Genomic DNA, 118,551 nt, shown 5'->3' on the forward strand with positions numbered 1-118,551 from the left:
TGGATGCGGAGGCAGCAGCCACAGGCAGGGCAGACCAGTCAGAATAACCAGTGCGGTTGTGTGCGTGCATGCATGAACACCCAGCACACATGATCCGCAACGAAAGCACTGCATGCAAATTCTCATGTTAGTGTTTAGTGCTTACATTCCAAGGCATGAATGCAGTCGTTGCACATCATGATGATGTCGTCGCCAGCCCCGTTGGTGTGCACCGTACAATTCTCCCCAGAGCGCTCCACACGCATGCAGTACGGCACTAGCCACACACCCGGAGCAGTGGGATCCGGCCGTGGCTCCATGCCAGGTCGTGGCGGCCACGAAGGGAGCATCCATTCCTCATGCTGGCCGTCCACGTCTTGTGGCCGTGTCGCATCCACTCCTGCTTCTTCATCGGAAAGAATAGACTCCTGCTTGTCGTCAACACCATCTGTCTCACGCCGACATCACTGTGGCAGACTAGATGGGCCCGCCTCATGCGGTGGAAAGTCTTCCGGGAAGAGCCATATGCTCCAGTGTTGCCCAAATGGTCCCGCGCCTGTTGCAACGAACTGTGCTGCTGGGTGGGCTGGCGGTGCTCTTGGTCATCCGAACCACCAGAGTCCCCTGTCGTACCAGGACGCTTGGTGAGCCCCGTCTTCTCCGTAGAATGCCCATTGAGCCACATCTTTCGGAAGCCCCACGGCAAAGCTGGCTCGGGTGGTGGTGGGGCTCTGGCGGCTGTCACTGGTAGCCATGCGACGACTTGAGCTGGACGCGCCACTGCCAGCGTTCTCCAAACATCTGCACGCAACTGGTGCACGTTGGGGATGTCACCAAACCGGTAGCCGTGTGCCTGTACCGCGGACTTCATCTCGCTGCAGCAGGTGCAGACACAGGATGGCATGTTGTTTTTGACAGTGGCATCAAGCTGTTCGGCGACTCGGATCTGTACCCTAAACCCTAAACCTTAAACCCTAACAGAAGCTGTTAAGGGAATTACAGTGGGCAGAGGCTGACCCGCAGGAACATCTTGCACATGTTCTGGCCATGAAGCTGTACTGCTGTCTAACCAGGCACCCATACGAGGCTTGGTGGGGTTTGTCGGCCGCCTGAACACCCAGAAGGCAGCATCCAAAACTGCCTCCACAAGGCTACCCCTGCTGCGGTGGGTGTGTTGTGGTGTGTGCTCCTCAAGATGACTGTTGCAAGAATCACACGGGCTTGATGCTTTCGAGCTGCGTCCACTTTTGGTCTGCCGCCACTGGCTCAGGTGTTCGGTTGGCTCGCACTTCTGCTACCCGAGCTGCATGTGCTGCTCGATGCGTGGCCACTTGCTCAGGCGTTCGTTGGCTCGCGCCTCCGACCACCACGCCCACCGAGCAGTAGCTGCTGCTCGGTCCGCCGCCACTTGCTCAGGTGTCCGGTTGGCTCGTGCATCTGCCCATCACGCTGCAGCTGCTGCTCGATCCGCCGCCGCCGGTTGGCTCGCGCCTGCACCTTTCTGGTTGCATCCGCACTGGACAGCTGGGGTGTCGGGGGGGAAGGTGTGGCTTGAGTCCGGCCTGTCAAGCTCAGAAGCCACGAGCCTCCACCTGCAACTGTACCTAACCGCCGACGTCCTGCATGATGTCAGGAAGAGGATTACTAGTCTACAGCCCATGCAGGAGATGGAGCAACATCACGGGCATCAGTCTCAACCAGGACTCCTTACCGGAAGCAGAATTGTCCATAGAAATGGCCGGTCAGACTGATGTCGCGACAGGTTATCCTCCTATCCTCAAGGAATGCAGTTGAGGGCCAATGGAACACAGTACATTGATACAATATGGATGTATGTTGCGCAGCACCGCTGTTTTGTAGAATTTTTTCCTGAATCCGTATGATAAATTTTATCCTGGATCCGTTTGACAAAATTGATAAATGCACTCGAGGGCCAATGGCACACATTACTTCTATACAATAACTGTGCTGCACAGCATCGCTGGTTGATAGAATGTATTCTGAATCCGTATGATTCTATAGAATTTCTGCGACTGTATTTATCCCGGGGAATGTTGCGGTGTGCGCGACTTCACGTCATTTCGTGGCGGAGCCGTTGTAGTCTAGTTTTCCACTGCAAGTCCTGTCCCACAGTGGAACTACATGGATATACCCACAGCCACGCCCAGGCGTACCTGGTTATCCTAATATTTTGTGATAAACGTTTAACCTTGCAAGTTCAAGTCGAACAACACAACTACGCGCGTCTGTTGTTCGTTACCCACCACCGCACCCAGTCGTCCCCATGGCCTGATGGCCCAGTATCCGTGTGTCCCCGCCCACATGTTCAAGGTTCACATGCACGCGTCCACGCTTCATGCACACGCCCATGTTACATCCTCATGTCCCGCGTCCACGCGTCCATGCTACATCCACGTGTGGCTACATCCACGGTGCCACGGTCCCATGTGCCCACGTGCCCACACGCTCACGCGTCCATGTGCCCTTGCATCCTCGCGTCCTCACGTCCTGGTGTCCTCGCGTCCTCGCATCCTCGCGTGCAACTCGCGTGCGACCCGTGATTAGAACCCGCGACCTGTCGTCCTCGCGTCCTCGCGGAGTGCGACTCGAACCCGCGACCTCTGATTGTGAAGAGGGGGCGCGCTAACGGAAAACGCAAAGCTCCGGAACCATCCAATCGAGCGCGACTTTCCAATGAGCTCCGGACGCGAGCCGGTCACGGACGCGATTCAGAGATGCCTTCCCTCCGCTTCGCTCTTCGCTGCGCTACGAGAAGCTACGGTGACACTACGCCATTTCTAGGTCTTCTCATTTACACTGGCGGAGACTTGTCTCAACACATGTTCCCACACGTCCCCACGCGTCCCCACACATCGCATGCCGCACACGCTGCAACCCGTGTTTTGATGACACGACACACCTGTTGCTGCTCCACTTCCCTCACACCCTTTCCCGCCCTCCCCTCTGCTCTTTCCCTCACGCCCTCCCTCTCTCGTCCTCTCTCTCCCTGTCCTCGCAGTTGCCCTCGTCGTTTCCTGTCCCAGTTGATGATGGTGGCGCTACCGGCCATATCTCACACGGGATTCCACGCCATATTCACGGATATGGTCACCAAGCTCATGACACCGAACACCACATTGCCCTTCACGCTGGTGAGAGCTGGCTGTGGGAAAGGGAGGGGAAGGAGCGGGATTTCGGAGATGAGGAGGGAGGATTAGGGGCCGGGGGAGAGGGGGAAGGAGGAGGGGAAGTCGGGAGCGCCTTGCGATTTGTGAAGCTTTATGGTAATGGGCGGCTGATTGAGTCCGTGCTTGGGATGTAGGTAATGGATGTGTGCATGTGTACATGTGCAGGGAAGGGTGCATAGCAGGGTTCGACACTGACCTTCCTGAAACTTGCGGGCTCCCCCGTACCTCCCAAATTTTCCTTACGGAGGGGCCCCCGTACCAGGCTCCTGTACCGGCCGAAAACCTTACGGGGGCCCCCGTAACCCCTGCAAAACCTTTACGGGGGCACTGTCCTTGGCTGAAACGCTGTGGAAAGTGACGCTTTGCATTTTTTTGCCCTGTAAATCGTTATTTTCGTTATTTCTCGTGAACCATTACACTCGGGGACACGGCACACTCAGTGAAAGCCAAGCGCCTTGGCCGCCGCGGCCGCCCATCCCTTCTGCTCCTCTTTCTCGTCCTCCTCATCCTCGTCCTCCTCCTCATCATCAAAATCCTCAGGATGTTACAGACCAGAAGTTATAAAAGTATTATGAAAAGTGTAGTTAAATATTGCAATATGAATTATGTCTGCCAAGTGTGTGGCCTTATCCTTTATATGGTCAAAGGGTACTACAACCTTGCACGGCAGTCGGCAATCGGTCCGCCCTCTCCCTTACGGGGACTTTACGGGCCTCGTACGGCCTCTTATAAATCCTTAAAATCCTTACGGGGGCCCCCGTAACCGGCCTTCGGCCGGTCCGGGGGCGGCCCCGTACGGGGCGCTTCGCACCCCAAAATCCTTACGGGGGCCACTGTAAAGTCCTACGGGCCCTGACGGGGATACCGAAAAAAAGGCCAAAAACTTACGGGCCCCGTACGGGGTGTCGAACCCTGGTGCATAGCGCTCTAATGCATCGAGCCACGATGTACTGAGTGTCGGTCTCATTACCCATGTCTCCGTCCTCACCACGTACACCCATATGGAACCCTAAGCCTCGACTTCTCCCCCCCCTGAAGCCCTCAGCTCCGGGGAGTCGTGCCCGCGTTTGCCATGTCCGGGTCTGTTCGTCTTTTACTTGGAACCCCCTTCCTTCCCTCGCCTCTTCTTCCTCCTCCTCCTCCCCCTTCCGCTGTTCCTCCCCTTCAGGTCGATCTGCTGGTCGAGGCCACCCTGGACCTGTACCGCAAGGTGACTTCGGAGCTATTGCCCTCACCCACCCGCCCCCAGTACGTCTTCTCCATATTACATGTGGCGCAAGTGTTCCAGGTAGGTGCCTGGGCTCTTCCGTAGCGGGTGGGGGAAAGGCGCAAGCGTGCGCATACATGTCACCTGACAGCTGCCTGGTCCCCTCTTTCTGCCATCCATGAAACCTCTCCAGGGCCCCACGCACACCGCTTCGGCATTGGTAAGCCCCCACGACCCTTCCCGTGCTCACAGCAACCCCTCTCTCTACTCCCCCTTTCCTCCCCGGTACCCTCCGCCCGCAGTCCATCTTCCACGCCACTCGTTCCAGCCGTTCCACCCCCGAGCTGCTGGTCCGAGTGTGGCAGCACGAGTGTCTCAGGGTGTTCTACGACCGCCTCACTGAGCCACAGGCGCGGAAGTGGATGGTGGAGACACTCCAGGAGGTGAGGGGGGCCGGGGTCTTGCAGCTAGGAATGGAAGCGGAGGTCAGTAGTGCGCGGGTGGGTTGAGTGAGGTCTTGGTAGGGGTTAGGGCCTAGCGGGTGAGGCCACAGAGGTTAGCGGTCCATTGTGGTGGACGTGGTAGAATTGGGAATGGTCAGGGGCATGCGTTTTTGCAACCTTACCGCGTCTGGAGCCCTGGGGGATCCGCGTGACTTGGCTCCAAAATTACCACGCACCAAACCGCCACAATCGCGACTTCCATGTGAATCTCCCTTTCCCCCGTCCATTGCACTGCGCTGCGCTGTCCGCTCCGGCCCGCAGGTGAGCACGCACTTCCTGTCCGATTACGCACCGTCCACCCAGCCCGACCCGACCGAAATCCTACTCTGCACCTTCGCCACCCCCACCGGAGGGTACGAGCTAGCCGAGCATGTACTGCGAAAACCCGACGGCGACCCTAGCGCGGCCGAGCACGTACTTGACGGCGAAAACTCCATAGATGCCGACGCTGGTGGCGGCGGACCCGGTGGCAGCGGCGCCGCCGCCGGCGGCGGCCTTTACTCCGAACCCAACAGCCCTGACATGATGACGCGGGGCTCCGGCGCCGGGGCCGGCGGCGGCGGCAGCGGAGGTGCCGCCACCGCCGCCGCCGTCGCCGTCATCAACCGACCCGGCGGTAGCAGCGGCCTTATTCCTCAGATGTCTACTGATCGGGCTCTGGAGGCTGTGTACACGCAGCAGCAAGCGCCCTGGGTGGATGATGGACGACCGGTGCGGGCGGTGGTGGAGGAGCGGCTGCTGGCAGTGGCTCAGGAATTTGCGGATCAGCTTTTCGGCGGGAGGGGGCCTTCCCAGGAGCACATCTTTGTGTTCCGGAACGCGGTGATGCACCTGGCAAGAATATCTCGTGTCTTGTCTATGGACATGGTGAGTGCATGGGTGAACGGTGCATGCGTGAGTGGTGCATGGGTGGAAAGCTTTCCATCCTCTCCGTTACATCACCATTCGGTTCGATGTATGAAATATGGCTCACTCCGTCCCCACCTGGATGATGGACCGTGAGTGTCTCTGGTCCCAGGTCGCCCCGGTCTGCTGTGTGCCCCTCCCCGTCCTAATGCATAACCTCATTCCACCTAAACTCATTTCTGACACAATGACCTGTGTCCACTTCGCAACCTTCTCTTCCGTCCCAATTCTATACACACCCTGCAGGGTCACCTCACGCTGCTCGGCCCACCCGGGTGCGGCCGCCGTACACTCGCCAAGCTGGCGTCGTACATGTGTCGCTGTACCCTGCTTGAGGCCAAGTTGAAAGATGACCAGAAGGGTTTCGCCTGGCGGGACATGATCAAGTCAGCACTGCTGTCGGCCGGGGTGCAGGGCAGGTGGGAGTGGATGGATGGGGCAGGTGGGCGGTGGAGGAAAAGAGACGCGGTCTGCTCGCTAGCGGGAAGGGAAAGCAAGGGCCGCTAGTTGGGCGCTGAGCCTTTGTGGGTAACCTCGCGAACTTTCCCAGCCCCACCCAAACCCTACTTCTCCTGTTCCGCGTGGCCGCTGACCTCCCCCCTCTCTCTCCTCCTCTCTCTCTCTCTCTCTCTCTCTCTCTCTCTCTGTTCACTCGAGCATCATATGTTGGTTCGCCTTTTTTTCTTGTCGTGGCTCAGTTAATGGAACCTCAACCTCTATCCGCCGCCGTCCCTCGTCCCCTCCCTTTCCAGGCCCGTAACGCTTCTCCTTGTTGACCTGGGCCGTCCGTGTTCCTGCATGTTGGATGATGTGGACCAGCTAATGTCCACGGGCTCACTACCGGACCTGTTCAAGCCCGAGGAGGTCGCCTCCATCACGCAGCAGCTCAAGCCGGTGGCACGAGCTGCGGGACTCACATGGACGGACTTCGACAGAACGGGGGGTGAGGGGGCTCAGGGCGGCGGGGTGAGGTGGGGGGAAAAAGAGGCAGGGAGTGGTGGCGAGGTGAGGGCGGAGACTGGGCAGGCTCCATTGGAAATGGCCAAACGGCCTCCCCTTCCCTCCTCTCCCCTTCATGTGCTCACTTCACCTTACCTTTGCATCCCACGGGTGGGCTGGGTTGGGCTAGGCTTGGTTGCGGTGTGGTGCGGTGCGGTGCGGTGTGGCTTTCCGGGTTGTCGGTTCGCTGTGCATGGCAGCCACCAGTGAAGCAAACTGGCTTGTCCCGGCGCCTGGCCTCCCCACCCCAGCCCATCCCCATCCCCCTATTCACCGCTGCCTCCTCCCCCCCGCCTGTAGGCACCAGTGACAACGTGTTGCGGCAGTTCTTCATGGAGCGCTGTCGGTCTAACCTGCACTTTGTGTTGGTCCTAGAGGGGGAACCAGCGGGGCTGCAGCGCAAGGTGGTGGCCTTCCCCCAAACTGTTCCAAGCGGTGACCATCAACTCGGTTGATGAGTGGGACCGAGACGCACGAATGCACGTGAGTATGGGAGTGGGCTGGCCTTCCTTCCTACCCACCCACCTACCCACCTCCATCCATTCCCCCATTCGGATCCGTGGAGAGCTTTTCATAAGCCCGATATAGACACCCGACGAAGCTTTGGCCCCTGTCCTGTTCCCCTCTCTCCCCCGCCCCATCAGGTTGCTGAGCGCTTCCTTGTTTCCCCTGAGGCCCTGGCGGTGGACATCGACTCCTGGCACCGAGTCCTGGGTTGTGCGGTGGACATGCACGGGCTGCTGAAGCCCCACGTGATGAGACACAACAACAAGGCGGGATACAACACACCCTTCATGGCCACGGCGTGCCAGTTCCTAAGACTGCTGAGGCTGCTAAGGTGGGAGAGGAGGGCGGGCCGGGGGGGGGAACACAGTGGAGCGTGGCTGCGCACATTCTCTGGGTTGTGCACAGGGATGTGTGCATGTGTCTGAACCGCATCGCTTGGTTGGGATGCCGAGCGGGAGGTTATACGTATACGCGTGTGCCAGTCCGTGTGGTTTTAAGGCGCCATGCCGGCCCCGCCCGCAACTGCAGGACCATGGTCCCCAACTCCCCCCCCCTCCTCCCGCAGGTCGATGGTTCCCCACCGGCGGCAGGTGGTGCTCACTGCGCGGCTCAAGTACCAGCAGGGGGTGGCCAAGATGACAGACATGCAGGACAAGCTCTCAGCACTGAGGGGCCAGATCGCGTCCATGGTGGGTCGGGGGGGAGGGAGGGAAGGGGAGCAGCGGAGAAAGGGCGCGGAAGGGGCTTTCCTCCCCCCTCCCGGGGTTTGGTGGTCTCGTCATGCCTTGTCCCCGGCCCTGGCAGCCCCATCTGGACATCTACAACTAGCTGATCCCAGCGGATCTCCTACACCTACGCCCACACCTACACCTATATACATACACATCCCTCCTTGCACACAACACACACTCACATGCCAGCCCACTTCTTGACTCCGTTTCCCGTCCCTGGACGTCCCCTGGTCCCATCCGGATCTCCCCCAGCCTGTCTTATTTAGCCCCCGCCCCTTTTCCCATTCCTTGGATTCCAGCGATTGGTGCTTGGTATCTCGGCGGCTGTATCTTTGCACTTTGCGTGTATGATTCCCCCCTGCACCCCCCTGTGTCCAGGGTCCCGAACTGGAGCGCAGTCGGGCCGAAGTGGAGGCCCTGATGGCGCTGATTCAGAGCCAGAAGGCGGAGGCCGAGGCCGCCCTTCAGCGCTTCGTGCCGGCTGAGGAGAGCGCCAAGGCGGCTGTGGCGGAGTGTGAGGCGCTGCGGGCGGCATGTGATGCGGCTCTGCGGGACGTGATGCCCCCCCTGCAGGCGGCTCTGAGGGAGCTGAGGAGGATTGATAAGAGCTCCATTGCCGAGCTCAAGGTCATGAGGAACCCGCCCACACGTGAGCGAAAGGAAACGGGAGGAAGGAAGGGCAGGGCCTCTTATTCGAGAACCCATCTGAGGACAGTTTCATTCTTTGTGCACCTCACAACCCTCTTCCCGGGCCCCCACTCCCCCCTGCTTCCCTCCCCGTCCCGCAGCCGTGAAGCTCGTGATGCGCTGCATCTGCATCATGCTGGGCCGCATTCCCCCGCTGGTGGCAGCAGCTGAGGCACGAGCCGCACTGCGGCCCAACTCCCCCAACCGCTCCTCTACTGCCACCGGCCTCATCGCCACCTCTACCTCCATATCCACCTTCTCTTCCCCCACCGAGGACCCCGACATCTCTGAGGCCTGGTGGGCCGAATCCATCAAGCTGCTAGCGGACTTCCACTTCCTGGACATGCTGCTGGGCTACGATAAGGACGCCATGACTCCCGAGATCTGCGCCCAGGTGGAGGGCTTCGTGGGCAACTCCATGTTCGACCCGGTTGTGATGCAGCGCACCTCCCAGGCGGCTGCCACCATCTGCAAGTGGGTCAAGGCGATGGATGCGTTTCAGAAGGGCCGCAAGGTGAGGGGCGGAATGGAGGGGAGGGGAATGGGGTGGAGGGGCTTCAGGAAGGAGAACACAATTTGAACAAAGGATGGCAAATCACCCGCTCCTTGGCGCTGCCTGATCTTTGTTTCTAGCAGGCTTTCCAACTCGGGCTTGGAGGATTTCCTAAGAGGGGTTGTGTGGGTTTCTCGTTGAGTTCTCAGCAGTGTTTTTTATGCATGCATACCCATTTGTTCCCTGCCTACCCTAATGCCCCAGCTTGTGGACCCCGCTCGAGCTGCACTGGAGGAGGCTGAGGCCCGGTTGCAAGTGCAGGAGGAGAGACTGCAGGACAACCACCGCAAGCTCACAGCAATGCAGGAGCGAATACGGGTACGTACGGCAACACAGATCGCCTCGTATGGCCCTACGTACATTTACTAACCACCTTGTACTGCACATTGTATACGACATTTGGGGCCCCCTGCCAACTCGGCGCGCGGTCTTTATCCCCTTTCTTTCAACCTCCCTTCCGTCCGTCAGGAGCTTGAGAGCAAGTTGGAGCAGGCCCAGGCCAGTCGTGACCGTCTGGATGCGGACATGGCTGTGGCGCAGCGTAAGAGTGAACAGGCCCAGCTCACCATTGCTGCGGTGGTGAGGGAGGTGGGCAGGTGGCAGGACAATGCGGAGGTGCAGGAGAAGAGGCATGCGGAGGTGAGCAGCGGGCGCAGGGGTTCACCCTTGAGGGGGCCGCAGGTACTGGGGCCTTGCGACAGTCCAAGTGCTGGAGGGTAGAGGGGTTCGCGTCTGTTAGCTTTCATGACATGTCGTGTCATGGCATGGCATGTCTTTCCTCACGTCGCAAGTATAACTCCCCCCCATCTGGCCTTCCTTTGCTCACTCGCATTCCCTACCCCCGATCCCTAACCCCTAGGTGCTGGGGGAGGTGCTGCTCTCAGCCGCTTACATCGCCTACCTGGGGCCTGTGACGGGCACTGTACGGATGCACGTGGAAGACGACTGGCACGTGAGTGGGGAATGGGGGGACAGGGGGGAGGTGAAGACTGACTGGGAGGATTGCGGGGAGGGGCAACTCGACAGGGTGGCGCACTAGGGGAACGGCATAAAACCCGCGCTGCTTGCCGTACACCCGCAGCTTTATGCGGCGTCAACACCGGCACGATGGTGGACTGGCTCAATGCGTCCTGTTCCCTGCTTGGCCCCCCTCTTCCTTCCTCCCCCTCTGTGCAGGACTTGCTCCGCAAGGCCGGTGTGGTCTCCCCCCGTCCCTTCCGGCTGGCCGACGTGTTGGCCTCCACCGCCCAGCAGGACACCTGGCGGGACTCCCAGCTGCCTCACAGCCGCACTGCACTGGAGAACGCGGGCATCATGGCGGCGTGTGGCAGCTGGGTGCTGCTGCATGACCCGCAGGAGCTGGGGCACCGCTTTATTAAAGGATTCTACGGGGGGGACGTGTGGCTGCAGGTGAAGGGGGGAAGAGCCGTGGGGACGTGTGGTGAGTGTATGTGTGTGTATAAGCTGGAGCAGTGAGGTGATACACCATATTCCCACCTAAAATTCACTTAGGAACCCTAAGTTCCTCTTAACCCCGACTCGCTTTCATTTCCTGTCCCGTGCACTTGCAGGGTATTGGGGGTCGGCCTGTGGTTACGTTCCTAGTTCTGGACCAGTCCGACCCCTCCTACACATCCCAGCTGTTCCGGGCCATAGAGAGCGGCTCCACAGTGCTGCTGGAGAACGTGGACGAGGACATGGACGACATCACGGAGCAGCTGCTGGCGTGCAAGCTGGTGGGCGACACCCGGGGAGCAGTGGCGCTGAGGCTGGGGGATAACCTCATACCCCACCACAAGGAGTAGGTTGGGAAGTGGTGGGCCGGAGAGGGGCGGGGTGGGGGAAAGGTGGGAGGCAGAGGGAGAAGTGGGGGCTGGCGAGAGGGGCCATCTCGCATCTGTTTCCGTCCATCTCTACTTGTGTGCCTACGCGGTCGTCAGGCCCTGTACCTCGTCACCGCGCCCGCACGCCTGCCTCGCTCTCGCCCTGCACGTACCTCCCCTTTCCTTGACCTCGTCCCGCCCCTTGCTCCCTCACCCTTCCTCCTTGCCCTGCCCTTTCCTCCCCCTCACTACGCAGCTTCCAGCTGTTCGTGACCACTCGGCTCCGCTCGCCCCGCTTTCCCTCCGACATCCTCCGCAACGTCACTGTGGTCAACTTCTCCATTACCCGGGCCCAGCTGTGTGAGCTGCTCATCACCGCCACCCTGAGGTACGAGATGCCCGACCTGGAACACGAGCACCTGGTGCTCACCAGGCAGAAGGCCAAGGGGGAGGCAGACCTCATGGAGCTGGAGGACCAGGTGCTGCAGGTACGTTGCTGCGTGTCGTACACGACATGTACGGTATGTGCGCCACACATAGTTTACATGCGAAATGCGCGATGGACTGTGCCTGTCATCGTTCCTGTCGCCTCCACCATCGCTCGGTTCGCTCCCTGTCGCGCTGTTAGGAAGCCATCACCTTCCTTTCAGCTTAGTTTCTCAGCCTCTACTGCCCCATGGCTGATACATTCGTTTGTTGGCTCAAAATTACTCCCCTGCGTCCCGCTGGTCTGCAGGCCATCACCAACACCAGCACTGAGGAGCTATTGGAGGAGAGTGAGGTGTACCAGCTGCTCAAGAGCTTACAGGTGCTGCGCATGCAGGGGGAGGGGGGGCGGGGTAAGGGGCCTGAGGCCATGGTAAGAAGGTAGCGTTGTGTGTGCCAAGGAGGGGGGTAGTTGGATGTGGATTGGGAAGGGACGGGGAGGTGGGTAGAGAGTGTTTGACACGCGCAAGCCCTGTCGGACCCCATTACCCCAGCTTCGCTCTGCAGCTCTTTCTTGCTTTGACGCCTCCTCCCTCCACCCTGACCCCTCCTCCCTCCTCCTCCTTCTCCTCTTGTGCAACCCAGGAATCCACTGACGCCATCAAGGCCAAGGTGTCCCGCATCGAGGCCTCCCAGAAGGCCATCAACATCGTGAGGGCCGACACGGAGAAGTACTTTGTCGCCCGCGTGACCCCCTTCTTCTTCTGCCTGGCCGACCTGGCCAATGTGCGACACACCTACCAGTTCGGACTGCACTGGTTCATGAGGCTGTTCAATGATGCGCTGGTCACCTGCCTCAAGACAAACTCGGGTGGGTTGGTGGGTCGGTGGGTGAGGGTCAAGGGGCCCTGTCACTTGGTTTTAGCCTTGTCGCCTTCCCCCTTTCCTGGCCGTTGCCTACCCTACACCCCCCTGCAGTGCTGCAGCTTGAGGACGGGTCATGGCCACAATTACCCCACTCATCTCCACAGTGACTCACTGCTGACATTAACACCTTACTGCCGTGGGCCATGCCCCCTCACACACACCCTAGGTTCCGCCATTCTCACTTAAACCCCATCCTTGCTGCCGCCAATCGTTCCGACCCCGGCCCTGCTTTCTCTTCTTCCAGCATATTGCTCCCCTGGTACCCGCCCTCCGCCTCCTGCCCCCCTACCTCCCTTTCCCCCCGGGTCAGTCCTGCTTCTTGTACACTCTTTCCATGGCAGCAGCTTCACTCGTTCGTGGTTCGTCTTTCCCCCCTTCCCCCCTCAGGTAAGGCCCGACTGGCCAGCCTCACCATGCACTTCACCACCATGTTCTACGCCAACGTGAGTCGGTCCCTGTTCGATGAGGACAAACTCCCCTTCGCCATCATGATGATGGTGCGGTTCCTGGAGGTAAGGAGGGAGGGGGGCGAGGGAGGGGGAGGGGGGGAGGAGGGAGGGGGAGGAGGGAGGGGGAGGGGGGGAGGGGGAGGAGGTTCGGCCGCTGATGGCAGTGGTTGTGGGGGTCTGGTCGACCGGGCTGGAGAGGTTGTTTAGGATGTGCCTGGTAGGCGGGGGTGCCACCGCGGCGTGTGGAGGAGCTGGCACCCGCACACCCCCGGGCGAGCTATCACGTCCTGCCTACACACCAACCGCTCCCCTTTCCCCCCTAACCGCCGAGGCAACCGGCCCCGTATCACCATTACCCTGCCCATTACCCATTTTCACACTTTGAAACAGGCTAGCGGCTACGCCACCAAGGACGAGGCCAACCTATTGCTGTACGGCAGAGCTACCGACAGCACCTACACTGCCAAACCCACCTTCATGCGATTGGCCTCAGGCCGCTCCGGATTAGGTCGTACACCTCCTCGCAGAGGGGGGGGCCACCCGGGTAATGCCCGAAGTCGTGACACAAGTACCAGCGGGGGAGCCCCGGGGGTGGGCACGGGCACTCCCAGCCCAGCAGTGCGCCGCTCTCTGGCGCGCTCTGGGTCGTTGTGGTCGGAGGGCAGCGGCGGCGGCGGTGGCGGCGGTGGGAGTTCGTTGCCGTCGCCGCTGGGTTTTCGGCGGGAGGGCGCCGGGCTGAGAGGCGGCGAGCAGGTGACGTTGGAGGTATCCCCCGAGGAGATTCTGAACAAGGGCGGCGCGGCGGAGGGGCAAGACGCCGCAGTGCCGCTGCTGGATGGTTCCTCCTCGCCACTCCCCCCGTCACCCGTGCAGCCTGGTGAGGGGCTGCTCGCGACGGAGATTAGCTTCCGCAGCGGCACGGCTGCAGCTGGCGTGGAGGAGGAGGAGGACCCCTTTGGCGGCATGTTTGTCCGTCGACGTAACGGCCCCGCCAAGGCGCCTGCCGCCGCACCCTCTGCGGTCACACCGGAGACCCCTAGCCGCCTGTCACGTGCGACGAGGCCCTCCGCCATTACCACCAATGAAAATGGCAGCGGCGACAGCGCCGCCTTGGCCGCCGCAGCAAGCTCCCCATCCGATATCAGCCGGCGGACTACGAGCCCTTTCGAGGCAGCGCAGGACGCCGCCGACGCTGCATTCTTCGCCGCCGCGGCTGGCGATGACAGCGGCGGTGTTGACGCCGCCGCCGCCGCAGCTTCGGCGGCAGCAGGGGTCTCCACGGGCTCGGTGAGGTTTTCGGCGCCCCGCAGCGCAGTCACCCCTCACTCTCAGCGTCTGTCTGGTTTGCTGCCCAGTCTGTTGTCCAACGACGCCTCGGCCCCCGCTTACCTGCCTGACGACCTGCGCCCCGACTGGCTGCCTGACGAGAGCTGGTCCCGGCTCCGAGACCTGGGCAAGCTGCAGCCGTACAACCGGGTCCTACCTGCGTTGTTCGAGAGCTATCAAAGTATCGAGATGCTGAGGAGGTACTACGAGAACCTGTCCAGGTGGGTGGGGGGTTAGGAGGCCGCCAGCGAACCCGATCGACGTTATCCGGCAAGGGGGAGAGCCCTATTGTGCCTGTGTGGGTATGGGTGTGGGTGTGTGGGGGGTAGTGGCTGGGGAATCGCTCACGGGTTGTTTTCGCTGCACATCCGGCCACAAGACGACACGCAGGTCTTGGAGTCCACGTTTCCTCGCACCCGGCTACACTTCCCGCTCTACCTACGTCCCACGTCCCTCCGTCCATCGCTTCCATTGACCTGCACCTGGACCCCTCGTACTCCCTACCAACTCAACCTCACACGAATCCGAACCCGATCTCAACCCCCTCCCCAACCCCCCTCCTCCCCTCCCGTGGACCCGCCCGCCGCTACACCCTCCCTCCCCCGCCGGGTGCAGTCTGGAGAGCCCCAGCATCTCCTCCGCCTGCGCGTCCTCCTCGCCCCCCTCCCCCTCGCGTTCCCCACCTCGTTCCCCGCCCCTCACCAGTCATCAGCCACTCGACCTGCTTGAGCCGCCCCACCCCCGCATCCGGGAGCTCAACACCTTCCAGCGCCTGCTGCTGGTGCGCTGCCTACAGCCCCGGGGCTTCGTGGCCCAGGCCCAGGCGGCGGTCCGCGAGTACCTGGGCCCCGCCTGCGTCTCCAATGAGCAGCTGGTGGACTTCGAGGCCATTTTCGCGGTGACTGAGGCCACCATGCCCATCGTGCTCATCTCCTCCACTGACCACACACTGCCCTTCCTGCAGCAGTTTGCTGACAGCCGGGGTATCAGTGTGATGCATATGGCAATTGGCAGGGGCCAGGGGGCGGCTACGGACCGGCTCATTCGCTCCGCTGTGGGTGAGTACTGGGGGGAAGAAAGGGGGGGGGGAGGGGGAGGGGTAGTGTTGGGGCGAGAGGTGAGCTGGATGCTGGCGGTTGCATGCGCGTTTGTGGTTGCCTTCATGCATGTGTATCTGTATGTGTGTCTGTATGTGTGTCTGTATGTGTGTCTGTATGTGTGTATGTGTGCATATGTATGTGTGCATATGTATGTGTGCATGTGCGAAGAGGTGTCGGTACTAGATGTTGTCCATATCCGATCTGTCCCTTCTGCCGTCCGCGCCTTTGCATCTTCTCTATCCCCACACGTGCCCCTCATCCCCCCTTTCCCCCCTTCCCCCTCAGCCATGGACCGCTGGGTGATCCTGGAGAACAGTCACCTGGCGGGTGACTGGATGCCCTGTCTGTGTCGCCTAGTTCAGGCCCTGCCGCTGCTCAAGCCGCACATCAACTTCAGGTTGTGGCTGACCATGGTGCCCACCTCCGCGTACCCGGACATCATCTTGCAGTCCTCTCTCAAACTAGTGATGGACCCACCGCATGGCATAAAGGCCAACCTGCTGCAGGTGGGTGTGAGTGCGTGTTGGGTGGGGGAGAGAGGGAGCATGGCGAGGGTATGTCTGAGTGCGTGTCGGCTGCAGGTCTTTGTGTTCCTATGTGTGGAGGTGGAGGTGGAGATGTGAAGGGGAGGGGGAGGGCACACCTCGGCAGCCAGGAAAGGGGAGCGCCCAAGAGGGGCTCCCAACCCCTTTACTCTCCCTTCTTCCCCTCTGCCACCATCACCATCACCATCACCATCACCATCACCATCACCACCACCATCACCACCACCATCACAAAGGACAGAGAGGACAGAGGAGACGACACCGGCTCCCAACTCGCCTTTTCGCTTAAGGAAGTGGCCAAATATGTTTAAGATGTGAAGGACAACCCCAAATCCTCGTGCTTGCCGCCGAGCTCCCATTCACGAACACCCCAAATTTCCCCCTCTTCCCCCCCTCTTCCCCCCCAGGTTATGTCCCAGCTCCCCGTGGAGGTGGCCTCCAACAGCCGGTACGCCACCCAGCTGCTACCCAGCTACGGCGCGGACAGCGAGAGGGACCCCAAAGATGATGTCATCGGCAGGAAGGTACGATTATGCAAAATAGGGGCTATGTATGTGCATCCACACATCTGCACGAATATATTTTAGATATTCAAGGCGGGAATGGCGGCTGTACGGTGGGGGCTCCAGTCCATTGCTCCTCCGCCGTTCCCATCGCTGTCACTCCGTCGCATGGTATATATCTCGCACACGCACATACACATGCACACTTACCCCCCTCTTCCCAACCCACTTACCCCCCTAGGTGACCATCCTGCCTATGGATTGGAAGCAGCTGGTGCTGCGGCTGTGTCTCTTCCACGCCATGCTCACGGAGCGGTTGCAGTACAGGTCTCTGGGTTGGCGGCGGCCGTACGAGTTCACTGCCGCCGACGTATTGTCCGCAATCAACCAGGTCATGTCCATAGTGCACGACTCTCCCGCCGCTGAGCTGGGGGCGGCCCTGCCAGGGTTGCTGCACGTCGTGGGGCAGTGCTTGTACGGCGGCAAGGTGACTCATGACTGGGACCGGCGGCTGCTGGTGTGTCTGCTGAGTCAGCAACTGAAGCCCAGTGATGTGGCTGCAGCTGCCACCCTGGAGTCGTAAGTGCGGGGTCGGGGGGGGATTGGGGCGTGGCGGGTTCGGGGCGCCGGGAGGGGAGAGGGTTAGGGAAACGGGATGGGAGGGGCGGACAGGACAGAGGAATGGGGAGAAGAGCAGGAGAAGAAGGGTGGGGGAAGGGAAAAGTGCTGGCGGGTTGGGGTTACAGGGGGCTCATCTTGTTCACATGCATTCTCTAATACGAGGCACTGCAACCAGACGGTACCCGCTTTCCTCGGCTGCCGCCCTTTCCACTGGGGACCTCTCTCCTTCCTTCTGATCCCGCCTCCCCCCTCCCCCCGGCCCCGGCCTGCAGTCTGCTCCCCGAGCGCCTGTCCTCCTGCACTCAGGACCTCTCGGTGGTGGCTAAGGAGGTTCGGTCCCTGGCGATACCCCGGGGGGACCCCACCCTCGTCGGCCTTTCCCCGGGAGCCGCGTCCGTACGAGCAGCCCAATACACACGACACGTTCTTGACACGCTCAAGCGTGTCCACCTGCTCAGGTCCTCCTCCGACGAAGTCGACCTCACCAAGCCCTTACAGCTAGCGCTCAGCGTATGTCAGGACCTCCTGAAGCAGCTGCCCCTCACTCCTATACCGGGGACAAGGAGCGGTTGGGCGGCGATGGCGGGTCCAGGCTCGGGTCGGGGGTTGGGCCCGGGCAGCGGCGGAGGCGGCAAACCCGGCTCGGGTCGCGGCTCGTTCTCCTCCAGGGTCTCCTCACCGCTGGGCGCAGCCGGGGCGAGAGTGGGGCAGGCAGGGGCTTCCGCGTCGGTGTCTTCTGGCGGTGCAGGTGGGGGTGCGGTCTCGTCAACGTCGGGCTCCCCGGCACCGGCAACCTCGGCCTCAGGGCCTGGTTCTACTCATCCTCCGATGTCGCCTCAGCAAGCTGCGGAGGCGGCTACCCGGGAGCAGCTGTACCGGGCTGCTGCCATGGCCAACTCGAACTACCTGCCGCGTTACAAGGCGGGCAAGATGACGGAGGAGATGAGTGAGGCGGCTCAGGAGCGCTGGGCGGCCACGCACCCCACCATGCAGAAGGCCATGGTGCAGGTGTTCAACGACGAGGTGGCTTCCTTCGCGGCGCTACTCAACACGGTGCACGCGTCCATCCGGGCGGTCAATGCAGCCATCAAGGGCTACGAGGGCGTGTCGGAGGGAGTGGCGGAGCTGGTGCAGCAACTGTCACAGGGACATGTAAGCAACCGCGTAATCAGGCGGAGTAGGAAAGGGGGGAGGGAGGAGGATGTGCGGGTGGGAGCGAGGGCCGCCTAAGTGCCGCGGCGGGCAGGGGATATTGTACGGGACGGACGAACCCCACATCTGTATTATATTCCCCTTGCCACCACTATATGTATGCAGTCCTAGCTGTCGTACACCGTCCGCTCCTGACCCCTCCCTCTCCCCAATGTTCCACGCCATGGCCCCCACAGGTTCCCCGGTCCTGGTTGCACCAGCGGGTGGAGCTCCAGAGTGACAACATCGCCACCTGGCTGACGGACCTGCAGACTCGACTGGAGTTCCTGTACGACTGGGCAGTGGAGGGGCCGCCAGTGGCCGTGCCGCTGGGCATGCTCAGCCGGCCGCGAAGCTTCCTCACCGCCGTACAGCAAAGTTTCGCGGAGCGCATGAGCCGACCCGTGGGTCAGGTCTACCTGGATGCAGTGCTGCTGCAGGAGGACGAAGAGCAGATGCTTCCCCGTTACCGCCTGCCGCAGCTGGGCTCTAGGGCCCTGGCCACCACGCCCCTCACGGCTGCGGATGGCAGTACCTTGACACTGAGCACGGCCCTGTCCGAGGGCTGTCTGGTAGGCGGGCTGGTGTTGCAAGGAGCGAGGTGGGACCGATCCCGCCGCGCATTGGCGGACCCCGAGCCCGGTGTGCTGCACAGCGGCATGCCGCTGCTGTGGCTGCGCGCCACTGCCAGCCCCGCGGTGCCGCAGCTGGCTCGGGCGCTGGCGCTGCCCGGGGCCACGGTGCCCACGCGGATTAACGACTCGTATGTGTGCCCCGTGTTTAAGTTCGTTGCGGGTTTCGGCGGCCGCAACACCAACCTGCTGCAGGGCGATGCGGAGGACTGCTTGACGACGGTGTTGTTGCCGTGTGGATCCCGCAAGGCCGAGTACTGGGCCGCACACCATGTGGTGGTGGCGGCGGTGCCTGACCCGGGGGGGGTGCTGGACTCCGCGGGGGGCAGTGCGTGGGGGAGTGCCCGGGAGAGCAGTGCGGGGACACCGGGAGGAGGGAATAACACGGGGGTTGGGCCACCTTTGGTGTCTTCACCCGCGTGGTGAGTGTGAGGGGGGCCGGGGGTGAGGGGCGGGGCGAGGGGCGGTTGGCCGCAAAAGGCCGTGCGCTTTGATGGGGGTGTGCTTTGGTTAGCCGGTGGGGCAGGTGGTAAGTGGGGAGGGGTAAACTATCTAGGACGTGAAGAGGAATGGCTGGATGGACGTTAGCGGGCGTTTGATTGGTGGGGGGGATTCGCAGATGGCATGTGCAGTTTTGTGTGGCTGTGGTCGTAGTAGATAGGTGAGCTGCAAACGCGCGAACACTATTCAGTCAGTGGAGGAACATGGTCTCACATTCTTTGCAGGTACGTAGCAGAGAACTGATTCAATTTGACCGTACGTACTGTGCAATGCTCCAGCAGTGACATGTATTGCGAACTTGGCATTAGGTTATGTGTGGCGAGCAACAGATTGTGCTGTATCAGCGCTGTGACCCCTTATGCTCTAAAGCTTACCGTGCGTATCAGGGGACAAGCAGATGATATATGCTATGTGCGTGGGATGGGACGGTAGTGGTGATACAGGCCGCTGCACGCCGGCATGATACGACCTGAGCAGGGCCGTACAAGGCGCACCCGCAGATAGAAGTGGGGCCGGGCTTGTGGAAGCCCACCCGCCTACGAACCTGAACGAAAGCTCTCTACCTAGAGAGGGCGCGGGACTGGGATGGCAGCGGAATCCTTGGTGGGTTGTGGCACGCTAGGTACACGTGTGGGAAATGTCTACAGGCCGGCGGCCATTTCCTTCCTTCTCCTTCGCGCACCATTCCCGCAACCTTTTAACGTGCTTCTAACATGCTCACGTCCCTCCGTCGCCTTGCCTCACTATTCTGCACGTCCTAGCCGGGGCATGTACACCCAGTTTAACCAGTTAGCAAAGGCCCCGCCGGACTGTAGCAGCAGTCAGCAGAAAGGAAATAACCTGCCGAGGACGCGCACGACCCACCGCCGGAGCTTTCACCAGCGGTTGCGATACCTTTAGACTGTGCAAGCGCGATGTCCGTAAATGGCTAGTGTCTTTACATCGTTACATTTTCAAGCCATCTATGATCGAAGCCAGAAATGTCTCACTGTCTTCGGAACCAGTAGGTGACAGTTCTGACGACACGAACGACTATCTGTTTCGGATGCAGGGCAGCATCATATGGCTGTGTGCGAAAGATAAAATCTCCGAAAGGGCCGGAACACATTCACCATTGCGACACCCCCGAGTACCGCCTATTCGAGCAAAAACATTCCAATAACTATCCTTCCACTGCTAAGTAGATAGATATGCCTTGAAAGCGGCAGAAACCTGGATATGTCAACACTCCCATATTAAAACCCTGAACAAAACTGATTAGGAACGGAAGTACATGCGTATCTATGAAGGGAAACGAAACATGGCTAGCACACGCACCTTACATGCATGCGTACAGCAATCAAATGATGAATGAAGATAATACAATCCATTCAAGTTTACCGCTAAGATGAGTGCACGTTCGCGAATGGCTAAGGTAGACGTCATATCGCCGCGGGGGGGTGTACGGAAGAGGGCATCCGCCGTACACATATGCGCATGCTGGATGGCTGAGGAACTAGATGGGAACGCCGAGCGATTATCATTTATGCGCGCACACACATACACACACTCATGCATTCAGACATTTGTAACTCTCTTAAGATCGATGCTGACGCACGCCTGGTGGGAGTACCCACAGTCGCAGTGTTCATCTAGCATCACGGCCGTCGTGCAGAGGCACGTGCGACATGGCTCCCGCCTCAACATGCGAATGGGTATGCAACGACCGTCCTAAACCACAACATACAAGCCTGTAGAACAATGAAGGGCAAGAATCGCACGGTGTTCACATACATGCGGGGTGACTCTTCCACGACATAGGCCGTTACCCTCTGAGTTTAGATAAATAAAGAAGTGAACTTCTCTCAATTGCAACTGATACATACATAAAATACATACAATACATATTCACATACAACTATCAAGCTCCTTTCAGGTGCTTGCTGCGTGTCGGTCAGGAATGTCTGTCGCGTGTATGACATCTACACGTGCATGTCCGGCCACCCACACGTCAGTGTGCACCTCTGGTGCCGTGCCCCGGCGCTCACGCAGATCAACCGGGAATTCATTCAGCACTGCCGCTGCATGCGAATACGTACAACCAACTTGGCAGAAAACATTTTCATTGGTAAACAGCAGCACACACACAGTACACACAGTACACATATACTTAAAGAATACTCGCAACCAGTACAGTTATGCGTGTTTGATATCCGGACGCAGTCTTCGTCTTCTTCGTTCTGGTCTTCATTTCTCCATACCCAGCATCGAGAGGTTACTGCACAGCCTCCGCATAACCTCTGCCCAACGACCTGGGAACGGATCGCCCCCTCAACTCCCCCATCATGGACATATTATATCGCTAGCTAATAGCTATGGTTTTAAGAAGCCTGTTTAAGCATGTCATCCACCCACACATCCAAGCATGTGTTCAGTTAGCAGCGGCTACTTGTCGGCAGCGACACCAGCCAGGGGTTGTGCGTTGCGCTGAACAGCAGCAAATTCTCTCCGCTGGACCCGCCGGGATAGAAGATCCTGATGCATGACGACGTGATGCGCGGTGCGGGTGCGGGGTGAGAGCCAGCCAGGCATTCATGCAGGTGGCGGCCGTGTGGAGAGGGAATACGAAGTGGGGCGAACGGGGGTAAAGCGGGTAAGCCGGTCTTATACGGTGCACGTCATGCATCATGACCTATTCGGTCGCCCATTCCCATCACGAGTGTGATATGACGGGGCCTGATCGCATTCCCCTTGCTGAGAACCTCCCCTGAGTACTCCTGCCCGGTGTTACAACCAAGGGGAAGCTAAAAGTCTATGCGATGTCTTCAATACATGTATGTAGTATATATCCGGTTCTCGGGCAACCGCGATCCGCAGTGCTGCTGGCAGTGGTGTGGGTGAGACGATATACGTGCATATGCAGATTTAGTCGCAGTGGCTCGGAGCCGGGGGGTTCATTCTTGCGATACATGCTCGTGTGGGTATGTCCTGTGACCGAGCCCTGCCGAGGCGAGGCTTAGCGCCAGACCACGACATGCCTGAACGGAAGCACACGCGCTTACCTGTAGATTCCGTGGTTAATGGCGTGCGACAGGGCAGCTTGTACGGAAGGGTTGAACGTGAAGTGCAGGGGGGTCAAGCTCGCCGTGGACCTTGGCCCGTAGCTGGGATAGACTGGATCGTTGTACCTGCGTCACATAACGAGCATGGAGATGTACGGGACATGTCGTACGGCGCCAACCGCTATCACGCTGGCGGCAGGATGGGTATCGCTATCACTAGTCAGCAATGAATCGGCGGATGATGATTTTGGCGCCAATGTTAACATGGGCGCTAGCTAGGCTTGGGATAACAAGGGCGCTAGTTCACAACACGGGTTCGTGTGTCAAGGTGAGGTTAATATGTAGAGGTTGAGCATCGGGATAGTATCAGGCATCCACCAGGCTGCCGGGGCGTGAGCGGCGGTTAGGTAGTAGTTGGTGGAGGTTGATGACAGTTGCACATGCTGTCACGCTGTGTCGGTAGTACGACATCTGTGCTCGCCTATTCAGCAGCTCGATGTTTCAGCCATACAGCGCCCAATAACTTACAGGTCGTATATGACATTCAGGCTCGTGACGAGACCTGGCTGCGACTGCATCGACAACGCTGTACCGGCATGTCCGGCAGCAGTGTGTGCGACACGGAAGGAACGCATCATCTCAAAGTCCTGTGAGGAATGGGGCGAGGAACAACCGTGGTGGCTGTCATACACGTATAGCGGCCCCAGCACGGAGCCGGAGAGAAGTGGGGTAGGTGCATGGATACGGTGCGATGGAGCGGTTCCTTGGACCTCACCACCGCGGCAATACACATGCGGCTAGCTCGGTATGCATTCTCTTCCTAGTACGCATGTAACTTTTGCAAGGCAAAGCGGTGCCTAACGTTCACATTGCATGTTCGAAGACTGTGGGTATAGCCCGGGGGGATGTACGGAACTCACGGATGTACGGCGGCATACCTACCTCGTGGATTAAATTGTGGCAGTGGAACATGTACTCGCCGCGGTGGGGACCGAACCTGAGAGGGATAAGTCGGTTTAGAGGTAGGAGTAGGGGGAAGTAGGAGGGAGTAGGGGGGGGTAGGGGGAGTAGGGGGAAGTAGGGGGGAGTAGGGGGGGGTAGGGGGAGTAGGGGGAAGGAGGGGGGAGTAGGGGGGAGTAGGGGGGAGTAGGGGGAGTAGGGGGAAGTACAGGTAGGGGAGCCTGTTTGAGCAACAGAAGTACGAGCAACATGCGACCTAAATAGCGGCTCGGGATGGCGAGGTGAAGCCGGGTGATGCGACCTTGCACATGTTTACAGGAAGTATGCAGATCGTCACGCTGCTTGCTGCAGGCCAAGGTGGGCGGGGAGGGCCCAACAAACAACAACAACCGTTTCCAGCGGGGCCGTACGACACCCACCTGACCAGAAGCGATACATGGGTGCTTGGGTCCAGCTGTACGACGTCCTTGGACGTCCACCGCTCGTATTCGTGTACCTAGACAGCCCGATGAACAGGCAGGCAGGCAGATGCCAGAAGAATGAAAATCAGGTGACCGAGGTGCCAAAAAAGGGCAGAGGAGGCCCTTTGCGCACAGCTGCCACTCAACTGACCCGTCGGCTACACCACCACATCTGTGTATTAAAAGACCTAAGAACCTGGTCTCAAATTCTGCTCCTACTTCAGACGGACCCGTTGTGCGCACTTCCGTATAGCATGTCAGCTAACGCCCCACCGAGCGCCCCACTGCGTAACCCAACCTGAGCAATCCAATTACTGCAAAACCGCTCATCGCCAACAGTTAAGCCTTTCCTCGTCTGTCAGGTGGACGGGTAAACCCTAGGACCCCAACATCATCCACCGACCAAGGCCCCGCCCAACGCAACCCTCAGCAAACCTGTTTTCTCGACTGCTTTAGCACCAACACAAATACCAGTACCAGTACGACCACGCAGCCCCAAACAATGAACCCTAAAACCCGGACAGAATGCGAAGGTCGCTTAGCAGGGACGAACCTGCGACTCGTCGTGGTTGCGTGCCAGCACGTAGAAGTCCACAAGGTGAATGTGGATGGGGTGGAACCAGCCGCCGCCAGTCTCCAGGCACCAAATCTCCCAGGTGTTTTGGCCCACGTTACCAGCCGCCACGCGAGCGGTGTGCCAAGTCTCGCCGTTGATCACCCTGGGCAATAGTGCGGAGCAGGGGTGCAAACGCGTGCATACCCGTGCGGGGGGCTTCGTGTATGCGCCGTGCATATGTGGATATATATACACACACTATAAATACACACTATATACACACACTATATACACACACTATATACACACACTATATACACACTATATACACACTATATACACACTATATACACACTATATATATGGATGTGTGTGTGTGTTGTGTGCAGCGTTGCTAAAATCCCCTCCTTTTTGTTGTACACTCTACGACGCACCTCGCCAGATCAGAAGCTGCAACGCCGGGCCACAGCAGCTAGAGATGCTTCGTCATACGAGCATAAGGCACACACAAACACCACACACACGCACGCATAACCACACGACCTAACCCAACCCTCACCCTGCTGCCGCGTACATACATACGTACCACTGGCCGTGACGGCGGCCAAAGCGGAAACTCCTGGTACACTGCCGGCTGCGAACCATACTGAGCGCGTTAGGAATATCGGTGGCCTCCTTCAGGACAGCATCCAGTGTTGTGCGTGAAGGAACGAACGGCTGGAAAGTCGGGCCGCTGGCGATCCCGAAGACTTGAATCTTCATGAGCAGGTGAGAGTGGCAGAAGAACGGGACGCTCTTCATGCGGCGCTCGTCTTTGACATTCATTAGAAAGAAGGTGCGGCCGCTGTAGCTGCTGAAGTCGCAGACGACTTCGTACCGCTCCGCAACGCCCAAGAAAAGCCCGGCGGCAGGGAAGCGCGCCGGCGTGCGGCGCAGGCCACCCTCGCCGGCTATGACCTGGCAGATGCGGCTGCTGACGTCGGAACCGTCGGAAGCGACGATGCGGAGCTTGTAGGGGCGCGTCACGGCGGAGTTGAGCCACCTGCGTGCATTGGGCGCGTACGGTGGTTGGTCGGTTTAGCAGGTGCTAGAGTGATACGGCGGTTGGCTACTTTCCTAGTTTGGTGGTGGGTGTGGCTGTGAGTGAAGCTTTTGCAGCGGATGTTGAGGGTGGAGTTGCAAGCATTGGCGACCCGCTGTTCTGCCGCAGATCAGTTTTACCTGGCAGCGCTCGAGGCACCCAGGATACCCCCCCCAACGGAGTTACAAAGCACGAGAATGGCGCGCGCAGGTCCGCACTGAAGGAAATGAAGGCACACAGCACCCGTGTACCAGTATACCCGTCCAGACCTGAAGCGATGCCAGCGGGGCCTTATGGTCATGACCGGCCACGGGACGCCGTTGACCAAGTTGACATCGCCGTACAGGTTATCCCGGTGGGGCCCCTGTGGCGACATGAACACGGTGCAGGGCTGGGTCGGCAGGGAGCCCGTGGGAGGTTGGAGGGAGGAGCCCTATCTGCCTGTCCCAGGTCCTCAATAAGAACGAAGCCTCTTAACCGCATTGAGGCTTAGTGCCGACACACTTGGCCATGTCGTGCCCGGGTCCGCTGCACACGATGGCGTCGGGGCCATCCGAGAGCGAGGCAGCGCTCCTTCTCAGCACTCTCAGCTGGCCACCGGGCGGTCTGTTCGACCCGCCGGCCATTCATACGAGCCCATTTCTTCTATGCTATGACGTAGGACATGTTCATCCTTAGCACCTGCCAGTTATGCGAAAGGCGACTTGCAGATGGACAAGTCTGCCTTCAGGAACACCTACACTGCGGTCGTAGAAGAGCTGACAGTTGCCATCCAGTACGGCATCCTTGAACTGCATCTCCGTGTCGGGAATGCCGTTCAGGTTCCAGGGCTCGCCGCAGCCACCCTCCGCGGGACTGTCGTGCACGACGTACATGCCGGACAAGCCGAAATATGCGTTTTCTACGGGTGGGGGACACATCAGGCAGCTCATCACGTCCAGCAATTCATAATGTTCCTTTATCCATCGTCTTTGGTTCCCTCAGGCAGAAGGGCTGCTTGGGTTTCCTAAGCCGCAAAGAACCTCTTTCCATTCTCCCCAACCGCCGCTGCTGCCCAGTGCCCCCACACACCCGAGGTGAGCTCCAATTGGTGGTCATGGTACCAGCCGAAACCCCCACGGCGGCTGGGGTAGTAGTAGTCCTTGCTCTCCCCGCCGCAGGTCGTATCCTCCGCCCAGCCTGGGAGGAGGGCAGTGGGTTGCGTGGGGCCCCAGGAGGCACCGCGTGCACGTATGTGACCGGTGATGCAGGGTCGAGTGGGCTGGGGAGGGGATGCACCCGAATCATGCGGCTAGTTCCGGTGAATGGAACATGGATGGACATAAACAAATCCATATAAATGAAGATCTATTAACGATCATTCGGCGTAGAAGTAGTCTCTATGCTACTAGATGATGCTACTAGATGATGCTACTAGATGATGCTACTAGATGATGCTACTAGATGATGCTACTAGATGATGCTACTAGATGATGCTACTAGATGATGCTACTAGATGATGCTACTAGATGATGCTACTAGATGATGCTACTAGATGATGCTACTAGATGATGCTACTAGATGATGCTACTAGATGATGCTAGCAGGGGACCAGGGAACAAATCCCTGGTCAGGTGAGGAAGGGCAGGTGGAACACGCAGTTTGGAGGGTTAGGGAGGGGGGGAAAACCCTGACAACAGCTCGGTCGTCGACCGCCGCGGCTGGTTGACGTCCCATTTGCAAGTCCCGCTTATAAGGCTTATTCGGACGTCGTACCGTCGTATGGTGCGAGGCTCGCTTCACCGTGGTTGTGGACAGCTATCGGCCGGCCCTGCAACGTTGGTGTGAAGGAACTTTAGGGCTTATGACGGCACGGGAACGGGGAAAAAAGGCTGGATTGGCGTCTGTATGGGCGAAGTGTTGGGATTTCGACTCTATGGCACGGGTAAAGTCCCCGGAATTCGCACACAGGGGTCAGGACATGGCACGGGGTTTGTGCACGTGACAGGTACTCATACTTGACTACATGGCATAGCATATTCCCCAACCTTGCTTAGGACGCAGTGGCCAGGCCCCGCCTCTACGGCTTAAACCACAACTTGGGTGAGCAAAATCGCGCAGGCGCACACAGAGCCCGCTCGCCCGCCTGTACGGCTTCTTCTGTAGCTACCTTTCATCTCTCGTGTGTATGCTCCCTAACGCCCCAACGCCGCGCACTATCACTGTCCTGAACGAACTATACGCGTCATCTGAGTTAAATGCGTGCACTTGTCGCACCGACCTGTCGTCCGGGTGTTGTATCGCACGGGGTGTACGGCGAGAAAGGCGTGCTGGCAAGCGCCGGGGTAGTCATGCGGTTGTTAAAGCGGATAAGGGTCTGTCGACCGACAGGGTTACGGATGGTAGGACCGGGCGAGGATCCATTGTACGACAGGATCCAGGTGAGGCCGCTCGGGCAGCCCATGTTGACGGTTGTCGGGTAGACGTCAATTTCGTACGCATCCATACAAATGGTGGTGCCAGGCCTGAGAATGTAAGGCAACGGCGGAGGGATGGCGTTATCTATGATTTGTGGGAGAAGGCGGCATCATCATCGGCAACAAGCGCTTCCAACTCCGCAAGGGGGCCTCCGGTGCAATGAATCAAGGACGTATAACAAAGCGCCCATTTCCCATCGACCCCATCGCTAGTCGTTCACCCACTTGCAGTAGCTGCTCGCCTTCTGAGCCCGGGGCGGCAGAGCGAAGGGCTGAGTGAAGGGGGTCCACTTAAAAGGGCTGGACGGAAAGCCCTCCACCTTGACCGAGATGCCGTGCGACGCAGGGCACACCTGGCAGAACACCAGTTGCGCAAATATGTATGCCCGCATGCCACCGTTAACATGGCAACAACATAGGGTCAAAGGTGCAAATGGTAGCCGGGATTGGGAAGCCTAAAGCAGCAAGCAGTCTACCCCCGGAAAGCCGTATACATACACCAACTGTACTGCCGCATTGCAAGTGTTCAAGCGCGACCTGCTTATCCCTGAGGTTCCAAGATTGATGTTATGGCCCCGCTGGGAAGATGCTGCGGCATCGTTCTGGTGGTGCGTTCGGCCAGTTCTGAAAGCCGAACGACGGTGGAGGACGCGAAGATGTGGCCTGCGTGCCGACCAGGATGAAGTCCACATTGCCAAACAAGCTGCTCTGATAAACCGGTTGGCTGCCCCCCAAAGATAATAAGATTAATTAATGGCCAGTTTACGCCAGGTGTAAAAGCATCCGCGTCTCTACTACCTTTCTCACACATCGTACACGTGAAAGACGCAGTGCCCCGCTCACTATCCCGTCCTATCCTCTTTTGAGACCTGAATGGCGCGCCGAAACCCCCCGCCATGCGATAAGGAATATCGTGCCTTGATGCAGCTGGAGCGTGCGTATGGCACCGAAACCTCGTTTTCGTATCTCATCAAGACCCTCCGTAATACTTCAACCCTCCACTCCACCGCCCAAACAGCGCACAAAGGGCTTCTAATCTGATATTGCCCAGCCAGCCATACATCGCACATTTACACATGGCAGCAAGTCTTTCCCGCACGGTACGTGCCTTTCCTGGATTGGCATAGTACGGCGTGACTGGGAGACTGCTGAAGGAGCCGTTGACAGTCACGACGGGTGCGATATCTGCATGCACCAGCGGCATCATCATCAGCATCATCAGCATCAGCATCAGCATCAGCATCAGCAGCGGCAGGTACGTCCCTGAAAAAGGGCTTTCCCGTCGTGGGGCCAAGGGAGGATACGATGTTTTGTACCCAGCAATAATGTCGTATAATTGCAAAAACGTCCCTTCATCGGCAACTGATTCCGGACTTATGGGGTTTGGGGATTTCTGCATAAGCATATCAAATGAGCCATGAGAGGTGTTCAGATACATACGGACAGAGCGGCTGTACGCTATGATTAATAATGCGGGCGCCTCAGCGCTGTATGTCTCTCACCATCATCAATAACAATTGGGTCCAGACGCCGATCGGGAATGCGCATGTACTCCAGCAGTGGCAGCCGCTTGAGCGGCTGTTGGGTGTACAGCACGTACTCCTTCGGGGGGGCGTAAGTTGTGTCGACCTGAGTCGCTGTGGGGGCCCGGGGGCGGGAGGCATGTGGGGATACACAGGGGGACTTCAGGGACTTCATGTGCCATCACCACAAGCAGGGGTGAGGTCAAATAAGCCCCTGCCAAATGGCTGACCCGCCGAAGAGCGGGTCTCGGAGCGAGCCCGGGTTCCGGCGCAGCAGGTATCTTCCTCACCGCCGTCGAGGACAGGTTTGGGAAGTTGCTCTACCGTTGAAATGCCATCCACCGTCACGATACGTGTGCCGTCAATGTTGCCGCCTGTTGTGTCGCCGCCGGTGGTGGTGATGGTGGTGGTGGTGGCGGGCAGGACTTCCAGGTAGCGCACCACGGCGGGCAGATCGAGCACCTGCTTGGTGACCATGTGCATGGGGGGAACCCGCGATGAGGGGCTCATAGAGCAGGCGTGAAGGCTCATGCATAGGCAGGGTGGCATAAGGAGTTTAAGCAAGGTAGGGAGAGGGTTTTTCCTGAGGGGGTAGGGTGACCTCAATTGGTAGGCGTTGACGTTCCCGAAGGAGCGCTACATGGCGTAGGAGTCCTGCCGGGCGGAAGCTGTCCAAAATAGATTTATATCGTAATAATGCTTAATAAACCGTCCCTAAAACGTTATGTCGAACTAGCCATGCTATCCGGACTGTTGTGACCTAGCAGAGCGCCTGCTAATTGAAAGGCCCCTTAGCCGGATACTGTGGATAGAATCGCCAACTTCAGTTGTCCATCCGCTAGCATCGCATCCTTCTGATCCACCTGAATCCCATCAAATATCAGGGTGCCATGCAGGGAGGTGGGAGACCTCTAAACGCCTCCGGCTCCTCCCCCTCCCCCTTTACGTAATGGCGGGCAATGAAGAGACGTACCCACCGTGGCTATGTTCCGCGATGGGAAAATGGCAGCCCCCTTAAGGGGGCTATTTCCCGCTTATGGACTTGGTCAAGACATAGCTGATGGCTGGCACGATTTCGTCGGTAAAGCTTAGGGAAAAATGGAAAGTTGGCTGAATAGCCTGGAAACATTCCTAGCTACACGGCATGTTAAGTCTGACTCTGATGTGCTCAGTAGTCGTATTTAACAGACTGCTTGTTATGCCACGTCAGAACTTAAACAGGGCAATGTTGCCATCCTAGATATGAGCATCGGTAAGAATCTCTTGGATATCTGGCCTTAGTAGTAAAGCAGACGACTTACGTTTCCTCATAAAATTAGCGTAACATTAAAAAGATATGTCTGCTATTTAAGATAGCCACGCTGGACGTACCTCCTGAGAACCGGGGTCATAGCGGAACTTGCGCAGAGCGGTGGAGCAGGTGCAGCAGTTGGGACCCGTCACCAGCGCTATGTACAACGGCATACAGGTACGGAGTGACGGAGAATTGAGGCTATGACCCGTGGGTCATTTGCGGGTAATGTGCTGAAGGCAATGGCTTTCTGATACCGGCTAATGATGGGCTAAACGAAACCGCACCATGGCCGGAGATGGGGCCCCTGATGATGGCGGGGCAAGGCAAGGGTGTGCGGACCCGGAAAGGGATCCGAGGACGTACTGGATGTACTGCTAAATTGTCTACGTTGTAAAGATCCAGAAACCGCACAAAACGGTAAATAGCTGTGAGAGATCCCCGCCCTGTATGCTGAGTTGTTGAAGCCTGTCTTGAAATCAAGACAGGCGCCGACAGGACCGACTTGCGTCGAACAACTACCCCGGCCACCTACGCCCAGGGCGAGCCCAACGCCTACCGTTGCGGATCTTGGGCAGCCGAGCGGTAAAGGATGAAACACAGGAATAGCACCGATCGAGGGGGCAGGTACCTTCGAGGCAGACAGGCACCGGGCAGGCAGCAGGTTACACAAGAAGGGCCACGCGCTTAGGGACATTCGCCTCTCACAAAAGGGAATCGGTTCAGTGCGTGCAACAGAGGCCCTTTTAGCACGCGACGTCTACGGCCATGGCCAGTTAGAGCAGCGAATACGCACTTGCCCCCATACATACATAGATACATACATCCTGCGGAGTCCACCACAGCTGCAAGCATGCCCGTGCTCATCCGCCTGCCAGCTCACATTCAGAACCGCCACTCACCCTTGGAACACCATGCACACAAGCCCGCTTTATCGAGAGTGGAGTACAGCCCGCCGTACAAATCCTTCGTGTCCTGCGTGGCAAGCCCGATGTACGACTGCGCGCAGGCTGCCTCCAAATGATAGCCGCTGGTGCACTCGTTCCCGCTGATGTTGAAGGGCCTCGCAATGGCGGCCGGGGAGTAGCGCGCAAATTTGGAGACCATCTTGATGTAGGCGGTGCGGTAGGTCTCGTCCCAGGAGGGCTGGTGGAGGAAGGCCCTGGCGGCGGTTCGCACGCTCGCATGTGCAGCCGAAGTACCCAGTCCCTGTGGCATGTGGGCAGCGGACAGTGTGCGGGTCTCCTTAGCAAATCTAAATCCACATATGCTAATCGATTGCCCACACTGCCACGAACTACTGCCCCTTGCGGATATTTCGGACCACGTTAGGTCCGACCCGGTAGACGGCCGTTGCGTCCCCTCCAAGCTGGTTTCCCTACAGCTTAGGTCTATCGGATGCAGGAAGGGCCTCCAAGAGGAACCTCAACGTCCGCATAAGAAAGGGCTTCGATAGCGACTGCGCACCTGGCAGGCTTGGCCCAGGAAGGCATCGTTGGGTGTGTAGAGCCACTTGGGGGCGTGCGGGCAGGTTGTGGACGATGGGACTCCGAACAACGCGGCGGCCGTGCAGTTGCGATTGCTCCAGTCAATGATCACGTTTTCGGGCACGTCGGGAGGGGGCTCCCGAACCAGACCAGCCTGCATCAGCCTTAGCTGGTTGCGTGCCGAGGTGCGGAACTCCTCGCTGGTGAACTGCAACATCAGAACAGTTGCCGTTACATACGAGCATTTTGGGGTTGCAGGGGATGCACACCGATGCATGTGAATGGCCAGTTGAACAGCGTTTATAAATGATTTCTGAACAGAGCTAAACATTTCATGACGTCCAGCCAGGCAGAACGACTTCCGAGCTGCTCGATTTCGCCCCGACGTGCCTCTCCCTATATCGCACCATACTGATCCCTCAACACAAGCGGCACAAGCGACTCCCACCCACCAAGCACGTTTCCAAGCGGGACTCCGCCTCCATTTCGGGTTCCGTCATACCCAGGATGGGTGTTTCCCGTGGCTCGGGGGGTTCGTCGGTTCTCACAGTAACCTTAAGAGTCGGAGAGCACAGGTCATGGAAGTAGTGGTTTTCCCACCTGCGGGTGTACCGGCGGCGCCGGCAGGTGGCAACACGGAGAGGGGCAGCGGGGTGGGACAGACCGCTATAAGGATCTGAGGTCACCTGGAGGGTGGGTGACCTCGAAAAGCCCCACGTTTTGCGCAGTATTTGCCATCAGATGGGCGCTCAATAGCAGGAATGCTGCTACGGCACAATCCCAGAATTCTTTGTGGTAGTTCTGGTGTTTGTCCCTGCGTTTTTCATAACTTGTTCAATCGGTCGTTTTTTTGGTCGATGATTCCACGGCTCCTTCTGGCTCGTTACACCGATAAAGGACAAGACAAGGTCTATATCGCGCAGACACACACGGACACATGCACATATACACACAAACATGCATGAGACTTCCTCGTTCGGGGCGGAGCTTTCCAAGACACACATGCATGCTGGCCCTGTGGAGGCCCGCCGGCTCCGGCGGAGCATCACCGGACCGCACGAACAATTCGAATGTTCCCCTAAGTGAACCCGATAGGAGAAACAAACGATCGAAGCGCCCATCTGCCCACCTCACCTGAACATGCGCACATTGGTGCAATCCTCCGACGTGGGGTCGCACACTTTACTGCGTGTGGGGCCCTGGAAGCAACCCTGCGCGGACCAAAACAAGTGCACCGCCGCATGTAGTCACGAGCAACTACGAGCCCCCAACAGCCCCTAAGCATAGGGCGGGAGGCAACAAATGGCACGCCTGATTGCAGATGATGCCGTGCGACTGTGATGGAACAGTACGGGCGCAACACTGCACGGCTGCAATCAACAGACACGGATGGGAGCATGTGTAACGTATATCCATGACATGATCCGCCTAGGCCGTCCCATCGGGGAGGCCTTTGCGCTGGGTACGTACTACAGCTGCAACACCCCTCGTGGGGATACACCATCACTCACAGCAATGCGACTCCACTGCCCCTCAGCAGCGAAGTCAGCCTAAATACTAAGCGACCCCGAGCCATACGCAGGGACGGCAGCCGTAGTGCCATAAATGTTACTGAATGCCGTACATGGGCCGTACCTGATTATCAATCAGCGCGTGGCTGCCCATTAGCGCCATGGCCTCTTGAGTGGTGATACCGCGAGCGTTCCAGAAATGTACAAAATCTCCTACGCCGGCGGAAACTTCCGGAAGCTGGCCTGGCGGGGCGGGGGTTATGGAGTCCAAGCGACCTACAGGTAGCACCCGGGTTCCATTGGCGGGTAGAATCCGGATCCGACCTTTGCTGAGAACTTCGGGCGCAACTGCGGCGCAGACCTGGGGCCCAATTAACAGATGGAATAAATCCGCGAAAAAACCAAATATGTAAAGATGAGGCTTTGCAACCACAAAATCTCAGGTTCGTATGTGGTTTGGGGCACAAATGGCGCAGTCTGAATATGAAAGTGCCTGAGTCGGTCCCCGCAGGCTGCTGGGTATATGCGTCACGGTTACAGGTATCTATCTATCTATCTATCTATTTATCTATCTATCTTTCTATCTATCTTTCTATCCATCCATCTATCTACCTATCTGCCTATCTAAGTATATACATATATATACATATATATACATATATACATATATATACACATATATATACATATATGTATATATATACATATATATACATATATACATATATATACACATATATATACATATATGTATATATATACATATATATACATATATATGTATATATATGTATATATATACATATATATACATATATGTATATATATGTGTATATATATATGTATATATATGTATATATATCAGCTGAACGACACGGTAGCACGGTGCTCAGGCGCTATGGCATCATGATGAAAGGCTCCGCTCATGCCACTTCACCTACCGCTAACGTGTCCGCGACGCTGATGTCGAAGAAGGATGCAATCTTCTTGGCGGCCCGGGACGTGAGGAGCGAGAAGTCGTCATAAGCGCTGCAGCGGAAATGTGATTGCACAGGTGTGGCATGAAGTGGAGCACAGGGTTTGAGGGGCGTATTAGGAACCAGTACGATGAAGCTTTGGCTGCGGAGTTATTTGGCGGTTACTTTGCGGCGCCAGGGTGGTTCACAAGGAGTGCCAGGCTCAATGATTGATCCAGCAACTCACTTTTCTGGCCGGGTCATCTCGTCAATCGTGAGCAGCAACGAACAGTCCGCTCCGCCGCAGTTGGGTCCCGGGCATTGGCTCACATCCACCGCCATAGAGTCGTGGAAGGATGCCCGGATAAAGAAGCTAGCCAGCCTCTTCTCGTGTTCGAACATGGCACGGCACGTAGCAATGACCTACAGCACATACAGGCACATCGCACATGCATCTCCTTAGGGAAGACAAAATGATAATTGTTATAAGCTAACAACATAATTCGTTCCTCCTTAGCCACGAGTTGCGAAGTTCGAAGTGCGCACGATCAGTCCAAGCAGTCCGCATAATACCTAGCATTGTAGCGTGCACATGTCGCTGACTGCAAACCTTCACAAGATCTGCAGCAAATTTGCAGCGTGTATGGTTCAAATATTAAGCCCCTTGCTTTAAGGCTTTGCCAATTTGCATATCAACATCGTCACGATGTTGACATTTTGGTCGTCTATACCGTAGTGACAGGAAATGTTCGTGATTTTAATTTCGTGACGGCATCACGAAATTATGTCACATATAAATTACAAGCTGTTCCAGGCGATGGTCGTCACGAATATATGTGTGCTCCGAAGCCAAATCGTATAATGCCTTCAACACAGTAATTACTCGTAGAATTCCACTTTCCTGGCCATATATACATCCATAGTAATTGAACGGACATGGATCCGAGGGCCAAGCGGCCTAAGCAACAAAGCCTCCTTCAATGCGGACTCTTCACACTTGCTCGCGGCGCCCCAGCTACGGATAGAGCTGGTTTTGCCGCTCCTAAATAACCGTGCATGCATTGGCCAGCTTTTGCGTCAATCGGCGTTCTGAGTCGGAACCATTAACGAATATTGCAGGCACCGTTGCTTCGGTTGCGTTGGCTTCTCACGAATTCAACAGTTTCACCAATAATTTCGGGTGTAATTTTGAGGGTGTCTCGAACAATAAAATCACGAACATTTCCTGTCACTACGGTACCCTACAGGCTTTCAGGCCTACCTATCATACTATGACACGGTCTATTCTATACAACGAATATACATACAATCTATTTCTGGTTCCTAGATATATAATACGATGAACGTTTCTATAGACGATAAAAAATCTTTACTGACTGTGCAGAGGTACAGGAAAAATATCCTTCACTAATAAAACGCTTGCAGCTGCCCATCTCAAGCTGCAAGCTTCAATTATAATGTCAACTAAAACAGTTTAAGAAGATTTCAAGGATAACTCGCTACTTCGGGGCCTGTCATCGTGGGCAATGGCCATTATTATTTCTTCGCGGCAACCGGCTCTTCACCAGCATGTCGATGGTATCACATGTATTGCGCTCATTCTGTGGACTTTCAAATTTGCATTGAGAGCATTAGTTGCATGGCTATTTGCTAGCAGGGCAGGTAGGCCGGCTGCCCAAGAACGCCCAAGCGGCCTGCTCGCTCAGGCAACCTGCTCGTGTTTTTTAATCCCAACAACAGCCTCAATATTTTTACTTGAGCTTCTGTGGAAAACGCTGACGCCACCTCTTGTTTTTGCATGCTGATCACCAGCTGCTTTACCTTGCACCGCTGTGGGCGGGCGCGCATGGAAATTCCTTCCACCCCTTGGAGCAGACCTTTTGCTCCTGGACCTGCTAAATCGGTACTGGGCATTCTGTTGTTGTGAGCATCCTGAAAACTAAGCTGAGTATAGTTTTCAGGATGTTCACTAAAACACATTCTCAACACATCCGCACGCACATTTGCCAATGCGCATGGCACACTCACCGAGGCCCAATCCTTGGTGCTTGGATCGTACAGATTCCCGGCAATGGTGCCTACGAGCTTCGGACGCCACAGCAGGACTCTGGCGTTGATGTCTGCCAGTTCGGGGTGATCGGCGGCGTACTGCTGGAGGTCGACGCACAGACGGCCGCTGCATTGCGTTGGGGCAGACAGTTTTGAGGACATATCCACCACATCGCCTGTAACTGTGGTCACTGTGCCATCCACAAGACCAAGTTTTTGGGCCTCTGGGGTGCTAATGCCCGTCAGGAGCCAATCCTTCCCTATGACATCAGCGATGGTAACCTCCTCGAAAGAGCCAACGTTGCCGGCCACGCGTTGCCCCCGTGCAAACATGACAGGGCAAACAGGCGACCAAAGTAGCGCTACCACCAGTGCGGCTGCAGCGAGGGCGACAACGATCCGCCGTGCTGGGGCTTCCCTGAGCCCAAGGCGCGGTCTTGCGTGGTTGTACATACATTGGTCCATGTCCACTTTTCCACTTGTCAACTCTTCTCCAGCCGTTCGGCGGACGGTGTTGTTATTGAGTGGACTTATGTGGACTGGGGCTTGTACGGTCCTTACCCTAAATGCGGTTGGCGGCCTAACGGACAAAAGCTTTACAATAGGCTGACAGAACAGTTTAGTTCGCAGAAACGTTGACTAATAAGTGCTTGCCATTATTGAGGTAAATGATGAAGGAAGTACCTGCATACAGCAGGCCAACATATAGCAAGAGGCTGGAAATGTTGAGTGTCGAAATTGCTGTTTTATCTGCTTCTTCGAGATAGTAGATCTACTACCGATCCATCCGTTGCAACATGCAAAAACCTACTATGCTCTGGGTCAAACGCACGGAACTACTCCTGCACTGTATACACAGCACGCAGCAAAGCAGGTTGCATACTGAAATATTGAAGCAAATGCTGTATTTTGTGAGATCTTGCCTAGAATTTTGTCTTACTTTTTGTCTGGCGTGCGCCGGGGGCATGAGTATGATGCGTCGAACAACGGTGTCCTGAGATGTTATTAACCATGCGTGTGGCGCTCGATATTGCATACGACTAATTACAGCTGTGTCGTTGGAATGCATTTATCTCATCTGAACTAATAAAATTGCGCTATTTTGAGGCTCAGGCCTATGGCTGCGGAGCAAAGTATGGAGCGAGTTGCAGTAGGTGCAGTGGAGGGCCGTCGACAACCACTTCATCGCTCCGCAAGCTCCATAACTTCCAACATGCACACGTCTAGCATATGTTATCATGGTTTTCCTTACCTTCTATTGTCCTGTTATTTTGTGGTTAATGGCGCGATGTCGTCGATAACTCGATGTCGTCGATAGTGGCACTGCCGATGCCATTGTAATGTTAATTCGTGAAGTTGTAAACCTACTGTTTCTGGAGTCGACGCCATCGGCAGCGGAGCCGCGCTAACCAGTGCACGTTCTTCGCGGTGCAGCTCACCATTCTTATAAATATAACCGCTGTTTCGTCGACCAAGGGGCTATACCGACAAACAGTTTATTTGTAGGGACTTCGAGTCTGGGCTAAAATGCACAGTCCCCACACCTTCCCGCACGCCGTCTGCACCTTCCGCTATGCGCGCGGAACAGAGCTCGGCTCAGACCTACTGCAAACGAGCTTCCAGCAAAAGAAAGGCATCCAATATTTTTCAATTTTTGGATATTATTATCCATCAAGATTCTAGTTCATCCAGCGCAACTGAAGGTGCCGACCTAAACTGGCCTAGCTACAGACCGAAACTTTCCATTTCTTGCCCATGCCCGCTGCTTTATGCCTCGTAGGGTACCCGCAGGTCGCATACTGTACTTTAAAACGCCAATGCGTGGCCACAAATAGCTAATGTTTTGCCCAATTGTCCTCATCCCACGCCTCCACCTTTGTATTTCTCAGACGCGCTCAGACTTACGGAGCTTGCGTCCTTTCTGCCGCGCACGTCTTCCCCTGAACAGATGTCACTGTCCGGTGCTCCAGCTTGCGCTCTGCCTGTGTTCTGTACCTCCCCAAATCAAAGCGCTGCTTGTGCTCTTAAGGCCTAGCTTCAGCAAATAGTGCTGTCGCATGAATTGTTGACTGCTGCCGTACATCCACATAGTGCCCTCCTTCAGGGGCCTTCCCCTGCACGAATGCTGCGCTCTTTCATCACAGCTAGACGCGATTTCGCGCAAAATCGCTGCATCAGATCGACGGATATCGTGCTCTGCTTCGTCTTGTGCGTGGCCTGCTGTGGCCTTCGTTGTTAAGGCAAAGTCTTTTAAAGCCGCTTTGCCCATAAAATCGCCCCCTTCGTTGTAACCGAACGCCACATCGCGCCTTCCCCCCAGTTCCCCCCCTGACGCACCATGACCGCCCGCATTTTAGAGAAGAAGTCGCACGTGCTGTTGACCGGCTGCATAACAGTAAGGCACCAGGCTTGGAGGTAGTGCCTTACCGCTATGCGCGTTCGCCTCAAGGAGAGGAAGGCTCCGCGCGAGTAATGATAGGCGACGGCGACGGCGGGAAGTGAATCAGCTTGTTCCGGTGCTGCACGTGTTTTTGGAACACATCTGGGGGACTGGGGACTTCCCACGGCAGTTTACAACTACCGTCCTCAACCCAATATACAAGAAGGGTGACCCCACCATGCCGAGTAACTACCGGGGCATAGCAGTAGGGGGCGCCTTGGCGAAATGTTACGCGCTGGTCCTCCTGGATAGGCACGTTCGCACGGGGGAGACACTCTCACTTAGGCACCGAGGCCAAGCGGGTTTCAGGAGAGGATTCGGTACTACACATCATCTCTTTGCCAAGCAGCACCTTACTGCTAGGCATAGCCAACCTGGACAGCGGCCGTTAATCATTGTTCAAATTGACTTCGAGAAGGCGTTCGACTAGGTGCCGCGGGAGATAATGTGGCTTCGTTTGCAGGAGAGAGGGGTCGAAGGGTCCATGCTGCCGCAGCAGCCGCGGCGGTCGCTGATGCGGGCAATGCGACGAGGTTAAGATGGTCATCAAGACGAATGGCAAGACAGGGGGTGCATTTGAGTCAAAACAGGGTGTAAAACGAGGCTGTCCACTATCAACCGAGCTGCCGGGACTTTATATTAAAACTCTTGCGGACGCCATCGATAAGTTGATGTTGTTACATGGTGGTTAAGCTTCACCAGTGGCTTCCCGAGGCAATTCCCTGCTCTCCCCCGCTCGAGGGGCACCCTAAACCATTCACCCCATCCGACTTCAGAGAGCACTCTGTGAGTTTGGCAACTCGCCACCAGCATCCAACCAAATCCAGCGGATCAACGGCCACCTCCCATTACACCACCTCGCTATCACCCGATAAGTCGGCAGGCGGATTTGAACCCGGGTCGGACGGGAGCAGAAGTTAGGTCTTAATATGTGTGTGTGTGGTACATGATTGGGGGTGCGTAATCCCATACCTGTAAAACTACCCATACGAGCCGAAGGGCCAAGGGCACAAATGTTAAAATTGGAAAAATACAGAGAAGATTAGCATGGCCCCTGCGCCATCGATATGCATGACGGTGTTAACACCAGGGCACGGCCAGAGGATGCACTAAAGGTTGGAAACGAGCGAATGCCCATCCTCCTATATGCTGATTACGTTAGTCTAGAGGGTAGGACAAACTGTCGGGCAGAGCAATTCTTTTGACTGCCCCGGTCGCACAATTCCCGTGCTTCCCTAATTCGGCACCCTGGACACGCTAATTCTGACTGTCCGAATGTCCCTGCCAGGCTAATTCGTATCCCTGTCAGGCTAATTCTGACTGTCGGAATGTCCCTGCCAGGCCAATTCATATCCCTGTCAGGCCAATTCAAGGGCCTGTCCCGGCAATTCAACTTGTCCCAGGTGTCAATTTAAACCCTTCTACCGAGCAATCTAGACCAATTGCAGGGTCTGCCCCCAAACTCTCAGGCACGCATTCAGAATCGCGGAAGTTGAAGGAACTTTACGAAACAAGGGGAGCACTTACAAATATCTCTCGTATGTTTGTTGGTTTCAAATCCGTACATGCTTGTACTTCCTGCCCCATATGGGACAGGAAGTGGCAGGAGCCCCACACGCCTTGTTACCGTACTCCGTACTCATTCACCCATACATTCATTGTGTGTGTATGTGTGAAAAGTTACCATCACCCGAACCGACCAGAACCAAAGGTGTGTCTGCATGGCAAGTCGCTCACAATTTTAACACCCGGTCTATTCATTCATTCATTCCTTCGTTCAGACAAGCAGACATATCCACACGCCTCGTCTTGAACTGTGCTTCAGTCCTGCTAAGGGCCCCCGGCACTCGACCAGACTACATGTGTTCGATACCCTGCCAGGCCAATTTGACACCCCGAACAGGTCAATTCGATGCCCTGTCAGGCTAATTCAATACCCTGTTAGGCCAATTCGGCACCCGGACAGGCCAATTCGACACCCGGACAGGCCAATTCAGGCGCAGCACAGCCCAATTCCGAGGCTCCACAGCGCAATTCGAATACCTCCGGCGGGTCCGCCAGAACAATTCCAGACCTCGGCAGACCAATTCTTTTGTCAGGAATAAAATCCAGGCTAATTCTGCGACAGAGCTCTTCCCTAATTCCAGCCCGAATCCTACCCTCCTGTTAGTCTTCTGGCAACGACACCGGGGCGCATGGGGGAGTCGCTTAAAATGTGGACATGTTCTGTGATGATTTTGGGATGCGGCCAAATGTGTTGAAATGTGAACGCCTCGTTTTTGCGAGCTACAGCGACACAAGGAGTGCTGTTCAAGGATCGTGTGATGAGCTCAGGCTTGCTGGTAAGGCCATACCGGCTAAGGAGAGTGCACGATATCTGGGGTTAGTGTATGGACCAGAACGCCGTTTAAGGCCTGCTGCCAACAGTTGTACGACACAGCTAGAGCAGCTATGTTAGCGTTGAGTACAAAATTGGATAAGCTAAAGTGTTCGCCCCATATGTGAGGATGAGGTGTTTTGATACGCAGGTACGAGTAATACTGTTGTATGGCTGTCACTGGCTGTCAAGCGTGGGGCCCGTTTATGCTAGCTGAAGTCTTGTACAGGCTTAGGAGGCGGAGTGATGCGAGGAACCTTGCGGAGGGGCCCTTCGAGGCACGGAGCGGTGCAGCTTCAGGTATCGTTCATGCGAGGAATTGCGGGAGCTGTCAGACCAACGCATCGCTTCCTGTTCGATGAATTGTCGTGGCTACCCCTACACTACCACGTTTTTCAAGCGGATTGTGAGGTTTTGGAACCGTGTCCGTTTACAGCGTGGGTCTGTGGTATACCAAGTTTTGCGACAGGAGGTCGTAGAGTCCCCCTCCAACCCCGAAGGCCCCGGATAGGGGGCACTACTCCTCAGTTTACTAAGTTTTCAGGGGCACGACGTATGGAAACAGGCCCCGCAAGGGCTACACGAGTTAGACGAACGAGTGGAATGGCTGATGAACAGGCCATTGCCAGAAGGTGTGGTATTGGAGTTCAAGGACCGATTGGTGAGTGGTTGGAAGCATACGCGTCTAGATGTCCAGGCAGACGTGTACCCGTCAGACGGCAAGCAACCAGGAATCCATGGCGAAGTGTAAGCATTGGATGGGTCTAGCGGCCTAACAAGCGGGCAGGAAGGTGCTCCCGCATATAAATGTTTATCCCGCGTTCGGCGAATCGCTAGCTTATGCAGTTTAGGCTTTGCTGTTGGGCATTGGCGGCTAACAGAGCGCGCAAGGGACGGCGTTATATACCTAGGGAGGAGGGAGTATGCCCCTGCTGCGGCATTCATTGCCATATCGAAGATGAGACACATTTGGTGGACAGCCCGGTGTACGACAAAATCAGATATGGTATGGATTTTCCACGCTTCGAGCATATGAAGGACGCTATGAAGTGGGAACCTGAACGCCTGGCAAGCATGCTAGAACGTATATGGTCCCACCGCAACTCTATCGTTCCCTTTGGTCGGTCGTATCCTTTATCACTTGCTTTGTCTGAAGTGCGAGGTAGGATGGTGTTTATGGTGCTTAAGCCCTCGGCTCGTATTGGGCGGTTTGCAGGTACGGGGAACGCACCCCACGACCATGTAACACACACATATTGGTGAGGAGTGCAATAACATCCCTTCCATTTGCAAACTACGAATTCCCTGTCTTACCTTGCCATCGGCTTCACAGATAACCATGCTCCCGTTGGGCATCATTTTCCTGCTGTCAAACCACCTAGTTGCGTACATCAGGTGCTTGCACAACCTCCTTATCATCTCGGGGGGCAAACCTGGTTGCATCTGTATTTTCAGGTGTATCCCAGGCAAACCGGCTCCCCACATCATTCCGTATCACTAAGAAGCAACCGTCAGCCGCAACTGTCAACTGCCAGCAACTCCTCTTAAACTGATCGCATCGCGCTGACCACATCATCCACATTCGATAAGGGAAAAGCCGGCGGAGCAGCTTCTTCAGCCCTGCCGTGAAATGCGGCATCGGTGCTGTGCCATGTTGCGAGCGGCGTCACAATAATGGCTATTGGCCGTCCCAGCTTTTACGGACGTCTTCCGCATCCGTGCGGAACTTGTATGAGATTGGGGGGGGGCATTCTGTTGCTATGTTTTTCACGTGACCGGAGGCTTGGGGCTGTGCCTGCCCGGTATCGAAGGGACGGCCATCTCCTCTCCCGACACAATAGCAGCATTGCTGTGTGCGCGTGGGAAGCGAATGCGGGTACACACCACCATAAATGCATGCATAGCTTCGCGACGGAACTCTACGACATGCAATTTGCACATGCACGTTGGAAGTATGGCACAGCGCACCAATACCGCACCAAGGACGTCTCTCAAGGACAAATGCTGCAGCGACACCAAGGGTTTTATTCCTCCACACTAGCACGTCCAGGTTTCCAGTGCAGGCAGCCCAAAAGTGGCATGGCGCCCAACCCCCATCCAAAACAGCATCGCCTGCTCAGCCCCTGTTTCGCCCCAACCCCAAATGCTCACAGAAATCGTGCCCGTCAGTTTTGCCGGGCCACGCCGTGTGCTCTTACGTTTAGACATTATCGTTACGCCGGCACATTCATGATATCCAAGGCTCCCGCCCTGAACCTTTCGTTGCACGCATGAACACCGCCAAATGTCGTGCACGATGAGCACCTGCGTAACGAAATTCGCAGCACCATTTTGCAAAAACCGGGTCTCTAGATAAGGCCCTGTCGCTTGAGGTCGTCATATGTCTTCTTGCTGTACACATTGCCCTGCGCGTCCTCGAACTCCTCGTCCTCGGGCTTGAAATCACCCTTGGCCTTCTCCTGCGGCGCGGACGAGGAAGGAAAAAGATTGGCCTTGCATGCAGCGTCGCAAGTGCGCCCAACCGTCAATTACTTCATGCAAGGCGATGGGCCAACCGATAAAAGGTGCCTTCCCAATTGTGTGTCCCCGCTCACTTCTCCAGGCTTTAGACAGACCTCGGTGATGAATCCACACCATCTACTCTCCACGTTACTCCGCATTCGAGTAGCTCCCTCTCGTAAAAGCTGAGAATCTACTCGCCGGCTTCCCTGCCCCTCGCACCTGAATGCTCTTCCACAGCTGCAGTGCGTCTTCAATCTTGGTGACCTCGTAAAACATCTTGTTATTGGGGATGCCCAGGGCGCGCATGCCGTTGAGGTGGCGATACTCCTTGAAATGCTTTTCGTAAGCACGTCTGCGCTGAGTCAGGACAGGGGTTACTAATGGGGCAGCAGCATGCAGATGCAGAACTCAATTCGCGCGCCTGAACAACAAGCCCTGAGCGAGCAATGTACATTTAGTACGGTATAAGGTTCTCCTTGCTATACTGTTGCAGATCAGCCGCGACTAAATCAGCCGCGACTTAAGATGGGCGGCAACGCTGCACAAAACTGAACCGCGATCCATCTCAGCATACCAGTACTAAAACCCAATACCCGCAACCGTCCCCAAACACACTGTCATCGCACCTGCCCCAATAGCTGTAGTTGCCACAGATTTCGCATTTGAACTCCTGGTTGAGTCCGTGCAGCTTGTACAGCCAGTACGGGATCGGCTTGCCGTCCCATCCCAGCGGCAGTTTGAGCGGGTTGTAAACAAACTCATCCTCCTCGTCGTCCTCGGGGGCTGCCACCTCGGCCTCAGCCTCGGCAAGTTCAGCCTGAACGGAAGACGGTGCAAACAAGGTTGGAGGTCCACGAAGTGGTCTGTTGGAGAGGCTTCGAAAGAAAACACGGTAAAATGCCGCGGCGATAGTAGCGCCTGTGATGCCCAGGCAAAGACACCTCCTCGGCGCCTACACGGCGTAAACGTGCTCTCGAGCGCTCAACGGTAATTCCATCATTCTAAAATAGCAGATAGCGACCAACAACCCATAACTGCCGTCGGGCCCCTCCTCCCACGTGCGCATCCACCGGCACCCGTACCTGCATCTCCTCATACGTCTGCGCCTGCTTCTTCTCCACTTTGCCCTTGGTATCCGCAATCACGTTAACTAGTAGCTCCGCCATCTTGCGGATTTCCACCTCTAAAAGCGCCACCTGTCAGGGCCAGGCACAACAGCAGTCGATGTCAGGTGTGTCTCTATGAACCTTGCAATGTCAACAAATCCCCAAAACATCACGCAGCAGGCCCGGGGGGCCCCCCCACGACCTACATGTCGTGCATGTGCAGCTTTGCTGTTGGTCGCCACGTCGCTGTCCGAAGGCGGTACCACCCCTTTAGCGAAATGCTTGCGGTCCAGCTGCGACAGCGGTGTGTCCCGAGTGAGCCACAGCCGCGCCGCCCGCTCCTTGGTGGTGCCGCCGCACTTGAGGCCCAGTGAAGTCAGCGCCTCCTTAAGCCGGTCAGCGCCTGCATATGCACACACATTCCGTGTATGCGCGCACATGCGTAAGGATGAGTGAAACGTAGGTTTTGGCCTTCCCATCATCTACAGATATAAGTATGACATCGCACATCATCACGTGCGGAGACGCCATGGCACTGCTCTCTGTTCACCTCAACGAGTCCATTGGCTGAGACCCGCGTGACGGGGCGAGCTAAGCGAGCGACCACATCTCGCGGCGCACTCCGGGCCGCCGTGCACGGACAGGGGTTCTAAGGGTGCGCAACTGCACCATCCCTGGCTGGGCCCGGCAGCGGGATCTACTTCCAGCCCCGCATGCTGCTCTTCTGGCTGCCTGATACTCCTAGCATCCGAACGCATAGCCCTAGAGTAACTGTATTAGTACATCCAGCGTGCAGCAGCTCCTGCTGCGCCTGCTTCAGGATGTAAGCGCCTTAGCAACTCGAGCTAGCCTCGTGGTCCTCACTCCGTGGTTGAGTAGCCTCCTTCGAACCCCCACCCATGCCAATCAGGTACGAATTACCGCGTGTTGCGCCAGATACCCCATTCTCACAGAACATCCGAGCTTAAAATCTTTGTGCTTGGAGGCTGACGGTCCCAGGGGAGCACCTTATCCGTATCGGTGTAATCAAATGACTTATTAAACCCTCCCAGCCCCCACCCCTCACCTAGAATCTCCAGCTCTTCCGCGCTGCTGAACGCCTCCAGCTCTATCCCGCTGGTCGATGGTGCAACGTTGCCGACGCCGCGGTCCTCCCAGCCCGCAATCTGCCCCTGCTCCCAGCGGGCTGAGAAGTCCTTCTCCACCTGCCCATGTGCCACAACCGCGGAAATATGATGGCAGTAAGGTGAGGGCGTTGGACGTGAAGGTCAGGAACGCACGTGCATGACCCACCAAACAAGTCCAAAGCTCTTTGCGCACCAAGCTGGCTGCAAGCCGACACTCCAAGGGCACCGCGCAGGATAACACATACGACAAGCCGCAAAGACACTCACTGCAAACTAGACCACAAGGCGGCTATATCAAAAAGCCATCGTGGCGCCGTGGCAACCTGATCTAATGGTCCTGCTACCTAGTGTTGGGTTTGCCACCAGGAAATTTCAGGACGGATCCATCACACAAGAGGCTTTCATGTTCCCGATTCTCAGCGCCAGATATTATCTATGGGCCCCAAACCCACAGACGGCAGCACAGCGGGCGCCGCCCCCATCGACCCAAGTCCCCGCTCCTTTCCGGAGCGCAAGGCCCCACCGTGTTTAACATCCGCTGCAGCTGCGCCAAGGGCTGCGTCCTCTCATAGAAGCTACACAGGTAGCCGAGTAGAGCCGCCAGGTACTCGCTGCGTTAGAAAGTCAATAGAGTTTAATTCATGTCCATTTTACGCAAAAACAGCAGCACAGCAGCCATGCATGGGACCCCAGAGGAATATCGAGCACGCGCACACCTGGCGGCCTAAAGGTTACACCTGTGGCCCCGCGACGCCAGATGAAAGAGCGCAAGGTTCGCTCCCCGCGCGAGTTGGTATAGATTCCCCAACCCATGCGTCGACGCTAGGCCGGAGTGTTTCTCACGATGGCAAATCTGCCAGCAGGGCCTCCATGCTAACCAGCACCGCATCTATGCCGGTACCTAACCCCATCGTTGTCAACGGCAATTAATGGCACCATTGTTTGATTTGCAAAAAGATGATACAGCTTTTGGCCCACGATCATGGACTTCAAAACCGCTAGCTGGCTCAGATACAACCCCAGTAACACACCTGTACTGCTTTCCCATCTTCTGCTGCCGCGGCATAGCGCTGAAGTCCGAGAAGCTTGTTAGGTACTCATAATACTCTAGCGGCTTCTCCGTTGTTTGTCCGCCGCCCTCCTCAGCCAGCTCGTTGCCGTCCAAGCCCACCCGAGCCACTATGCCGTCCCCAGCGTCAGCTGTGGCAGCGGTCTTGCCCCCCTTACCCCCTTTGCTGCGCTGCTGTAGGCTCTGCAGGTTGAGGAACCGTAGGTAAAGGTCATGCATATCCAGGTATCGGCCTAAGCCCTCCTCGCCCGTGAAGTCCACGTGGGGCTCCTCCTTCAGCAGCAGTGTGTCGTCCTCTGCCTGGAAAAAATGGTTAAGGTGGAAGCCACGTCGCCAGTGCAGGTCACAGAGTGCCAGGACAACGAGCCCAATGGACTTCAGGCTCACCTCGGTAAGGTCGTTGGAGAGAAACTTTCTGTGATACTCCCGAATCTCCTTTAACCGGTCATAGAACTTGCTGAAAATCTTATCCTCACCCCCCAGAGCCTCGATTTCCTCCTTCCGGGCCTTGTCCTCGTCTTCGTATATTTTCAGCTACATAGGGAGGAACGGCGCACAGCTCAAAACCCTCCCCCAGGGTGCGTGCCAGCGGACAGCTCAAACCTACAAGACGACAGCTGCCTTGTAGCTATCGTATAACCTATCACGATAACCCTGCCGGCAGCTCACCAATTTGCGAGCAGCATCCTGGATCTGGTCGAGCCGTTTGCGAACGCGATGGGACTGCATTATCTTGTCTTTATGTGACTTCGTTTCTTGCTTTAGATCCTTCACAATAATCCGCTCAAACCGCTCCACATCCTCGTGTAAAGCTGCAAGGCCATTACCCAATAGCTGACAGACTGTTGAATAATAACTCTATGGCGCCGGCCTGTGTTACTTACAGCGAGTTTGCTCAAGCAGCGTCTCGGCCATGGCCCTCCGTCCTAAACACTAAAGGCGGCGAAAAATTCCCACCTCGGAGCCTAGGGACTTTGCCAGAAGCGAGACCGGATATGGATGTTTGTCAGGGTATAAGGGTTAGAAAGCAGAAGGCCGTCATGTTAACATAAAGGTGATATGCAAGCTTTTTGCATGGGGTTTTGGGATACGCAAGCGTCACAGCTCAGTAGTGAAACTAACAGAAGTGAGGAATGGACGAAATACGAAGTCAAAGCTGCAGCTTCCGAACTCAGGAGCTGCATTACGACAGGTACGAGAATGCAAAGGCTTCAGCCTAGGCAGCTCACGCGATCCCATAGTCCCTCCAACACATTACAAGGTATGATATAGTACTCTCTGCTCCATTCCGGTGTACTGGCTGTAAAGGTGACCTAGATTCTTATACCGCTTCTGAAGCGGTCACGAATGAGTGGCCCAAACGCGTATTAATCATAGTCAAATTTATTAAGTTGTTTTATCATCAAAGCTTCCCTCATGTAAATTTTAAGTGTTCTTAACTGGTAACATGAATCATGTTGCACAAAGCCCGGACCGCTGGAGTGTTGGTGCTAGTGCGCAAACATTTTCATCACGAGTTTAAAGTAATAGAAACATTGACACGATTACTTCCGGTAACATACCCCAAGGCCGTGTAGGGCCGATTTCGTTCACATGGTGTGGTCACCGCATCTATTTAATCAATATGTACCTTAGGACATCTCAGTATAGATCAGAGAAAGGCGTTTGACAAACAATGTGCAGTCTCTTGGCGATGTTGTAAGGGTAGGTCAGGATGATCATTCCTATGAGGCGCGACCCTAATATGAGGCGCGGCAAAATAAGAAGGCCTTCTTATTTTGTGAAATACAGGTGTGTCGGGAGGGTCGCGGTTTGACAGAATTAAACTCCCTCCGAACACCAACCTCATTCCCCTCATCGTTTCCTCTATCGTTCCAGTTTGCACTTCGACTCATCATCGACTGGCTATCGTAACACTATTACCACGACAGAGCGCTTGTTCCAGGCATTCCACGGTTACGCGCGCATTTTCTAGGTTTTCCTGATTCTAGGTTTTTTCTGACTTGGATTGACTGGGGCATCAGCCATTGTCACGATCGCGCCTATTTAAGAACCTCTCCACATGTGTGGTGGGACTGAAAGACCCCGATTGATGGGTGGTGAGCCGTCTTATCGACCGCTCACCGACGGAAGTACGGCAAAACGCATCAGATTAAGCGAAGGCCTCATGGCGAATACCGAATTACAGGACGAACGATAATGGATATGCGAAAGAGAGTAATGTGACCCATGTAATGTGACCCATGCTCGTTACAGCCACTCGAGAGCATGTTCAAGCGCGATGGTCGTGCTGGGTTTGTGGGGGCGATAGTCCAGCCAGTTTCATGCACTCTTTCCTTTACCCGACGTACAATCCCATGTGTCTATTTATGTCCCAGGTGGGTGCCCTGGTTTGGGATAATGGTTCTACCGCCAAATGTACAGCGCATTGTTACAGCGTTGGCATACCTCCCTAGAGTATGGCCTCCACTATCCCCGCAAGAAATTTGCTGTCGTGTCCAGCCCGGCGACCCAATGAGGTTCACAGCTCGCCTGGAGTAAAGCTCCGCGGTAATCAGGGGAGATAAACAAAGTCCGACCCATTTCCCACAACTTAATATCCCAACCACTAATTTCCTTCTCTGTACAACCCTAATGCACCTCCTGGTTCCACGGGATAGGCATTCCGGTTAGCGACCAATCCACGCACTGCCCCAGTGTGCTCCCAGTTGCTGGTTGCAGTTGCAAGGTCGGCGTATGGGAAGAGCGGGGATGCATTCGGCCCCTGGCCTTTCACCTGGGCATGACAACGGTCGTTATACATGACACACAAATACAGTGCAGCAGCAGCACCCCTGGCATCTATGGGCGCGAACATGTTGTCATCAGCGAAGCTTCACGTATCCTTGCCATTATCCTCACACTGAACTGAGTGCCCAAACGTTGCAGGAATGCCAGGCTGGGGAACGAGCTTGTGACCCTCATGCAGCTGCTCCCAGTTGCTGCTGAAGCCACCGCTGCTACCGGCACTGTTGGCCGTCCCACCGCCGTAATAGCTGGCTGCTGAAAAGGCCTCTATATATGCTGGCAGATCTCCTTGGCACGTATTTATCGACAATATGTGAGCCGTATTATGTACAGGTACAACCACCACGCAACTGCTCCTCCGTGTTGGACCGCTAGCCGGAGTGGGAGGGTTAACTCATCTGCCCAAACACTGGCAACATTGCAACCACACATCCACACAACCCACCGTCAAACGACAGGGAACCGCACCGGTCACCAAGTCCGTATCTCGGCCAGCTGGCACTGTGGCCCAAGCTAATCTGCACCTTTGACCTGCGTGCGGCATCGCTTAAGGGCCCACAAATGGCTCCTAATCCAAGACAGCGTCATTCAACGAGCACTACATGACAGGCCCCTTCTAACACACTGCCCCAGATCGCCTATACTCAAATGCCTGGGAGGTGCTTTACGGCATCGCAAATAACAATATGCTTCTTCAGCTCTGGCATGGACTTCATAGGCTTGGCACAGCCATGACACCGCAGCTCGCGGCCCTCCAGCTGAGCCTGCTCCTCTGGATCTATAAGCTTGAGTCGGTCATGGGATTTGAGCTCGCGCTCGACAACATCCAAGGGCAGGAAGAACGCAGTGGTAAAACTGTTCCAGTGCTTCTTGTTCTTCAGTGCCGCTGAGTCAAAGTCCTGTAATCAAACCAAGGAGGAAAGACATAGTGATGCCACCGAAGTGGAAAACCCTAAGATCGGGTGAACGTTCCCAGCAATGGCAGTAGTAAGGCCTTCGTCTAGTAGCCAGTACAACGCACCTGTGACACGACGTGAAGATGCACTTGGCACATCGACGGCACCGCATGAAAGCCCAGCTTGAAGGCCACGACCGCTGGGTCCTGCGGCGCAAATCACAGACTTGACTTTCGTTGCAAGCTGCAACCCCTCAATTCCAGGTAAACTCACCTTGCCGCGCACCTCTTGCACCCAATTGATTGCCACTCGCTGCATGTGTGCCAGCAGCGGAAGATGTTCCTTGCGCAGATCCGCGATTGTTCTCAGCACAGGGTCGCGTGCGATGACGAGCGCATGATGCTTTGCTTTTGGGAAAGGGTCTCGGATCATAACCACCTAGACAGCGTGCCCAGCCACGGTGGAAGTCGGAACAAAGCCAAAGGGATTCTGTGGCGCAAGGGCGCGCAGCAAAGGAAACGGCAGTTCTGCAGGTTGATTATGTACCTCACCTTGTCATCTTGATGCAGCACATCCTGCTGCGCTTCCTCAGGATGAAGCGCTATGATGCGTAGCGCTTGCGCCCAAGGCGCGTTCACCTTGAACCTTGAGTCGAGCTCCACTCCTGTTCTCCAACAAGGAATCAACAATCAAGTAGTCGTACATTGGATAGAGCGGATTCCACAGTTTTAAACCTACCGGTGTCAGCGCCGCTTGAATGCTTGGCGCGCTTTGAGGCCCCGCCACCGCCATCACCGCCCGAGCCCCCATTGCAATCAGCCGCCTGGCGCGACACCGATGCCATAAGGACGGTAAAGGCATTCCGCCCAGCCTGGTTACCGCAGCCCTTGCCTGAGTCCCTACCACGCCCCTGGCTCGAGCTGCCGCCTGCATCTGTCATATTCGACTTACTAGTCCTCGGGGGACTCCCACTTGCTGCTGCTATCAAATCCCCGCTGCCGCCGCCAAGCCTATTGCCCCTGCCCACCCCTTCCGCGGAGGCCTCCACCCGCTTTGTGCGCTTTGCGCTGCGCTCGTCAGCCGGGGGCTCAGTTCGCTGCTGCTGACTGCTCACTCTGATGCTCGTAGGAGGCGTGGCCTTTTTTACTCCAGCACCTGCTGCGGCATTGCCCGCTTTCTGATCTTCGCCACCCTGGCCTGCCCGCCCTGGTATCGCGACGTGCAAGGCTGTTGCACCGCCAGCTACAGCGGCGTTGCTTGCACCTGGGGGGTTGCGGCCGCTGCCGTTGCGTGCAGAAATTCCAGATGTGCCAGGCTTCCCTTGAGTCGCGCCAGTCACGGCACCTGCCCCACTACCGGACGCTTGTCTTCCAGCTGCACCTGCTACGCCTGCGGACTTGAAGAACGATGTGATACCTGCAGCCACCGGCTTGCGCTTCGCCACATGTTCACGCCATACTGCCAGAGTCACTGCGGCTGCGGCCGCGGCGGGGGTTGCTGCCGGTGGACCCTGCGGGGCCGTAGCTGACCCCTGCGCCACTGGCTCGGCCGCTGCTGTAGCAGGCGCTGTTGCGCCGCTGCCGCTGCTGCCGACAGCGTCCGCTGCTGCCGCCGTACTGCCCACAGCCAATTTTAGTCCGGTGGACTGTGCGCCGGAGCCGTCGCTGCCGTACAGCGCCCATGCTCGTACAGCTGCGGCCGCGTCAGCGTCGTTGTGGCAATCCATGACTGAGGCAAAGCCCTCGGACAGCGCCGGCGGCCAGTTACTGTTCTTTTTCATCTGACCGGCCATCATAAACACGACCTTCTTAGAGCCATCACCCTGCAGCACGAACAGTCGCAGCCGGGATGCAGACACTTTAATCTTTAATCTTCAGAGATTTTGGTCGTACGTGAACCAGGTTGCGGTAACCAAAGCTGCACGGCATCATATGAGGGACAGCACGTCTCAGAACGCTGAGAGATGAAGGAGGATTCGTTCAAAGGCCAATACCTTGATGATAACTAAACCTGCGGTGACCTGCTCTCCGCCACTTTTTCCCACCGAAGCGGCACGCCAAATTTGCACACCACGCGCCGCTCCGCTTGCCCAGGCACCGCATCTTCCGTCGCAACGCAATGGGCCCCATGAGCCGACGTCGTACCGGCGGAAACAAGGGCTGAAGTCGAAAGCCCGAACACCACCTACCTGCAACCCTCCCGGGTGGCCCGTCCGATCAGAAACACGCTTGGCGCACAGCCCTTCTGGTAGCTGTAGCGCCACGCAGTGCACCGCCAGGCCGCACTCTGCCGCCACAGCGCGCATGGAGGCCCGCTGCGCCCCATCCTGGTGACACCTGGTGGGCATTGGTGAGACGGAAGAAAGCCGGGAAGAGCTGTGTCCGGGCAGGGTAGAGCAAGTCCGACCAGAAAAATGGGAGCAAGAGCTTGCGATTCGGCGATTCGGTGATTCGGCAGTTCGGCGAGCCAGCAGGTTCCGGAGCAGGCAACAGGGCAACGCGATTGCGTGGAGTAAAGGCACTTAAAGCAATACCAAGCGCCTTGCGCAGGGGACGAGAGTTCGTTGCGCACGGGCAGCTATTGGATTGTCATTTCGAACCCACGCAGCCATGCTCCAGTGCACCGGCGCACGCGGCATGAAGTGATGTGCTCGCTGCGCTACACCGCATGGAGCTACTGAGCCCAGAGATCGCGATACATCGAACCCGCTGAAGCGCAGCCTGGAAGCATACACGTGCTCACCGGCGAGGCAATCGGTTGCCGTCGCTCTAATGATGGTAAAATCTCCTCATCCCAAACACCAATCAGGTTGCCAAACCTTGACTCTCTGCTGCTCTGAATGGCGCCGCTGCGCTCCACTTCGGAGCCCCACATCTTCCGTGCCGTGGTGGATCCACCGGCAGCTTATCCAGTTAACGACCCACGGGTCGACCCACCTGTCCACCACGCAGCAAGCTCCCTCACCCAGTGCAGTACGCACCGCCGCGATGCACTGCTCCCGAGTGCCCGGTTTGCCGTCGCGGATTGCGTCCTGGAGGCAGGGGATGTATGGGGTACAAGAATTGACGCACAAAGGCCCTTGGGGCGATGCCCTTGGGGCCTCCGTGCCTGCACCTTTTGGCGGGCCCCAATCCCCCTACGCAGATGACTTAACACAGCCAGATATCTATCACAAGCAAGAGTATAATTGAAGCGCGCAATAATTTTACAGGGTGCACAAGGCTTAGGCCGCCACTTGACAGACACGGCCGCTACCAACCCGCAGACCTCCGCATGTCCGTGCACATCGTACTGCATGTCGGTGTGCACGCCGCCGTGCCGTTTAAGCAGCTCAGTCCTCAAGCCCCTGACGAAGTCAGCAGCCAGGCTACAGGGCTACAGGGTGTATGAGTGTTGCCGTACCTGGTTCACGTGGACCCACGCCACCGGGGACGCCGCCAGCAGCTCCCGGCTGAAGGTGCTCTTGCCTGCGGGTTATGCGGAAACAGCAACTACCGTACATTCACAGGTGGCCAGGTCGCGAACGGCTGGACCGACATTAGCAGATACACATATCAGAGGGATTGCCAAGCCATGAACGGCTTTTACCCGCCACTCGTGAGCATACGTAAATCCATACAGTGATGTGAAATGAACTGCCTTCGCTAGATTACTTAAGGTGCTTTGCTAGACTGCATGCGTGGGATTGCATCGACATCCGCGCTGCGGGGCAGCCTTCGGGTACCACAACCTATTGCCGCTCCCAGCCAAACGGCCGCTGCGGCGGGCCCTGCAGTCTCACCGCACCCGTCTCTCTTTGCCTTGCCTTGCCGAATTGGTTCAACTTGCCGTATATATCCTTAATAAGGGTTAGCCTAATCGAACGTATTCTTTACACACCCAGAGACAGCAAATCGTGCAACTTGCCTGATCCCGGCAAGCCCGCTAAAAGCAGCAACACAGGGGGGGCTGTTTGCGACGGCGGCCTGCCGTTGCCAATGCCTCGCATCACAGCCCTCCCCAGCTTGCCGCCAGCCTTCCTCCCCGCGTTCTCTTCAGCGGCCTTCCGGCCAGCGGTGCCGTCCGGTGCGGGAGATGCGGGAGACGGAAAGGCGCCTTCCTGTGAGGCAAGCCCGTCACCTTTGTCGTCGCCATCTGAGGTGTGGGCTTTTGACGGCGAGGAGGTCGCGTCCTGGCCAGCGACGTGGCCGCTGAGGCTCGTCGCAGCGGCATCCGCCGGGTTTTCGCCCTGTCCCCGCGCTGCAGCACTCGCCGGCCCCGGGGCTACGGGAGAGGTCTCCGGCTGGGCCTCCCCGGCGAGGACAGGGCGCGCCGCTTCTGCCATGCCTGCTGCTGGCCCGGCAACTGCGGTGCTGGCTGCAGCCCCGGCTAGGGGCTGTGCCGGTTCCATGTGGACTGCAATAGCTAAGTCCGGGCGAGTGATGATGAGGCTGAACGCGGCGCCGTCCTGAAGAACTGCCGACTGGCCTGTAATGCGCGTTTTTAAGCAATACCAGATGCGAAACATTTGTTTGGCCAGCACTGTGACGTGAAGCAGAGTGCTCATGGGAGCTCCAGTGTTCGAGACATACCTATGTGCAAGTCGCAGGCCTGTTTCCCTGGTATGACTAACAAAGTAGGGTTTTGAGATCCTTTGCTGGTGAGTTTCAAAGCTGTCTGACCGTCGTCGCAAATGACGCTTTCAACGGTACAGTGAACCCTGCACGCACGGGCTTTAATATGATACCAGGAACTTATATGCGCATATGCAAGCACATTTCTACCTAGATACTGTAACGGCTTCGGGGTAGCGAGCAACATCAGCGCGGCCAAGGGACTTCACAATACCGTGCGGGACAGAAACTACTTTACCAGACGGGAAACGTAACGTCGCCATACCTATTAGGTATGGACGGACGTTGTAATCTTGTCCAAGGCTGCCAAAACGTGTAACGCCTTTTCATTAACCGCCACCGATGTACGAAATCCTTAGTAATGGCTAGATCATTCGACTTGTGCGTTGTGGTTATCGACATCTGGAGCTTGAACGTTTGAGAGCTTAATTACGCTGAGAACGTACATATGCGCTTTGCGCTCTATGCCGAACCCTTCACTTCTTGTAACCATTTTGGGCTGCGAACCTTCATGCCGGACGACCTAGCGGCTTGCACAAACGCAGCCTGAAAAAAATGATCGTCTGACTAGGGAGACCGCTGGGTGCCAGTCGGCCGCAGCAAAAAGCCTTGTCTTCTCTAATTTGTCATCGGGGCTTCGCTCTCTGCCTCTTTCCCTAGCCCAATCCTTGGCCCAAAGCCTAAAACAACATATAAGCAATGTCATCCATATCGCCTAAATCGGCAGCTGACCCGACCGCGCCGCTGAATGGCCCGTGTACCCCAAACGCTTCAGCCTTCAGCAGCAACTCATTAACAGATCGTACAGCTTCGCTCAACAACCAAGCAGCTGCAGCTCAGCCAGGGGATCATGTAACTCATGCATTCAGGAGCATGCAAATGTGACTCAACGATTTGCAGCATGCGCGTTCATTGAGGCTTAACTGCCTGCCAGCCGCACTCTGGGGCTCGGGCACACAACACGTTGTATTGACGCAAAACCCTAATCCCTAATCCTACATGCATGCGAGTAAAGGCGGGGGGAGAATACGTCTCCCCTTCATGTCACATGCCTGATGCAAGCTATCATCGTGGCGCGCCTCGCCACACTCACATATACGGGTGGCAGCCACCACTTCAAAGACTACCAACACCTGCACGTCCCGCGATCTCCACGCCATGCAATCCCCAAGATGTGTACAAGGGATTGCGCAAATTAAGGCATGCACGCGCGAAAAGCACGACAGCCGATTGGACAGTTCGGCAATCCACACGCTTCGGCCGGGCAGGACACACGGCCACCACGAGATTTTTGCAGGTGAACGCACAAGGGAACGGCCCGTGCCCGGGGCCGCCCTTTTCCTGGCCCCTCCACCCCACGTCCGCATGCCATGTCCACATCCAGGCTAATGAACTCATCCTCCTTTCACGCAGCGGACGGGTGCTGGCGCTGCTGCCACGTTGCTAGCTGGAATACAGAACTGCAGCCGGCACCTCGGGAACCCAGCCAACCTCGCGTTCCATGGTCTCCGTTAATCGTTGCTTCTGAAAGTATACCCCTGCTCTGCACTCTACCGCCGGACCCCAAAGCAATACTACCAAGGCCAGGAAACGAAACGACACGTCATCCAGCGGCGAAGCAGAGTGCAGAGTAGCTAAACCAGTGGACGTACGGTACCCACAATAGAACGGGCCGTGACTGTAAGGGCACCCCAAAGCAAGTGCGGACACGCGCAATATGCGCTGTGCTGCTCACGGTCCGTAGCATTTGGCATCCCTGTCCCAACTTTCGGCGCCCGATATTCTTGCCAAACCCCACACTTGCTCAACTAACGCAAAACCTCATAAACCATATAATTTCTTAACTACATCACACACACCCTAGATGAAGCACTAGACGACATGAAAAGAAATGATGACTTGGTGCAAAGAAAAATGCTTTCGTAGTGCTATATTGTACATTTCATGACAAAATTGTGCATTAGCCAAAGGCACTACCGGCAAGAGCCTCACACCCGGAGGCAAAAATGTAACGCTGCGCAGCCGTGCAATTGCTATGTCCCTGGGGGCCAACAGCAGCCCTTCTCAAGCCAGCGCTGACGTGTGCTCTACTGCCGCTCCGTAATCGTATCGTCGTCCTGGAAGCGCACCCTCCTGCCGCTACCGTTAGCCCCTTTACAGGACTCCACCCCATTATCCCACACCGCCGCCTCGCCCCCAGGTGTCTGCCCCGCCTGCCGCTGCAATGCAGCCAAACCCCCGACAGCGCTGCCGCTGCCAATGATGCCGGCGACATTCCCAAGGTCCACCGATGGAAGCTGTGATGAGGAGAGCGGCTTGCCTTTGCCACCAGGCCCCGCGCTCCCAACACCCAGCGACACTGCCACCATTACGCCTTCCGTGGAGGTACGCGGCGGGAAGGAGCCGGCGGCCCCGGGATCGACGGTGCCGAACGCGGCGGGTGGTTGGATCGGGGGGAACGTGAAGCTCCCGGACGACTCCCTCGGTAAACACGTGGGCGTGTCGGGGTCCGACAGCAGCATTCGCTGATCGCCGTATAAGCTGTATGCACTGCTGTATGGGTCGCTCAGCAGGTTCCCTCCCACGCCGGTGGCCGCAGCGTTGGCAGCGGTAGAATGCTCGCGGTGCGTCCTTACCAGCGCTGAAATTACGCAGAGGGCGAGTACGACAAGGCAGACGATGCCGACAATTTTGACGGCTTGCGGGACGTTGCCACTGCCGTTGGACGCAACCGCTGATAGGGCCCAAATGAGCGTGAAGCCATACGCTGCGTCACGGTGGCGCACTACACGCCACACGCCGCCTGGCACGACAGAGCACCAGAAGAGAGGGGAGGGAGGGAAGCACGTGAATGAAAAGCGGGACGAGGAGGGATATAGGATTACGGCGAGAAACAAACAAGAGGATAAGGCAGACACAGGGGGCGTGAGTGAGTAATACGTTATGCCGTTTGTATCAGCCCATAATCAGTACCGAGCGGAAAAACCTCTTAGGCGCATCCAAAGCCCTCTCCCAGCCCCCGACGCTCTCCTAAGCGGGCGGCCATACTATCTCGCTTCCACTCAACACATCCGCATCACCAACCCTGCATGTCCGCTAAGGGCACTTCCGTTTCCCACACTACACCGGCGGACGACGCCGCTACACCCCCCAGGCCTCCGACCCCGCTTGACAACTCCGTCCATCACCTGCCGTGACCGCCACCGTTAGCACCGCGGCCGGCGCCACAAGCCGCGATTGACTGACGCCGTACGAAACCGGCACAATGAGAATCCCTAGTGCGGCCGCCACCGACAGCCAAGCCGCGTTGACTGCAGTGGGCAGCTTGTAGAAGGCGTAGGCCAGCGGCGGCATAGCGGGATAACCTCGTGCGCGCAACTCGTGTGTGGTGCCGTTCAGGCGGTACAAAGTGAACTGGAAGGCGGCCAGAGCTGCCAGTAGGGCAATGGCAGCCAGCCACATTCCCGGCACGTTCTCACGCACAAAGGCAAACTGCCAAAGGTCCTGCATGAGCCAGCCGACCTGCCAGCCGTAACCTGCAGCAGGCGAGCATGTTTGAGGCGAGAACGCTAGATGATAGGCCGGCGTGTCGCGGAGGGTGCGGCACGTGGAAGGGCGGGGAGCTCGGTTCGCGGGTTGCTGGGTTCCGGGACCCGCGAGGTGCCTAGTGCGATGTAGCTACGCAATGCAGCGACCTCCCACATTATCGTTAAGGAAATGGCCTCTAATACGCTGCCTGGCTTGGTGGCCTGGTGGTTCGCAGCGCCAGTCTGCCCCAGCAGCTCTAACCCATAACAGGGATTGCATCCGGCAGAGTACGATTAAGGTGGTTGACATCGATATTCCACACGATCTTGGGTTCGCCTATTCCTTTATAGTAAACAAATCTATGGGATGCGCCTGGGGCTTGAGTGGGGCATAAAACTTTCCAGGCTAGGCTACTGTCCTCGGCCATGCTCATGCCACTGTACGGGAACATGGAGGCCCCTTGCAGGATATGCCGGTTGAGTTCGTGAGTACTAGAAAATGATAAAGCTCACCGATTTTGTCGACTACACTAGCCTTCCAACCACCCTCTCGGTACCCGCTGTTCATGAGCTGGTAGATCACCCCTAGCCCCTCCAAGGCAAAGATGAGACCCCAAATGGCGAATGCCCATCTAAAAGGGAGGACAACAGGGAGTAGCGGGAACGACAAAGGGAAGTGAGGGCAAGTGCGCAGGTATTTCATTCAATCGATGGAGAGCGTTAAAGATTGACGCGCCAGGTTAAGCAAGGTGTTCCGATGCCCTGAAGTGCTTATTACGAGACTGAAGCATAGTACCCTGCAACCGTTGAATTGGCCTGGCAGGCCCGGCAATGCAGCTCCCGGGCTCAAGCCATTGCGGAAGGAGCACAACACAAGCCTTCCGGCACATCCATTCTGATTCATCATAAATCTTCCCCTTTAGTTCATCCGCAAAGATCACATACCCTGCTGGTGTCAAAGGAGTAGGAAACTTCGCCGATACTTCAGCGTTCGTGCCACCTAGAGCTCCTGCGGAGCTCAGCACGTTCACTAATATCAGGAACAGATAGCCAAAAAGATTCGTAAGTCGTAAAAACAGCGATGGACTCCCGCGCAGTCCCCTCATGTGTCTCAGGTGTATAGCTCAGGCGGAAGTCAAGTTGGCAAGTACAACTGGAAACATAAACTAATCTGAAAATTGTGTTTTAAGATGAAAAGCAGAAATTAATAAAAGCAGGGTCACTACGAGGCCATTCTTCTTGTCCATTTTGGCAGCTATTAGTTTGCACATGTACGTCAGAAGGTAAAAAGACGCAGCAGGGCGCCGAACGCCACCAACGTAGGACATTGCACGTCGTATATGATTCTCCTCGTCCGCGTGTTTGGTCTTACTAAACTCCTGGGATGGTTTTAGCGCTTGCTTGCTGGCTAGCTCTTCACGCATGCGCGCTCCCTTCCGCAGTGCTTTTCCTATTTGTTCCTCCCCTATCTTATGCTTATTATTAGAGGTTAGTAATTGTCCTATGGCCATACCAACGCACCCCCACACACACGTTATACGGAACAAACCGCGGTCTGCTGTACCCGCTAACACGGCACGCATAAAAGCGTTCCCATGGCGAGAAGAAGGATAAAACTACAGGTCCACTCGCAGCCATTACAAGCCAATTTCCCCATCAACCATGTCGGCACACCTCCCTCCGGTTGACCCTCGCGTGTAAGTCCGTTGGATACCCGCGTGCCGTCACCTTGCCTCTGGCCTTCGCTGGCCTATACAATGTTTGGGTGCAAGCATCACTGCCGGTCCGGTCAGATCCCCCCTACTGTCACGTCGCTCATCCGGTAAATTGCAGCCTAGATGAACGCATTAAGTATGGGGTCGCGGTTTTGGTCCTTCGCCGGCTTCAGCCTGCTCATCCTGCTGACCTAATATGCGCAGAGCTGGCGACGGGAAATTGGTAGGCACTTGACGTTTGATTCCTGGATTTACATGTCCCGTGCTAACCTGCAAGTTCCAAGCCTTGCGTGTCACGGCATATATGTCACAAGCCCACGTCGCAAACCCGTCTTTCTAGAAGCATATGAGCCGGCTGGGGCCAAGCTGAAGTCACACACGTAGAATGACCGACACTACAATCAAACGAGCCCTTCACATGCCGATTTTCCTGCGCTCGGGCCTCAGTTCCCGTACATCCTCGACGTGCCTCACACGGGCCTCCACCCGCGCGTAAGGGATTAGACGTGACACCGTTTGGGTGTCACGGAGTGCAATTCTGCAATCGTCCACCACCACCGAACTTGCCGCGGACCTTGCCGAAGCGTTTTGCAATATTTCCTAATCGATGGACTACCGCTACCAGACGAAATAGCCCCAAGTTGCAGGCTCTCGGCCCAAATCCCAGCACAGATAAACATATCGGGACTCATACGCGCCTCAACCGAAAGACCGTACGGAGCATATTTCCCATTACTCCACCAGAGATGGCCACACAGTTACCACAACCGACGCTAAAAACTCCTTAGCTCCACCACTGCGCCGCCACGTCCTCTGACACGCGCTCCAAGCTCTGCGTAGGCTGGGGCCGACTCCCGACCGCCCCCGAGGGGCTCGTCTGATCCCACAGCATTACGGGTATAGGCCGGCCATCCTGGTGCGGTGGTGACGTCACCGCCATGCCGTTGGCCGCCGCGGCCTTAGCTTGGCTTACTGCAGGCGCGAAGGCCGACAACATGGTCTGGCGGGTACCGTCCAGGGGCTCTTCGGTCCGGGCGACAGCTGTGACGGTGGCTGGCGGCCGCGGGGAAGGTTCTTGGGGCCCGGCTTGGATCGACGTGGGCATGCCGCTAACAACTTCTTGACGCAGTTCAGGGTCGGCCAGGGTTGCGGCTATCCTGGGGTCACGGGTGGCCATGTCGACTGGGTATGAGGTGCGGCAGGGTGGCTGTTCTTCCCGACGGAAAGGCAGACGGCTGCAGATGCGTTCACCCGGTTGTTCGGTTGGTCACCTTGCAGGAAAGGGCAAAGCGTCTTGCTGCGGTAAACCTCAAGTTTTCCCGCGCGGCGTTAACTTGTATAGCTGCTATGTTCAGCAATGGAACTTAGGGTTAAGGATGAGCTTCAAATTAGTTTTGCAAAGCGAATGACGAACGAGGCCAGTGGCAAGATCGTTCCAAGGGTCAAATATAAATCCTTCGTTGGACGAAAACCGGCGTGGCGCCTCGTCATGAGAAGCTGGCCTCAGGAACAAGGTACAACTGGAAAAAAGGCATCTGTCGGATATCCAGATACTTCTGCTACGGTTCCCTTGAGGTCCGATGAAGGCTGCGACGTCATGAGGCTGCTTGGGCAAGGTAGCGCAGCTAAGCCATGTGAAGCCACAGGTTGTTGGACCGAACACAAGGGTAGCCAGGGGGGGTTGTTCTAGGTAGTGTTTCATTTACACTCATATCGTACTACGGCAGGCATTAAAGGCTCTCATTATGGGAGTGGTTTGCATTCTCCGCGACGACTTTTTCCTGTGTGAGTTCGTTTGTTTCGCGGATTGTGAAATTGTGGGTTGGTATTTCGTGCGCTATGTCGACTGAGGCCTGCCCCAGAGCAAGGGGAGGTCGTCCTCTGCTTCCCATTTTCCTACCATTTTCGCACCAGGGAAATGGAGGGCGTGCACGTGTGGGTTGACGAGCATAACGCCGTGTTCAAACGCGATTGGCTCGCGTGCTAGTGTCTTCCGGAAGGCCGCGTGTTGAGCTCGTAATTTCCCATACCCGCCCGGGGTGGTTGGGCTGAATCGTTAGGCACCGCGGTTTTGACCGCGGGCTATACGTTGCGTAAGTGTTGCATTTGGAGAGGGATTCACCCTCGCGTGCCGCACTCCATCAGCTCGAATCGGCAGCATGCCGGCGTTTTACGCCTCAACGGATTCAATTGGCCCAACCCTTTCATTCCTTAAGACTCCATTTCCTCCTGCCTGCACGGCCGTCGTGGCGAAAACTGTTGGCCCTCATGGTTGCAACAATCCAAGCTCCTGCTTCGCAGATCCTTAAGAACAGCTGGAAGCTCGCAACTTGACGTCTTATGGCACCCTTCCAGGAGTTTGGGAAATCCACACGCCCAGCCCCTCAAAGCCCTACCCATCCCGGTGCCCCCACGGCTACAGGCTGCCCAACAGCAAGCACCCGATTCCCACCGAACCGCTCAATTTTTCACCACCACCCTCGAAAGTCTCCAGAAGCGCGTTGCCGCCGTGCTGTGGCAACGCTTTGATGCAGGGCTCAATCGTCGAAGATATTGTCAGCACCGCCGTGGCCCTTCACCTCCGCTGCCTGTGCCAGGATGTGCTCCGCCTTCTTACGCTCGTCCCCAATGTCGTACCTGTGTTGTTCGGGTTTTCATCACTCACCGCATTCACTCAGCGAGGCACTACCGTAGTTAAAGGCAACAGTACCAAGAGGGAAGCCAGGGCAGTGGCCGGGATGGTAAACATCGCACTCAATGCTTCAAGACTGTTGTCCCCCGAACACCACCGCCGGCGGCCCCCACTCATACATGAGTCATGTTACTACCCTCCCCCTACCCCGCCTCTGAAACCCCCTCCCCTCCCGACCCTACTGGGCACATGCTCACCTGCTGCTCCTGGATCGGGCGTTGGAGCGGCTACCCGCCATCTCCTCACCGCCTCGGCTGCCGAACGCGTCCTCCACCACCCGCCGTGGCGCGAACGCCAGGCCTTGCCGCTGAACCCGCGCCGCAAAGTCTAGAGTGTAGCCAGCTGGCAGCCCCATTGCCGCCGCGCCTGCCAGACGAGGAGTTCGGACAGTGGGATGGACGTCAGGTGCTAGGCGGCTGGGAAAGTGCGTATTGGGGGCCACACAAGCGGACTCACACACGTGGGACACGCACACACACGCACACACACACATCACATCAATGGATGGGTTGAGGTCATTGCATTCAGTGCAATTGCAATAGACCGACCGTGGACAGGCCGAAGCAACACCTCGTGACCATGAAAGGTTAACTGTAAATTGCACGCCGTCCTGCATCTAAACCTTCGTCGCACGAATGTTTTTCGTCGCTGCCCCGTGGCCAGCTCCGGAGCAACCTCCTCTCGATCCCGCCCTGCTCTCCTTGCTCGTCCTGTCCTGCCGCCCCTACTTCTTGCGCTTTCGACAAACTCGTCTTTTGTAAGGCCACCTGCCCCACAAGCTGCTCCACAATCACCCTTGTTCGCCAAGCTGATTGCGCCCCTGTACCCCGGCCACTGTACCTGACTGCGCATCCTGGACCTGCTGCCACTTGACTGTCGCGTCCATATCCCGCCGACGATCCTCGCCTCCGCCACCTCCCGCCGCACTGAGCCCCTGAGGGCCGCCCTCCTCTACCACCGGCCCAACCACCGGCTCGAAAGCCGCCGACACGGGATGCAGTACGTCCTTACCCAAGCCCCCGCCGCCTGCCGCAGCTGCCGACGGCCCCGTCTCCGGGCTTCCCGGTGCGGGGCCGGCTGCTGATGGACCCACCAGCTCCAGGGTGGGTATGCTGAGGAACGGATTGCTACCCACCACCACGTCACTGGGGTGCGGGGGGACTGCCAGGAGCTGCTGCTTGAAATTGAGGGTGGTCTTGGCGGCCTGTCGCCGGGTCTGACGAATGATCTGGGGCAGGATGATGGAGCAAGCGCAAACCCGGCAGGGGTAGGGTGGAGTTGCCGGGCCCAATAAGGCCATAAAGTGCGAGGCGGGTAACATTTTGCCAGGGAAGGCTACTGGTAACGGGCCAAGAAGGAGCTGCGCATGTCATTCCCGATACCGCCAAGGAAAGCTAAAGAAGGTTGCATCTGAACCGGACGTCCACGGCCGAATTACCTTCGTAAGGGTATCATTACGGTTTCCACACCAGCACCACAGCCGCCTCTCTTTCGCCCTCCGGGGTCCTAGACCAATACACTGGTGCATGAAACACCCTTAACCCACAATCCAAGCCCGCTGACCACCCCTCGCTTCCCCTCCAATTCTCACTTAGTTCTCCTCCATGTCCCTTATTCACCCCTGAAACCAACCTCGCTCTGCTTGACGGGGTCTTCTTCATGGCCGGGAAATGCGGGCGCCCGCACGTAGGTGTGCCGGTCTGGGAAGGCAGGCAGCCAGGATGGGATGTGCGCCGGGGGCTCCTCGCGTCGCTCCTCCCAGCTGGGTAGCGATCGGCCCGGGGCACGGACCGGGTACTCAGACGGCAGAGGGTGCACGAAGCCCTGGTCAAAGGACCCGGGACCCTGGGCGGGGTACCAGTCCAACAAAAACAGGAAGGGCCCAAGAGCGGAATAGGGAAGCAGAATAGCGATGGAGGACAGCTGCAAGCCCGACGCGAGACGTTGTGTAGGGCAGGGTGGTTTCAGTGCTTTGCGGTGGTTGCAGGGAATCGGGAGTAGGAATCAACACGCAGGGTCGTGTAGCCCTACGCTCCAGACCGGCAGGGTTGGTGGTGCAGTAATTTGTACATATTCCCGATAAGTGCAACCATGGAGGAGTGAGGTGCATGGATATATATGGTGACATGGTTTCCGTTGCCTCGTGCCCCATGGTACTTACCCCATGGCGGAAACAGTCTTTGGGCTTACCTGCTCAGCAAGCCAGGTTTCAAGGTATTTTCTCAAGTCGTCCATGGATGTACCCATGTCTGATAATGCTAAATTCAAATCGCATATGTTGAAGTCAGTGCGATGTGCCGTTTCCGCATAGGAATGGGCTGCTGTGCAAACTTCTTGTATGTACTTAATCATGAGCTCAGCAAGTACTTCTATAGCAGACTCCTGTGCTGCCTCAAACCCGGTCAGCTCAGCCATTTGTGCCGCCACGACCCTAGCTATACACCGAGAATACTCCTCAGCCATGTTGCAAGGTTAGGCTTAATGATGTATGCTGCGATCGTTGTACTGTACACCAATCCTTGTTATCCGTGTGGGTTAGGTGGCTTGCAGTTATCCATATGTAGGCTTATTCTTTGAGCACAGTTCTCGCAACGTACGAGGGCCCTTTACGCGAAAACTTTAAAGAACTTTTGCTTTCATTTACTCTATTAAACAAAAATCTTATCGCATGGGCGATTCGTTGCGCCAGGTGTGAGAATCTTCAACTTAATATTAGTATTCCGCCAAGTGGAAACACCCTGTAAAGAAGACCAAGCTGATGATGGGTCCATGTAATAATGTATTACATGCGCAGCAGGTACCGTACATCGCACCCTTGCAACGCGCAAACACCGCAGCCCTGACGCGTCACTGGAATCCAGCAGTACGGAGGGCCGAGGTATAGAGTACATCCTGAGCATCCTCGGAGAAGTTCTCATAGCTCTCCACCCGGCAAATCACCACGTCGTGATCGCCTTATGTGTTGCAGAAGTTTCAAAGGGGGCCATACGTGTGAAGTCCGACGATTCTTGTCAGGGGCTTACCTCCACGGCACTTCTGCCAACATCTACCAATAACTTGGCATATGCCTACCTATATCGTCCCACTGTTCATACTTACCGCATGGCAAGAAGTCTGACACTACCTCGAGCTCCATGACGCTAACAGCATCTGCAGGCGGACAGTTTTATTGGGTAGTTCACCTAACTTCTATCCCATGAAGTTGTGCGTACAGTACCCCGGAGCCTCACCTTCCAAAGTCATAATGCCATAGCGTTCCTGGAGGCGAAACCCTGCCGTCTGTATGGCAGCGTGCTTATCGATGTCCCGTGCGCTGGTCTTGCCAAGTAGGTGAAACAAAGATATATGGCGTGATCCCAGGACCTACGCAAGCGGCGCAGCTGATGGTAACACGAGATTGTAACCTCCGGTTGGGCAACCCCCGTGCGCGTCGGCGAACAATAAACTTCTGCACCTGCAGCACGCCCCGCCGATGAGCCTTCATATTTGCATAGCTGGCAGTTCCGAGATATAATCCAATTGCGAAACATCGGTCGGGCTTTATTGCTATTGGCGAGGCGTACGTGAGCAGGTTCAGCGTTCCACGGCCACCTGAAGAGGCCGTGCCTTGAGTCGCCAAACTGTAAACTGGCTGGCTAAATTTGGTATAAAGTGGGGCGCTTTGATCTACAGCCGCTCGGGCTATTCTTGTCGGCTTACGTTCATGGCTTGGGAAGCTTTTGGTGAACCGAAGGCCATGCATCTTATTACCACTAAACAGAAGTGCAAATTTAATTGCCTTTTTAAACTCCTGGTTATGTGAACGCGAATTCGGCTGTGACAAAGCATGGCACAGCACGCCGAACTGGAAGTACGGAAATAGCTGCGTATGGAGGGTGTAGACTCTGTTCAGCAGCCCCAATCACTTTTATAGACCAATCCAAAGGGGCGCGACCTCTCAAAACAGTGCTGTGAAGTCACTCTGGTAAACGCCACAATGAGGAGCTGCGAGGAGTCATGTCCCCACAGGCTGAATATGCAGATCTACATGACGCATTAGACTTCACGACTGCATCCTCTCTCCAAATAGTGATGCGCTACAAGACACTGGCACAGGTAGCTACTAAGGCTGTAGTTTGCAGCATGTATGGGAGGAGGGTTTGCCAGCGATTCCCGCACACGGCGCGGTACCTAACCCTAAACGGTGGCGTTCAGGGCCCCGACGGTGGCGTGTGTGCTCCAGCAGAGGTCAGGGTGAATAACCTGGGAAGCAAAGGTTGTGTTTGCTGTGGCATCACGCAGATTGTAGGGCTTTGCCGGCGGAATCTCTCGCCTCGTTCAACGTGGCACATGCTGCGTTCTCGTAAAATAAGTGCCAGCTATTACGCACCTTTGGCTGGCTCACGCATCGCGGTATTTCCGGAAGCTTGTGTCTGCGTGTGTGTGTGGTCTGCGTGTATGACTTTGGACCGCACCTAAGGATTTCTCCTGTGTCACGTCACGACTTGCCGTCGCTCCGTGCACATCGCAATAACTGTCTTACGGGGACAAGGGTTTCAGCATTTTTCAACTAAAAAACGATGGGAGGAAACGGAAGATGCAATGCTGGCACAAACAGCTACTTGGAGAGATGGCATGAGAGCTCACTGCCGCAATCATTTCTTAGGTAACACTATTGCATCCATTGTGGTGCATCGAACCGTGGATCAGCCGTACGAGTTCGTTGCCTTTGGGAGCCGTTAACCACAATAGGCAAAGTGCATCGATGCAGAGACTCAAGCCGCAGCTCTTACATATTCAATAATTGAAAATTATGAGTGCGCGCGCTCCAAAGCTTCTGGGTGAAAGGGCTGCATGTCGATTCCGATTGTGTACAACATCCATGCGGCAACTTTGCGACCGGTTGGGAGGATGCAAACACACAAATTAGATAGGAAAGTATAACTACTTATTCGATTGGTTGATTTTGTTTAGGAAAACCTCTCAACGGCGCCTCGAAGTACTGCCGACGCTGAGGCAGAAACTCTGCCTGCCTTTGCGCTCACGTTGCCGCAAATATGTACCACTCAAACACTGTGGATGTGATTACCCTACAGTCTTTGCTGATTGTATCCTGAACACAGCAGCTTGCGCGTGGACCAGCATTAAAGGTTTTTATAGCTTTTTGAAGCATGCCTCCAAAGAAAAAGGAAGATGCCAAGAAGAAGGATGCGAAGGAGGAAACGAAAAACGAGGTTGAGGAGGAGCGGGAGCTAGTGGAAAAGGAGCTGGTTATTGGCTACCTGCGGTCTAAGCTGAACAGGTAAATAATTGTAGCTATCTGCGCATGCCGCTTGCGTTGGGGCGGGACGCATGCCATGGTCTATATGTGCATTTAGCGACTTGACCTGAAACGTCCCATATTTCATCATTTATAGAATATTCGCACTAGAATTTTACAGAGATTGTGCGGCTGGTTCGGCCGCATTCTTGAAGGGCTCATGGGTGGTGCAGAGCCCGACGACAGCCCTTGTACATGTGCGTTGGGGGCGCAACAGCAAGAGCTGCATCCAGAGGCAGTTTTTGCTAGTGATGCCACTGCCAGCCTTGAAATCGAGGGCCCTCGGGGCTTATCGCGCTGTCCAGCACCCCTTGGTAGCCGCCGAAACCTGGGAGCGGAACCACACCGGCCACCTTCTCCAGCACACATACACACATACACATGGCTCGGGGGAATCCATGGTTACCTGAGACGGGATTTAATACGGCACCCTGAGTGACCGGACACGGTTGTACGGGACTCCTTCCTACTCCCACCCGGCGGGGCAGTTACCCGGACCCAGAGCGGGGAAGGGTTGCAGAGAGGGGATGCAAGGGAAGCCGTCGCAAAGGCTGTGGCTCGCATCGGCTCACGGCTCCCCCACCTGGTCACTTCCTGCCGCATCCGCCGGCAGTCGCATGTCGCATGGCACAATCTATCTGCTAGCCAGGCACCCGGCTGTCTTAACCACGACCACCAGAATTTCACATCTTCCGGGCTCCCCTCCTCCACCGTCGTCGGAAAATACAGTCCGGAGAGTCGGCTGGTTGTCAAACGTATTCCGTAGTCCTCACCACTCACCTCCGCCATTGGCCTCCGCCGTTTTGAGGTTGAGACTGGTGCCACCTGGTCACTCCGCACCGGGTCTGGCGAGGTGAAGCACTCCAACAGATGGGTCGCCCTTCCCTGGTACCTGCTGCTCTTCCTTGCCGCACATACCCTCCCCACCAAGGGGCCCAGTAGCCCTTGAACACCGTATTTGACCTCCATGTGCCGCCATGAGCTCTCCAGAGCCACCGGCCTGTCTGTCTGTCTGTCGTTCTGCCTTCTTGACTTCCCTCCGCCCTGGGCGGGTGGGCACTAGTTCACCTCCCTCCCCCGCCATCATCACCCCATTGCAATCCATCCATCCTCGTTTGCATCCCCTCCCCCCCCTCCCCCTCCCCCTCCCTTCCTGGCCCCACCCCGCCGGACCCCCTCAGGTACCAGGAGCACGGTGACCGGCTGCAAGTGGACGTGCTCAAGCTGACGGATGAGCTGGAGACACAGAAACTCAATCTCAGAGACATCAACGAGTTCCTCACGAATGAACTCAAGGTGGGAGGATTTATCGTTGCGACTTGGGGGAGGTTGAGTCTTTGTGGGAGTGCAGGGGAGTGGGGGGACCCGGGGCGTCACGCTGTTAGGTGAGGTGAGGTGAGGTGAGGTGGGCGCGAAACCCTGTCTCGCGGCCCCAACCTTTTCACCGCTCACCCCTAATATTTTCCGGAAGACTCCTCCTCCCTTGCATGTAATTGATTGTTGTTTAGTGCATCCGTTCCGGGGCATACAGGCTGGTGAACTGATGCTCCTCAGCCCCGGAATGTCGTCATCTCGCCTCGTCACCTCCCTCTTTCTCTCCCTCCTTTCTCTAAAGCTTGGACATTACCCGGCACTTGATGCCATTAGAAAATTTGCATCGCATTTCCTCCCTCCCTCCCTCCTTCCTTCCCACGCCTTCCTTACCCTTTTTCCGGACACCCCCCCCTTCCAGGCCCGCTCCGCCACCACTTCAGCTCTGGAGGCCAAGTTGGCCGAGCTGAACACCCTGATGGAGGAAGTGCGCAAGAGTCATGAGGTGGGCGGGGAAGGGGGAGAAAGAGCGGTTGGGGGGGGGGGAAGACTTGGTGAGATAAGGCGGGCACGTTGGATTGGACCTCTGTGCACAACGGGTGTACATGTTGTCAGGCATGCAACATACGGTAACGCCGCTGCCGTGAAATGTGTCCCGTGGGAAGAACACAGCCAAGCTTTAGGCCCCCTGCCACCTGCAACCCCCTGCCTTGCCCCCTCTCCCGCTCCCGGCTCGGTCCCATTCCACCTCTGGTCTGTTGTTCGGCCTCGTAAGTTGACGCGGTTTGCCTAGGGTTCTTCCACTGCTGAGGGTTTCCGGTGTTGCCCCCGCTTCCCTCCCCCCTCGTCCCCCTACTTCGAAAAGCCCGTCGCATCTCAGCCCACCATCCCCTGGCCCATCCCCGAACCGCTCTCCCGCACTCCCAGGCCGCCCTGTCCAAGTTGCGAGCTGACAAGGACCGGGATATTGAGAGACTGGAAGCCATCGTCAGGGAGCACGAGCGCAAGGCCCGAATCACTCAGGACTTCCTGGACCGAAAGGAGGCCATGGAGACGGAGCTGCAGGTACGGCAGGATTGTACGGCACGAGCTTACAACTTCAGCGACAGCATTCAGGTTGCTTACAAATGTGTCTAGGTTTCTTGGCGGTTCCATTTACGCACGTGCACGTGCATCCCTACTCCTTGGGGACGTCCTAGGGTTTCCACCGCCTCAGCCGCTTAGTCGTAATGCGACGCAACGGTTTCGCGTGGCCGCCGCAAACCCGCCCCAACCGTGCCACCTTTCTCAACTCAATACTACCGGATACAGAACCTCAAGGAGACGTTGGCTCGGAAGACCAAGGAGTTCGAGCAGCAGATGACGTGAGTGAGCGACGCGGGGGGTCTTAAGACTGTATGTGTATATGAGTGTTTGTTTTGGGGGAATGGGTCGGAAGCGGCCCAATGGGCGAGGTGGTTATTGATAATGCCCAAGACTTCGGTTGCCACATAGCGGTGTGTGTGTATGTGTGGTGTTGGCAGTCTGGTGCAGTTTGCTTTCGCGTGAACGTGGTTGGCTGTCAAACAAAACACCCTCACCTCATTGCTCACCTTCTCACCATCTCGTCCTCTCCGCAGGGATATGGACCGGCAGCACATTCAGGACCGGGAGAAGTGGAAGCGGGAGATGGCGCAAAAGATCAAGGAGACAAAGCTGCAGGTAGGCGCAGTGTCAGCCGCCAGCGTCGACCTGCTTTGAACCCGCCCGCACGGAAACTAACCTTTGCCATCCAGCCGCCGCTCCTCCTCCTCTTCACGCGCTGTGCTACCTTCCTACTCTCCCTCCTTACAGACAGCGAAAGCTATCTTTCGCTGACAGTCGTCGTGTGACTGTTTACTCTTTCTTTCTTCCCGCACTGTCATCTTCGCGGTAGGCCCAGGCAAACACGTCTCTCCACTCCCTTTCACCCGTCCCCACCTCCACCCAGATGATGAAGCTAACGGACAATCAGCTGGAGATGACCACCAAACGCACGATCATGGAGAATGAGCAGATGTCCATAGAGCTCAGCTACCAGTCCCGACAGACAGAAAAACTGCTCAACAAAAACTCGAAGTGAGCCGGGGAGAGCCATAGCTGTGGTGTGATGGTGGCGGCGTCTGGTGGCGGGAGGTTGGGGTGAAGGTAGAGTTGAAGGTGGTTTTGCCAGCGTACACCTGCCGCCGACTGTTGACGTCCCGTTCCCTTGCAGCCTGGTCTCGGTCCGGCAGCTCCCGCCCTCACCGTCTACTGCCCCCCCTCACCCTCCACACCCCTCCAACAGGCTGACTGAGGAGAACGCGGAGCTCCGGCGCCAGTTGGAGTTGTCGAAGCAGACCGAGGAGGAGCTGGCTCGCAGGAACAACCTGTACCAGAAGACCATCAAGACACTGGTGGGGCCGGAGGGCGACTGCGAGGGAAGGGGAGGCAGCACATCCTGGCTCGTTGGCTTTCGTACTTAAATGCCGCACTCCATTTTCCTTTTTCATCTGCGCCTCGTATGTTTTCCTTCTCCGCCTCCGTTACAATCCCTAGAGCAGGTTAAGGGGTTGATACAGAACGCCAAAACCCAGAATTCCAAAGCTGCACGCGATCCCTCCGCCTCCTGCCTGCTCCTCTCCTCAGCTGGGCAAGCTCCAAGAGCAGGGCTACGCGGCCGCTGAGAACGACCAGGTGGTTGGGGCTCTGGACCAGCGGCTAGCGGACCTAGCCCAACACCTGCACCTGGCGCAGCTACAACTGGAGGAAAAGACCGCAGAGGTGGACAAGGCAAGTAGATGAAAGGGGGTTGGCGAACGGTAGGCTTCGTTGCCTCTACCGCCTCACCTTGGGTTTGTACTAATGTGTACTGATTATGCTGCATCGATATGCACTTTCCTTCTGTGTTCCAGCTGCGCGAGCAGCTTGACACCAAGACGGCCGAGGCGGCGGCGGTATCGGCGTCGTACGACGAGACTGCCAAGTTTTTGTTACAGTGCATGGCCGACGTGCGCGAGAAGGTCGTAACGGTGGTTCGTGAGGAGAGGGTGCTAGCACCTGAGGGCTCCAGTGATAGCGCCGGGGGAGGCAGCGGCAGCGGCGGCGGCGGGGGGCCCCAATCTGTGGCGGATATAACGGTACTGCCAGGTAGGTGGGATGAGAGATATGGGAGTGAATGGTGGGGGCTGGAAGGCATACACGGAAGATTGCTCCCGCCAAAGGAAATTAGGTAGGTGGGCGGAGATACGATACAGTACGGGATTCATAGCAAGATTGGTTGGGCTGGAAGCCCCTTACGGGCCAGGCCGCATATAAGGCAGCGCGACAAGATGGGAAAGCATGCTGGCTCCGGGTCATGCCTGGCCTCTGTGGCCATTTTCCCCAATCGCAGATACCGGATCCTAGAAGTCTTTGGATTTTGAAACCTTCCCTGTCAGATCTAACGTGTTATCTCAAAACCTTTGGGTAAGCAAATTTGCAACCCGCCCCTCACTTAACCCTGACAAGATTTGTGATGAATTGAAAATTAAATATATCAGAACCGCGCAATAACTCTCCTCGAACGTTTATAGGCCGCTTGGAGGAGCTTAGCTTGGAGCAGCGGGAGCGCGTTCTTGCCTGGCTGCTCGAACGGCTGCACGTGTATACAGTCAACAGGGGGCTGACGGGGCCTGGACTGGGCCTGGGATTTGCGTCCGAGCCTTTCGCCGCTGCAGCCGCCGGCATTGCCGCGGCGGGAAGTGGCTTAGTTGGCGCTGTCCCCGCGGGCGCTGGCGGGGCCAGCTCTGCCGCCGCAGCTGCAGCCGCCGTGGTTGCCGGCCGCGGCGGTGGCGAGGCATCAAGCACAGGTGTCACACTACCGCCTATTCCGTCGTTTAACCGGCGACAATATGCCAGCCACGCGCATGGGCCCCTGTCGCAGAGTTCTCCCATGCCGCTGTCTGCGGGCGCGATCGGTATGGCGGTGGCGGGGGAGTGGGGACCAGGCAGTGGCAGTGTCGGAGGCGGCGGGCTAGCTGCAGCGCGGCTGCCGCGGGCACCTACTCGGGAGTTGGATGTCACTGGGGTGCAGGGCGCTGGCCTTGTCAGTATGTCGGCAATTGGCGGTATATTGGAGGCTGCTACCAGCAGTGTTGTCGGCGGCGGTTTGGTTGCCGGCGGGGCTTTCAGCACGTCTGCAAACGATGTGATTCACCAGCAGACGGGTAGCGTGGGCGTGTTTGGGCCTGGTGGGACAGATGTTGATGAAGCGCTCGCTAAAGTGCTCAGTGAAGTACGACCGTGGGGAAAGAGAGCGCAGGAACAAGCCTTGACCACCACAAAGCATACAGGTACTTTTTTGCGTAGAGGACAAGGTAAAGCAACGGTGAAAGGGTGAAATGGAATATATCTTCTGTATGTTTGAATTTTTTTCAGTTTAACATGTATCTGTTAGGTATAGAGACGGTGGACGAACGTGGCCAAAAATGTCTTTTACAGTGTAAAAAATTTTGTATCACCGTCTGATACTCGGCAAAATTGTGAACCAGGCTCAGTTTGGTGACACTGAAGTCATGTAATAAATGTCGGGTGGCCCGGATCCGGCGCCTGCTCCAATCAGCTCACATACTTCGTCACAGCTGGACATGAGCGCAGCAGAACGTTACATCGTGTAACCCTTCCTGACCGTAACCGAGTAGGGCAAAGTAGGAATGTTTCTTCCCAAGGACGTCCACCTACAATCCGACGGAGGAGCACTGAACCTGCACGTTGCCCAATTCGGCAACCCAAGTGCATCTTAAAAAATACTGAGCTTGCACGCACCAAACCAACGTCACCACAAACGGGAAGCTGATGAAAGATTCACCACGAGGAGGGTCACCGGCGGCAAACACCGCCGGTGAATTAACCCCACTGGAAGGTGAACCATACAGCAGACCCACCATGCGCCGTAACATGCCTGCCCTAGGTGATCCTGAACACCAGCGCCGAAAGCCTACCATGACATTTGACACTGCCGCGCGCCCTAGGTGAATGCAAACGCCCGGTGTTATACCCAGCTATGTGCCCACCCGAAAAGCACTCATACAAGACAACGGCCAGTCAAACGACGGCCGTCGCCTTCTACCTGCCTCGTGAATTGTCGATTCACCCTAAGCCCCTCCAGAGAGAGCGTCCAGTCGCAGCGGAATCTCAAAAGGCTAGGCTAGGCCAGCCGCCGCAGCAACAGCGTGCCAAGAGCTGTCTCAGAACGCAGCATTCGCTGGCACTAGTACAGGGGCAACCATGCAAATGATTTACTGGGCCGGCTTGTCTGCAGGCTTGTCAGCCGTCTTGGGCTTCTCGCCAGTGATGTACATGCCAGTCTCCTCCTGCAGAGCCGTGAACTGCTTGTTCAACGACGCAGCCGCATTGATCCAGAGCACGATGATCACGCACAGGATAGCGCCGAGGTAAGGCGTCGAAGCCGCCAGGGAGCCCAGGCCGATAATCATGAACTGCTGGATAAGAGCACCGCCAGACTTGCCCAGGGGGTTGCAGATGACATCAATAGCAGCCTTGCCCTTGGTCTTCACCTCATCATCCAGGGGAATGTAAGCCATCTCCTTGCAAGGGTCAAACAGCGAGTACTTGGACGACTTAGAGAACACGTTCTGGGCGGCACCGACCAGCACGGCAGCGTACAGGGGCGTCATGCCGAAGCCCGCCAGCGTAGGCTTCACAGCATCACCGGCCAGCACAAGCGTGAAGAACAGCAGGCCAGTGATCAGCAGCATGATAGGGGTGATCAGAGCAGCAACGCCCCAGCCAAACTGCTTGAAGATCCAGCGCGACAAGATCATCATGGTGAAGGTCACGGTACCGGTGGCAGTCGAGAACTCGCCCATGAACGAGGAATAGTCGTTGGGGTTGGGGAACTGGGCCTTCAACTTGCCCTTCCAGGTAACCTCCACCAGGTTAATAGAGATACCATAAGCAACCACCAGCGTCGCCATGTCGCGAATGTATGACGACTGAGCAAGGAACTTGAAGGACTCGCCCACGCTCATCTTGGCCTTGTTCTTCTTCTTCTTGCCCTCGCGCAGGGTCTTGATCTTTGGCACTACCAGGCGCTGCAGCGCGAAGTAAATTCCGGAGATAAGCAGGCCACCAATGACGACCATGCCCATCAGACCGTTCAGCGACACGCCCCAGCCATCGACGCCTGGTGGAAGGTTGGCCCGAACCTGTACCCAAAACACAAGGAATCAACAGTTTAGGAAACATTCGAGTGTTGGACTAACCAGTTCTAATTCAGGTATTTCGGCTGATCGGCAAGATACAAAATTTCAGACTTCTCATGTAAACAATTAATCCCACCTGAGAGAAGTACTTCACAGCCTGGCCAGAGAAGATCAGAGCGATGTTGGCACCCAAACCGAACAGGGGGTAGAACTGCGAGGCCTCCTCAACGGTGGTGATCTGGTTGGCGAAACCCCAAAAGAGCACGGATACCACGACGGAGCCCCACAGCTCAGCCATCACATAGAACAGGCAGAAGGTCCAGTTGCGCAGAATAGCGATAGGGCCAGCAAAGCGGGGACCGGCAGTCTCCAGGAGGTTCTGGCAGAACTCTGCAAAATAGGTGCAACAAATACAAACATAAGTTACCGCTCATTGCTGTTGAATTATATACTTGTTTCAGGAAACAGAATATTTCAAAAACATTACTGATATGCATGTCTAGGGGGGCAGAAATCTTACCTGTAGGGTGCAGGGCATCGCGCATCGGGTACAGGATAGCAGCGAAAGAGCCAAAGAAAGCGATGAACGGGATGATACAGGTGTAGAACAGAGCCTCGCTGGTCAGGCGGTTGGACAACTGCAGAGGGAACACATAGTAGTGTCAGCTACAGAAAGGAATAAGAATCATTGAAATACAGCCCAACGATTACAGGCAGACAGTTTAATAACAACTGACTTGTACCTACCCACGAGTACAGAACAGTGAAGCCAATGGCCATGGGCAAGTTCACCCAAGTCTTCAGGAAGGGGATGATCTCGGCGCCCGAGCCCGGAGCCGTCACAACCAGCACGTCCTGCAAGTTTCAGATGCAATTATCATGATCCTTGTCATGTGGGTAAAGCAATTGCTGGTAGTCACAACGCTAGGCTAAATTTTGTTTTGTGATTGCGGACTCAGAACTTGCGCTTACCTTGGTGTCACGAAGGATAGTGTAGTTGAAAAGGATGCAGAAGAACATCGCACCCAGAGGCAGAATCTTTGCCCATGTCAAGGGCTCGAAGCCAAGGAACTTCTTAGGCTCAGGCGCAGGTGCGTCCGAGGCGGCGGCCTGGGGTGCAGGCGCCAGGACCTTCTTCTCCACAGGCTTGGGAGCGAATGGCCGCCTAGACAGCTCGCTCAAACCACCCTGCACGTTACATGTCAAGAACTGAGCTACATGGTAAGGCTGGAGACGAGCAGCCGCTCCAACTTCTGAACAATCAACTTGATTGGCGCGCACCTTAGGAGTGACGCGCGCTCCGGCAGCAAGGGAGACGCGTGGCGCCACTGCTGGAACAGTGAGCTTAGCCTGACGCTGAAGCTTAATTCCGCCCATCAGGGGCTTGCTGGCGAGGAGCGACGCCATGTGTACCGGGCGCTGAAAACGTGATCGACACCGAACTTATGCTAGGGTCCTGTGACCCAGCGGTAGCGATGTAATCAAGATTACAAACACCCGCTTATTTATAGTCCTTGTAATAGTAGACCTTTGTTTCAACCGGGTGGCAAAAGGTCACCGAAACGTTGGCCGCTCCAGGGGGGCGGACACGCTTCCGCCGCACATGCATATCATAACACACAAACATACTACTCCAATCACCATAAATTCATGGCTTGATCTTTTATTAGAATTCTTTGTAAGTTAACGAAAGGGATGTCATGTAGCTGTTGCAAAACCTTGCAGGACTGAAGTATTTAAAGAGCCGTGTATTCGTGACAACAAGTACAGACATTCGGTACGTTTTCTTCACTTGCTTTGTTTTGGCTTGTATCACCTAGGTTACACAGTTCAAGAATTTAGTAGCACGGCTTGCAAATACGTGTGTGATACCGTTGCGTCGCAGTGCTCGAGTGGTTAAGGTAAGATCTGGGTAAGCAAATCTTTAATAAAGACAAAGCTTACTGCTGTGAATTCATGCTCAGCTTACTGCCGGGAAAGGGCTTTGCGTATCCTCTGGATTAAACAACGATTAAACTTCTGATGTAACCCAAATTATGTTTTACGTTTTCACGTGGAACTCAAAGGCGGATACGAAGATGATGTCTCGCCCTCTAGGCACCCATTTGTACAGGTACACTAGGAAAGGTTACTGCTGACTCCTCATGGACGGTCCAAATCTAACGCTAAAGTTAGTTTACCGCAATGTCTGATCCTAACTTACAGTCTAACCATAATCATCAAAGCTAAAGGTCTTCAGTGCACCCTGGTACTCTGTACTCCTGAAAACTGAATTTCATGTCAAGAGTTACCGGTCATTTACACGACAGGACACATTATACGAATAAGGCACTGTCAGCGCAGCACTTGCGCGCGTATTGTTGTCATTTGAATCATATGGGGTTTCGGATGGGGGCCTTCCGAATGCAATAAATGCACCCAGGCCCTGAGGTCCCAGGGCACAGTTCTGCTCTGTTGGCCCTACCAACGGCACGCCGCACGCGGGTTTCAGCAGCTTCGATGCATGAAAACAATTCCAGAGCCAAGCTGACAATGCCATCCCTCCACGTCTGATTGCGTCGACAAGATCCTCGAGCCTGCGACTCCACGGCAATGTGTGTCCTCCTGTTTCTCGCCTACGCAGAGCGGAAGGGAGAGGGTAGCAGATAATGTGTGGTGACTGTATGGTTGGCAGACATTAGTTGTGGGGACGATGGGTATCCCGGACGACTCAAGAAGCACATTGGTGCAAACCTTCTCCCCATCTTTTTCCAGCCCTCCCTCCTCGCGTTCTCCCCAAACGCCCTGACACCAGAGCCTTACCCCCTTAGCCCAAAGCCCAGTCCCACCCCAGCCCAGTACCAACCACCAAACCCAATTACGTAGAGTCCCTAGTCCAGGTTGGCACTCGTCTCCCGCAGCTTGCGGTAGAGCGTCTGGCAGCAGTGGTGATAGTGGCAGCGGTGATAATGCTGGCGGCAGTAGCATGAACCAAAGGTTGCCATGCCCTAAAGGGGAACTAAAGGGTATTAGTAGTGGTGCGCGTCATAAAAACTGCATCTCGCAAAGGCCGCGACAACATCCTGACGCGAATGGCAGGCATCCCTAGGAAATGCACCAGCACTCAGTGCACGACCGTTCCTGAAGGTTTATATAACCGCTTCTTGCGCGTTCAACTGTCAGCCGCCTAACGGAATCTGGCAGCCGCTCCCCTTCCATACTTCCCACCAAGTGCGGTCTTAGGCAGCGCTATTGAAAGGGAATGGGCTCCGTTTCGTTTCGGAAACGGGTCGTACATTATCCATAATCCAGATGCTTGTCCACGAGTAAAGTTAACGACTTAACAACTAACGAGAAAACCTAACAGCTATTTTTTCGGAATATATTCCGAATTCGGAATAAAAAATTGTTCGTGGTCCTGAAAAATAATGCTCCGAACGTACAAGTTCATTCCTCCAGCCAAAAATGGACTGTCCATGCCAAAGCCGCTAGAATCTCACAGGAGACATACATGTTAACCATATCATAGTACTTTAATGCCATGGATACTGTTTGGAAGCTCACACCCGAAAGTCAACGAGGAATCGGACTGTTTCTGACCGGACCAAACGCTGCAAAACATCCGGACCCGAAGCTCCCAAAGCGTGGAAGGCAATTAAAGCAGATATTAAACTTCACTGAAGCCATTAGCTACGTTAATGAAGACGGTGTAGAGGTTGTAGGCCATGTGGACGCAATGCTGCAGCCAGCCGACGACGATGACGCCACTCCAGTTGTCAACAGCGCGCAGGCCAAACATCAACGTTCGTCATATGGAGACAATCGCGATGGGCCAGGAAACAGGTTGCGTTTGGTGGTTCTGGTTCATTGCCGCTATTCATCATTTTGCAACCTGGAAAGCCGTGTAGTGTTATCTTTCAACGTGATAAGACGAACGATGGTGAACGGACTTTATTCAATCAGTGCTTGAGAGATTGTGTGTGCGCGTGTTGCGACATTCCCCAAACCCGGCGTTTGCACGAACTAAACTGTAACTCATCGGGGGGGGGGTCTTACAGATTCGGAATACTTTTATTCCCGCGACTAAAACCCTACTCCTCCGTTCGGACTGGAAAATTAACCGGCAAAAATGAAAAAAAACACTGGTCTTAAATCGGGAAGGGTCCCCGCGCAACGACCTCGGGCAGGCATAGGGGGTCCGAAAAGGTCGGTATCCCCCGAAGATATATGTTAACCTACACCATTCACCGCATCCCAAGGGATGGCGCTAAGGTTTGTTGTCAGGGTTGAGGTCCCCATTTGCCTGTCGCCGCTGCGTGAATACGTAAACATGCATGGCTATTCAGTGCTACACCGGGGAGCATGGATTACATGCCACTACAAACATTACAGAATAAGGAGACGTTTCTAAAACAACTCTGTACAGGAATTGCCCAGCCAAAAAAAACGTTTTACCTCAGACCACCACCCGAGCATCGCTTACACCACCAGGCGGGCTTCGGTCAGATAAAACACAGGACCGTGTCCTGGCTATTCCTGTGAAGTCCATAAGCTGCTAGCAAGGCCACCCGTACGCACACGTACATAATCGGCCCACACCATTGACATACACCCATCGTCAATTCGTACCATGGCTCGCAGCTGCAAACTGTTTCCCATTATATCCCACAAAGGAGGAGCATTCGAGGAACAGCCAGAATCATAAAGTATGTTGCACTCCGTTCTGCGCTGACTCGCGCTTGGGCTCCATGGCGCCTGATTTGATAAACCACGGGTAAGGAGAGGCCCCCGATCGGCGGCTCTACCGGCGCCAGTGGCTGGGGACGCTTGCCACTGCGCGCTGGGGCGGACCGGGTGGTCGACGACGGCACGCCTGTCGTCGCCGTCGCCGCCGCCGCCACCGCCGCCTCCTCGAGGGCCCGGCCGCTCGGGCGCACGGCTTCAGGGCGATACTCCCTATATGTTTGCACCGGTGCGCCGTCATACTCCTGTCCCGTCACCCAATGAGCCGCCGAGCCCGTCACCCGCCGACGACACGGCCGGTTAAGACCCGTGGGTCGGTCGGCCGGCAAGCAGCTGGAGGGTGTGATCATGGTGATCAGGTCCATGGCATCCCTTGTCGTCAGTCATGCGCACAATAACCTCTCCCATGTTAACTCCGTCCTTGGGGCCCCTAAGGCTTTTACGGAAGGCCCAACCCCCTGCCTTATCACTTGTGCCTTAAAACTTGCTGTCGCCGCTCCGTGGTGTAGGCCACTAACGCCACCAGCAGTGCTGCCGCGGCCGCCACCAGCAGTGCCGCCGCGGCTAGCCGGAAGGCCAAAAAGGAATGAAGGGAGCGAAGAGGTCAAGCCCGACACACAGCTCTCCCCGGCGTACGAAGGTGGCTGCGTCGGTCAGCTTCTGAAGCAAGTCCCTCCCCCTCACAGGTCCACCTTGCAGACCTTGCGACCCGGATGTAGCACACACTCAGGCGGCTGGGGAGGCCGGCCAGCCAACACCAAACGAACCTTAAATGGTGGTGGTGCGAGGGGCCAAAGGAGGGAGCGGGGGACGGAAGGTTGAGTTCAATCCGATTTGGAGAGCTGTTGGGGTCGACCACTTCTCCCCCCGTCAACTACCCTGGGGTGGGGTGGGATTGCCTGGACAAACAAATAGGTGCCGCCCCAATCCACCGCCCCGCCTCACACCACGATGCTCCCTTGTTTAAAAGGGGAGGAAGGGGCCCGACTTCGAGCTCGGGCGCAAAGACACGTGACCAGCGGGATGGAGCATAGGGAGTGCGTGAGCGGAGTGGTGGACCCCGGGTTGGGTCTTTACATACCTGACCCACCGCAAGCTGCTTTCTCGCCACTACACACAACTCCCAGCCACTCTCACCCCAAGCCCCACACCACCCCAAGCCCTGTCAGCACACCAACCCACATCATCCTCCATGTTCACTGGGTCGTACGATGGCTTGTAGCGCTTCACCGGGTTGCCCTCCCGGTCCACCAGGAACTTGGCGTAATTCTGACAAGGGGCACCCCGGGGCGCAGGAGGGGGCGTGGGAGGAGGAGGGAACACGCCATGCAAGTATGTCAGGTGGGGTGGTTCAGACAGAGAAGCAGCAAGAGGAGAGATGCTGTAGGGAAGTGAGGGTGGCACGCACTACAGCCACCAGTGAACGACCACTACAGCCAATCCACTCACCCATTCAATGTCGCCGTTAGGTCGGCTCCGGACATCCGAGGGAATGGACACCGGCTGCCGGGCCTTCAGGAACTTGTAGAGGGGGTGCGCATCGGGGCCGTTCACATCTATCTTGTCGTACCTGTTCGTCCCGTACATTGTATATGAGATATCCAGCAGGGAGAGACGGGTGGGGCGGGGGGAGATTAAGGTGGGGTGGGATTGGTTCACAGGCGACGCGGGTATCGATCGCAGGGGCATCTCTTCCCGCAAGCCGCAGTAGCAGGCGAGGCTGGCCGAGTAATCCAGCAGGTTAGTGTAGTGGCTGGCTGGCGGCATGGAGGCAGCCGTGTTTGCAAGTAATGATGTTCTGGCGATGACAGAAATTGGGTCGAGTATGCCGCGACAATGATGGTGGGTCTGTGATCTATTGTAATTGAGGGGGTGGCAATGATGCTTCAGCAACGGCAGTTACTTGGGCCGAGGTTCAAGGAGCCACTCGATTCTGCCAGTAGTCATATGCCAGTATCCTCAAAGACGAAGATAAAGGTTAAGCCATGCGTGTTAGGTATAAACACCCGACCATTGGTCAGACTACCCACCGACCCACAAAAGCCCATCCACCAGCGCGCCCACCCTCCGCCCCCTCCTCTTCCAACCCACCCCGCCAATTTGCCAATGTGCGCAATTCGGCTGCGGAACTCGCACGGTTACAGTCCCCTTCTCCCTTTTCCTCTCCCTCCGCCCTCCCCTTCTCGATAGAAAACAACGCCACACGCCCCGACCACCTGGCACTACGGGCACTACTGAGCACTTCCTGGCACTCACACATCAAACTGGGTTCCAAATTTCTTCCAGGCCCACTCCCGCTCCTCCTGGCTGGTGCCGGGAGCCTGGTAGCCGAACTGGAGGGGAGGGCAGGAGAGGAGGGCATGCGGCAGGAGGGGGGGGAGGTAAGGGGACAGGCGTCGGATCACACAGTGGGCCCCGACGTCAGAAAATGAAAAATGCAAATACCGAAGTCGAAGGGTGGAAAAGCGTACGGCGGAGAAAGAAACACAGCAGGGCAACAGCTCTAGTCGTTTACAGCCCCCCGGCCCCGCCGCATTCTGCTCCCTGAACTTGGAAACGCACTAATGGCCCATGTCAGTGTCCGGTCTCGCCACCTCAGGTGTCGTACGTTGTACCATACTCGTGCAAAGTCACCACCCGGCCCCGCAGGCCCCTTGTTTCCCGCGTATCACCTGTCACCCACCTGGTTGCAGGGGAAAGCAATCAGGTCAAACCCATCGGCCTTGTACTTGTCGTACAGCGTCCTCAGGCCTGTGCACCGGCAACCGCCGGCGTGGTGCGGGAGGAGACAGGTTTCAGGGCGGGGGGAGCAGCGAAAAGACCAAGGGAAACACTTGCGTTTGAGAGCATCATTTGCGCGGCGCAGGAGTGGAGGGATGAGGGGGGAAGGATCTTACGCCAAGCGCGAAGAACCAACTGCTCAGGTCCAAAGCACCCGAACTGCCAAAGGAGTCTCAACGAGACGAGGTCGCAGCCCCGTGGTGTACCGAAACGAAAGTCCAATACATCACTGTCGACATTCCCCTCCCAACACCCACTCCCCCCGCCCTCCTTCGCTCACCTGGGTAATTGACCGTCTGCCTGCGGAAGGGAAGGGCAGGGGAGGGGAGGGTTTCAGAGCCGGGGTTGCCTGGGAGGAGCTTGTTTGGTTCACAAGTCGTTTCCCTTGTGTGTGCAACCTATGGGTGCGGGAGGAGGGGTTGCTACGCCACGAGGCCACCCAGGGGTCAGCCCCCGCGGGCCCCTTTCCAGGAGCGCGCTGGGATGAGAGACCAGCTGGCAAGGAGTAACTCAGCCAACCCCCAGGGGCGCCCGATAAGGGGGACTCAGACGGGGTGGGGGTTGGGTGGTGGGGTGGGGGGACCCGCCCTCCTCGGGAGCCGCTCCGGGCTCATGGAAACAGCAAGGGCAAGAGCAGGAGCAGGAGAGAGAGCGAGAGAGAGAGAGCAGCTGGGGAATACATAATAACCCCCGAGAGTATGTACGGCATCCCCGCCGGCGAGTGTTCACCCCCTGAAGCCCCGAACCTCCAACTTCCATCCCCTCACCAATCCCCTCTCACCCTGCCACACAGAAAAACATACACACACGTCTCCCCCTCATTCATGGAATTGGGGTGATAATTCCCCCCTCTCTCCTTCCTTCCCCTCCCCTGCGCTCCTACAACCACCACCACCACCACTACACACCCACCCACTCACAGGGCTCATTCGGAGGCGATATTCATCACCACGATAACCTGGAAGGCGTGGCGAGGGAGTCATATGCAAGGAAACAAGGAGGGGGAGGGCAGAACGGGTGCGATGGGTCAGGAAGAAGGGGACGATGACGGACCAGACGGAGGATGCGGGTTTTTGAGGCGGACTAGGGTATTGCTGGCATGTGTTGGGGGGGTGGAGGCTGGGAAGCTCTTACGCAACTCATACCTGGCACTGCATGTACACAGATATGAGTAGCTGACGGAGCACGGAGCTGAGGACGCAGCTGGCAGAGAGAGAGAGAGAGAGACGCATAGGGCCCGTTTGAGGAAAAGGGGTGTTCGGGGCGAGGTGTTATGTGTCCAAGAGGGTGAGGGTCGGATAAAGGATTTAACTCCGGACAAGGTGCGGCGAGGGGAACAACGGGGGCAGGGAACGGAGTGAGGTGAAAGGGTGGGGGTGACGAGTGGAAATTCGCACCTTGCCGCGGTAAATATTAAAGCTGCGCTCCTGTTCGTATTGCAGCGCCGAAAAGCCGTATGCCGAGGTAGGCATATCGGTCGCTGCGTAAGCCACGCCTGCAGGTGACGAAAAGCAGCGGTGTGATTAGCTAAAAATCTTCGGAGCTCAACTCTAGTAAACTGCAATGTGTAGCGCTCGCTCGTTCAACACAGCGCTCGACCATCGCTTTCAAGACTACTACAACTGGAAGCACCATAAAGCAACATCACTCCCCATCGATACTTGGGTTTGTGTTACCAAAACTGCTGTGTAACTACAGCGCGTGGGCGCGGGCCCCGTACAACCAATCGCAACTTTAGGTCGACGAAGTCGACTTTACTGATAAAGATCCGGGATCGCTGCAAACTCTTTCTCGTGTCACTTATATTGGATCTTACCAGGAAGCCATATGTTCGAAACGCTCGCCGCGGCAGCACCCAGAAGCAACGCTCGCCGGGACGTATCGACGGAAATAGCGGTGGCCCTGCAAGCCACGCAGTTCCTGCGACTGGTTGCCTTGGCCACGCGCCCTGGTGGCATAGGGTGTTTTGCTCTTTCGAGCATTTTATTTTGTATAAATACCACCGGATATCAACAACGCTTCTACCGCGGACGTTAAGCAACCCTAGAAGGCACTGTTTGGTGGGCTGCAGCGATGTTCTCGCGCTATGCCCACAGCATTCTCTGCATTTAAAATCCTCTTGCTTACTATTGATCGAGTAGGTTAGTATTTATGGGCCAGGTCGGTGCCGTACATCAAGACGGAACAAACTCCTGGCTCGTCTGGGCCTTACGTGCTGTCGCGGCCTTGTAACATAACACCACACACAACAGGTGTGTAGCCCAAGACTCGCACATCCTGTGACTTGTGTAGCACATACCTTCGCATTCATTCGCCATTGTTCGTTTTCGTAGACAGGTAAGGTATGTCTCATTCCTTTCAGCCACCCTGTAACTCTTATGACTTTACCAATTTTCTCCTACTGATATAACCATGTGTGCTTGGAGCTAAGTGTATCATCGGCACAACTGAATATCCTACCTTATGCTACCTTCTGGTAAGACGATTCCAATTAACAGGCAGCTTTACGTAAACGTCACAAGCTTCTCGCACGACTTGCCTGACCCGCATCGGAGGACTGACATTGTCCAGGAGTTACAGTGTCCTCGACGCAACCCGACTGGTGCTGGCTAGTATCCAGGCCTTTCCCCCCCTCCCCCCCAAATACAGGGTGGTAGGCCTGACAAAGTTCACTTAGCCAAACGAACAAACTATATGCATCCTATGGTAACCGCAGGGAAAGGAGTAGAAAAAACACCAGGAAAGAGGCACGCCTACGACTTCCCCCCTCTCCGCCATAGCATTGCAAGTCTTCCCGTCGGAGTCCAAAGCCCGGAAGCCATCCGCATCCACGGGGCTATGCAACGGACAACTGGAAATCCAGGGATCCAGCATCCGGCAACAGTACGACACAGCAGCTAGCAGTAAACACAAATATACATATAACTATTGTCCCTTACTGCATGAGATATATTCATTAAAATAAGGAAAGAGCCATTTCCATTAAGCATAAAGCAACTAGGAAAGCAACGCCACCTCTAGGAACGCAACACCACTTCTAGGGAAGCAACACCATCATGGCGTCCATACAATATGGCTGCATGTCTGGCCTGCCCCAAATCAGAACAGGATAGGTCATGTGGGTACATGGTTAGGAGCCCGACATGAAGGCCCACTATCTCCTTGTCAAGCATCCCTTGCGCCCGAGCGACGGCCCCTGGACCAACCGGACTTCTCCCCGGGCTGTGTCGGTCAGCCGGTGAGTCAGGCGGAACGCAGAAAGGAACCAACGGCCTCAAGGGGCTAACAGCTGATCGCCCCCACCTTTCCCGTCCCCTCGCCGCCCCGTCCCTCTCCTGGTCCGGGAGCTGGATGGTCCACTGCCACCTCGGTGACCACCGCCTCGGCACACTGGCCCGCTGCTCAGGGTCGCTGGGGGGAAGAAGCAAGAGTAAGTAGGGGGGAAAGTAAATTCCGGACGGCAAGGAGGCCGATAGCGACCGTTATCCAAATCGGATGATAGATTCCAAATGCAAATGGAGCTTTCCGTTGGTTCAGAGGCTAGGACCATATCGACGTGTAATATGGTCCTAGCCGGTACGACACCAGTGGGTGTCGTGCATTCTTGTGCGTAACCGTACACAGACACGTTGGCAAGTATGGAGATTATTACGGACAAGGGAAACATGGAAAGGAAGCGCAGTACACACAGCGGAGTCGCAAGGTCGCAGGCATGTACTCACCGCTGATAGCACTAGGACGCCGTACGGTTCGTCGTACAGCACCGTGTCCACTGTCCCCAATGGTTCGCCAACGAGGCCTTGCGTTGTGCCCGCCAGGCGCGGTAGAGTGATGGGGTTGGTCAGGTTTGCGGCTGTCACGATGTTCTCGAACACCGCCACAGAGCCGCAGTAGAACTTAGTTAGCCGATACCGCCATTCGGACGAAGAATAGAAGGGGGGAACGAGAAGCCGGGGAGGGAAGCGGTGCGGCAGTGGAATTCAGGAGGCAGCAGTTGACTGAAATCGAGCAGTAGGGACCTACGGTCAGGACGAATTGGCAGCTTGGAGAAAAGGTCCCAACGTTGAAGGAATGGGGAAAAAGAACGGCATAATTGTCTCTCCGCTGCACGGCACACGGTACGCGGTGCACGGCATTGCTTGCACAGGAACTCACATTGATCATGCTGCCGTCGTACAGCTCCACACGCGAGTTGTTGAGGCCCAGCGGACTGGCCCACAACTCCAGGGTGGTGTTGTACAGCTGCAAGGTGCTGTCCGTGAGCAGCAGGGTGCTGTTGGTCAGCAGCGCAGTCACGTTGCTCATAATAACCAGGGAGCCTGTGTCACGCATGGTGCGTAACGAGGAGGGGGTCAGTGCGGTCTTGACGGGGCGATGGTGTGTGTATGCGTGTGTATTAAGGGTCGGCACATGGTGCTGCAAACTGCAAACTCTGCACACTGCGAACTGCACGCTGCGAACTTTCTTCAAGAAGATATATGTTTTTTTTTCTGACTGAACGAGCTCGTTCAGTCGCAAGCCAAGCAAAAACGCAGCAATAGATTAGACCCAACAGCCTGTTAAGAATGGACAGGGCAACATGACATTTTACGTGTCTGATCCACTATTGGGTGCTTGGGGAGTATCGTGCTTGGTGCTGGTTGGCGCGACAGCAACGTGTCATATGCAAGGAAAAGGACTATATACCAGACCTCAATTCGCGTCAAAGGCGATCGCTTGGATGTGAAACTACGAAAATTCCCACCCAACCCAACCCAACCCGACCCGACTCAGCCGTTCCACCCACCGAACACCGACATGTCGCTGTTCTCAAGCCAAATGTACGGCTGATGTACAACAGATGCGCCGCCAACCGTCGGTGGAGCGGTCTTGACCGGATCCGAATGGATGTACCTGGCGGGGTAAGCGACATGGCGGCAACCCTTGTGCACGTTTATTGTGAGATGCGCATCGTCAGCGATATTGGGTTGCGTGCGCTGCATGATGTAAGCAGGTATGTACACAGGACGAGAGGTGCGATAAGGACTGCCCGGGAAGCAAGTCCAGGAAAGGTGCTGCAGTCGGCTTGTATATTTGTCCAATATTTGTAAAAAAAAGGACAAGCGCTGTCCCCAATGCAAGCGCTCACTCAATGAGCAGCCCACCCCCAGCGGGGGAAGGGGGGAAAAGATGAACCACGAGCGTGGGGAAGGGGGGAGGGGGAAAGGGGACGAGCCGCAGGGCTCCAAAGGGCTGGGTCTGACAGGCAGGTTTGGGGCTACCATTGCTGGACGAACGGATGTTGGGCTCGGCACACGTACTCGTGCACATACACCTTTGCGGGAACTTGGGTTGGATTGTTCGCCACACGGCGGCAGAGAGCACACCGGGAGGCGAAGAACGCCGTTCAAGGCTGGAGCTCGCTAACCCACATTTTTTTCTTAAACCGTCGAGCAGTTGGATGCCATCTAACTTATCTCAAATCACTGCATGCCCGCAATTCACCCCTTGTAATCGTCAATCATCCCCTGCACCCATCCAACAACGCGCAAGCAGCAGCAACATCGATGTGCAGCACTGTTACAGGTACCACCCCGCTGCTTCTGCACCAGCAGTCACTGCCTTCGGGCCCCCACCCACAACGTGGCGCTTGAGAAGACGAAGCTGCTCCCATTTCCGTACAGTATGGTGTTTGTGAGCTCCACGATGCTCTGTGACGTCGCCACGGTGCTGTCCTCCACGACCCTGCACCGGGAAGGGGCGAGCAGGGAACAAAGGGAAGCAGGGAACAAACACCAAAGTGTTATAGGCGCATGAGGGGGCCAGGAATATGTGTGTGCGTGCGTTCTACACCCCCGAAACGTGTGTAAAGGGCTCATACGAGCCATGAAAGGGCGCAAGGGCCAGTTGAAGTCTGTGTAAACAAGGCAGATGTCATGAAACACACAAAGGAAAACTATTTCCTATCACACGGGAAGCTATATGGGAAGCTAACCGCACTATCCGGACTGCTATCCTGCCTACCTGGTATTAGAGACCCTCCTTCCACATACGTGCCTGGCATCATCCGTCCCCATCGGCATATACCTTCTCCCACAGTCATCTACCGGAGTTTCCCTTCCCAGGCATCACCACCGCCGTGCGCTCGACATGGTCGGCCTTCCGTGCCGTAATACTAATACTTCGTGCCGTATTCATTGTCGTACTGTATTACTTACCAAGCCTGGCCGTCCGTGAAGTTCAGGCGGGAGTTCAGCAGCTGCAGCACCGTGTTGTTGGTGATGTAGAACCAGTTGTTGCCGCCGCCGACCGCCGCCGGGGGCCCTATGGCCAGGGTGGAGCTGGAGATGGAGATAGGGCCCTGACCCTTGCTGTACATATGAAGTGTGTTGTTCTGGAATGCATGGGTGGGTGGGGGATTGGGGTCAGGCCACTAGGTTGAGGTTTGCGTATAAACCGGGATGTGGGTGGGGTGGGATAAGACCGATGCTGGAGTGCTGCACATGGGCCGGCTACGGAGAAATGCCACCCAGAGGGATGCCAAGGACAAACCCAAAGTATGAACGGGGGGATAATTAATGATATTCAAGGGGACAGGCAAGGCAGTGGGATGGATGTGGTAACCCTATGTACTACTCAAACAACCGGCCAACCAAGCAAACTACTTAAAACAAACAAAACGGAAACGCATCATCAACCACCTTCCCCGATGCGCCAACAGTCGACCCGCACATCCACCTGGTTAAGGGCAAGGTACAAGGAGGTGAAGGTGGTGTTTGGGGGCTGTACCACGATGTGCGAGTTGTTCGCCTCAATCTCGACGCTGCTCTGCAGTACATCGTACACACCAGCCAGTCGTACAAAGGGGTTAACCAAAGCATAAGGGACTGGCATGGGCTAAAGTGAAATGGGGGTAGCGGCAGTGGCGCATGCCGGGGCGAGGGATGCGGAGGGGGGCCCCCGGCAGGTGGCGAAGGAGAACGGAGGACGTGAGGGTGGCCGCACGACGATGCACGTCTTGGGCCTTCATGCGTGGATTACGCGTTTTTTGTTGGCCTTCTTTTCCCCTACCCAATACCTCAATAGCCCGCAAGGCTTAAGAGGCGTGGTGGTGCAGGTCGCAGGTCCGGAAGGCGCTTCTCAGGACGGCCACAAGCAGTATTCCGCAACGATGATCCCGCGTAATCCATTGCCAACGTCATGCGTTCATGTTTTTTTGATGCACTGGTCGCTGCACTGCAAACCACAATAACATGCTGGCTTGAGGCGGCGATGTGCAGCTCACTAAGTGCTCACAAATTTCTCCGCCAGATACCTTTGCCCACCCACTCTGCATCACCACCTCGTATCCCTTCGCTCCACCAAGCTCCAAAACCACCATCAATCCCCCAAAGTCCCAGCCACCACCGCTTCCATCTCCCGCATCAGCATGTGGTTCAGTTCCACTCACCTCCAATACGGCTTGCTCTCCGCACAGCGACACTTTGTCTGGACACAGATAGCCCTTCCGGACCGCGTGGAGCGAGGGGGGCACGGAAACATTGGGGGTCATGCGAAGTATGGGCCGGTAAGCGGGAACATGCGTGTTTCAGTTACATCCTGACGCAGCCGTCGGCAGGGGGCTTGAAGGAGATGGTTCAAGTTCAAGCCCTTGTATGCGGGCTACACACCGCTACATACCGCTACATACCGCTGCAGAAGCTCACGACTTGGCATAATCGCCCAGGCTTTTGCATCCAAAGAGTTTGATCAGTAGCACTTCAATTTCAGCTCTCTCGCAAGTGTATGTGTACATGTGTGTGTGTGTTCAACCTTGCTGCAGTACGGTTGCCGTGTCGTACCATTGCGTGCTCGGCCCGCCGCCGTCGTCCGGCGTTGTTCAGTGCGGCTGCCGTGAGGACCGCGTCCTGCAACGCGGTTTCCAAAACGCCGAACTCGCACGTTCCGTTGGAGACAATCAAGGTGCTGTTGTGCAGTACCACCTCGCCGGCGAGTGCTGCCGGGACTGAGTTCGCCGCTACCAGCACCATCAACACCATCAGGCTCGGAAGGACGGCGGAGATAGTGGCTGCAAGGAGCAAAAGAGCGACAGAACATTGGGCCGCCAGCACCGGCACCGGCACCGGCAGCAGTGGCAGGGGCAGAAGTATAGAAACAGCGTGTTGACGGGAGACGGTGGTCGCCCACCACCAACGGGGGTTGAAGCGTGGGGAGGAAAGAAAACAGGACCTGGCAAACACCATCATCCCGCAAGCAGCTAACCCTGGCGTATCGGCCACACAACCGTCGGTGGTAGCATTAGCGGCGGATAGAAGTGGCTTGCGCACGTGCAGTGCTGTTGCAATCACGCATATGCCAGACGGCCCAACTGCCGATTGCCAAGCCTGCACGTACATGCACATAGACTGGCCTTTGGGCCGCCGGCTCGTATGGGCCTCCTTATGCCTTCGGAGAGCAACGCAACTCAAGATGTGCGCACACATAGGCGCACGTACACACGAACACATCCCAGCTAGAATAACACGAACGGGCCTCGATCGGGTAGTCAACATACCCATGTCATACCATTCGAAAAACCCATCTACACATATGCACGATAGAAATCCTAGCGGATTTGCAATGCGGCAGTCAGGGGGAGCCCACCTGAGGCAGCTGTTGGCAGCAGCTCCTCGCGGGCGGTTTTAGTAGAAGCGGCGCATTTGCGGGGCTGGATCCGCCGGCCCCCCGGCAACGACGTTGTATTCGACTTGGTTGCCATGGTAACGTGTGGCTAGGGGACCTGTCGGACCGGCGACGCAGCGGATTTTCCCTGATTGGAAACAGTTCGTTAGCGCCGTCGTGGCTTGCGTGTCGACGATGAACACGCGCACAGCGATGATAAGCACCACAAAGCCGCGGACGACCAAGATATAGCTGAGGAAGCTTTCCACATTTCCTCGCGAGATTCGGGTAATTTATCAGTACACGACGACAGCCGGCGAAAGGAGTGCGCTCAACTCGTTCCGCCTTCTACTTCGTAAATATTGACGATGGGGCAAGCAATACTAACCAGATGAAGTTTAACAGGCTTACGCGCTGTCAACAAAATGGGTTTGCAAGCGAAGAACCTACTTTCAGCGCTTACTTTCAGGTAACTACCGGTGCTCCTGCAGATCCCGACAGCCTGCGCCACTGCGCGTACGACCACCTTCGGCGGCGATAATGAGCCCGCGCGGGACTTGCTGCGGACTTACCCGGGAGAGCTACCGGGGCGGGGGAGGGCTATCGCGGGGCCCACTGTTTGGCGACTATGACAGTGCCGACGGTACTCTCGCCTACAGAATCCTGGGTACGAAACCTGCTGTGGTGGTGATTGCGTAGTTGGTAGAGGTGCAGGGGAGGAAAGTCTGGTCGACGAATTGGTGGGAGGTGGGGTGTTAAGTGTTGTTTTGGGACCCAGCCAGCTAGAGGGAGCTTCGGGGAGCCGCCTTCGTTGCCGAGGGCCTGATGTCACGGCTGCCGCTGGCGTATTCTGGAGCGAGGGGTCGCTCGTCGTCGAAGTTGGTCGACGGGCCCAATGTGCGCGTTTTTGTCCAAGGCGAAGACGCATTCGTATGGCGCCTGTGCGTATACGAATCATGTTTTTGTAACTCCTCGCTAGTCCTTCGCAGTCGGATGGACAGGACCTTATGGACCTGGGGCAGAGACTCTGACCCATGGGTCGCTTCTTGCATTGGCATTGGCATTACGGAGATGGCTGGGGCCTGCGTCGCCACGCACAGGTACACCATGATTAGTACTTTATACACAATTACTAATGCATGCAGACATAATACACATAATGCAAGATGAGATGGTTATGCTGTTTTAAAGCGTACAAAAATATTGTGTCGATAGTGCAGTTCGTAATCGGTATAAGCCCGTCGGAACTCTTACTTTTGACGGGCACTTCTCTTTCAAATTTCCAGGAATAGGAAAATTTTTATTTTGCAACTCAGTGCTTGAAATCTGGTCGCAAGTCTTCTGGTGTCGTTAAGCACAAGTTGAAGGCACCCCTGCACACATTTCTAGCCTATGCCGATATTCATTTTCCTTTTTAACGGTCTGGTCAAAATCCTCTGGCAGGTTAGCGGATGCCTAGTTCTTCTTGATTTTGACGTTTTAGTCGTTTCGCCGCCGCCTGCTGTCGAATTTGCTGAGGAAAAGCTGTGTTCAGATTTGTTTACGCCGACATTTTTGTTCCCATTGCCGCTACTGTTAGAAAATGTAGAAGCACATGGCTCCGTTGCCGGCTTCCTTCCCAAACTCTCGAGAGCTCGGAGGAAACAGACTTACTCCCTTTTTCCGTGGCAACTGCAGGCCGTTGGTTGTCACTACATGGCTGCATAATGTTAATATGGTAAGAGGTACAAGTCTTACATTGCCGTACCGTTACTGTCTGCATGCAACGGTCGCCTTCTTGCATCGATGGCGGCGCATCTCCTCCACTTTCCCCCTCTTGCTTCGACGTCAGGGAAAGCTGCTAAGCATTAACAAGCCAGCAGTAATATGCCTGTAGGTACAGATGCGCCTACTGACCCATTGAAACTGTTAAGTGAAGACCTTACACCTAGCGAGTCACGCGCATAGCTCCAGTAGCCAGCAGCAAGATTGCTTGTCCATAGTAGCGCTCGTGCTTTGCAGTACCCAGGCAACTTGGCAAGCCTATACGGACATGCATTTGGCCAGCCACGGGAGTCACACAAAAACTTGAGACCCGTACAAACGTACAACCCCCCCGTTTCTCGTAATGACTGGATTTTTTTACATAACAACACGTGAATTCGTCGCTATCATACTCAACTGAAATCCTGCTTCAACGTCCTACATCTGGCTCCAACGCATCATTCTAAACACAGGCACATACACCCAGGTCTGCTCCACCTTCCGCTTTTCTTAAGCCTGCATCAACTAAAAGCGAAAATACCACACGTCGCTTTCTAGATTTCAACACACGCTCAGAAAGCCCTCGGAGCTGCACCCAGCCGTGTTGCCAGCAAAGAAGGCGTCGCGGTCGCCGCTGCCGCTGCCATCGTATTATCCTGTGCATATCCGTACTCAACGGCCTCTCCTTCCGCATCTGAGGTGATCAGTCGTCCAGATCACCATGACGGCCCCGGCCCCGCCCGTGCCCGTGTACACGCACACGCGGGCGCCGGTTTTAAACATATGGCGGCAGAACTTGGGCGCCTCCCAAATTTCCGGCTGGTTTGCGGTCGCAGTGCCAGATTTGTACGGCACCTCAAGCCCCACCCCTCGGCCTTCCAAATGCCTGAGGAATTGCCTGAGCAAACGTCGGCGCCGACGGAGCCGCCAGCTCCACTGTGCCGTACGGCTCGCCCACCACCAGCGCGTCTGAGGTACCCAGCGGCAGCCCCAGTGCCGGAGCACCTCGCGCATTGGAGGTGGTGGAGAAGGACGAGCTAGCGACGATGTTTTCGTATACGGCGGTGGAGTCGCACAAGAACTGCCAGTGGAGCGGGAGTGGGATTCGGAGATAGGATTGGGATGTGAGATGGTGTTGGGATGGGGGGGATCGCAGCAGTGGGTGGGGTGGATGCGGGAGTGCTCGTTGAGGCGGTAGGTCTTGGCGGCCTCAGGGACGGATTGCAGTGAGAACCCCCGTCTTGTTGGCTACTACAAAGACCCGCGGACGCCCTTTTACTGAACCTTTCACTTAGCACGAAAACTGCTGGATCACAGAGGCCCTTTCCGAAACCTCTCTCACCTTGGCGACGGCAACAAGGAAGAGCCTATAACCCCGATCCCTAGGAATTCTCCCATCGCTCACATCGATTTCGCTACCGTTGTACAGTACGATGCGCGAGTTTACAAGTCCCAGCGGGCTTCCCCACAGCTCCAGCGTGGTGTTGTGCAACTCCAGGGTTGCATTGACGAGCAACAGGGAGGTATTCGCCAGCAGGGCTGAGTAGTTGGACCACTTGGCCAGGGTGCCTGAGACAGGGCCGAGCAACCGACGGGGGAAAGAGGCGGCAGTTAGTTAGTGTAGTTGAAACGGTTGGTGCGCGGTACGGCGCCAAGCAGTGTCCGGTGCAGTCAAGAATACAGCCCGCAGCAAGACAAGAAAACACAGTCCGCTACAGGCCATCGGAGGCATTACATCGCACCACGGCAATCTCGATTGCATAGAATTTGATGGATTAGGACGGTTAACACGGGTCAAGACTTGCCTTGGATGAGGATGTCGGAGTTCTCGAACCATAGCAGCGGGCCGACGCGATTAGAGTAAGCTCCTGGAGGGGTGACGTTTTGCGACTGGACGAGCCTGTACGGCCACCATCGTGCATGTACGGCGGCCAGGCGTGACATGAGTGCGGGACATGCCGCACATCAAACAGTGGGAGTGATCGGACGAGGCCCCGGGTTCTGGGCGAGGGGAACCCACACCGCGGTGAGGGGCACTTGATGGGGGGGAAGGTGGGGCGGCGATAGAACTGAGGAAGGTGTAATGGGCTCTGACCCGCTGACGGGGTGGTGCTGCCGGCGCCAATTTCCACGGCAACCTGGTTCCCTAGGGACCTCCCTGGAGTCCGCATTTCTTCGTCTTGGCTCGGGGTTTTACAAAGGGGGCACATACACGTACACGCCCGTACACGCAAACACACCAGGTTGAGTCCACGAAGTTCCAGCGGCTATTGTTGCCGTACAGCACCACGTCGTTGAACTCCAAGACGCTGTAGTCGGACGTAACCGTACCACCGTCTTCCACACTCCTGTCAGTCAGTCGTCGTACGATCAGTACGACGCAGTGGTCAGTGGCACCTTTTCAACAGCAGCAAACGATGCCTAGAAGATTCAGAGCAACACCTTTGCATAGGGCTAAGGCACATCATCGTGATGCGTATGTGTGTGTGTGTGTTGCACCTTGAGCTGCCACAGGTGGAACGGCCCACGAGCCCCGAGGGTGCCCAAGAAGCAGCCGAAGGCTGTCCAAATTAGGCGATAACATAAAACGCCCAATGAGGTGTAAGTATGTATGTCTCGCTCAAAGGCACTACCACGCTATGTGTAATAGCTGGCCCACAGAAAGGCCTTTCAACATGCTGGCGGGGTGCTTTAGCGCGTATTTATAGACGATGTGTGTGCCGTACTAAGTACCAGCTACTACACTATGCCGCCGTATTCTTGCACACAAGTTGCGCTAATCGCTGGCCAACCACCAACCGAAACAGTTACTACTCACATCGTCATGTAGTTGGAGAAGATCATTCGGGAGTTTTTGAAGCCCAGCGTGCTTCCGTTACCGACGTACCACCAGTTATTGGCCCCCAGGGTGGCGGTGGAGCGATAGAAGGTGGTGTTGCCGCCACTCAACAAAGCCAACGTATTGTTCTGGAGGGTTGTTGGGGGTGTTTGCGGAAGGCCACGGGGGACATGTCATGTCGCGGGAGGGGCGGACCCCTGAGCCGCGCGGGGGCCTGGGAGGGGTTACCCGGGGGAGGGGGGTTACGCCCGGGAAACACAGAAACACACCACGTGGATACGTGGCGCCGACATACGTGCGGACAGTCCACCCTCATCCGATTTTTAATAGTCGTACATACCTAGCCGTACGCACCTGGCGCAGAACGAGCTCCAGGGACTCGTACACAGAATTGGGTTCTCCAAGAATGTACGAATTGTTGGCTTCAATGGTAGCGCGGCTCTTTCGGGGGTTACGAAAGGTAGGCGTGGTGGTGGTGGCGGTGGGGGGGGTGTCGGTAGGATCAGGTAAGGCGAGGTAGGAGAGAAAGGAAGCGAAGATAGATTTCGAGAGGGGATTCGAGGGGTTACGAGGGCGGGAAGACTACGGCAGGGGGAAGAGAGGCTCGTACGGCAGCATTCGTGCTGCAGCCCCGGGGAAAGGTTAGATATGGTGGCGGCAACGACGTGAATCGTGAAACGGCAGCCCCGTGCCGTGAAGTAGCGAGGGCCGGGGAGGGAGCCGTTGCACAGGGGAAGCAAGGAGAGCTCCTGGGTAGGGTCCAGGGGGGGTACGACGAAGTCGACGAGAAGAAGAAACCATAAGAGGGGGTTGGGTGGAAAACCAGAAGGATGGTGATGGAATTTGCAAGGAATCCGAGCCCTGCCGAGCCCTGGTCTTCGAGAGGAGTGAGTGGTTCCAGGGGTGGCAGCTTGGTTGGTTGGTGAGTACTAGGGTCGGCCCGGGTTGACTAACTCCCCCTTTGTGAATTTCATCCCGTACTGGCACCCCCTTTTGTGGCGCCGTGCTTAGGGTCTCTCCTGCGGGTGCACCCCTTGCTTCCAATACAGTGTTTGGGTTATGCGGTGGACATCACCAGCGATCTGTTCGACTCCCCCACTGTAACCTCTTTGACGGAGAACCGGCAGTGGATGGGTGGGCGGGGGTGCTTGGCTGGTGAGGCGGAAGCAGCTTAACAGGGCATAGAGCAGGACGCACGCGGCGACGACGACCTGATTGCGTGGAGGTTGGGACCAGCAGAATCAACAACCGAAAATAACTAATCATTAGGAAGGGGCCGATTGACCACCCGCGGATTTAGCTAAAGCAGCTCCGAAACCCCAGCCCACCTCAAGAACGGACAGGCCGTTGCATAGGTCTAAGCCGTCTGGGCAGAGGTACGCCTGCAGGGGAGTAAGATGAGATCGTCAGCCATGGCGGGGGGGAGTGGTGGCCGTAGCAGGTACGTGAATAAAGAGAGGGACGCGGGAGGGAGGGACCGGCGTGAGCCGGAGTGAGCGGGGTCAACCGAGCGGGGTCAACCGAGGGGTCAAACATTCATACCCAGATAGGCAAGGACTCCTGAGCGCATGCAGATATATAGGACTGCCATTTCAGAGAGGTGCGTGGGAGGCTATAGTTAGAAAAAAACTACGAACTGCTGTACCGTCGTACTGCTGGTACGGTCGTACGGTCTTGTCGTACTGGCTTGCTGTTGCTTTGTGCACGTGCCCCAGCCATTCCTTATCCCATTTCCATCATTGGTCTTCATATCTTCACCATCTTGCCGTACATCTTACCTGTGCGAACTCAGCCCGCGCCGCCTTCCCGCTGGCATTGGCCGCAATAGCCAGCAGGACCGCATCCCTAGCCGCCAACTCCGCAGCGCCCGGCTGACATGTGGCGTTCTGTACGACCAGACTGCCGCCGCGGAGCGCCACCTGGCTGGCGGAAGCCCCAGGGGTGCCCAGCAGCGCCGCCGTTGCCAGTAGCAGCAGCAAGAGGGGCCCTAGCGAGGGCGGGGTACAAAAGGGACAGTCATAGACTCGGACAATGTGACTGGGCGCGGGTCACGCGGTGGGGCCATGGCGTGGTGGCGGTTGTGGAGGCGGGAGTCAATCCGGAGCTGGGTTATTTGTGCCGGGATGGTGGGAACAGACAACGGGAGGCCCTGCTGCTGCAGCTGCTGCAGCTGCTGCAGCTGCTGCAGCTGCAGCTGGGAGATGGGATGGATGAACGGGCCGGGGCCGTAGGTTGGGGCCGTACAGAGGTAGGGCCGTACAGAGGCAGGGCCTTACAAGGTTGGAAAAGTGGAATGCATAGAAAGTGGGTTAGGAAGGCCAGGGGAGCTGCCGGGGGCTGAGTACGTGGCGAAAGCACGACAGAAGAAAGGAACAGCCTGCGACCTAGCATCGTATCCCCGGCCAAAGCGCGGCAGGCCAAATCAGGCTGTACAGTCCCCCTCCTTCCCCTTAAGTGTTCAGCGGCCATGCCGACTGGGTTCTGGCGGATAGGATGGCGAAGCTCAGTTGCCCGAAGGGGCCATACCGCCGCCAGTTTCAGGGGAAACGTATCGTGAATGCAAACGAAGCATCAAAACATTTGATTCCTCCAACTGGACTCCTAAGGCGGGGAAGCCTTTACTTTTCAAAACATGCAACTCGATGTCAGGATGTTTGGTCTACGCGGGCCTTCCCAGTTAATTACATCCCCAGCGGGACAATAACGAACCTGACAGAGCTGGTAGCAGCGATAGCGCCCCGTGCCGAATTCGGAGGCGAGCAGAAACCGATGGGCGGGCAGCCGCCCGGCAAATGGAGGAGCGTGGGAGCTGCAATCGTCTTACCATGGTAGGGTATGGGGTGTATTGCGTGCACCCTGAGTGGTGGAGAGCAGCGGTAGCAGTAGCAGTAGTCGTATTGTCGGCACAGAGGAGTAAGTTTCGAAAAAGACAGCGATACTAGGAAGATGGGGAAGATGATAGGGAGACGGGTCGTTGCGGGGACCACCTGCTGGCTCCCAAGTATGGCGAGTGTGCAGTGACGCTGCTCCTCACTACATTCGTTGTGCCCGTGTCAGCGGCTTCCGACGGCTGTACGACCCGAATCCGATGCAGCATAGCAGCCGTGGCGGAGGCGGTACCAGCCGAGGAATGGCGGCACAAGTCGATATCGCGAATGAGGTTGCTGGTGGCATATGTATTGTACCTCAACGGCTTTTAACGAGTGATGTAATCCAAAGCACGCGCGCTGCACGCCAACTGCTTCAACGAATCGCGAGTAGTTATTCTCATTTTGACGTCATCAGCGATGGTGAACGCCCCGTGGGTCAGATCAAGCTGAAGAACGGGCCGCAAACGGGAAGCGTGCAGCGCATGGCGAGAAAATAGCGACTCGCGGTGACCCATAGCCAGAACCTCCGTTGTTCGCAGTGCTTCGTATCTGTGTATCTATTTTCAGGGCAGCTCCGGTCTGATCCCTTGCGATGCCACTGAATGACTCAGGAAGCATTGCTTGAGCCATATCTGCTTATCCTGATGCCTTAAAGCTCTGCAACGGAACGCGTGCTTAGGACAAATGCACTCGAGCCGTGAGTGCTCATGCGTTTCCGGTTGGGCCGTTGGGAGTTAGAGGTTAACCGGCCAAACGGCCGTGAGCACACCGCGCGTACCTGCAGGCTCTGCTACTGTGGAGCGGCTGGAGACGAAATTGCGTGTTTTCGCGGAATATCCTGCTTACACGAGCACATAGGCCAATTAAGATAGGGACCTAGTTTTTTCAAGGACGCAGCATGCGCACCATTATGACCGAGCCGCCGTCCCCGACATTGGCCAGGTACCTCTCGGGAGTCTGGGAGGTCAGGCACGTTGCGCGAAGGTGCTCCACCCTAAAGCGGATGAGAGAATATGATAATGGGCCCCCGTACCCGCATCAATACCGTCCATGGCCCCCCCTTCAGGCCTTTATAGACACCCCACGTGCGTGTGCAGAACTTGTGTGCACGTGCGTGCGCAGAACTTGTAACTCTAGCACTGACATACATACGCACAGACCACCACCCCACCAACTGTGGGACCAGTGGTCTAACCTTGCAAACAATTTGAACCCAAGAAGCCAACGCAATGCAGAAGCGGCGCCGCCAACACAACGTTTCTAACAGGCGGGGTCTGGTATAACCGCTGATCGCAGTGTCACAACCAATAAAACCGCGCCCATCGCACCCTTCAAAGGTCTTCTTCGCTTTGCTCAGCGTATCTGACTCCTCCTTGGGTTTATGTGTCACACAGCGGCCATGACAGCAGTGCCATCTCCCGCTCAACGACCAGGTTTCAAACCCCTTGTCCGCAAATAACGCGACAAGGAACCAATGCACTCTCGCACAAAGGCAAGGAGCTGCTCAATCCTAATACATGCATGCAGGGGGCTTTGCGGCTCAACTCCATTAACTACAACATACGCGGACGCAAAGGCCGCAGATGTTTGTACGGCATTAACAAATTTCCGTACATGTTATGATGACGACGCGAACATGCACTAAAACTCGCATGACCCGACATCCTCATCCGTTTCCCGCCGTGTCACAGCCCAAAAGATGTCACATCACCGTCGGCACGGGTCGTGCTTTGCTGACCATGTCAACTGAAATCTCTGCTGCCCCTAAATGTGCCTGCCTTTCAGACATCCCCCCGAGTTCATCTACGCCCGCTGCTGGGACGGACCCCGCGGATGCCACCACTACCACCGCCGTCGCCGGTACTGATGCCGCTGCCTCGCTATTAGCCACGTGAACTATGTCAAATGTCGCCGCTATGATAATCACACGGCCGTGACGTGTACATATATCCATGGGCCCCCGGCTTTGACGGAACCCTCTGCACTTGTGTGCACACTGTAACTGTAACTTTATTAAGCATTTGTCACATGTAAATTCGTAAGCTGTAGTAGGTACTCGTAAGACCCTCCGTCATGCTGATATCGCCGTTAACGGATTTATCGCCGCAGTCCTGCGGCTCCTGCTGCTGCTGTTGCGGCTCCTGCTGGTCCTGCTGCTGCAGCAGCAATTCCTGCGCCTCGCGGTAAACAGAAAGCACCGCCGCGGCGGCAGCAGCGCCACTGCCGCCATCGCTACTGCAACTGGCGGCAGCTGCATCCGCCCCAAGAACCCCCTCGGCATTTGTGCTGCCAGATTGGTGGCTGTTGCCGCCGCCACCAGTCGCCTCTTCCCCTCCTCCCCTTCCCCCTCGGCCTCCTCTACCAGCGGTGAAGGCGGCAGTAGCCTGCCTGAGCGCCATCGGGATCCTGTACTGTGATGGAGCTAGGTTTGCGACCGTGGCCGACCCTGGACCATTCACCAAGTGTGGCGGCGGTGCCCTCCAACCACTGGACCTGCTGCCGTTGAATACCAGACCCCTCAATGAGAGCTGTGACGGCGCCTTCAGTGCAGCCGATGCCAACGCCACCGCAGCAAACTCGCCGGAGGCCGCCTCAGGGGGCACCGCCACCGTGGTCGCGGCGGGTGCCATGTCCTGGACTGTAGCTTTGGTCGTTTCTGGGGCTTGTGCTTGCGCTGCAGCTCTGTCCGGGCCTTGAGAAAAGTCCAGGCCTTGTACCTGGGTTTGGGGTAGCGATCGAGGTTGGGTTTGCACTTGTGCATGTGCCGAGGCCCAGGACGAATCTTGGGCTGGAACTTCCACACGGACTCGGACCGGTGTTTGCGCCTGGGCTTGGGCCTGGGCTTCGAAAGGGGCTTGGACCAGGGCTTGGGCTTGGGCTTGGGCTTCGGAAGGGGGTGGGACCAGGGCTTGGGCTTGGGCTTGGGCCTGGGCTGAAGCCAGAGCCCGGGCAGAGGACACGCCCATAATTGCCTGCAGCGACTCACTGAGGCCGCCACTTAGGGCTGTCACCGACGTACCGGGTACGAGCCGCGTGGGGGACAGTGCGGTGGCAGGGGCAGGCGCTCGACAGCCTCCAACCGACCGCGGCGGCTGCCAGCCTGGCGCGACAGCCCCTGCATCAGGGCGAAGACCCCGCTGCAGAGCATGTTCCCAAAAAGTTAGTGGAGCTAACGGGTGATCGAGGCCCTTCACGAGTACATTTGTGTCGACCAGAGTGGCGGCCCTATTTGCAGCCTGTACAGCGCCGACGCCGGGACAAGCGGGGCCTCCAATGACACTGGCGGCAAGGGCAGCGGCGGCTTGCAGGGCTGGCGGAGCCGGCGGTGGCGATGCCGCCTCCGCCATCGCTGCTCCCTCGTCCATTGCCACATCATCATTTGGCTCTATCGCCGGCGTCAACACAGTTGGGACTCTGCCGGTGCCGTCGCCGTCGCTGCATCTCAGTGCAGCCGCTAGCGCTACCTGCTTGGCGGCCTCGCCATCCTCACAACTTCTAGCGCCATCCCTGGACCTCCTAGCAGCACGATTCCCGGTACCCTGATCATCATCATCATCAGCAGCAGGAGAGCGTGGACGCTTTTCGCCCACCATGGGGTTGCACCCGCCGCTATAGATCGCGGGCGCGCTGCACAGTGAAGGTCGGTGTGGAACGTAGTTCGTGGACAACCCATGCAGCGGCACCTCTGAACCGGACGGGTAGTTGCTGCCGTACCCTACCCTGCCCTGTACCTCAGGATGCCCTGTAAGCGCCGGGTTCTGGATCAGCACGCCTTGGTGTGCCGATTGCTGCTGCTGCTGCTGCTGCACGTGCTGCGCTTCCGGTCCTATCGGCAGCAGCTGCTGATTCACCTGCCGCAAGCCGCCTCCCTCCACAAGCTGCTGCATTCCCAACACGCTTGGCTGCTGGATAAGCGGTGTTGATGACAGCGGTGGCAGGCTACAAGCACCATAGGCTGTAGCTGCCACAGTATCCGTCGGTCTCGCGGCCGGCCTCCCAGGTAGGCCCGGTCCAGGTCCATATCCTGTAGCCGGTTCGGAGTGGTCGAATCCGGATCGTACATTTGGTCCAGGCTGGTGGCTAGACTGCAGGCCCTGCTGCTGCCCGGGGTCGTAACCGGGTGCATGTTGGGCCGAAAATGGCTTCGGGCGCGCATGCGGAGATGGCACGCACGGCAATGCTGCCAGGCCGCTGTCGCTGATTTGCTGCAGCTCCCCGGAAGCCCCCTGAGGCTCCGGTGCGCCCAGATGAGCAGCGGCTGGTGGAGGATAGGGGTTGGCGGTGCCGGTGGGAGGTGGCTGAGGGCCGCCGCCAGGGTGCTCGTAGTGAACTTCCATGCCGGGGGCCTGGTAGTGGGGTTTTGGAGGTATGCGCACAGCTTACCGCGTAGCGTGCGTATTTTTAGCTTAAGGTTAGTGGACAGGATCTGCAGTGATCTATATTTTTGCCCCAAAATTGAAACTACTTTTACATCTCTGGGACTAGGCGCCAGGCGCGGTTGCTGTCCAGAGGTTTACATAGAGATCGCATTGACAGCGAAGCGCAAACCCTTGCATACGAGGGCTGCCCCCCGAAGCAAGACGCAAGAGTTGTAATATGACCGCCCAACAGCGTAGAGACCTTTCCTGCCCAAACGTCTCAACAAACCTTTCAGTTCAGGAGCTCACGAGCCGAAGGCTCCTTCAGACAGCCATGACTATCCCAAAGTTGTAGTACAACCACACGCTACTTAAGAAAAGCATCCGAAGGCGGTTGCGATTAAGAATCGGCAAAAGTCTCAGGACTACGGTTTCGAGAGGACCAAGCTTTGATCAGAATTTCAGTTCGGAAGGTTTCTGGCATGTATTCGGCTTCGGGTATAGGCACTGCGCTCATGGTAAATGCACTGCTTCAGGTCACCAGTTTGGCTCCGGGACCACACGCTTTGCCGACCTCCGGATGCAATATATGTTTACCCGGCGTTAACGCAGGCACGAAGAAGCTTTGGGACCTTGCTGTATTTTTGATATCATGAAGGTCGGTGATAAGCGTGGTTTTTTATGACATATTTCGCTTACGTGTTACATCGCAGTACGACTGTGCGTTATACTTAATATTGGTACAGGCGTTGGCTAAGCGTGCACTAGCCTTTCTTTTATTTTCCTTGCGTGGCTGAAGCGGTTCATGAGACCCCGGGTTCGTCTAAACCGTACGAGCTCGCTGAAGTTTGTAACATTCAAGTCGTTGTAATATCCATCCATCCATCCATCCGTCCATGTTTACTGTCGCGACAAAGGGCATCGTAGGCGCACAACAGTGTCTAGCCATGCGCGCATCTGTCCGAGGTCAGTTGAGTGTAGCTTTGGTTCCCAGTGCGAAGGGCCAATCACAGATCAACCATAAACATTGGAAGTTTGGCTTCGGCGCGACGGAACTGAACTTAATGCGGTTATGCCTATCCATCTACCGACCTAATGCGGTTATGCCTATCCATCAGATCCCCGTTCGCCGTGCCGTCTCCTCACGGGGTCCCTGGACGCGGAAGTGGACCCGGACTGATGTGGATGGGGCACCTGGACCTGGAAAAAGGTCCCGGCGGATGCGAAACCAAGACATGATGATTGCTGGTTTATCAAACCTCCGCCAACCTCCCTGGATTCTCAGCATGGAAGGGTGCGTCGGAAGGAGAGAAGATGCAAGTCAATCCACCAGGATGTGTCCTGCGTTCCTACCCGTCCCCTTTGCAATAGCCGAGTAAAAATATTTGTAGGTGTGGCAACGTGCCTGATTCTCCAAGGTCAGAGCCACCTATTTTGCGATTTGGTTTCGGCGCATTGCGTACGATGACCTGAACCCCTGTCAAATATAACTATATGAGAGATGGCCGGATTCCCCTGAATGAATGCTGCAGTTGTCATGTTGTGTGTGCTGTGAAGTGGAAAGTTTTCATTCACAGCATTCACACGGGCTTGTTTGTTTGGTTGAAGGATGCATCTTCTAGCTCTTGGAATCCTTGCTGCAACAGTAATAAGCAATTCACATGCAGCAAGAATGATAGATCGTAGCCATGGCGGTCAAATTTATGCGCAAGAGCCTCCAACGTGGCCGGACTCATACGAGGTATTATGCAACTTACGTCGTTTGGCACGAGATATGGGGCACAAAGATCTCCTGATTTTCTAAACTAGGGTTTGTCATATCTCAAGCATTGTCGCATACTTACGTTTTGCGCTATCTACCGCTATGCAGATGGAGTATACGCTATCTCTTCCCTACGTACAAACACTTCAACCTGGAGGCCTGAAGTAGGTGCAGTTACCGTGGCGAACTAAGCTGGGCGTGCCTTTCCCTGGAACTTGCATTTCCACCTGTCTTAAAAACAGTCAGTCGTCCTGCCACTTCGCTTGCTGCTTTGAATGGGTTGCCGAAGGAAATATATTCCCCGCGCGTGCAGCTTCTTAGCAGGCTTACGCTTCCCGTTCTCTTGAACCCCGTCCTTTTTTCATGTTGCTGAAATCTTCCTTTGCTGTCAGATACCCCGTGCATGTGTGGTGGGATGGCCCTGGTCAACGGTACCGCTTTGATGTGTACGGCGGCATGGACAGCGCGGGATGGGACCTGCAGAAGGCAAGTGCCAGGGTGTTGTCGGGATCCCACAGGTTGTGGCAAACTCTCAGGGCGGAAGTGCCAGGAAGAACCAATCGAGAACTTTGATTTTGTACGGAAAAGTGCCACGTCGCCCGGCATCCAGCCAGTCCAGTTGCTAGGAATTTACCGGATCCCATGCCGGCGATGGCTTTAGCTGCTGAAGTGGCCTGCTCTCCGGCTCCTTGAAGCCCTTTACCCTGCCTCATACACACCAGGTGCACACGCAGGTTTTACGTGCTGCAAAGACACATCGTCCTTCATTCACCAACACACATCCTCGCCCGCGTCCACTTCCGCCCTGCTTTCATCGACACCTCTCATCCGTCCTCAATGGGCGCCGTCCACAATATTGATGTTGGACCGTCCACGATCCCCCTCTCCACCGGCTATTACGGACGGCCCCCGCACTTGTGCGGAACTCGTAACCCCCTTGTAACTCCAATCTACTTCACCGCGGCTGGGCCACCGTGCCACTTGATTCACCGTCCAGGGCTACAACTGGAACCTGTACCCGCGTATCACCGAGGTGACGTGTGACTTCACCAACGGCACCGTGGGCCCCACCGCCCGGCAGCGCCTGATGGGCCAGCTGGGGCTGAGCGAGGGCGAGTCCGCCACGGTAAGCCAGGGCGCCAGATGCCGCAAGGGCGAAGTTCGGGGTTATAAGGACACGTGCTGGGCAGAGGGTCGTCGAAACGCGTTGCTTATCCATCACCCGATCAGTTGATGGGCGGTGGTGACCTGGGATAAAGTTAACCTGCGAGCCAACCAGGAATGGAGTTGGGCCGTCGTCGATCCGGCAGATTCCGTTGGATGCTAGTGGTGGGTGCGGAACCTAAGCGATCCACTGAGAAGTTGACTAGGTTGACTGGATGAGGGTGCCCCGAAATACCGGGGAAGGCAGGGTTTCGCAGGGTAGCTGCCACGGGTGAAGATATATCCCCCTGTTTCACAGATCATATATATGTATGTATATGTGTAATATGTATTTGTTACAGACCTGCCTGGATGATGCTGAGCGGGGCACCTAATGGTACCCATCGGGGAGATAGCCGAGGCAATATGTTTCAATTGCAGAGGGGCGTATTGTCCGCTCGCATCCAAGCTCAGGAGGCCACAGTCCGCCCTCTCTCGTCGCAGGGCTGCTAAGCTAGCCCCCTCTCCATTCTTAGCGCAGGAGGACTCCATCCCCCCCCATCACTTCTTATTAGGGTCCATAGGGACCTGTCCCAGCTCTCTTGGACATCCTGTCGTAGCCAGCTTGATGTAGACAGCCAGCTCCAGCCCTCGTGTGTGTGTGTGTGTGTGTGTGTGTGTGTGTGTGTGTAACCTTGAGTTTGCGTTACTCCCCAAAGGTGTAACCTAGGGGGCAATACGAGCCAAGGAGGCCAAGGGTCAGCCGAAATAGATAAATAATGTAAAATGAAAAGCTATGCTATCACTATATATCGTTCACTCGAAAAGAGGAATATGTCAAACCAACCAAGTTATCCGGACTACGCCTGCTATTCCTAAGCCTCGTTAGCCAGATGCTGTTTGCCAACGTCAGCTGGTCGTCCGCTAAGGCCACATCCTTCACAGTCTTGATTAATTCACCTGAAATCCGGCAGCAAGCCCCTACATGTGTTGTATGCCGGTCACTCCAAGAGTACATGCTCTTCGTCTTCCGCGGCTTGGAGCTCGCAAAACTTGCAACCGTATGCCAGCGACAGTTCCGGCGGACTGGCGACTCGGATAGGGGCCTCAGGCGTGTGCACACTCCCGATGTTAAATACCACGAGTGACCAAAAGCGTCTGCCAACCCTTTCACCGCTGGTCCAATACATACACGCCACGCCAAGGGGTCAATGGGCCTGAAGTAACCTTCGTTTTACTTACGATTCGCTTGTCGGTCGGGTCTTGCTTGACGTCTGTGCCTGTGTTGGTTCGTCTGTTTCTTGCCTCTTACTCACATGTCTAGCCGCTGCCGGATATCCGCACCTGGTCGTATGCCGGCACGGCGCAAGTCCGCAACTCCGAGGCGATCGTTTGGCAGGTGGGAAGCTGGGCGAACTGGGTCAGAGCAGACCTAGGGAAGGGGCAGTGTAAGTTGGGTTGGCCATTGGCAGCGAATGAAGGACAAGAAGGTGGTGGCGCGAGCCAGAGCATTGCAGGACACGGCAGAGGAAAAGGGAGGGGAGGGCAGTAGATGCTTATGGGTAGGTGTGTCTGGGCAACCTGGGCTGGGCTGCGGAACCTCACGTGCATCTCCCAGCCTGCCCGATACCACGCAGACGAGCTAGTCCTCCAGATACAGATCCGGACAGGACAGAGGGTGACTGACGTTGAAATGGAACACAAATGACTGAATCGAATGCCTGCACAACCTTGAAACGAGTTGAAGTCGTCGCTCATGACTTAGCTGTGGGTACAAGGAAGCCGCTGGAATCGTGGCGCGACTAGCGGGTGCAGCTTCCATTACTACCCATACACATATGGGCTCTTGTCCCTTGGTAGAGACACCTCCCACGTTGGCACACCCCCTTATCCTTCATCGTGGGGATAGCGCGCCCACAGCCCCGCTCATTGCGCCACCGCCGCCACCTCCGGACAACTGGACAGGGTTGTCGTGAGGGACCCGCCGTCCCTGCCCATTGCGCCCCCACCCGCTGCCCCTGCCCTCACATTCTGGCCTGCAGCTCTCCGTCCGCCACGGCGAGAAGACCAACAACTACCAGTTTTACACCGCGCGCAACGGCTGGCCGCTGATGTTCTACATGATGGGTCGGAACCTCATTACGGGTGAGTGATCGGGCGCTGCGTGGATGGGTCGGTGGGTAGCAGGTGGGGAGAGATTCTATCGCGACACCAAGCAAGGGCGCAGAATGCCCGGCCAGCCAACATTCTGGACTGGGACTGGAGCTGCTGTGGTTTCGTTCTCAGCTGCGCTGTGCCTTGGTCTATGCATTAGGACCGGCCTCGTGTATAGGTACTGACAGATAGGAGATGAGGGCTGTGAAGAAGTGTGGGGGCTTATGCGTGCTGGGGGTTGAGGGGGAAAGGACAGGGAACATTGTGACCTACGGTTCGGTTAAGATTTTGGCTCACTCGTACCTAATTTGGGCTCTTCGTGTGTTTGGGCTCGTGCCGAGCACGTTGGCCCCTGCAAGATGTGTGTAGCGGTTCATTGCTAGCTGCTGACCGGCCGCCGCTGCTGCTGTGCAGGTTCCCATTTCGACGAGTATGTGATTGAATTCACGCGGTTCAAGCCTGGACCTATCGCCGCCTCGGCCTTCGCCCTGCCAGCGCCGTGCAAGGACGCGATGATGCAGCGGCAGCAGCAACTACAGCCGCCAAATGTTGCCGTTCAAGGGCTGGCTGATACGTGCGGAGTGGCGGCTCGGCTTGGGGCGCTGTTGCCGGCTGCTCGGCTTGGGGCAGGTACGTGGCTGGGTTCTGTGGACAGATGTATCGAGTCAGTGCAGAGATGTGCTGTTAAGGCGGACGCCAGTTCTATAAAGAAATGGTGCCTGTATGTTTGTTGTATGTACGCGCCTGGTAAGTGCTTCCCTACTTGAACTGAAAAGTCCGGAGCAGATGAACTGGAGGGGTATTTTCCTCCAGGTCTGGACTCCTCTTGGGCCCTCTGGGGACTAGGGGGCCCTGTCCCCAGTGCCGTAATGTCCCATCTCTTTCGTGACGGGGGTTTCGGCGGGCCTGACCTATTGAAGCATGAACGTCTTGGTCATGTAAACACGAACACAGATGTCCGATCTGGGCTCCCCCCGCACTGCCGCCAACCCTTTGACGATCGCAGCCTCAGTATCGGCCGTCCTGAGCGGGCTTCGCACCGCCGCCGAATCCGCGCTGGAGGCCAACGCCCGCTTGGTAGACGAGCACAACCGCCGGGTCCGCGCCGATGCTGCCGCCGCCGATGCCGCTGCCAACGCTGTTGGATCATCGTCGGGGGCGGGCTACAGCTACAGCCTGTCCCTCAACCACTTTGCGCACATGACCCAGGAGCAGTGGGCGGCCTCCATGATGGGCCTCGGCAGGCGCACCTCCAAGAGCGAGTCCGCCTCCGACTCCGACTCCGCCTCGGGCAAGAACGGGTCGCTGCGTGGCCGTGTTGCGTTCTCCGCATGTCTGGGCACCTACAAGCGCGTGCTCACGAATGCGCAGTTGCCCACCTTTGTGGACTGGCGGGGCACCGGTGCAGACGGTCCGGGAGTCAAGGACCAGGTTTCTTGCGGCAGCTGCTGGGTGAGCGGGAGGACGGGGTGTAAGACGTATCGGCAGTAAGGTGTGTTGTTTGACAGTAGTAGTGGTGGCAGGGGCGTGGTGGCGATCTGACTTGCAAGCAGGGAGGGAGGGAAGGTGTAGAACCGGCAATGAGACGCCGTAGGTAGGTGATTGTGGAGCAATATGGGGGATAGGCCCAGTCAGGCCCATGCGGGTGAATGGCGGGGAGGTTGGAGCGGGGGGAGAGCCGGTTAAGGTTGCGACGGTTGCGAGGGATGGTGCATCCGCCGCATCGTCACAGGTAACAGTAGGGGACTATCTGCAGTTTGACTCTTGTCTGTTGTTATGGTCATGGATGTCGTACGTTGATGATATGTACGATCGTCTGATATGTATGACCGTACCATGGCGCTGTCTAGACCATGCTGTCAACGTATTGATTACCCGCTGCTCTGTATGTCCGCTGCCTACCTGACCCTCTTTAGGCTTTCAGTGCGGCAGGTGCTATGCAGGGCGCCTGGTTCAAGGCAACCGGTGAGGCGAGCTGCTGCTGCTGCTTGCTCGCTTTTCTTTCGCTACTGCTGCTGCTGTGTGCGTGTTTGTCTGTGTGTTGTCCCTTTACCACTTCTCTTGTCTCCCGATTCACTTTTCCTCTCCCCTGCGCATTTCGATGTGTTTATAACACCCCATCACCCACCACCACCGCCACATGGCCATCGTCATATGGGCCCCTCGTCTGGCCGCTGGCACACCCGGCTTCTCGCCTGCTGGCTTCAGGTCAGGCTCTGTCCTTCAGCGAGCAGCAGCTGGTGGACTGCGCCTGGGACTACGGAAACGACGGATGCGCCGGTGGTGAGTGAGCGGCCCTGAGTGACTGGCAAGAGGCGCACCTCCTCACCACCGCCACCGACCGGCCTGGCTGCCTGTGCTAACCATGTGGCTAACCATGTCGCAAGATTCCCTCTCTCCCAGCATCCCAACATCACCCACCCCCTCTCTTCCTCTCCTACCTCTTTCTCTGCCACGAACCTGAGCGCTCCCTGGCTGTCCACGACCGAATCCCGTCAGTGGTTGGCCTCCTCACCTTTTCCTGGTCCTACCTTGCCTCCCTCCCGCTCTCCCTCCCGCTCTCCTCGCAGGTTTCGTGGAGCCCACCCTCCAGTATGTGGTGGATGCGGGGGGTATCGCTCAGGAGTCGGAGTACCCTTACTTAGCCCAGAACTCGTTCTGCAAGTAAGCGAGCAAGCACATGCAGTACACCGCACGCAGGGGCAACTGGCAGTTCGATCGTGCCTGTGTGCGTATGCTGGGGGTACGAAAGGGAAGAGCTGCGGGGTTTCGCCCTTGCCATCACACAAACCAGCCACATGCTTTTACCCAACACGCCCGCAGGGTTCCGATTGTGGATGGGCCATCACTGTCGCGACGTGAGAGCGGCACCGACGCGGCAAGCGACGTCACCCAGCGCGGGGGCCCCGCCACCGTGCCTGTGTCCGCCCGCTTCTCTGGTTACCTTAACATTCCCTCGCGCGATGAGGCGGCGCTGATGGAGGCGGTGGCGCTGCATGGTCCCGTGGCGGTGCTTATGAACGCGGCCTTGGCGCCGTTCAGGTTCTATTCGGAGGGGGTCTACTACAACGAGGAGTGCGGCCAGGTGCGGGGTGGGCGGGTATGGGGGGGGGGGCCAGGATGGCTGGCGTTATGAAGGACAGGACCTACCTCCCAGAGATGTTGGGAGCGAGGTTAATGCGCATATCGTGATTTAGCTGGCTTGCTCATCCGTCCTAGAGTTGGTCAGCCAGACGGACGACAGAGACCGGAGACTGCGCTGGTTTGTGCTGGTTTCGTGACAGGGCGGGAAACTCATTTTCCTTCCTCTCCCGCTCCATTTCCATCCCGGATAGCACGTTTCTTTACCCTTTCTTCCCCGACCCCCCTGCAATGACACGGATGCCAGGACCCTGACAGCATGGACCATGCCATCTTGCTGGTGGGCTACGGCACCACCCCGGAGGGAGTGGACTACTGGCTAATCAAGAACAGGTACGTGCAGGGGGGAGGAGGAGGTGAAGAGGGGGGGAAAGGAGAGGGGGACGGAATGCAGCTATTTAGGATTTGGGCCGGCTGCTGCTGGTGCTGCTGTGGGGCCCGGGGTTCACTCGTCGCCATAAAGCGCCACCCGGACAAACATGTGGCATTCAGACATCGCCGCGGTACGGAGCCGTCGGGTGTTTTCGTTTATTTTTGCCGGCGACGCGCAAGCATCCAGATCCTAAGTTTCGTGTCAATATGAATGATGGGTTCGCCCTTTCCTCCCCTTCCCTCCCCCTGGGGCGGCCCTACCTGTTGGATTGCAGCTGCATCCCCACACGTACACGCACTCGTACCCCTAGCCTGTCAGATATTCTCGACCACTGCCCAGTTCCAAGTGCCCGTCTTTCCTGTCCGACAACCCCCTGTCCAATCATCTTGGACATCTGTCGCCGGTCTGCTGACACGCACACGCTGTCTTCCCCTGTTTCCAACTCACCTCAACTCCGCTCCCTGTCCTCTGCTGCACGTCCTTCCTCTCTCGTTCCTCTCACACGTCCGCAACTCGTCCTCGACCCAACGCAGCTGGTCCAAGTATTGGGGCATGGACGGGTAAGAAGCTGCTCAGGATAGCAGCAGGGCCTACCTGCTGGTGGTGGTGCTGTTAGCTTGTTCCCATTACGGGTTATGGTTCTGTTGCCTGGGGGCTATCGGCCCCCGGGTACTGCTCCTGGAGGCGTGTGCAGGTTTTCCTGTATGTGTCCTGTCACGGCCACGCTTCCCTGTCCATATAGCCCCCCGCCGCACGTGCGTGCGTAACTTGTAATTAAGCAATGACCGCTCCCAACTCCCTCCCTTTTCCTAACCCCCTACTCTCTAATGCCCCTGATACCTCAATTTTAACTCACGCTTGATCATGTTTGGCTAACTACTGCCCTCCTACTGCCCATTTACCCGTCCAGGTATGCTCGCATCGCCCGCAAGGGCAACGACTGCGGCATTACCACGGACCCCGTGTTGGCGGTGGTGGATACAAACATTAGCATCACAGCGGCGGCGGCGGCGGCGGCCTCCTAGAGGTTGGCAACCTGCTGACATGACGCGAAAGCTGTTGTTGTGGCAGCATAAGCCATAACCAATAGACAGCCATGACGAGTCTCAGTCCGTATCAGCTCAGCTGCTGGCCGCTGGTGGTTAGCGGGGTCCGGTGGCGGACATATGCTGTGCAGCCGGTTGGTTTATTCGGGTGCGGCGCAACCAGCGGCGCGATGATACGGTAAAGCAGGGCAGGTCGGTGCCAGTGAAAGACGACCATGTTGTAAAGTTCTTCTCCCCAGGTTCGACGGCCCACACTCAAAGCTCCACCTGTACCTGCTACCGGGGTACTACTACGGTAGCAGTGCTGCCTTCACCCTCGGTCGCCATTCCTGGGTGACGTGTTGACTTGCACACATGCGAGGACGATAGGGTATTTTTCCATTTCGGACGGCGCGGCCGAGCGATGAGGGGCCGAGTGAGGTCTCAGTTGATCTCTGTTGGCGCCTTCTTACCGGACGATGGATTGCGTGTATTCATTTGGTCACCTGTCGCAGCTGATCGCTAGGCAGTGTGGCCTTGGTGGGCGTACCAGTATGTATATCTTGTCTTCCACCGTCATCGACAAACCGTCATCGACAAAGTGCGCAGTAGCACAGCAAGGGCAGGGGCCCGGATGAGCAGCGAGATTCCCATCCTCACCATCGCCAAGAAGAGGTTACCTTCATGATGCAGCTAGTCGAGCCACTCGCTGGCATACATCGACCACTGGGTGCAGCTTTCATGGCCATGTGTGTTATCCATGTGCGGCTGGTATGGCAGCATACCACAGACGTTGAAACGTTAGACGTTCTCCAAGTCCTCGCTGTGTGCTGCATGTTGTGTGTCTGTTGTATGAATGAGTTTGCGCGAGCCGGCGTGCTATGTACGGATACGTCATATGCTGTACGGCAGCTCTTGTACAGTAGGATGCCAGCGGGAGATGGGCTGCAGACATTGTTCAATGATGTTCCATCTGCACGAATGCGTCCACGCACACTCTTTACTCCACAGAAAGCTAGGCGAGGAGCACTTGCCCCGCTTCGGTAAAGAGGCAGGAGCGTGCAGGTCACCGGTATAGCAGGGCGACGGCGTGTATGTATGTGCTGTGACGGCTGTCCGTCCCAAGTATTGTGTCCTGATCGCCCTCGACTGTGTCCTTACAGTTTTTGTCTTCAACCTCCTTTCCTTTCCTAACGCAAGCAGCACGACACAGGCTTCCAAATAGCGGTGCAGCGCCGTTGGTGCAAGCCTGCACTTTCTCTTTTGCTCAATGCAAAGGTGGAGCTGTCCTGATGGGTTCGGACGGTGACGAGTGAGTTCTATGACATTCTGGCAGGGGGGAGAATGCGGTTTGGGCAGGATAACGGTAGGTGATGGGCGATGGCGGAAGCGGAGCGAGAGCTGGGGTACACAGGGACGGATATGGATATGTGTGGGTGGGTGGGTGCGTACACATATCCATAACCGCCCACGTGCGGAAAAGTGTAATCTAGTGTAATTATTACTTACCCGCTGCTGCATTGTGGTTACTATAGCGACTCAAATTATGCAAGCAATGCATCTTGCACATGTTCTAAACAACGTTACATAGGAGGAGTCGGGACCCTGAGAGGTTTTGCAGTGGTCGCCAACAATCACCACAATCGGCCTCACAGTTCCTCCATTGCGTTTGTTTCAGTTTGCATTAAGTATTGCGCCAGCGCCTTGTTTCTCTCATATGACCGCTCCTAACCTGTGCTGTACATGTTCCGTAACACATCGCTGCCACATGGCTGTTTATGCTTGTGACCATTTCAAAAACACATGCTTGACCACATGCCTTGCCAACAAGCCGCTGGTGAGTGCGGGGGCGTGGGCAACTGACAGGCCCAAGACTTACGTTCACCGTACTGCAAACGAGTGGTGAGCGGGTTGAGCGGAGGAGGGAGCAGGGATGAGCAAGAGCTGGAGCTTGACATCCACTTGGTTACATAGCTAGTGGGGGCTCATTTAAGGAGAACTCTAGATTATAATATTCAAGCAAGGTCGTCTAGACAAGTCAAAGGCCCGCTGAATTGCAAACTATTTTAATAGAAGCTCGATGTTGTATGTACGGCCATTCATGCATACATCTGCTACAGCTGCCGCGCCTGGCCCCAGCCAGCCAGGCATGGGACAGTGGCAACGTGCATACTCCTTCCCATGCTGGGTGCTCATACAATACATCCAAACAAAATATCCAAACGCGCAACGGCAAGCTTGCCAGTAATGTCCAGAAAAGGTGCAAGCAGGGGATTAGGGTTGTCATTACCATTGAGCATGTTCCGGATGCTTAGTTCTCACCCTCCGGAGGGTGAGATCTCTCCGGATCCGGAGAGATCAATCGTTCCGGGGCAGTTCTTTCGGGAGTATGGTCCTCCAACCAACCCTCGCTGTGACAGGCTAGCTAGGGCCCTGTCAATAGAACCTGAAGCCCTCGGGCAGATCTAAGCATGTACAGGTTAAAGTACGTGTGTGCCTGTAAAGAAAGCTGTGCCGAGCCCATACGGAGCCACAAGCTAGGTAAGGGAGATAGTACAACGCAAAAGTCCTAACATTCAAACAATCATGGCAAGGACACTAACCAACTACGACCGCCTGTGAAGAGACGAGGGTGTAAGCCAAATGTTGTGTACCAGGTGGGCCAATTTCGTATGTTCGCTGTCCATCACAATCGTCTTTCCTATCAAAATCGTGGCTAAAAATTACCTCCGAGCACTCGCGACAGGCAGGATAAGCTGGGCACTCTAAAAGAACATGACGCTCATCATCCACCGGGCAAAGCACACGAATTCGAATCCTCTGCTCGCGGGGCTTCCCTAAGCAAGGGCACGATTTGGTCCTGGGGGCCAACAACACGCCTAAGATGATAACCCTTGTGAATCCGGTCAAAACCGATTCCGCGACCTTGACGAGGTTCCGCTAGATAGACGGACCTGCGTTTTGTATCGCGGGATGGTCTCCATAATGTTGAAACGTCCGTGAAAACACATAATGATTTAGTGATGAGCACGTTAGGGTACGTGCGCTGGCCCAGGTCGAGGGCCCGGGGGAAACTGTCAAGCGTTGCAATTGACTACAGCAGCTTCCGAACATTGATTATCCATAAAATATGCTTCCATAGCCGCAAACTCAAGCTAACAGCTAACAGAAGATAATCGTTACTACGGCAAGGAGATAACGGAGATATTGGTCCTTCGTCTGTGTATGTGCCTGTTGTATCGCCGCCTCAATAGCAGCGATGCGTGCTTTTTTGTACTCCAATAATAATATATATCGAGTGTACTGTTGTATCACGTTTTATCGCAGGAAAAGAACCGATCGGCGGATGTCAATCCCGTGATACCCAGGATACTACATGTACACACAAACTTGACGGAGCTCCTATATTTACGCAACCTGCATGCCGCCGTGGCGTGGCAACTGGATGGAAGGTAATAACCGACGATGCATATTCGGACGACACGTGCATGGGCCTTTAAATGGATGGTAATAACCGACGATGGTTATAACCCGATGGTTACAACCGACGATGGCCCATAAAGGCCCATGCATGCGTCGTCCTCATACCCATGAAAACATTTAAGTGCATGATGCTTGCTTAATGCTTTCCAAGCAGCAAGCAAGCAAGCAAGTAGTCGTCTGTTCCCCGCCGTGATGCCAAAGCAGGCCTAGCTCACCATTCATTACATACTGCCCCCATTTCCTGGTGATGTGCCCGGGGGCTTCACTTACTCCAACTCTACTGAGGGTCACAGTTCTATTGATCTGTGCCTTGCATCTTACGGGCTCTTCGAGCAGATTAACACTCTCAAAGTCCTTAGATCTTACTTATGGGGAGAGTCTAATGTGCTGAGTGATCATCACCCGCTTATCCTTCGCCTGCATGCCGTTTTGAGGCCAGGGGCTGCACGGGGTCGGAAGCCTCACCTAGCACGTGAACGGATCCCTATTTTTGATATTTCACGCAAGGGCCGCTTCACTGAGCTTTTTCGTGAACCTGATGGCATTATTACAGAGACCATCAACTCTCTCAAGGAAAAGCTTGTAGAAGGGGCACCCTGTGACGAAAGCATGAATGACCTGCGCACCCTTATCAATAAGTGTGCTAGAGAGACGTTCGGCGATGCACGGGGGATGGAAAAGTCTGTGAAGCGTGACTGGTGGAACGAGGACTGTGCAGCTGCGTGGAATGATATGATGAGTTTCCGTAAGGAGGTCAGGGACCCCGTCTCAGGCAAGCTGCCCGATCTACATAGGACTACCTGGAAGGCCAAGCACCGTGCCTTTAAAAAGGCTAGGAAGGCCGCTATTCAGGAGTTTGAAATGGAAGATATGCGGAGGAGGATTAAGGACGCCCGGTTCAACCCACGCGGATTGTGGACATGGCTGCGTGGGGGAAAACCACCTCCTTGCGGGATCTCAGATATTAATGCTTTTACCGAGCATTTTTCCAGGGGTGCTTAATGGTACGGGAGAGACGAGGCAATGCCGCAATGAGGGTATTCAGTTTAGATGGCTGGACGAGGACCAGGTGACGCACAGACGGGAATTAGCTGCTTGGCTTAACGAGGATTTTACGGAGGATGAAATTGCTAGTGGCCTTAAGGCTATGCGCAACAATAAGTCCGCGGGCCTGGAG

General features: G+C 56.3%; 13 protein-coding genes across 13 annotated transcripts; 3 read left to right on the plus strand and 10 right to left on the minus strand.

The window, feature by feature from the left end:
• Positions 1 to 523: 523 nt before the first annotated feature.
• Positions 524 to 20,204, plus strand: VOLCADRAFT_87570 (dynein heavy chain; the record flags this gene model as incomplete). The annotated part of the gene is made up of 33 exons (XM_002947268.1): positions 524 to 623; positions 1,053 to 1,144; positions 1,396 to 1,523; positions 2,999 to 3,131; positions 4,336 to 4,455; positions 4,568 to 4,594; positions 4,677 to 4,817; positions 5,139 to 5,744; positions 6,030 to 6,202; positions 6,536 to 6,726; positions 7,083 to 7,186; positions 7,427 to 7,620; positions 7,855 to 7,978; positions 8,399 to 8,669; positions 8,809 to 9,221; positions 9,465 to 9,578; positions 9,729 to 9,899; positions 10,120 to 10,212; positions 10,437 to 10,670; positions 10,832 to 11,061; positions 11,340 to 11,571; positions 11,820 to 11,942; positions 12,155 to 12,380; positions 12,824 to 12,948; positions 13,276 to 14,436; positions 15,008 to 15,269; positions 15,597 to 15,817; positions 16,264 to 16,380; positions 16,601 to 16,938; positions 17,253 to 17,728; positions 17,786 to 18,132; positions 18,369 to 19,225; positions 20,066 to 20,204. The coding sequence occupies 33 exons, from the start codon at positions 524 to 526 to the stop codon at positions 20,202 to 20,204; spliced, it is 8,283 nt and encodes a 2,760-aa protein (XP_002947314.1).
• A 1,514-nt stretch (positions 20,205 to 21,718) lies between these two features.
• VOLCADRAFT_87571 (uncharacterized protein) lies at positions 21,719 to 37,129 on the minus strand (the record flags this gene model as incomplete). Its single annotated transcript, XM_002947399.1, has 24 exons — positions 21,719 to 21,818; positions 22,346 to 22,471; positions 22,874 to 22,992; positions 23,288 to 23,342; positions 23,725 to 23,801; positions 24,320 to 24,485; positions 24,909 to 25,364; positions 25,544 to 25,767; positions 26,144 to 26,304; positions 26,475 to 26,582; positions 27,159 to 27,213; positions 27,664 to 27,944; positions 29,362 to 29,496; positions 29,673 to 29,844; positions 30,754 to 30,830; positions 31,233 to 31,304; positions 31,576 to 31,882; positions 32,141 to 32,368; positions 32,613 to 32,760; positions 33,295 to 33,371; positions 33,796 to 33,914; positions 34,609 to 34,700; positions 34,875 to 35,050; positions 36,656 to 37,129. The coding sequence occupies 24 exons, from the start codon at positions 37,127 to 37,129 to the stop codon at positions 21,719 to 21,721; spliced, it is 4,005 nt and encodes a 1,334-aa protein (XP_002947445.1).
• Positions 37,130 to 43,841: 6,712 nt separating this feature from the next.
• On the minus strand, positions 43,842 to 48,424 carry spl3 (splicing factor 3a, subunit 3; the record flags this gene model as incomplete). The annotated part of the gene is made up of 12 exons (XM_002947400.1): positions 48,182 to 48,424; positions 47,967 to 48,109; positions 47,685 to 47,831; positions 47,456 to 47,597; positions 47,260 to 47,335; positions 46,752 to 46,839; positions 46,168 to 46,306; positions 45,308 to 45,504; positions 45,078 to 45,191; positions 44,622 to 44,812; positions 44,215 to 44,347; positions 43,842 to 43,949 (listed from the first exon to the last, which is right to left on the minus strand). Exons 1-12 carry the CDS (start codon positions 48,210 to 48,212, stop codon positions 43,842 to 43,844), a joined length of 1,509 nt encoding a protein of 502 aa, XP_002947446.1. The 5' UTR covers positions 48,213 to 48,424.
• Positions 48,425 to 50,728: 2,304 nt separating this feature from the next.
• VOLCADRAFT_120448 (uncharacterized protein) lies at positions 50,729 to 55,869 on the minus strand (the record flags this gene model as incomplete). Its single annotated transcript, XM_002947401.1, has 11 exons — positions 55,744 to 55,869; positions 55,552 to 55,679; positions 54,882 to 55,447; positions 54,383 to 54,442; positions 53,917 to 54,011; positions 53,169 to 53,316; positions 51,719 to 52,802; positions 51,532 to 51,644; positions 51,254 to 51,418; positions 51,106 to 51,186; positions 50,729 to 50,983 (listed from the first exon to the last, which is right to left on the minus strand). The coding sequence occupies exons 1-11, from the start codon at positions 55,854 to 55,856 to the stop codon at positions 50,729 to 50,731; spliced, it is 2,808 nt and encodes a 935-aa protein (XP_002947447.1). The 5' UTR covers positions 55,857 to 55,869.
• Positions 55,870 to 63,372: 7,503 nt separating this feature from the next.
• On the minus strand, positions 63,373 to 65,990 carry VOLCADRAFT_116371 (uncharacterized protein; the record flags this gene model as incomplete). The annotated part of the gene is made up of 6 exons (XM_002947402.1): positions 63,373 to 63,472; positions 63,725 to 63,893; positions 64,368 to 64,476; positions 64,621 to 64,755; positions 65,160 to 65,372; positions 65,718 to 65,990. The coding sequence occupies 6 exons, from the start codon at positions 65,988 to 65,990 to the stop codon at positions 63,373 to 63,375; spliced, it is 999 nt and encodes a 332-aa protein (XP_002947448.1).
• Positions 65,991 to 66,298: 308 nt separating this feature from the next.
• Positions 66,299 to 67,292, minus strand: VOLCADRAFT_120449 (uncharacterized protein). Its single transcript, XM_002947403.1, has 4 exons — positions 66,982 to 67,292; positions 66,758 to 66,890; positions 66,627 to 66,677; positions 66,299 to 66,481 (listed from the first exon to the last, which is right to left on the minus strand). Exons 1-4 carry the CDS (start codon positions 67,267 to 67,269, stop codon positions 66,375 to 66,377), a joined length of 579 nt encoding a protein of 192 aa, XP_002947449.1. The 5' UTR covers positions 67,270 to 67,292; the 3' UTR covers positions 66,299 to 66,374.
• Positions 67,293 to 68,677: 1,385 nt separating this feature from the next.
• On the plus strand, positions 68,678 to 74,634 carry VOLCADRAFT_103408 (uncharacterized protein; the record flags this gene model as incomplete). The annotated part of the gene is made up of 11 exons (XM_002947269.1): positions 68,678 to 68,808; positions 70,008 to 70,122; positions 70,559 to 70,642; positions 71,065 to 71,202; positions 71,449 to 71,501; positions 71,757 to 71,838; positions 72,107 to 72,234; positions 72,443 to 72,551; positions 72,784 to 72,918; positions 73,050 to 73,284; positions 73,710 to 74,634. 11 exons carry the CDS (start codon positions 68,678 to 68,680, stop codon positions 74,513 to 74,515), a joined length of 2,016 nt encoding a protein of 671 aa, XP_002947315.1. The 3' UTR covers positions 74,516 to 74,634.
• Positions 74,595 to 77,849, minus strand: VOLCADRAFT_79605 (uncharacterized protein). Its single transcript, XM_002947404.1, has 6 exons — positions 77,622 to 77,849; positions 77,313 to 77,528; positions 77,088 to 77,195; positions 76,861 to 76,978; positions 76,477 to 76,730; positions 74,595 to 76,343 (listed from the first exon to the last, which is right to left on the minus strand). Exons 1-6 carry the CDS (start codon positions 77,745 to 77,747, stop codon positions 75,414 to 75,416), a joined length of 1,752 nt encoding a protein of 583 aa, XP_002947450.1. The 5' UTR covers positions 77,748 to 77,849; the 3' UTR covers positions 74,595 to 75,413.
• A 3,893-nt stretch (positions 77,850 to 81,742) lies between these two features.
• Positions 81,743 to 86,161, minus strand: VOLCADRAFT_127291 (glutathione peroxidase, selenoprotein; the record flags this gene model as incomplete). Its single annotated transcript, XM_002947405.1, has 9 exons — positions 81,743 to 81,796; positions 82,245 to 82,331; positions 82,512 to 82,632; positions 83,319 to 83,395; positions 83,746 to 83,813; positions 84,124 to 84,143; positions 84,764 to 84,801; positions 85,241 to 85,338; positions 86,143 to 86,161. The coding sequence occupies 9 exons, from the start codon at positions 86,159 to 86,161 to the stop codon at positions 81,743 to 81,745; spliced, it is 582 nt and encodes a 193-aa protein (XP_002947451.1).
• An 847-nt stretch (positions 86,162 to 87,008) lies between these two features.
• On the minus strand, positions 87,009 to 92,580 carry VOLCADRAFT_87578 (uncharacterized protein; the record flags this gene model as incomplete). Its single annotated transcript, XM_002947406.1, has 10 exons — positions 87,009 to 87,065; positions 87,566 to 87,739; positions 87,999 to 88,162; positions 88,630 to 88,819; positions 89,459 to 89,567; positions 90,041 to 90,216; positions 90,561 to 90,650; positions 91,273 to 91,326; positions 91,664 to 91,890; positions 92,466 to 92,580. The coding sequence occupies 10 exons, from the start codon at positions 92,578 to 92,580 to the stop codon at positions 87,009 to 87,011; spliced, it is 1,356 nt and encodes a 451-aa protein (XP_002947452.1).
• Positions 92,581 to 94,410: 1,830 nt separating this feature from the next.
• Positions 94,411 to 100,162, minus strand: VOLCADRAFT_87579 (uncharacterized protein; the record flags this gene model as incomplete). Its single annotated transcript, XM_002947407.1, has 10 exons — positions 94,411 to 94,505; positions 95,094 to 95,307; positions 95,569 to 95,795; positions 96,381 to 96,574; positions 97,045 to 97,193; positions 97,420 to 97,506; positions 98,394 to 98,447; positions 98,844 to 99,102; positions 99,775 to 99,921; positions 100,053 to 100,162. The coding sequence occupies 10 exons, from the start codon at positions 100,160 to 100,162 to the stop codon at positions 94,411 to 94,413; spliced, it is 1,536 nt and encodes a 511-aa protein (XP_002947453.1).
• A 1,416-nt stretch (positions 100,163 to 101,578) lies between these two features.
• VOLCADRAFT_103410 (uncharacterized protein) lies at positions 101,579 to 104,272 on the minus strand (the record flags this gene model as incomplete). Its single annotated transcript, XM_002947408.1, has 1 exon — positions 101,579 to 104,272. One exon carries the CDS (start codon positions 104,270 to 104,272, stop codon positions 101,960 to 101,962), a length of 2,313 nt encoding a protein of 770 aa, XP_002947454.1. The 3' UTR covers positions 101,579 to 101,959.
• Positions 104,273 to 110,042: 5,770 nt separating this feature from the next.
• Positions 110,043 to 113,430, plus strand: VOLCADRAFT_79608 (uncharacterized protein; the record flags this gene model as incomplete). Its single annotated transcript, XM_002947270.1, has 8 exons — positions 110,043 to 110,669; positions 110,724 to 110,804; positions 111,269 to 111,317; positions 111,561 to 111,635; positions 111,923 to 112,016; positions 112,236 to 112,437; positions 112,741 to 112,826; positions 113,400 to 113,430. The coding sequence occupies exons 1-8, from the start codon at positions 110,307 to 110,309 to the stop codon at positions 113,428 to 113,430; spliced, it is 981 nt and encodes a 326-aa protein (XP_002947316.1). The 5' UTR covers positions 110,043 to 110,306.
• Between the last annotated feature and the right edge of the window lie 5,121 nt (positions 113,431 to 118,551).

The sequence above is a fragment of the Volvox carteri genome (assembly GCF_000143455.1).
Source record: "Volvox carteri f. nagariensis unplaced genomic scaffold VOLCAscaffold_6, whole genome shotgun sequence".
In the NCBI taxonomy this organism is placed as follows: Eukaryota; Viridiplantae; Chlorophyta; class Chlorophyceae; order Chlamydomonadales; family Volvocaceae; genus Volvox; species Volvox carteri.

Coding starts and splice junctions, on each gene's coding strand:
- VOLCADRAFT_120449 (XM_002947403.1), bottom strand. CDS start 67,269: ATGCATGGCCTTCGGTTCACCAAAAGCTTCCCAAGCCATGAACGTAAG. Junction 66,891..66,981: donor ATCGGCGGGGCGTGCTGCAG/GTGCAGAAGTTT, acceptor CCGCTTGCGTAG/GTCCTGGGATCACGCCATAT. Junction 66,678..66,757: donor TGGCATTATGACTTTGGAAG/GTGAGGCTCCGG, acceptor GTCCGCCTGCAG/ATGCTGTTAGCGTCATGGAG.
- VOLCADRAFT_79605 (XM_002947404.1), bottom strand. CDS start 77,747: ATGGCGTCGCTCCTCGCCAGCAAGCCCCTGATGGGCGGAATTAAGCTT. Junction 77,196..77,312: donor CTATCCTTCGTGACACCAAG/GTAAGCGCAAGT, acceptor TGAAACTTGCAG/GACGTGCTGGTTGTGACGGC. Junction 76,731..76,860: donor CGATGCCCTGCACCCTACAG/GTAAGATTTCTG, acceptor CCTATTTTGCAG/AGTTCTGCCAGAACCTCCTG.